Source organism: Cetorhinus maximus, chromosome 22 (genome assembly GCF_964194155.1).
Source record: "Cetorhinus maximus chromosome 22, sCetMax3.hap1.1, whole genome shotgun sequence".
Taxonomy (NCBI): domain Eukaryota; kingdom Metazoa; phylum Chordata; class Chondrichthyes; order Lamniformes; family Cetorhinidae; genus Cetorhinus; species Cetorhinus maximus.
This window is the reverse complement of record NC_135900.1, coordinates 9,268,889-9,413,067: the sequence shown is the minus strand read 5'-3', so window position 1 is coordinate 9,413,067 and position 144,179 is coordinate 9,268,889. Positions and strand designations below refer to the sequence as shown.

The 144,179-nt window shown below is 45.6% G+C and overlaps 2 protein-coding genes across 6 annotated transcripts; both read right to left on the bottom strand.

Moving 5' to 3' along the window:
* Nucleotides 1-893: 893 nt before the first annotated feature.
* On the bottom strand, nucleotides 894-15,023 carry lum (lumican). 3 transcript variants are annotated; one of them, XM_078567755.1, is made up of 3 exons: nucleotides 14,547-15,023; nucleotides 6,580-7,473; nucleotides 894-2,773 (listed from the first exon to the last, which is right to left on the bottom strand). In XM_078567755.1, exons 2-3 carry the CDS (start codon nucleotides 7,451-7,453, stop codon nucleotides 2,616-2,618), a joined length of 1,032 nt encoding a protein of 343 aa, XP_078423881.1. In that variant the 5' UTR covers nucleotides 7,454-7,473; nucleotides 14,547-15,023; the 3' UTR covers nucleotides 894-2,615. The 3 variants fall into 3 exon arrangements, with proteins under 3 accessions (XP_078423881.1, XP_078423882.1, XP_078423883.1); XM_078567756.1 differs by lacking the exon at nucleotides 14,547-15,023 and adding an exon at nucleotides 13,825-13,985; XM_078567757.1 differs by lacking the exon at nucleotides 14,547-15,023 and adding an exon at nucleotides 11,430-11,509.
* A 55,465-nt stretch (nucleotides 15,024-70,488) lies between these two features.
* Nucleotides 70,489-140,006, bottom strand: dcn (decorin). Of its 3 annotated transcripts, none has more exons than XM_078567753.1 (8): nucleotides 139,987-140,006; nucleotides 119,054-119,266; nucleotides 94,419-94,531; nucleotides 85,825-86,038; nucleotides 81,233-81,346; nucleotides 76,022-76,115; nucleotides 73,455-73,593; nucleotides 70,489-71,314 (listed from the first exon to the last, which is right to left on the bottom strand). In XM_078567753.1, the coding sequence occupies exons 2-8, from the start codon at nucleotides 119,235-119,237 to the stop codon at nucleotides 71,120-71,122; spliced, it is 1,053 nt and encodes a 350-aa protein (XP_078423879.1). In that variant the 5' UTR covers nucleotides 119,238-119,266; nucleotides 139,987-140,006; the 3' UTR covers nucleotides 70,489-71,119. The 3 variants fall into 3 exon arrangements, with proteins under 3 accessions (XP_078423879.1, XP_078423877.1, XP_078423880.1); XM_078567751.1 differs by lacking the exon at nucleotides 139,987-140,006 and adding an exon at nucleotides 139,752-139,953; XM_078567754.1 differs by lacking the exon at nucleotides 139,987-140,006 and adding an exon at nucleotides 138,297-138,315.
* Between the last annotated feature and the right edge of the window lie 4,173 nt (nucleotides 140,007-144,179).

Sequence of the window (144,179 nt, the reverse complement as noted above, 5' to 3'; positions counted from 1 at the left end):
TGGATCAGCTCATCTACGCTGTCCCATCGTTGAGGCATTTTACCGACAGGTGCCGGGATGCAGCAAAGCTGCCTATCCTAAGATGGAGGGAGCTGATTTATATATATGTAAAGAAACTATTCAGGGCCTCTTTACATTGCCCCCTGTGCCTTTCCAGTGATGGGGCAGGATGGGGAGGGTGCCAGCTAAATGGAAACGGCCTCCCAGCGGCAACCCAGTGGGAAAGCCCCATCAGGCCAAAGAAGGGCCTCGTGGGCAAGGAAAGCAGCACCCATGGCCCCACGACCCCCCTGGGGAGTTTCCCCACTGACACTCGGCACAGTGATGTTTAATTTTTTTTTAAAACTTACCTAGCCCAGCTCCTGAGGTTTCCTGCCAGCCTCGATCAGCAATGACCACCTCTTCAAGTGGCACGGCTGAGGCTTCAGAGCTGCCGGTCCTCTGATTGGGCTGGTGGCATGGTGGGCCCACAGGCATCCATTTAGGAGGCTGCCTTTGCGAAAGTTGCCAAGCTCTGGACCCGCTTTTCACCCTGACGTCGGGATCCCGACGCCCGCCCCCCCTGAAAGTTCAGCCTCTTCAGTCTCTTTCATGATATATGGCTGGCGCTTAAAGCCCCATGAAGTGACCTAACAAGCCACTCAGTTGTAAAAGCAGTGACTTGTGGTTCACAAAGAAGGCTGCCTGAACTTGGATAGCAATTGGACAACATCCAACCATGAACTAAAATATATCCGCTTGAACAAGTGGCTTATTGTGTTAAGTGAGGTGCAAATTTGAAGCACATGTACCTGAAAATTCTTTGTTTGACTGAAGAATTTCCCTTGATATATTAATAACAAATAAACAGAGACCCACAAATTTGGTGGAACAAAATAGACCACAAATGAAAATAGGTGAGATACATTTTAATGGTTAATATGTATAAACAGAGAAAAGTTTGTATAGAAAGTTAAAACTGCAAGGTCAGTTAATTACATCTTGAAGTGTTACATTTTTCAGGTCAATTTTTGGTACCAGCTCTTTTGCGGAATTATAAGATAAATCTTTCTTCCAGTCACACCATGTTCAGTAATTTCAGATTCATGCCCATCCCATCCAGGCGGAGAGCTTGCCTTTCCACTTCAAGCTGGGTTTGACCACGTTCTTTTCCATGTTGGTCAGGGATACCATTGTGCGATCAGCTGAAGATCATGGTGCAAGATAACAATGTCAGATAACTTCCCCCCCATCCCCCAAAGGTGGAGTGCTCCATGTCTAAAGGATACCTCCCCTATTAACCTGGTTAATAATTGGACAGATTTCATTGCAAGTAAATAGCGACTGGATAAGAGTGACCCAAGTAACTCAAACTCAAGCCCAGCACTACATATCTGGCTGTGAAAACAGTGGCCTCATACTAACGATATTCCTGCAGCTTCAAGGTTGTGAGCTAAAACAGAAGGATACAACAGATAAGTTAAAGGCAGCCATCGGCACTGCAACTTTCTTAACCATGCTTTATTTCCTGTATGATAAATCAAAGTTGCATACAGATTGTTAAAGGAAGATGCATAAAGGTCATGCTTGATTTACAACATATGGATGCAAGCTGTGGTTAAGATATTTCATTGCACCTATGAAAAATTAATCTAACAGTTTCAGAAACTCCCAGCTTTTTAAGCCAAACAAATTCAAGCAAAAATACAAATCATTAAAAGCAAGCCACTCAACTGGTTATTAAAATAATGTTTACTGTTTCCCTTTATTTCATAATAACTTCTGTACAAGAATTAAATGGTCTGAACCCAACAAACTCCTCTTCCCCCAAATCCTACAGATCCTATGTTTCTTTTCAATCCTGTTCTATAAGATTCACAATACAGTAACTACGGATAGAGCAGGTATTATTTGATTCAGTATAAGTTACATTGACGTCTCATGACAATCTCATACAGATTTTTGAGACATATTTTGGGTTAGGGTTTATTAGAAAATCTCCTGAAATCTATAATTTGAAAGAAAGGTTTGCAAAGAACATAGCTTGTTATAAAAGTGCTGAATTCTTAAAAATCACTTTTAATATATGTAACCCAGCATAATAAACAGAGCAGAAGAGGATTCTACATGAGAGAGATAATTGATATACACACAGAACAGTGAAGTGAGTTGATTTACTTTTAGTATTAATCATTGAATTTTCCTCTTTCGTAAGGTCTAACCACAAGCTTTATTCAACTGTTACTCAAAGTGTGTACAGCAGGTGTTTGATTCAAATGTACGTCTCAAAAAAATGCTGAAATGTCATCCACTTTGAAAGAATAATACCTTCTTACCACATTACACAGCTATACTCTTTACTTATCCTCCACTTACTGTGACTCTACTTTCTTTTCAGTAATTCTGTCGTTTTTCTTTAACTGATTGAAGATATAGTAGAAAAGTTATGATTATGTGAAGATATAAGATTTAAAGGTGTTAGTTTGCACTATATGATGTGTTAATAAGTGAACAAATCTATCTTGGAAACCTTGAGGGGAGGAGGGGCGAGATTTTAACACACTCAAAACCCCATCTACTTACACAGAGTTAAAATCGGACCCAACCTTGTGTCTTCCTAATCAGGTGGGTGTAAATCAAAAATCTATTGATATATCCCCAGCCACGCGAAGACATTGAGACATTTCGTTGGGCAAACTATGTCGAGTGATGTTATTACCATCCAGACGCAGGTGTCTGATTCTGGAGAAATCCGTAGGGCTAGTAATACGACAGAAGCTATTCAGGGTGAACTCTGCAAAATGAAGATTCAGAGGATCAGTGACACTCATTGTATTCTAGTGGCCCAGAAACATAGATTCTGCTTGCAATGTAAATTTACGTTACAGCATTTTAAAGGTATACAGAACATCTCAGATTTAGAATTTTATGTCTTTGCACATTATCAGTTTTGGGAAATAATATATAACATGCTGCCAAGCCTTAATTAGGTCTCCATTTCCTATGATACTGGTGATTAGTTTTAAACAGTATTTATCGGTTTTAGATGAATAACCAACAAAAGCAGACATTTAGAAATGTTATGAGATTCAGATGGCAGTATTACTAACTCTCGAGAACCTGAGTCCAAATAACTTTCTACAACAACATTTATATAGTGCCTTGAATTTAGTGAAAGGTCCCAATGGTGCTTCACAGCTAACCAAACATAATTTGACGCTGAACCTCTCAAGTAGATATTAGTACAGATGGCCAAAAGCTTGGTCAAAGAGGAAGTTTTCTGAAGCACCTTAAAGATGAAAGATGGAGGAATTTAGGGAGGGAATTCCAGAGCTTAGGGACTTGGCAATTGAAGACATGGTTGTCAATGATTGAGCAATTAAAATCAGGAATGTGCAAGAGGCCAGAATTAGAGGAGCACAGAGGTTTCAGAGAGTGAGGAGATTACAGCGACAGGAGTGTTACTAAAGTATTGATACCAAATCCTCTCAAGATCGTATTGCTTGTTTTGTAGTATCAGGGTTTTAAACTAGAACCATCATTATGCTGCCAATGTGCTACATATTAATCATAAGCAGTTACCATTAACTAAGGAGACTGATTGCAGGATGACTTTTTCCTGGTTGTCTATCAGTTACAAACAGCCACATCAACTAATGACTAAAGCACAACAGTCTTGGTCTTGATGTGCTCATAAGTTTAGTCAACGGAATGTGACATGTGTTCACTCTGGGACCTTGCAGGAGTGGTCTCACTACTATTGGTCAATCAATCTACATGAAATTATTGGTTATTTTATGGGTAAAGTGTGACTATTCAGAGTATCTGAGGATGGGGGTTCCACTAGGGCCAGTGCTGGAATTCACACTAATGATTTAGACTTTGGAATCAACATCTAAATTTGGAATTGATAACAAATTGGCAACTAAATTGAGGAAGACTGCAACAAATTTTTCTTTTATTTGCTCATGGGCATCACTGGCTAGGCTAGCATTCATTGTCTATCCCTAATTGCCCCTCAGAACTGTGTGCCTTTAAGGGTTACATTTCCTTCCCTAAAGGACATTAGTAAACCAGATGGGTTTTTACAACAATTAGCAATGGTTTCATGGTTATCATCCAGATTTTTTTTCCTTATTGAATTCAAATTTCATAATTTGCCATGTTGGGATTCAAACTAAGGTCCCAAGAACATTACTACCCCAGTGGCACTACGCCACCACCTCCCTGAAATTACAAGAGGTTGTAGAAAGGACATGCAATTGGCAAATTAATTTCAACATAAATCAATGTGAGGTGTTACATTTTAGAAAGAGATGTGGGGGGTTGCCTACTACCTGGAAAATAAGAATCTAAAAGGAGTAGAGGAACAAAGGGATCTCGCCGTACAAATACATAAATCGCTAAAAGTAGCAACTTAGTTTAGCAAGGCCATATATAAAATCCACTGGGGTGTGTTTCTAGAGGTACAGAATTGAAAAGTAACGAAGTTATGCTAAATTTGTATCAAACTTTGATTAGACCACACTTGGAGTACTGTGTACAATTTTGGTGACCATATTATTCAAAAATATAGAGACACTGTGAGAGGTGCAAAAAAGATTTACAAGGATGACACCAGAAATGGAGGGGTTTACCTTTCAGGAGGGCATGAACAGACTGGGTAACTTTCTTCCCAAAAAACAGAAGGCTAGGTTTAACCTGATAGAGGTCTTTAAAACAATGAAAAGCTTTGATAGCGTAGATCCAGAGAGAATGTTTCCACATTTGGGGAAGATTGAAACTTAGAGGCCATCTCAATATAAGATAGTCACCGAGGCCAGGATTTTACAGCCCCTCCCACCCGACGGGATATTACAGTCCCACCGAACTGAATGGTGATTGAATTGGTTTGCCGTATCTACCGATGGGAAGACACACCACCGCAGGGCCGTAAAATAGTGGCCCAAGAAATCCAACAGGGAATTCAGAAGAAAATTCTTTACCCAGAGAGTGGTGAGAATGTCGAACTCACTACCACAGGGGGTGATTGAAGTGAATAGTATCGATGCTTTTAAGGGAAAGTTAGATAATTTTATGAGGCAAAAGGGGATAGAGGGTTATGATGGTAGATTTAGAAAAGATAAGGGAAGGCTCAAATGGACCATAAACACTAGCATGGACTGGTTGGGCCAAATATCTGTTTCTGTGCTATATGCAATGAATAGTGGCAGGAGATGAATTAGTAAGAATAGTGATGGGTTAAGAGCAAATATCTCTGGTTAATCTTGTGTTTCTCTGTTCAGTGTTTTGTCGAATTGAAGATGTTTTAGTTCACTGTTCTGTATTACATTACCACTTGACAACCTGTATATCTAGAAAAGTTGCCTTGTGCTATATTAACATGGATATTGCAACCAAATACATATGGCGGAGATGGCCAGTTACCATTTACCATGAAGCCACAAATCACATTATCTTAGGAAATGCAAATTCTCTTCACCTATTTGAAAATCAAACCTTCTTCACGAGTTACCACATAATTGAAGCATTGTAGGAATCAGCATTGACCAGAATTCACAAGATATTTTGATTGCAACGTTATCAAGGTAAATGTTTAGCAAATTAATCTATATTTTAAGAACATAAGAATTTTTAGGAAGAGAAAAACAATGCGAAATTTTCATAGTTCAATCCAAAATAACCTCCTCCTCTTCCACACATCTCTCAATCTTTTCTCCCTTCAGAGACGCATCCAATTCTTTGAATTTACTTCTCTTTGCATCAGTTGCACTCTGTGGTGGCAATTTTTTCAAGTCTTTTCTATGAGAGGTGAATACAATCCCCCTGACTTCCCGGCTTAGTCCTAAATTCCCCATTTTAAGTCGTAGGCCTAAAATTTTCCCTCGTCGGGCCCGTATAATTGGCGGGCCCAGAAGCGGACGTGAAATGCGCTTCCGCCTGCAATCGGCCCCCAACCACGATCTTACGCTGGCTGATCAATTAACAGCCAGCCAGCATGAAATGCACCCAGAGAAAGGCTCAGCACTGCCGATGGTGGCGGTAAGAGTGTGAGCGCCATTGTCACCGCAGGTGCTGGTGAGCACCTCCACTGGGCTCCCTGAAGGCAGACAGGTGTCTCAGGGAGCTGCAGACCTCCCAATAACAAAAGAAAGCCCAAAAAAGCTGCAAAAAATGTCCATGCAGCCTCAAGCAATCAAGCGCCTGAAAACAGACCTAAAAAAAAACAGTCCCCAGATATCTCCTTTTATTTCAAATCCTAACAGAGATTTCATCCCACCCTTGGATGAGGTTTCATCAAAAATGTAAAGTCCGCCTGGTCGATTGGCCCATCCACCAACCATAAGGTTAGATGGGCCTTGAAAAATTGGTGACAATTGGGCCGTTAATGGGCTTAATTGCCCGCTTGATTGCTGGCAGGCGCTCTTCCGACTTTTGCGCATGCCCTCTCAGCAAAATATCGTGCTTACCCGACCTCATCTCACGCGATTTCACAGCCGTTCGGGTCAGGCTTGTGCCCACCCACAGGACGCAAAATTCTGGTAGTAGTTCTAATACCTCAGTTCTTTGCCATAGTGAGTGAAATGCAGTCAGACTTACTGTCAATTTTATTCGCCTGTAGGTACAGATTTTCTAGGTTTTCATTAACAAGGGGGATGCTCTTCAGTTTATTGAATGCAAGATCCAACTCGAGGAGCGAGGTTATGTTGAAGATTTTCTCGGGGATACCTTCATCAGTTAGCTCATTGTATGACATGCGTAGGTACTGTAGAAAATTCAGCTTGTTAAAATAGCCCTTTGGGATGCTGTTGATCATATTGTGATTAATATAGAACATCTCTATGGCTGATGGAGGGTCGTCGGGAAGTTTTGTTAATTTGTTGAGACTCAAGTCAAGGTATGTCAGAGACTTCAAACTACTCAAAGACCCACCAACTTCATTCAAGTTGTTGTCATTGAGAACAAGGGTAGTCAAGTTTTCCAGTCCTTTTAAGCTGTTTCCAATCTTTGAGATCTTGTTTGATGCCAGTCTCAGTTGCACCAATGACTTTGGAAGGGAGCGAACAACATCCGTCAGATTGTTGTTGTTTATGTACAACCTCTGCAGGCTTTTTAACTTCGAGAATGCACTCTTACCTACATTTTCGCTATTAATTTGATTGTCATCAAGGACCAGCCATAGGAGACCAGTGGCATTTTCAAATGCACCATTTGGAATGCCATCGAGTTGGTTGTTCTGGAGGTAAAGGTACTTTATTTGTGCTGGTACCATGGGGATTGTTTTAAGTTTGCGAAGGTTGCAATACATGGCAGTGGGGAAGTTCAATGGACAGTCGCATTCAACGGAACAAACTGGATAAGGTGAGCCCGCCAAACTTGCTCGGTCGTAATAACTAAAGAATGGATCGTAGTCATACTGACAAAGTATGCTGCTGACCAGCAAAGCAAATATAGGAAGGTGAATGAGCTTCATCTCATGAACGTATGGTAAAGCTGTGTGTAAAAAAAAAGAAGAAACAAGGCATGGGATTATTTCTCATATCTGATATCTTGTGCTTGTGGACATATATTATTAATATTCAACAAAGTACTTCAGATTTTCAATGCAATATCACAAACAGCATCAAGATTAACCGGTGACGCCAAGGAGATTTCTTTGTAATCAGTACCCAGAGGTCAAATGCTATTCCTGGTGCCTAGCTCTGGAAACTTTTGAATGACTGAATCAATGACACTGATTACAAATGTGCTGGATTTTACCACGGGCTTTGGGACCCTGATGTCAGGGCCAAATAGGGGCCCTGAGCCCGCGCTTGCGACCTCCTAATTGGCCATCGCTGCGCTCGCTGTCCTATGAAGGATGGTAGGTGGGTTTCTGATGGTGCAGGCCGAATCAGAGGACTGGCAATTCTGAAGCCGTGGCATGCCGTGCACGCAGTTGAGGCAAGTCAGAGACCTCAAGGGCACCTCAAAACGGAGGCATAGACACAGATAAGTTATCAGGTTTAGAAGTCAGTAGGCCTCTCAGAATGGAGGGGAACTCCTCCAGCGGAATTGTTTTGGCTGCGATTGAAGCCTTTCCTGCTGGAAACTCCATGGTGTGGAACCTCTGGCTCTGATGGCTTCTTGATCTGCCACAGGGGGGTCGCCTCCATTGAGCTGACAATCTCCACATGTGGTTGGGCGGCTGCCTTACCAGTGGTACAATGCCAACGAAGTCGCAAAATTTCCCTTATTGGGGCCTTAATGTTAATTAGGCACACACCTCCAGTGAGTGGGCAAGCAATCTGCTTCCCAGCCTACCCCTGCTGGCAGGACTGCTTTAGGAAACCATCCAGATGTAGCTCTCCCACTATTTACCCGCTCCTTACCCCACGTCCAAGTCTATCACCATAGCACCAGGAAAATTCAGCCCTTAGTATGGCAACTTGGACAATAGGGTGGGATTCTGTAGCTTATTGAAGAATAACCCTCTACCTCTTTCTTCTCCTTTAAACTACTTCTCAGAACCTACCTCTTTGGCCAAGCTTTTGGTCGTCTGCCCTAATATTTCTTATATGGATCTGTGTCAATTTTGTTTTGTAACGCTCTCGTGAAGCACCTTGGGATGTTTTTTACGTTAACAGAGCTATATAAATGCAAGTTGTTCTGGATGTTACTGACAAAGCCGCAACGAAAATGAAAGAACTTGCATCTATATAGCACCTTTCATGACTTGAGGACACTTTGAATTCCTAGAAACTATCATTTTTGATCCACATTATTGTGCATTTATAACGGGGCGGGTTGTCTGTAGCATCAATGACACAGAACCTCATAAAGCAGGAATGGTTATCAAGGATTTGGTTGCAGAAAAAAAACTGGTTTATGGAAACAGAGATTATAAGTCATTAGTGGAGTCTTGATGTATGGACTAAAAGAGGTTGTGAGGTGCCAGTTTTTTTATAGCTTAACAGATTGATGCCGGAGGCAGTCTAGCTTCTGAGTGAGGATTCCTTTAACATTGATGGGTATCAATTCTCAATGTGCTCTAACAGGACAGCTTCATCTGGAACTGGCATGAAGCTATGAGTTATACTGCTTTATTAAGCATGGATGGAAAGGGACAAGCACGTGAATCTCCAATCTGTGCTTCCGTTGTGCCAAGGAGCAGGACTACAGAAAAGTTAGCACAATATTTTGCAAATTAGTGTTTAGGTTATTTCTTGTGAGGGACACCGACATGATTATTAATCATTGTCTTTTAGGGGCTGCCCATTAACTAGTTGGGTAAATCCAGAGTGTGGTCTGACAATCAGCAATGCAGGTGGTGAAGGTCTGAGGTTTGTCCTGAGTAACTCAATCAGCCAAGGGGACTACAGCTGACCTCCGCCATTCTATATAAATGCAAGTTGTTCACGCTCCTGAGTGTTAGTTTCCACTGACTGCCACTGTGTACATGCAGTGGTGTGTATGACTGCTGGATAGGACCTGGGTTGAGCTGGACTGCGAAAGGCTAAAGTCATTTGTACAACAGAAAAATATATTGCATTTATATAGTGCCTTTAAGGTAGTAAAATGTCCCAAGAGGCTTCACAAGTGCGTTATAAAACAACATTTGACATTGAGCCACACAAGGAAATGTGAGGGTGAGTTGCTGAAGTGTGTACTGTCTACAAGATGCAATACGGCAACTCACCAAGGCCCCTTCAACAGCACATCCCAAACCTGCAACCACTACCACCAAGAAGGACAAAGGCAGCAGGTGCATGGGAACACCACCGCCTGCAAGTTCCCCTCCAACTCACACGCCAACCTGGCTTGGAAATATATCGCCATTCCTTCACTGTCTCTGGTTCAAAATCCTGGAACTTCTTCCCTAACAGCACTGTGGATGTACCTACACCACGTGGACTGCAGCAGCTCAAGAAGGCATCTCACCCCCACCTTATCAAGGGCAACTATGGATGGGCAATAAATGCTGGTCTAGCTAGCGACGCCCACATTCCATGACGGAATAAATAAAATTATGGTAGATGACCAAATGTTTGCTCAAGGAGCAGCTTAAAGGAGGAGAGAGAGGGATAGAAAGGCAATGAGGTTCAGGGAGGGAATTTAAGAGCTTAGGACCCAGGCAGCTGAAGGCACAGCTGCCAATGGTGGAATGATTAAAATCGGGGATGTTCAAGAGGCCAGAATTGGAGGGGTGCAGGTATTTCAGAGGGTTGTAGGGCTGGAGGAGATTGAGCTGGAGGAGATTAGAGATAGGGAGGGGTGAGGCAATGGAGCAATTTGAACACAGGGTTGAGAATTTTAGAATTGAGGAGTAGCTTAAGCTGGAGACAATGTCGGTCAGCGAGCACAGGGTTGACTGGTGAATGGGACATGATGCAAGTTAAGAAATGGGCAGGAGAGTTTTGAATATCCTCAAAGTTTACGGAGGGCAAAATGTGGGAGGCTGGCTAGGGGTGCATACAGTGAGTAACGTGGATTTGCCACAATGATGATATGTCCAAAAGGCAACATTCTAATTGGTTTTATGTTACAAGTGGCAAATTTGTTTCATGTGTAGACATTCTTTCACGTGCATGGCTCATAATTATACCATGGCACCCAGAACTTTGCCTCACACCGTTCTCCAACTTACGCTGTATATTCGCCCTGTTGAGACGTTCTTAGTCCCTAGCTATATTGTCTGGTTTGAGGTCAGGAAATCACCCCATGACATTGTCAGCACAGCAAATCTGGTTGTCTGGCTCCTAGCAATCTGTGATCTATTACATTGGCTTACAATAACAGTTAATACATACAGGGGTTGCAGTAACAATTTTTATGAAATTTCCTGAGAAGGGAACAAATGAGAACTTGCAACTCCAACGGGGGTTACTATCGTTGACTACTCAAAACTTTACAATAAATAAAACTGACTAGGGTCTCCATTTGACAAGGAGGACATGTTTCATGAGTGCTACAATTACTTTTGTTCTGTCAGCAGGATAGCATTTCTCCATGCCATGCAATCAGAGCATTTTCTAAATACCCAAGTGTGCCGACATTTCTGGAGACATGCCATTATAAAAATTGAACATTGCATAACTTGAATATTGCTGGAAAGAGAGACATGTTGCTGAGGCTTTTCATTTTGTACTCATCGGGACAGCAAGAATACCAAATTTCAAATGACCACAACACTTTATCTCCTGTAGTACAAATTGTTGTGATTTTTTGAAATTGGGCATTCTTGCATTTGTCCTGATGAATGCAAAATGAAAAGCTTCGGCAACATGCCTCTCTTTTCAGCAAGATTGCATAACTCCGCTAACATTTTTTTACTAATTTTCCATAAAGCCTGCTGCAGATAAAAACAGTAGCATTTTTAGGTGTCAGTAAACACATATCAACATTATTTCAGCAAATCAACACAGAATCAACATTCTATTCAGAAGGAGATTGATCTGATGGTTATTAACTTTTGTTCCGGTGTCTTCCATTTTCTTTTCCCACAACATAGCTGTTTTGTGTTTCCCATCGTGCAATCCTACCGCTGGCCGGTGCCTATGATGACAACATTCACTACGGTCATTGATGGTCTTAGAAAACTGAAAGGCAAGGTGAGAGGAAATCTTCTCTAGATTTGCTAGTGGATATGATGGGCTGCCCGCATGATGGCTAGCAGGGCACCAGAAGGGGTGAAAAATATGGCTGGACTCAGTACCAGCAGGTTTCTGCCTAGAAGGAAGGTGGGGAGGGCATAATTTTTTTACTAGGATGTTGGTAGGGCGAGTGGGCAGTGGTTGTGCCTGCCTCCTTGCTGCTTGCTGTATTAAAAGAGGGGAATTTGTACAAAGCACAGGCAGCCACACCAGTCTCCATTAGATGGGGGTGAGGGGATTGACCAGAAGAATGTGGCACCGCCCACCCGAATTGGCACTAATGCTGCCTACTGTGCCCCCAATTCTGCCCACATCTGGGGCACAGGAATACTGTATGTTCCTTCAGGAGAGCTGTGGTCCAAAAGGCAAACTGCACACCTGGAGCCCTCAGAAGATGTTTAAACCCTGATCTTCCTAAAGAGGGACTAATGCACCATTCTAGCAGTCTTTCCCTTCCCTGCCTAAGCAGGGTCGAGGCTGGGAGGGGTGGAACATCGGATGAGACCCACTAGATAGATTTTTGTTGGGCAAGGATACCGGGGATTGGGGAGTAAAGGCAGGCAAATGGAGTTGAGATAAAAACAAAACAGTTCTGGAAAAACTCAGCAGGTCTGGCAGCAGCTGTGGAGAGAGAGTTCGTACGGACTCGAAACGTTAACTCTGTTTCTCTCTTCACAGATGCTGCCAGACCTGCTGAGCTTTTCCAGCATTTTCTGTTTTTGTTTTAGATTTCCAGCATCCGCAGTATTTTGCTTTCATTCAAATGGGGCTGAGGTACAGTTCAGCCATGATCGCATTGAATGGTGGAGCAAGGTCGAGGGGCTGAATGGCCTCCTTCCGCTCCCATGCTCCTCTGTGCCTTAGATGCGCCATCATGTGAGTTCCCTGACCCTGAGAGATCCAAAGGGTCAGGTACTTGGGTCTCCAGCAGGCAGCAAGACCCACTCCGCCATGTTTATGGTGGCAAAATGGGCAATGTTGTAGTGTCTATGATGTCTTCACACAAAGAGTCAACAGGATATGAAACTCTCCATCACAAATGGATGTTGAAGCAAATTCCACCAATTATTTTGAAAGTGAACTATCTCCTTTAAAACAAAGGGAGGGTGAACATTAAATGGGTGTGGGGAGTGAACAAGAGTGGGAACAGATTAGAAAGCCCATGAGCAGACGAGCGCCAGTACTGACAGGATGGGTGGGATGGCCCTGCTTATGTGTTGTCACATTCTGTTACTCTGCACACGATCTGGATCCAGCCATGAGCCAACTGGAGGAAGCACGGTTACAGAGGTCGACAAAAATGTCCTACGATGCTCAATATTTTGGAAACAGCTCTGTAACAGTCTGGTGTAAAGGAAAGGGATCATAAACATTTATCATTCCAGTCTGAGCTTCTGCTGCCCTCCCCACATGCCAGAGTGGACACTTAGAAAAAAAAATCACTTTGCACAAAAATTCTCCATTTCAGTCAGTAGTACTTTCGATACTTGGTGTGGGGTCATGCTGTCTAAGCCAATGATAGATTTTACATGAGAACATCAATTTACAGAAACTTAAAGCACAACAAGGTAATTAGTGGTAATGTTTTCAGTTACTCATTGGGAACAGGCAACAATTGTAGTTATTGGACCAGCATCTGAAAAAGGTGAGCTCAAGTATACTGGTCAAATATACATCAGCAGTATTCCACTTGGGTCACTACAACAAGATTCATTTAAAGCCCTCTATGTCCTTTTGCCTGATTTGCATTCAGTAATCTTGAAGCGAATTGTTGGCATACATTTCTGTTCAATGAAGAATGACATTGATATTGCAAACTCGCACCTGGATTGTGAAAGAAACTCCTTCGCTCCTGCTCTAGCTCTAAACAAAAGGTTAAAAATGAGTTTCTGGTAACAATAAATAACTTATGCGTTCTCTAAGGTCAGAGCTCTTAAAAGCAAGTTTCCTCAGAGAACAGTGCTAGTAATTTTACCAGACACAATGGTCAAAGATTGAAACCTCAAAAGAACGATGCTGCTAAAGCATTCTGTGCCTCCACCTTTGCCACAGTTAGCACCAGAGCACTTCAGTTTTAGTCTTGAAGCAGGTAATATTGTACACTGGATGACTTGTAAAATTAATCATTCAATAAACTCAAGCAGCGAACTAGTCTTCAGACCTAAACAAATAACGTTCTACATAGTAGTAGCACTGCCACCTGCATCATTACCTCTTCTGTTTCCTATCAGATGCAGAATGTTGAATCCTGTTTTTGACTGGTTTTCTCCTTTGAACAAGAATCTGGCTTGCTTGGAATGACCAAAGGAGCTTATCTAAGACAGATAGCTCCTGGAATGTATAGACAAGAGCTCCACATACTTGCTGTTCTGTGTGTTTGGCCACTAAAATCATACTTTGAGTCCACTTATCTAGGGAGTTATTTCTGCATTAAACCGAATTCATTGGCCGACAATTACAGTTACTTCTGTTGCTGTATTGCCTTAGTTCACTGTAGTCAGTACGGAGTGACAATTACTTTCTTTCTAAATTAACTTGCTTTGGTCTGGTGCCCTCGCAGTGATGGCTAGTTCTCTACGTATGGCGGTCACAAAAACACACACCTCAGTCTTTGCACATTTTGTTAATTGGGTTTTCCATCTCAGGTTTATCAGAGCCAGCCCTCAACTATAGATTTACCATGTTTAATATTATCCACTACACTGCAGGAATGTAGAGAAACACACATTGTATTCTTAGTTGCGATCCTACACAGACTAGCTGTAATGTACATATTACCAAATCGTCTTTCAAGGGTTAAAAAGCAATGTTCCAAGCTTGTTTACTGCACAAGAAACATTTCTGAATACAGCTTTGGAAAAAAGAAGCTCATTATCTCAATGTACTTATATGCTGCATGCATTATTAAGCCAAAACTGAAACCCACTTGCCTACCTTTGCTTGATGCCTTTTGTTTCTTAATTCCAAGGGTTGAGCAACAGAGAAACTGAGGGCAAGAATCAAATATTAAATGCTGTATACTGGTCTCTGGAGAAAGAGGAGGCTGCCAGACTCCTGTGGCATAGGCTGACAACAACAGTGGGAGAGGTGGATACCCCTCAACTATAAAGCTGCTATGTCATCACTCTGGGTCTGTGCTCTGGTATGTTCAATAACGCTGAAAATAGAGAGCCCATTAGCTAAATGCAGGAGGATGGCTGCAGCTACAGAACAGATAAGACATTGGAATAAGAAGTTTTTTTTTAATAGAATTTGCATATTGTCATATCAATCTCCACAAGCTCCCCATTTTGATTCAATTATTTTTTTGGTAAGAGTACAAGAAAAATGAATGGTGTATGCCAATAACTTCAGAATGACTTCAAAGTACCTAAGTCTTTGGAGAATGTTACTTAACGCTCGACTAAGGGAGCAATATTTTCCATGTGTTCTTATTTCCTGAGAGAAGCTGTTGCGAAAGAACAGCATCGTAAATAGCATTAACCACAGCCTAGCTCTGAGTAAAATGCTTTACAAGGGCTTTGTGTTAAGTTACACTACCCCTGAACCTATAACAAAAGATGGCCAAGATCCAAGTTCTGTGCCGCTGCTGAGAAAGAAACAGAAGGATTCTGTTCAAAACTCAAAGCTGGAAGAAAGAAGAGGAGAGATAGAAGCATTTACAGAAATCAATTATAGTTTATGTTACAATTTCTGTTGGGACATTAAAAGGACAAAGCTCATCCTGTCTTCATTTACAGGATTCTTATGGCTGAGCTTCTTTAAGTATATGTCTGCTGTCAAATAGTCTGGAATAAATCAAGTCTTGGATGAGGTCTGTTTCTTATTTTGTGGATAGGACTGAAGCATGCATACCCATCCTGCAGTAATAGACTTTGCAGGCATTTACAGCACGAGGACTTGTAATTAATGCTAAATACAGAATGAAACTTGGAGTTGAAGTTACAATTTAGAATCATAGGACTGAATTTAATGCCCTCTCTCATGAGTTTGATGTTGGCGAGGTGGGGGGTAGTGGTGGGGCCACATTTAATCAAGCAGGAACTTAGGAACTGGCATGAGTAGGCCATTCAGCCCCTTGAGCCTACTCCAGCATTCAACTAGATCATGGCTGATCTTCTATCTCAGCGCCATTTACCTGCATGATCACCTTACCCCTTAATATCTTCAATATCAAGAAATCTATCGACCTCTGTCTTGAACATACTCAATGACTGAGCCTCCAAAGCCCTCTAGGGTAGAGAATTCCGAAGATTCACCACCCTCTGAGTGAAGAAATTCCTCCTCATCATGGTCCTAAATGCCCTATCCCTTATTCTGATGCTCTGTCCCTTGGTTCTAGACCCCCTTCAACCCAACCAGGGAAAACATCCTTCCTGCATCTACCTTCTCGAGCCCTATAAGAATTTACTATGTTTGAATGAGATCAACTCTCATTCTTTTAAGCTCTAGAGAATACAGGCCCAGTCTCCTCAACCTCTCCTCATAGCCCCAGAAGGGAAAACCAGTAAAACTTGGGAAATGACTGGTACTGGTCTGAACTGGTCTTGTATACCTTAAAATGGAACGCCAGTTCTGACCAGTAGTCTCAGTTCCCAAATTTTACTGGTTTTTCTTTCTGGGAATCTCACCATCCTAGGGGCCAGTCTGGTGGCCCTTCGATGCACTCCCTCTATGGCAAATATATCCTTCCTTAGGTAAGGAGACCAAAACCGTACACAGTTCTCCAGGTGCGGTCTCACCAAGGCTCGATACAATTGAAGCAGAAGGGTGAGGGACATGGACCATGATGCCTTTCTGCCTCTGTCCCAATTAGTTAGCAGCTCAAAGCAGGGTGTGGACTTATTAAAATTTATGTCAAGTGGAAGGGATTGATTTGACAAAAGAAATTATACAAAGTCTCTTTGAGGTTAGAGGGGAGTCATGTAGGGCTGGAGGAAAGTTGGGCCAATGTTTCAGGTCAATGAGTACAATCTCCCAAGGATGAGGCATCATGGAGAACACTCCTGAGATGGAAGCATCTAAGAAGTCACTCCCAGCCTTAAATTTAAGCCTGGATTTTCCTGCCACACCATCTGCCCCAGTCTGTGCTCAAACACAAGAGTTGCAGGGGTTTCTTGCCCTGTTGCACGTCCATAAGGACTGGGAAATGTATGGCAGGTGGAGCACTTGGCGATCCCAATTACTTGTAGATTTCTGAAGGGTGTAGGGGTTGAGGATGGGGGCTTAACAACAACAACAATTTGCACTTATAAAGTAGTAAAACATTCCGAGGTGCTTCATAGGGCCCTTATCAAATTTGGTAGTGAGCCACATGAGATATTAGGGCAGGTGATAAAAAAGATTGATCAAAGATGTAGAGTTAATGGTTAATGGGTTAATGGTTATGTTAATGAGACCATGATATTATTGATGATGTAAGCATGACATCAAGAGTCAGATGACCAAGAGGGTCCAAGAAAGCAAGAGTCAGAACTGTCTGTGTCCTGGAAACCATGTGCTTACCCTGAGGTCTTTGTAAATAGTTCTTAATGAACAGTTTCAAGAAAAACTACACACCGACTATCTCAAGTCAATCATATAAAAAGCAAAGCTTCATCAAGGTTTGGTAAGACACTAAAACATGGGGCGGAATTTTATGGCCCCTCCTGCCAGTGGGATTTTCCAGCCACGCTGAAATCAATGGACTTTTGAACGGCTTGCCGCATTTTATAGCTCCGTGCCCACTGCGAGGGGGCCGTGAAATTCCACCTTGAGACACCCCAAAATGTGAAAATAGATCAAAACAAAAGAGGTGTCAAGAAGCATTTTAAAAAAGGAGACAGAGATGGAGAGGCAGAATGGTTTGGGGCATGGTGGTAACGTCACTTGACTAGTAAACCAGGACCCAGGCTAATGGTCTGGGGCATGGGTTCAAATCCCATCACAACAGCTGGATTACTTAAACCTAATTAATAAATCTGGAATTGAAAGCTCGTCTCAGTAATGGTGACCATGAAACTATCATCGATTGTCGTAAACACACATCTTGCTCACTAATGCCTTCTGGGAGGAAACCTGGCTTCTTTCCCTGATCAGGCCTACATGTGACTCCAGATCCACAGCCACGTGGTTGACTCTTAACTGCCCCTCTGAAAAGGCCGAGCAAGCCACTCAGTTCAAGGGCAATTAGGGATGGGCAACAAATCTTAGCCTTGCCAACCCATGAAAGAGGGAAAACAAGATATCTCAGAGCTTTGTAGTGAATGATGGAGGCTAGAGATAGAGAGGGATGAGCCCTTGGAGGGGTTTGAAAACAAGGATGAGAATTTTAAAATTGAGGTGTTATCAGACCAGGAGCCATTTAAGGCCAGCGATAGGTAAATGGGACTTGGTACAAGTTAGAATGTGAGCAAATAAAACCTAACCTCCAGTTACATGCCTGTCCCCTCAGTGTCTGGCTGACCTCCCAGGTAGGCCCACAACATCAGGCGTCACTGATCATCATTCTACAAGGGCGCACAGCCAATGCTAAACCAGGAAAATGAGGATATTTCCTTCAGCCTTATTTCCATCACTGCAGTGGGCTAGCAGCAAACTCTCATCTTACAAAAGCCTCAGAAATTCAGGACAAAGTTAAAGGAGCAGTGGCTCAGTGCATTAGGCCTCTGTCCCTTTCTCTTTGTCTTAACCCTAATGGGGAAATGAGGATTTTATGAGGACCAAGGTCTGAGAAATCACCCATTTACTTTGTAAAGATACAGCTAGTTTTAAACAGGAATACAAATACTTATTCTTCTTGTTTGGACTGATTGACAGAATAATCAGCAATGCCTGGTATTAGCCTGAGATTGGTGAAACCACCTTGGATCATCCAACCCAAACTCTTCTAGAGATTCAGAGTTGATTCCTCCACTTGGCCGAAGGTTTCAACAACGGAAGATCATCCACCATTTCTATGCCATTTCTTTCCGATAAGGATTTGTTTCCTGCAAGCAGAGATAAAATGCTAAACTGTAGCTAATCTGAAGTTGGTAGACTTGGAGATTTCCTGTAGAGGTCTGTAAAATAATTAAAAGGCTGGATAACCCATCTATTGATTAATTATCCCATTATAACAGATGGGGGAGGACCAGTCCAGGAGACATGCATTTAAACTATGAAGAGTAGGAATAGACTGGGTTTTTGGTGGTTCTTCCTTTCCCAGAGAGTAGTGAGCCTTTGGAATACATTGCTGGTGTGCTGGGTGCTTACTCATTGTATAAGTACAAAAGGGAGCTGGACTGGTTTCTGACTGGGATGGATTTGGCATCATATGGGAGATAAATATATTTATGGTTAATGCTTGGGACATGTCACCAAGGCTTCTTAGACAACACCTTCAAAACCCATGACCACTACCATCTAGAAGGACAAGGGCAGCAGATACATGGGAATACCACCACCTGGAAGTTCCCCTCCAAGTCATTCACCATCCTGACTTGGAAATATATCACCGTTCCTTCACCGTTGCTGGGTCAAAATCCTGGAACTCTCTCCCTAACAGCACTGTGGGTGTACCTACACCACATGGACTGCAGCGGATCAAGAAGGCAGCTCATCACTACCTTCTCAAGGGGCAATTAGGGATGGGCAAGAAATGCTGATCTAGCCAACAATGCCCACATCCCGTGAATGAATTTTTAAAAATGCCATCTCCTGGACTGAGAGACAGTAGATCAAAGAGGAATTTTTTGGAATGCAGTTTCCCTTATTGGCCTTCGGTTTTTTACCTTTTATTTGCCCCCCCCCCCACCCCCCTAGGAGATTACAAAGCTGCAGTGTGGGATTCAGGGATGGGAATGAGATGGAGAAGGGAGGGAGAAAATGTGTAATCAAAGCGCAATCGGATATTTTAAATGCACCTGACCAAGCAGACAGCACCTTGAATTAATGATTAATGTCTCGCCCACATTTCAGTACATCTGGACGTGTACCCAGTGAAGTGTCAGGGCAGATAATGTGCTCAAGTCCTCGAATAGGACTTGAACCCACAAGCATCTGAATGAGTCATAAGAGTACCAGCTCTGAGCCGAGTAATGCTCACTGTGCATTTAAAAAATGAATAGGTTTCTCATTTATAAAATGTGGTTTGTTTATTTTTATATTGGAAAATGTGTAATCTTATTCTTCAAGAACTCTAATTTCATGCTATCTAAAGCCACACTACCAAATCTATTATCAGATTGCCCAGATAATATGAAGATAGCCAATAGTTGGACCAATACAAGAACTTTGTCCAGTTATGTTTGTTTTTATGTTTAAACTTACTTTGAGAAGAGCTGAGAGGACCACCCCCAAATCTAACATCGCTGCCCCATGATACTCTCTCTACCCTCAGTTTTAACTCGGAGTGAGAGTTGGGCCAAAGCTGACTTACTGACCTGTAACTCGGGCCATTTCAACTCCTTGGCCTCAATTAAATTGGCCAGGTCTGACTCCAACCTGAACCGGACACCAATGATATCAGCCAATATCTGACCCTTTACAGTTTCTGAGGTGGTTAATGAGCCTCCTCGCCAAAAGAAATAACACAAAAAATAGGAACAGGTGTAGGCCATTCAGCTCCTCAAACCTGCTCCACCATTCAATAAGATCAGGGCAGTTCTAACGTGGCCTTATCTCCACTTTCCTGCCTGTACCCCATAACCCTTGACTCCCTTGCCAATCAAAGATCTAACTCAGCCTTGAATATATTCAATGACCCAACATCCACTGCTTGCTGGGGGAAGGCATTTCAAAGATTAATGACCCTCTGAGTGAAGAAATTTGGAGACCCCTTATTTTGAAGCCCCCTAATTCTAGATTCCCCCTCGAGGGGAAACATCCTCTCAGCATCCACCCTGTCAAGCCCCCTCGGAATCTTATATTTCAATAAGACCACCTCTCATTTTTCTAAATATTATGTGCATAGGCCCAAGATGCTCAACCTTTCCTCATAAGATAACCTCTTCATCCCAAGAATCAGCTGGGTGAATCTGCTCTGAGCTGCCTCCAGTGCAGGTACATCCCTCCTGAAGTAAGTAAGTAATCAAGAACCATGTTGAAAGTTTTATGAATTCATCTGTGAATGCCCTCTCAGCCCTGGTGTCACCCTTTTTCGCTCCACTTTCTCCAGCAATTCTATATCTTCTTCATATTATCCTCTTTATAATATGGAGACTGGATGAGAATTGGGTGAGTGCAGCAGGTGTGCCCCCCCACTCCCACTGGTGGAGGTTGGTAGGTGGGAGGGGTGACAATGGTAAGATAGGTGACTGCAGTCATGGGAAGGGATGTCCGGATTAACTTTCCTTGGGAGGCCACTCTTGGACTTCCTGGGCTTGGCCCTTTTCTCTAGGACTGCCACTCATTCACATCTGCACAGTATCCAGCATTGAAGGAGGCTCCCAGAGCCAGGGTCTGAATGGCATTCTCATCCTGAATTTTGGTTTCCAGTGTGCCGATCAATCTGACTTGTTGCTGAAACCTGTATAAAGTTAGTTTAGTCTGTGGCGTGCATGGACATCTGATTTCATCACTGAGGTGCACACAGAACTGTTGGTTACAGGCCCTCTTCAACATATTTACCAGTGACCTCTCCCCCACAGCCCTTCACAGATGCTGACAATTTTGCCCTGGCTTTTTAAGCTAAAGAACTTCAGGACATTGAGAAAACACTCCCTGAAGATTTATGTTCCCTGGAAGCCTACTTTAGAAATGGAGATTTCGACCAAACTCTGCCAAGACCATCGCTCCAGCCTTCTACCTGAACAACACGCAGGCCAGGCAAGGACTTCTTGTCCACTGGCTGACCACTCGCCCGCCGCTCAATGCCAAAATACGTTGGCAGCACTCTTGACCATACATTGACCTCCTGGCAACACCTCCAGAACACCGGAGCCAAGATCAAGGCGAGAGGGAATCTCTTAGAAAATTGGCAGGTATGGCCTAGGGCTGCAGAGCCGACACACTGCACACGGTTTCACTCGCCCTGGCCTACCCAACAGCAGAGTACTGCTGCTCAACCAGGCTCAGGAGCCGCCACACAATTGTGACAGATATCCATCTCCAGGAAATGATGAAGATTTGAATGTTGAGACCAATACCGCTTGAGTGGCTACCTGTGCTAGCACATATTGAATTTCCTGATGTCTGCAGGGAAAAGATCCTCCTCAATGTACACCACTGGCTGACAGTTAACGAAGCACTCCCATTGTCACAGGAACTCGAAAAAAAGCCATGCACCCACCTGAATTCCCATAGCCCCCACCAGAACACACTGCACAAGTAGAACATGAGGAACAGCCCAAATTGTGACTGTGGCCATTCAAGTAAGACGATTGCCCACATACCGAATGCCTTCCCTGAGAGATCCATTCCTGTTGGCAGCACAACCATTCACATTACATCAGCTGAATCCATTGAATGGATTGTTAACCTCGACATTGATCTATAAGTGCTTACCTAGCCCTATGAATTAAAAATAACTGGTGGCATATTCTACAATCTCATGGGCTGATGAAGTAACAGGAATCCTATGTAAAATCTGGTATGCCTCTATTGAGGTATAGTACTGCAGTGGTTGTGCTACTGGACTAGCAACCCAGAGACCTGACCGAGACATAGGAGCTCAAAAAATCAGAATTTGAGTTCATTTAAAAAAAAATAAACACTCCGGATCGCTGGCGGATGGGCTCGGATTTGTCCACCACGGTGTGTCCTCAGTGCTTCCTCGCTCTGGGCGCCATATTCAAAGGACACCAGAGCACATGCCTACATCATATCTACAGACCACACGTGGTTGCAGGGGTGAACACATTTTGTCACTTTATAATCTGAAAATATATTCACTTTCACTGAATAAAGTGTAACGTTGTCTTTCAACCTCAATGACAGGCTTCACGGGTCCCCCCACTGCATTTCACCACGCCGTCCCCCCACTGCACCCCACCCCCCCCCCAAAACACAAGCTGTTCAGCTGCACTCAGCCAGACCACAAGTTATTCTAGAGGGAGAAGTGTGTGTGTGGCAGGGCATTTTGGAGCCTCGTGCAAACACTTCCCCTCCCCCAGTCACCAATGTCCTTTCCCCCATCATCTGCGTTCCCCCTGGCATCACCTTCCACCTCCCCACCGTCACCTACCAACCTGAAACCTTGTCTTTCCAGGATGTCCAGGTGAACGTGCACATTCACTATCTTCGTGGAAATCCCACCGCCATCCACATTCACTTCCCCGATCTCCTCCTTCCCATCCCCACGGTCTATGTCTGCCTCCGAGTCCCCACCAACCATCTTCGCCATCCCTTCTACCGCTACTAATATACATTCACTCTCCCACGCTTCCGGCTCCCTCTGCCCCTTCTCATACTATCCATTCCCTCCTACAACCCCCACCCTCAGTTCGCTCCCCAGGAGGCAGTCATTGACTCCACAGACCCTGACCTTGCACGTTCACCTGGACATCCCCCCCTTACTCCCTTCTCCCCCACTTACTCCTTCCTCCGCCTTTACTCCCTCCTCCTCCTAGACACCTTCCTCTCCCAGACTCCTTCCCCCCTCCCAGCTCCTTCCCCCTCCAAACTCTCTCCTTCCCCCACTCTGAACGCCCTCCTTCCCCCAGACACCCTTGCTCCCTCCTCCACCTTTACTTCCTCCTCCCCCTGGACACCTTCCTTCCCCTGGACTCCTTCCCCTCTCCAAACTCATTCTCCCCTCCAAACTCCCTCCTCCTCCTGGACTCCTTCCACTCTCCCAACTCCCTCCTCCCTCCAAACTCCTTCCACTCTCCCAACTCCTTCACCCTCCGATAATTTTCCCTTGCACCTTCTTACCCCCTTACAACCACCTACCCACTTGCCATATTCTCCCCGTTACACCCTCTTCCCCCCACCCCCCAACCTCACCTCCTGACATCTTGGCACGCCCCCAACCTCACCCCAAGCTTGACACCTTCGTTCCCCCCCTCCCAACCACCCACAGTACACCTTCCCCCAGTCAAACCTAGACCTTCCTCTCGCACATCATTCACCCCCTCCACCACCTGGTTCACCTTCCTCTCCCAGTCACAGTTGGACCTTCTCTCCCCCACCTCGCCAATCACCTGTAGCAGCTCATGGCCAAGTCCGTGATGTTCCAAGGCACACTCGAGACATCAATGGGGTCTCCTTCTTCCCATCTTCAGGGAGCTGCTACACACAGAGTCATGTCCATGAGAATCCACCCAGCATGCGATGCATGTGCTCCTCTGGTGTCCAGTAGCTGTAGGGCTCCAGCATCTTCTGCTCCTTGGAGGTCCGCGATCTGAGAAAGGCCCTAATAGTAAGTCCCGACTTCTGCACGTCACACCTGTCCAGATGTGTTCTGGGCCGGTGTGTTTTCCCATTGATGTAATGGTAAATCTGACGTGGGGGGATGATTCCGATCAGGTCTTATTTTACACCCCATTAGCGGGGGTTGGCGTTCCGCCATGGGGGACACCATCAGCTTTCACACATGCGTGAAACTGCTTTGTGGCCTTCCCGCCATATTTTACCCCTCCCACCCGCCATGTTACCCAATGCCAATGAGGCCGGAAAATTCAGGTCTAATTCTAAAATGAAGTCAACAGTTGCTAAGCCTGCTAAGCTATAACCAGCTGTGAATTCTTATATAACGAGAAGCTAATTTGTAGTCAAAGGTTGTAGGTTGCAAGGAACATGATGGGCTATAATAATCAACCATCTGTAGCTTTACTACTTACTCCCCCCTCAGCATGGCAACTTTGTTCAAACGTTTGGCCAGGCAGCATCTGCAGAGGGAAAGCCATACTTCAGGTCAATGACATCTCATTAGAGCTGGAAGGTGTTAGAGAACGATATTTATTCAGCTAGATATAAAAACAAGAAAATGCTGGAAAATCTCAGCACGTCTGGCAGCATCTGTGGAGAGAGAAACAGAGTTAATGTTTTGAATCCATATGACGCTTCTTCAGAGTCATACGGATGTGAAACATTAATTCTGTTTCCCTCTCCACAGATGCTGCCAGAACTGCTGAGATTTTCTGTTTTTATTTCAGATTTCCAGCATCTGCAGTATTTTATTTTTACCTTTTAAGCAAATGTAGAACCAGAGAAAAGTAGCACCGGGAAAGGGATATGTGACAGCGTGGACAGCAGGAGTGATTAAGTGAGAAATGGGGTGATGGTGTAAGATAAAGGGGGGTGACAATAAGAAATTGTTATTTTTTTATTCATTCATGGGAACTGGGCTTCGCTGGCTGGGCCAGCATTTATTGCCCATCCCTAGTTGCCTTTGAGAAGGTGGTGGTGAGCTGCCTTCTTGAGCTGCTGCAGTCCATGTGGCGTAGATACACCCACAGTGCTGTTAGGGAGGGAATTCCAGAATTTTGACCGAGTGACCATGAAGGAACGGCGATATATTTCCAAATCAGGGTGGTGAGTGACTTGGAGGGGGATTTCCAAGTGGTGGTGTTTCCATCTATCTGCTGCCCTTGTCCTTCTAGATGGTAGTGGTCGCGGGTTTGGAAGGTGCTGTCGAAGGAGCCTTGGTGAATTCCTGCAGTGCATCTTGTAGATGGTGTACACTGTTGCTACTGTGCGTCAGTGTTGGAGGGAGTAAATGTTTGTGATTATGGTGTCAATTAAGCGGGTTGCTTTGTCCTGGATGGTGTCTAGCTTCTTGAATGTTCTGGGAGCTGCATTCATCCAGGCAAGTGGGGAGTATTCCATCACACTCCTGACTTGTGCCTCATAGATGGTGGACAGACTTTGGGGAGTCAGAAGGTGAGTTACTCATCGCAGGATTCCTAGCCTCTAACCTGCTCTTGTAGCCACAGTATTTATATGGCTAGTCCAGTTCAGTTTCTGGTAAATGGTAACCCCCTGGATGTTGATAGTGGGGGATTCAGTGATGGTAATGCCATTGAATGTCAAGGGGCAATGGTTAGATTCTTTCTTGTTGGAGATGGTCATTGCCTGGCACTTAATTGGCGCGAATGTTACTTGCCACTTGGCAGCCCACGCCTGGATTAAAAATTTCGAACCTGAGGTTGTTAGATTTTCATTGGTCTCTCCTATGTTGTGTGAGACATAGCGCACCCCTCCCATTCTGGATATCCAGGCTCATAACACTGAAGGGTGCTCTCGGGCCTGTCCAGGCACTTAAAGTGTATTTTTAGTATTCTACTTGCAGTCGCTATAACAGCTTTTGTTGACAAGGGACTTCAATTGTCTCTCCTCTGGGCATCATTGTAGGTAGATAGAGAGTTATGCAGCACAGAAACAGGCCCTTCAGCCCATCACGTCTGTGCTGGCCATCAAGCATCAATCTATTCTAATCCCATTTTCCAGCACGTGGCCTGTAGCCCTGTATGCTATGGCATTTCAAGCGCTCATCTAAATACTTCTTAAATGTTGTGAGGGTTCCTGCCTCTATCACCCCCTCAGGCAGAATGTTCCAGATTCCAACCACCCTCTGGGTAAAAAACTTTTTCTTCAAATCCCCTCTAAACCTCCTGCCCCTTACCTTAAATCTATGCCCCCAGGTTATTGACACCCCCACTCAAAGTTTCTTCCTATCTACCCTATCTATGCCCCTCATAATTTTGAACACCTCAATCAGGTCTCCCCTCAGCCTTCTCTGCTCTAAGGAAAACAACCCTAGCCTATCCAGTCTCCCTTCATAGCTGAGTCTGGACTCTTAATGGGTGACAGCTTCAGAGGGTGGCCCTTGCCTCCAAGGAGCCAGCCACTAACTCTGCTTCGGGGTTTGAAGAGCTCAGGGCGGCTTGACTGGTACAGCCCGGAGACATCACAGCAGCTCCCTGGGAATCTTACACAAATACCCATGGTGATCTTTTTGTGGTTGTAGGAAAGCAGAATGTTGATGGAATGGAAGCCCTTGTGGCTGACAAAGTCTCCTGGGTGATCTGGTTGGGAGGGGTGGGGGTGCCTTGATAGCCATGTGTGCAATCGATGGCTCCCTGTACCCATGGGAAGCCGGAAAGCAGTCTCCGCTCACTCCGACTGACCTCATCAGCTGCAAAGCGCACATAAGTCCCAGCCCTGGCAATCATAGCATTAGTGACCTGTCATATTTCCAGCATCTACAGCAGTTTGCCATTGTGGTTGATTACTTGTTACATGGAATTTCATAGGATATACAACAGAGAAACAGGCCATTTGGCCCAAGTGGTCCATGCCAGTATTTATGCTCCACGTGAGCTCATCCCACCCCTCCTCAACTATCAATATATACCCCTGTGTCTTTCTCATTCTTATCTATTCATCCGGTTTCCTCTTAAATTCATCAATACTATTCACCTCAATCACTCCCCGGGGTAGCAAGTTCCCAACTTCATTTTCTGAAGTTTCTCCTGAATTGGATTTAATCGTGATTATTTTATCTTTATAGCTCCATGTTCTGGTCTCCCCTATTATCTGAGTACACCACAATCTAGTGGCAGCTCAGGGATTAAATGTGATCCACACGGCTTTCTCACACCCTCAGAAGGCCAGCTGCCCAGCAAACTCAATCGCGGGGGAGAAGGGAGGCTCCCTCGTAGTCAGCCACTCAGTGCCTGATTAAGGAACCGGCATCAGCAAATGGGTATCACTGATGGGCACCCCTCTGCCCTCCCACGACCCTTGGCCTGTGATCCCCATAACACCTTTTCTCACCTTTGGTCTGGGATCCCATGTTGATCATGGGCTGCCAATGGGAGCAATGCTAGATGTTGGCATTGGCTGGCAGCTCTTAGCAGGTGGGACTTCCACCACCAGGGACCTCAATCACAGGGAAAACTTATGTGCCTGAAGGCTATTTGATTCCGTCAAGCCAACCTGGTGGAACTGACAAGGATTCCCCACCAGTTCTCGAACCAGTGGACAAAACCCCCATCAGCCCAGTAGAAACCCAGCCAATGTGTGAGACCCAGGAACCAAAAACAAAGTGTTCATTCAACAACCAGCTTCAACCCAAACCTCAAAACAGCACTCCCACTGTATCAGTGTAACCACTAAATGGGGGTCCCATGCCCACACTTGTTGGAAGCAAGACCAGCTCAGGGATATTCCCGGAGGGGGACTCATAATTGGCAGCCTCCGGGCTCAGCATCCGATTAAGGACAGCGGAGTTGGAGAGTGGTGAGGGGTGGGGTCCTTTTCGCTTTTGCAGATGCGATGCAGCTCCAAATCATTTCCTCTTGTGATTTTGAGATTCCCGGCCACCACACTGAGGTTTTTGCCCTTGCATGACACCTTGTAATGTCTAAGTCTCCCTGGTGTATTTTCTGAAGGATCTTGAGTCTGAGGACTCTTGGTATGACCAACCTCTCATTATAAATTAGTAAGTCATCTACAACACTGAGATGTGTTCACTGCTCATGGTATTGTTTCAGTACAGGATTGTTTGGAACATATTCTGACCGTCCATCTTTGTTATAGAAAGCACCATAAACCGGTCTGCGTGTTCCATCTTTCTGGATTTGAAAGAGTGCTGCTCCTCACCCAGTCACTGATACATCTGTGGCAACTATTGTGGCCAATTCCAGGTAATAGCATGCTGATATGTCTGGGGTGAACAAGTACACTGGTTTTGCACCTGGTCTCATTGTGATGCGATTGACTGTTTGGAGCTTCCCCAGACCTCTGAATAGTTTTAGGAATTCTGTCCTGAATTCTATTGACTTTTCTGGGCTTCCCATTCCATCAGCTTTGTAGATGAGTTGCAGATCTGTGCGCGCTTTTTGACATCAGAGTGAATATTCTTGGGCCAGGATTTTGTCCTCATCGGGTGGGCTCGGCGGGGGCGAGTGGGAGTATTTGGGAAGCCGACCGCAGCCCCCAATTGGGCTGCGACTGCGATTTCCAATTAGGGCCCGCCCAGCGTGAAGCATGAGCTGTAGCGCTCAGCACTGCCTGTCTTATTGGCGGGGGGGGGTCTTGTGGGGGGGGGTGGGGGGGTGGGGGGTGGGGGTAGGAGGGCGAGCGCGCAAGTTCGCGCATGTACGTGGGTGTGCGCAGGAAAAGCTCCCTGACGCAGCTCTGGACTTTTGAAAATAAAAAGGAAAGGTTTTAAATATGACTCTGTCACATGAGCAGGGACACGTTATGAATGAAATGTAAACATTTTTATTTCATTTTGATTTGCGTTTGGAAACCTCATCCAGCCCGCGGATGAGGTTTCCTAAAAACTCCAAAGGCCGTTTGGCCCTTTCGCCTGCTTGCCAACCGTAAGGTTGGACGGGCAGTGAAAAATTGAACTTAATTATTACTTTAATGGCCTTAATAGGCCTTTTAATTGTCAGTGGGCGCACTGCCAACTCCCGCGTGCACCCACCAGCCAAAATATCGCGCAAGTGCACGATCACGTGGGGACGCTCACCCGACATCATCACACCTCGTTTTACGCTTATGTGGGTCGGGTGTGTGCCTGCCCAACAAGTGGGAAATTCTGGCCTTGGTTGCGGATCACATACAAAGTTTCAGTGACTTCTCTGTCTCTGTACTGGAGTTTAGCAGTCAACCTATTTGACCTTCAGCTGAATGCCTCTTGGGCTGTGGACTCTGATGGTTGGAGTAATTCTGGCTTCAACTATTGTTCTAGAACAAAGAACAAAGAACAAAGAAAAGTACAGCACAGGAACAGGCCCTTCGGCCCTCCAAGCCTGCGCCGATCATATTGCCCGTCAACTAAAACATTTTGCACTTCCGGGGTCCATATCCCTCTATTTCCATCCTATTCATGTATTTGTCAAGCTGCCTCTTAAACACCACTATCATACCTGCTTCCACCACCTCCTCTGGCAGCGAATCCCAGACACTCACTACCCTCTGCGTAAAAAACTTGCCCCGCAGATCTCCTCTATAATTTTCTCCTCTCACCTTAAATCTATGTCCCCTAGTAATTGACTCTTCCACCCTGGGAAAAAGCTTCTGACTATCTACTCTGTCCATGCCACTCATAATTTTGTAAACTTCTATCAAGTCGTTCCTCAATCTCCGTCGCTCTAGTGAGAACAATCTGAGTTTCTCTAACCTCTCCTCGTAGCTAATAACCTCCAGACCAGGCAGCATCCTGGTAAACCTCCTCTGCACCCTCTCCAATGCCTCCATATCCTTCTGGTAATGTGGCGACCAGAATTGCACACAATATTCCAACCAAGGTTCTATACAGCTGCAGCATGACTTCCTAGCTTTTATATTCAATACCCCTGCCAATGAAGGCAAGCATGCCATATGCCTTCCTGGCTACCTTATCCACCTGCGTTGCCACTTTCAGTGACCTGTGGACCTGTACACCCAGATCCCTCTGCCCATCAATGCACTTAAGGGTTCTGCCATTTACTGTATAATTCCTGCCTGTATTAGACCTTCCAAAATGCATTACCTTGCATTTGTCCGGATTAAACTCCATCTGCCATTTCTCCGCCAAGTCTCCAACCGATCTATATCCCATTGTATCCTTTGACAATCCTCTTCACTATCTGCAACTCCACCAATCTTAGTATCGTCTGCAAACTTACTAATTAGCCCAGTTACATTTTCCTCCAAATCATTTATGTATACTACAAACAGCAAAGGTCCCAGCACTGATCCCTGCGGAACTCCACCAGTCACAGATCTCCATTCAGAAAAGCACCCTTCCACTGCTACCCTCTGTCTTCTATGACCAAGCCAATTCTGTATCCATCTTGCCAGCTCACCTCTGATCCCATGCGACTTTACCTTCTATAACAGTCTGCCATGAGGGACCTTGTCAAAGGCCTTACTGAAATCCATGTATATAACATCCACTGCCCTTCCATCATCGATCATCTTTGTCACTTCCTCGAAAAACTTGATCAAGTTAGTGAGACACGACCTCCCCTTCACAAAACCATGCTGCCTCTCACTAATATGCCCATTTGCTTCCAAATGGTAGTAAATCCTGTCACGAAGAATCTTCTCCAATAATTTCCCTACCACTGACGTAAGGCGCACCGGCCTGTAATTTCCTGGATTATCTCTGCTACCCTTCTTAAACAATGGAACAACATTGGCCATTCTCCAGTCCTCTGAGACCTCACCCGTAGCCATTGAGGATACAAAGATTTCTGTCAAGGCCCCAGCAATCTCCTCCCTTGCCTCCCTCAGTACTCTGGGGTAGATCCCATCTGGTCCTGGGGACTTATCCACCTTAATATTCTTCAAGACGCCTAACACCTCCTCTTTTTTGATCTCAACATGATCCAGGCTATCTACACACTCTTCCCTAGGCAAATCGACCGCTTAGTCCTTCTCTTTGGTGAATACTAATGAGAAGTATTCATTTAGTATCTCTCCCATTTCTTCTGGCTCCACACACAGATTCCCACCTCTGTCCCTGAGTGGGCCTACCCTTTCCCTAGCTACCCTCTTGCTTTTTACATATGTATAAAAGGCCTTGGGATTTTCCTTAATCCTGGTTACCAGTGACTTTTCATGACCCCTTTTAGCCCTCCTGACTCCTTGCTTAAGTTTCTTCCTACTTTCTTTATAACCTCCACGGGCTTCATCTGTTCCCAGCTATCTAGCCCTTACGATTGCTTCCCTTTTCTTTTTGACTAATCTCACAATATCCTTCGATATCCAAGGTTCCTGAAACTTACCATGCTTATCCTTCATCCTAGCAGGAACATGCCGGTCCTGAATTCTTATCAACTGACGTTTGAAAGCCCCCCACATGTCAGTTGTTGATTTGCCCTCAAACATCTGCCTCCAGTCTAGATTCCTCAGTTCCTGCCTAATATTGTTATAATTAGCCTTCCCCCAATTAAGTACCTCAACCTGAGGACTCCTGTTATCCTTATCCACCAGTACCTTGAAACTTACTGAATTATTGTCACTTTTCCCGAAATGCTCCCCTACTGAAACTTCGACCACCTGGCCGGGTTCATTCCCTAATACCAGGTCCAGTATTGCCCCTTCCCTAGTTGGACTATCTACATATTGTCTCAGGAAGCCCTCCTGGATGCACCTTACAAATTCTGCACCATCCAAACCCCTAGCACTAAGTGATTCCCAGTCAATATAGGGAAAGTTAAAATCGCCCACCACAACAACCCTATTGCTTTTACATCTTTCCAAAATCTGCCTACATAACTGTTCCTCAATCTCCCGCCGGCAATTGGGAGGCCTATAGTAAACCCCCAACATTGTGACTGCACCCTTCCTATTCCGGAGCTCTACCCATATTGCCTCGCTGCATGAGCCCACCGAGGTGTCCTCCTGTCGTACAGCTGTGATATTCCCCTTAACCAGCAGTGCAACTCCCCCACCTCTTCTACATCCCTCTCTATCCTTCCTGAAACATCTAAATCCTGGAACGTTAATCTGCCAATCCTGTCCATCCTTCAACCAAGTCTCTGTAATAGCAATAACATCATAGTCCCAAGTACTAATCCAAGCTCTAAGCTCATCTGCCTTGCCTGTTATACTTCTGTTCCCGAATTGAAACTCCTGCTCCAGTGCCTAATTTGGAGTTTGTTTTGTGTCCATTGACCATAAGGTCTCCACTCGAATTATCCCCATTTGATATTGTAATTTCTCCCAACAATGGCATTCCGTTAACTTTTTCTTCTTTGCCTTCCTGGATGATAGATGACCTTAGTTACTTCTCCTTTAATTTTTGTGTTAGGACATTTTTGCTGTGGCATTCTGATTTAAAATGTTTTCTTGTCTTGCAAGAATGGTACTCTGTATATTTGGCGAGACATTCTTTGCACCAATGCAGCCTTTTCCTGTCACAATGAGCACACTGAATAATGACGGCTGCTGTGCCCTCTTTCCCTGTTCTGGATTAGGTGTGCTGCTACTTCTCCATGCTGCAAGGTGCACTGCCTCAATTGTTTTCCTCCATGGGATTTCTTTTTCACCTCAGATAAAAATTTGATTTTGTTTTTTTGACTTTGGCCTGCCTTTCTATCTGCACGGCCGTCAAAAAGGTCAAATCACCCCTCGACTGCAGAAAATCTGAAAAAGTCTCTTCTCAGACTCCGACAACAATATGATCCTGGATTAATTCGTCTTTCAGGGTTTTCTATACTTGCAACTCTCAGCAATTCAATAGAAATCATTAATGAAAGAATCTACGTTTTCTCCCGGGCTCTGGGTGTGCCTGCTGAATTTTTCCCTTTCTATAATGGAGTCCCTTCAAAGGCTAAAATAAGTACCAGAGGCTTTAAAACTTCTTCATAAATCACTGTGTCTTCGTTTATGCCCTTTCTGCCCATTGTGTTGTCTGCACTACTGCCTATGGCATAGAGTAAGGTATTGACCTGTTCCTTGCTAGCCTTCTCTGCTAGTCCAAGTGTTGTCCTGTATCTAGTAAACCTGTGACACTGGCTCTGCCACTTTTCAACTTGATCTGGGCCTTCCACGTAGTTGAAGCATAATGGTTAAAGATAGGATTTTCTCCATAGCTTCCCCTCAGCCTGTAGCCTTTTCTGGACTTCTGTTGATGATTTTCCCACACTGTCCTTGTCCTGGAGTCATTTCTCTTGCTGTTTCTTCCAGTCACTGGGCCCTTCACTTGTTGCTTCTTTCATCATGTTTTCTACTGTCAACATGTGTTGTCATCATTGTGGGTCTTAGATGGGGTTGTTCGTGATCTTGGCTTATAGATAATGCTGGAGGCAAGGTTTTTGGTAAACTCTACCTTTTATTGAACATAATACCAATATATACAATACAGAGTTAGTACGAGGCTCTACATAGAGCTACCTCTCTCCATGTTCTGTTGTGTGACCTTACATCACTGATGTTGTAGACTATATATTTATATATTTAACATTAACCTTTTATGCTGCAACTCCTGGTTTGTCACTGGTGTTGCGATATACTTTTCATTGAACCAAGGCTGCGTGGAAACATTCGTGAAAGAAAAGTTATCAAAACAAATCCCTGGGATACAAAAGAAATCAGAATGTTTTCAGGGGAGGGGTAGTGGGGAAGACAGTGCCATCCGTCACTGGGTGAGAAGTGTTATTTCAGATGTGTGGCTATTTACAACAGAGTAAGAGGATCATTCAGTGTGTTGGCTTTTCACAGGCAACCGTGTACGGCTAGAATGCTCTGTGTTACCTCTGTCCTGTGTCTTACCTGTCTTGGGACTGCTTAATGCCTACACTGAGTATAAAACATGGAATGTTGCATTCCCTGTGCTGTTACTCAGCAATAAAATCTTGCATTTATGCAGCGATTTTAATAGAGATGAAAATATAAGGGGAAGAATTGTTTGAATGCGATATGGAGTTATGTGACATTAATATCATCAACTTGGTCTGAGTCCAGAAGAGGATTGGCTTGTAGATGTCAGCCCAAAGAAACAGCTTGCTGTTTGGGATCATTCCCATTTATTCTGCCAAATCTAAAACATAGCAACTCTTCCAAAGTGCAGAGATGAGGCTGAACGCCAACTCTACAATAATTACTCCTGCCTCTCCCAGATCATGACGCCACCACTGAAAATCAAGACATTGTCTCCTGCTCTGTCACTGACCTCATCTCCTCTGGCAATCTTCCCTCCATGGCTTACAAACTCATACTGCCCCAACCCTGAACACCGCGCTTCTACCTCATTCCCAAGATCCACAAAGAGGGCTTCTCCTGCCAACCTATCATTTCAGATTTCAGATCAGATCTAAGCCCTGCAATCCTGTCACTTCCAGTCATGAATGGTGGTGGACAATTAAACAGCTCACTGGAGGAGGTGGCTCCACAGATATCCCCATCCTCAATGATGGAGGAGCCCAGCACAGCAGTGCAAAAGATAAGGCTAAAGCATTTGCTACAATCTTCAGCCAGAAGTGCCAATTGGATGATCCATCTCGGCCTCCTCCGGAGGTCCCCAGCATCACAGATGGCAGTCTTCAGCCAATTTGATTCAATCCACATGATATCAAGAAACGGCTGAACGCACTGGATACTGCAAAGACTATGGGCCATGACAACATCCCAGCAATAGTACTGAAGACTTGTGCTCCAGAACTTGCTGCGCCCCTAGCCAAGCTGTTCCAGTACAGCTACAACACTGACATCTACCTGGCTATGTGGAGAATTGCCCAGATATGTCCTGTGCACAAACATCAGGACAAATCCAATACGGCCAATTACCGCCCCATCAGTCTACTCTCGATCATCATTAAAGTAATGGAAGGGGTCATCAATAGTGCAATCAAGTGGCACTTGCGTAGCAATAACCTGCTCACTGATGCTCAGTTTGGGTTCCACTAGGGCCACACAGCTTCTGACTTCATTACAGCCTTGGTTCAAACATGGACAAAAGAGCTGAACTCCTGAGGTGAGGTGAGAGTGACTGACCTTAACATCAAAGCAGCATTTGACCGAGTGTGGCATCAAGGAGCCCTAGAAAAACTGGAGTCAATGGGAATCGGGGGAAAACTCTCCTCTGGTTGGAGTCATACCTAGCACAAAGAAAGATGGTTGTGGTTGTTGGAGGTCAATCATCTCAGCTCCAGGACATCACTGCAGGAGTTCCTCAGGATAGTGTCCTAGGCCCAACCATCTTCAGCTGCTTCATCAATGACCTTCCTTCCATCATAAGGTCAGAAGTGGGGATGATTGCTGATGATTGCACAATGTTCAGCACCATTCGCAACTCCTCAGATACTGAAGCAGTCCATGTCCAAATGCAGCAAGACCTGGACAATATCCAGGCTTGGACTGACAAGTGGCAAGTAACATTCGTGCCACACAAGTGTCAAGCAATGACTATCTCCAACAAGAGAGAATCCAACCATTGCCCCTTGATGTTCAATGGCATTACCATCACTGAATCCCCCGCTATCAACATCCTGGGGATTACCATTGACCAGAAACTGAACTGGACTAGCCATATAAATACTGTGGCTACAAGAGCAGGACAGAGGCCAGGAATCGTGCAACGAGTAACTCACCTCCTGACTCCTCAAAGCCTGTCCAGCATCTACGAGACACAAGTCAGGAGTGTGATGGAATACTCCCCACTTGCCTGGATGAGTGCAGCTCCTACAACACTGAAGAAGTTGGACACTGTACAAGACAAAGCGGCCCACTTGATTGGCACCACATCCACAAACATTCACTCCCTCCACCACCGATGCACAATGGCAGCAGTGTGTACCATCTACAAGATGCACTGCAGGAATTCACCGAGGCTCCTTAGACAGCACCTTCCAAACTCATGACCACTACCACTTAGAAGGGCAAGGGCAGCAGATAGATGGGAACACCACCACCAAGAAATTCCCCTCCAAGTCACTCACCATCCTGACCTGGAAATATATTGCTGTTCCTTCATTGTCGCTGGGTCAAAATCCTGGAACTCCCTTCCTAACAGCACTATGGGTGTACCTACACCAGATGGACTGCAGCAGTTCAAGAAGGCAGCTTACCACCACCTTCTCAAAAGCAACTAGGGATGGGCAATAAATGCTGGCCCAGCCAGTGAAGCTCACATCCCATGAATGAATTAAAAAAAAAGACCTGGAAGCAACACTTGAGTTGAGGCCGAACCAGTGTCCTATACAAGTTTAGCATAACTTCTTTGCTCTTGTACACTATGACCCTATTAATAAAACCCAGGATACTGTATGCTTTATTAATCGTGCTCTCAACCTGTCCTGCCACCTTCAATCACTTATGCACATATACACCCAGGTCCCACTGCTCCTGCACCCATTTTAGAATTGCACCCTTTATTTTACATTGTCTCATATGTTCTTCCTACCAAAATGACTCACTTCACACTTCTCTGCATTGAGCTTCATTTGTCACCTGTCCGCCCATTCCACCAATGTGTCGGTATCCTTTTGAAGTTCTACACTATCCTCCTCACGGTTCACAATTCTTCCATCCGCAAATGTCTAAATTGAGCCCTTTATGCCAAGATCTAGGTCATTAATATACATCAGGAAAAGCAAGGTTCCCAACATTGACCCCGGGGAATTCCAATACATGCCATCCCCCAGTCAGATAAACATGCATTAACCACTACTCTCTGATTCCTGTCACTCAGCCAATTCCGTATCCATGTTTCTACTGTCCCTTTTATTCCATGAACTCTAACTTTGCTCAAAAGACTGTTATGTGGCACTTTATCAAATGCTTTTTGGAAGTCCACATACACCACATCAACAGCATTGCCCTCATCAACCCTCTCTGTTACCTCAACAAAAACTCAATCAGATTCGTTAAACATGATTTTCCCTTAACAGATCCATGCTGGTTTTCTTAATTAACCTGTGTTCACCCATGTAACTGTTGATTTTGTCCAGAATTATTGTTTCTAGAAGCTTTCCCACCACCAAAGTTAAACTGACTGGCCTGTAGTTGCTGGGCTTATCTTTACACCATTTTTTGAACAAGAGTGTAACGTTTGCAATTCTCCAGTCCTCTGGCACCACCCCGGAGTCCAAGGAAGACTGAAAAATTATGGCCAGTGCCTCTTGAATTTCCATTCTCACTTCCCTGAGTCTCCTTGGCTGCAACTCATCTGGTCCTGGTGCTTCATCAACTTTATGTACAGACAGCTTACCTAATACGTCCTCCTGATCAGTTTTAAATCTTTCTAGTGTCTGAATTAACCTCCTCTTTCACCTTGACTTGGGTAGCATCTTCTTCCTTGGTAAAGGCAGATGCAAAGAATTCATTTAATATCTCAGCTATTCCTCCTGCCTCCATGCATAAATCCCCTTTTTGGTCCCTAATCGGCCCTAGGGATTCCCTTTTATGTTGGCCGCCAGTCTTGTTTCATACTCTCTCTTAGCTTCTCTTATTTGCTTTTTCGCTTCCCCTCTGAACCTTCTACATTCTGCCTGGTTCTCAGTTGTATTATTCACCTGACATCTGTCATAAGCTCACTTTTTCTTCTTCACTTTAATCTCTATCTCTTTCAACAACCAGGGAGCTCTGGATTTGTTTGCCCTACCTTTCCCCTTTGTGGGAATATACCTTGACTGTACCCGAACTATCTCTTTTATTTAAAGGCAGCCCAATGTTCAGTTATTGCTTTTCCTGCCAACCTTTGACTCATTTCATTCTCCTGGGTTCTGTCTCTGTCGTGTCTATTCTAATGGTACAACCTGTCATACTAGCACTTCCTTTTACCTCAACTGAGTATTACTCACCACAATGCTTGAAAGGGCCCTCAACCGTGACCGACCCATTTCCCACACTTCTGCTCTCACCCTTTCTCCTCCCTCCCAGAACCATGATAGGGATCCCCTTGCCCACACCTTCCACCTGAGCAACCTCAGTATTCAAGCAATGATCCGCTGCCATTTCCACCACCTTCAGTGTAATTCTACCACCAAGCACATCCTCCCCTTACTTGTGCTTTTAGCAGTCCGAAGGGACCATTCCCCCCCATGACACCCATGTCCACTCCTCAACCAACCTCAACACCAGCCCTTTAACCTCCTCTCTTCTCACCATCCAAGGCCCCAAACACTGCTTCCAGGTGAAACAACAATTTGTATGTACTCCTTTCAATTTAATAGACTATTTTCACTGCTCACAATGCAGTCTGCTATACCCTGGGGAGATCAAACTCAGATTAGGTGACTGCTTTGCAGAACACCCCCATTCAGTCCATAAACGTGACCCCCAAGCAGCCAATTGCCTGTTATTTTAATTCTCCACCTTGCTCTCATGCTGATCCTCCTGCAGTTTTCCAGTGAAATTCAACATAGACTCGGGGAACAACATTTCAACTTCTGAATAGGCATTTCACAGCCTTCGGGACTCAACATGGTGTTCAACATTTTAAGACCATGATCATTGCTTCCATTTTGTTTCCTTTCTCTTTGCAATTTTTGCCTTACTGCCTAGTTTTTTTTTCTTTTTCTTTCTTTCGGATGTTACCCTCTTTTTTCCTTCGGCTTAAGTGTACCAATCATAAACAAAGATTGCTGAAACATAATGTGGGTTCTTTATTTGAAGATAAGACTATATACAGATAATGTTCACCAGGAGACTAAGTATTGTATGTCTAATCTCTATCCTGCTGCTTGCAGACTGTCTACAAATCATGGGGCTAATACATGATACCCTGTTGAGGTGGTAACGATTGACAGTAGTTTAAGATACGTTGCCTTAAAGGTGCATGTCATCATAGTACAACATTCCCCATTTTTCTAATTCAAAGATTACGTTTAAAGAATCAAACTGGACATGAAAGTAAAATAAAATAACATTGTGTCTGAATGCACTTTAACATAGGTGAATAAATTAACAAGCCTCTGAAACGCATTGACGGTTTCCTTACCATCCAGCTTTAGTTATAGCAATCTTGACTGGAGGCTGCTGTACCTTTTCAGAATGCTGGTTGGGTGTTTTGTTCATGTTATATTTTAGACCTTGTCCTGCTCGGCGTTTCTGATTGTGTTATTGTTCTGATTTGGCATCCATTTTATTGCACTTTCATGCCATTTAGCGTTTGTATTTGATACAATTTTGGTTCTGGGCATATGCTGACAATTTCTGCTGGCTTCCAGGTGCCAACAGTTGGTAAAACAGAACATCCCAACCAGCATTGTGCTCAAACTTTCGGTCCGATGTTCAGGTTGGGTAATTCATTATCCACATGCCGGTCATGGGCATCTTTCATTTTCCCCTATTTTTTGAGTAATACATTACATACTCCTAGGAGTACCAATGAGTGGTGACTGGGGAGGGTTGTCCACACTTGTCTGCTGAATAGTAATTCTGCATTGGCTCCACAGCATGATGAAGTCTGCAAGTTCAGAATGGGTAGATGTATTTGGTTTGAACAGTGTTGTGTAACCTGTTGGTTGGTAATCTGCGTTGCAGAGTTAGGTAATCTTCTCCCAGTGTAAGAGGGTTTCCAGTGGTGCTCCTTGTGATCTGTGGTCTTCATCACTGTCTTGACAATGCCATGGATGGTGACCAAGGACAGGTCCTTACATGTCGGCCAGCCTGCGATCGCTGGAACTGCAGTGCGCACAACTGAAAATATCTGGGGTGACCAGGGTGAGTTTTTGTAGCAATACTTGAGTGTACTGGACCTCAGGGATGGAATCTCTGAGCCATTGTATGTGGTGAGTTTGGCGTTGGTTGGTTGAATCATCACTTGCCACTTCTGTGAGTACATACATTTTGGTGTGCAAAGTGGAAAGGTGTTTGCACTTGCACCGTTATCTACTGTTGCCTGTAGATAATGCTGACCCTTCATCTGTGAGCATATATTCTAGATGATACCACTGTGCCAGAACTAGACTTATAGTTCCCAGTTGCCTGCGCTGTGCAGTGATTTGTCAGTGCTGTCACATGATCAGTACACTTGCATTCTCTTAAAGGGACAAGGTACCCCACTTTACCACAGAATACTTCCATTGGGGTAGATATTATGACAAGCTTGATTATTCTATCAACCAACTCTGCTGCTGTGAAGTCACAATCATGCCCCTTGTCTCTGCAATTACTTTTGAATTGGTAAATGGTCTCTGCTGGTTGTTGTCTAAAAGACACGAATTCCAAGTTGAGCTTAACTCGCAACTGATCTTCGAGTGTCGACCATATTGTTTCTGGATTCTTAAGATGATTGTCAGGACAAAGTAAATTCAGATTGAAGATCTGGTGCCTTCCATGTGAGTGTTGGGAATTTTGTGATCAACTTTTAGTTTTTTGCAGGATTCTTAATGCTATCTGGAACTTTTGACAGCTATGCAAGTTTCTTCCAGCTCTTCTAGAGTTAATTTAGCTCTGAGTTGCAATTATCTTTAGTGGCTGCTGTTTTAGCTGGCCATAGGATACTGCTTGACTACAATGGTGGCACTGTTGAGCTCTATCTGATCTTTCCCAGTTTTAGTTCTGATTTCCACCCATGAAGCAGTGATTTGGACAGGAAAATGGCTGCAGGACTCCAAAAATGAAAGAAAACAGCAAAAAAAGTTTTTTTTGCAGGCTTCTACTGGCTGTTACTGGATGAATTCTTCTTCCCAGCCCGGTCTGCATTTTTTAACTTTCCCAGAAGCAGCAATGATAGATTCTCTCTTGCCTGGAAGTTCTACTTACAGTGAGACACTCCAAACCCCGCTATTTAATTTCTGTTCCTGTTTAAACTTTGGAGCAGTTAGACTTTTACTAATTAAGCCCTCCCAGATTTGAACAATCTTACTGGGATCTGGTGCCTGTTGCCTGTAGTGAGGTATGATGCCAGAATGAAGGTACATTGTGTTATGTGTAAAATTTCTAGAGCTGTAGAATCACTTATCCACGGTGAGTCTTGACAGTCATTTCATTTTCACACCAATTCTTTATGTCTGCTTGATGTGAAGGAATTGAGGCTTGTATTCTGCTCAGTCAAATCTTCAAAAACCATGCAGCCACCCTGCCACCATGTTAAATTCTTCAAGGATTTGGTGAAACAATAATGTGGGCTCTTTATTTGAAGTTAAGACCATATTCAGATAATGTTGACTGGGAGGCTGGGATGTCTACCCTCTACCCTGCTGTTTGTAGACTGCCTACAATTCATGGAACTAACACATCATTTCATGTTGAGGTGGTAATGATTGACAGTAGCTTAAGCTACTGTCCCCTTAAAGGTGCATGTCATCATATCACAACATTGGACGGGCAGCTGTTCATCATTCTGTCAGTCACACCTCCTCTAAACACATCTTTAGGTTCTTTACTTGTCTCTTTGCCACTCCCTTGGACTGGCACGACTAACTCTTTTTTCCATTTAATCTCTCCCGTATTCCACCCTATCACAGATCTTCCCTTTTATTTTTCTTCCACCCACCCCCTTTCACTTGCTTAAAATATTTCTAACTTTTCCCGATTCTGAAGAAAGGTCATCTAGGACATCAACCTGGAACGTTAATGGCGTGGATTTTCACTGAGTCGGAACAACTCTGGAGCCATTTAGAAATGGCAGGCGAGACCAGATTTTGAGATCCCCACCGCCATTCTCGGCACCCGCAGGTTTGGCTGGCACGATATAAGGGTGCAGGTTGTGAGCCCACGCCCTGCACTCCTGACATGGCTGGTCCCATTACGGATAGTTGGAATCTCCTAGACCCCCTCAAGTGGGGTTGCTGGCCTGCTAAGTGCTTGAGCAGCACAAGATGGGGCAGGCTTCCCGAAAAAAGGTGACTCAGAGATCTCGCTCCACAAGATCCTGTCCAGTTTCTCTTTATCTACCCATGCTATCATGAGAACTTTGATCAAATCAGCCCTTAACTTTCCAAATTCCAGGGAATGTAACCCTAGTTTGGTGGAATCTCTGCTTGTGATTTAACTCTTGGAATTCAGGCTTCATTCTAATAATAACATGGCTGATCTGGTACCTCACCGACCCTTTCCTGCATGATCCCCATACCTCTTGATTCCTTTTGTATCCAAAAATATCTGTTGATCTCTGACTTGCCTGACCATCGACGGCCATGTCTTCAGTTGCTAAACCCTAAACTCTGGAAGTCTCTCCCAAACCTCACCATTTCTGCACCTCTCTCTAACTTCCCCTTAAAACCTACCTCTTTGTCCAAGCTTTTGGTTCTGATATCTCTTTTCATGTCTGATGACACTCCTGTATCACATCTGGAATACTGTGTGCAGCTTTGTCTCCATATTTAAGGAAGAATGTGCTTGCATTGGAGGTGGTACAACAAAGATTCACTAGGTTGATTCCTGGGATGAGAGACTGAGTAAATTGGGCTCATATTCTCTGGAGTTTAGAGGCTATCTCATTGAAACATACAAGGTTCAGAAGGGGCTTGATAGGGTAGATGCTGAGAGATTCTTTCCATTGGTCAGGGAATCTAAAACACTGTTCTGATGAAGAACCATACGGACTCAAAACGTTACTGTCAGACCTGCTGAGTTTTTCCAGCTATTTTTGTTTTTATTTCAGTTTACCAGCATCTGCAGTATTTTGCTTTTATCTAAAACATGGGGGCACCGCCTCAGGATAAGGGGCCGATCATTTAGGACTGAGAAGAGGAGAAATTTCTTCACTCAAGGGGTTGTGAATCTTTGGAATTCTCTACCCCAGAGGTTGTGGATGCTCCATCGTTGAATACATTTAAGGCCGGGATAGACAGATTCTTTGTCTTTCAGGGAATTAAGAGATATGGGGAGTGGGTGGGAAAATGGAGCTGAAGCCCAAGATCAGGCATGATTGAATGGTCGAGAAGGGTCAATGAGAATTATGGTCTACTCCTGCTCCTATTTCTCATGTTCTTGTTTCACTAGGGTTGTTTTGCTGCTTTAAAAAAGGTGCTATACAAATGCAAGCTGTTGTTGTGGTGCTTTTAATATTGCCAAACCTCGATGTACTCCTCAACTTTTCATTAAAGGAACTCTCACCTCCAAGCACGTACTCAGTCAAAAAGCTTTTCCCCACCCCCAACTGAAAGATTTCGGTAACTAAGAAACAGTGGTGTTCAAATAAAATAAAGGAAGCTTACGATTCTTTTACTAGCCCTGTGGAATTGTGTTGTATCCTGGAGATCAAATCTATCATTCCTGGGTACTCCAGGGCAATCCATAATAGGGAGCCAACATCTCTCAGTTGGAAACTCCAGGCCTGTATTGTTAAGGCTGGGTGATGAATGCGGACACATTTTGTGCATCGGAGGAAGCCACTTTAAGAACACCATGGTAACCAGCAGTTACAGATTATTGCAAAGTACTTACAGCAAAGAAGCAGACCATTTGGTGCAATAGGTTTATATTGGTGTTTATGTTCCACTCCCACCCTCTTCATCTAACCCCATTAGCATATCCTTCTATTCCCTTCTCCCACGTGTGTTTATCCAGCTTCCCCTTAAATGCGTCTATGCTATTTGCTTCTGTGTTAGCAAGTTCCACATTCTCGCCACACACTGGGTAAAGAAGTTTCTCCTACTGGATTTATTAGCAACCATCTTATTTTTATGGCCCCTGGCTCTGGTGTCACTTGCAAGTGGAAACATTTCCTCAGTCACACACAGAAAGCAGACTGAGTTAATGGTGAGCACTTGGAGAATGTTTGGAGAATATTTTTCCAGCTGCAATCATCGGGCCTTTCTACAAGCAGCTGGAGCAGTTGACCTCATAAATCACTGGCAAATGCCCCTCCCAAGCAGCAAATGTTTAATCTGCACAATTTTCTTTGGGCTCAATCTCTTGATCACAAAATGGAGTAATTTCAAAGCGCTCATGGCTACAGGGGGAAATTGCCTAATCAGGTTGGCAGCTGCAAGCAATTGGACACTTATCAGAGCAAATATTTATCTTGGATCTTTCGAAAGATTTTCTGGTCATGTCCAGATTGTGAAGAAAAGAAGTTATAAAAACAAGGTTTCATAGGTTTAAATGCAAAAATAAACTCTCTTTCAGACTTTACCACCGATCTGCCACATAGCAAAATAAATAAGGCCAGTAACTTCATTTAATTCCAGAATTGTTCCCTCAGGGAACCTCATTCGATGTCGGGTTACTAACTGAGAGCCCCTTTCATCTCAGAATCCAATCATAGAAAATTATAAAAATATGCAAGCCTTTGTGTGCAAAGAAATGAGTTATCTTGTCAGCTTTGTAAAGCTCTCCTTACTGAGCGCTGGGCAACTCATTTAGAAGTTCAGAGTCATCATTCCTTGAGGCTCAGCCATGAACCCTTCTGAGGATGCGGAGCCGCAAAGGTAGCCAAAGGAGGGGTTGAAGTGTTTAGCTCCTGCCACACGGCAGGTGCTGAATGTAGTGGGTGGAGTTTCAAGAGAGGTAGATTGTCTCAGGAAAGTCAGGAAAGAGTTTGGACAAGTACTTGAAGAATAATTTGATGGAGTGTTGAGAGAGGAGCCATGGGATATGATATTTCCTGGCTGACCTGACTAGCCAGATGGGCCTCAGTGGTCTTTTCCTGTCCTGTAAATTCCTATGTTCCTATGTAACCGTGTCTTAGGATGAGTGAGAGACTGCAGGGATCGTGCGCACTGCTTGCTGCACTGTGATGTATCTGTCCTCAGGCACTACTGGCGTGTGCAGCTGGAGGCTGAGGGCAGTCAGGATTCCTGGTATCCCATTTTTACCAGATGGAGTTTTAACACATGACCAAAGATGTCTGGAGATACTGAGGACATGGTGCGATTATCTAAATCAGAAAAGGAGAAAGAAGGACTTGCATTTATTTGGCATCTTTCACAACCTCAGGTCATCCCAAAACACTTTACAACCAACGAAGCACATTTGAATTCTAGCCACTGTTGTAATGTGGAGGCAACGGGGGTCTCGCCTACAGGGTCAAAGCCCCCGGGTGCAGAAGTCCCGCCTGCTGAGAGCTCCCAGCCAACCAGAGGCTGACAGCTCTTCTCTACTCAGCAGTGCCATCGGGGAGGTGGCGACTGCTGCCAGTACGATACCCACCCGAGGCCTCGGATTGCGGAGGGCCCCAGGCACAAGTGAGTGGTGCCGGAGAGGATTCACAGGGTGGGGGCGAGGGGTGCCAGCAGCAAGGGCAGCGGCGTGGCTTTTGTCTCTCAGGATTCCATCCAAAGTAACCGATTTGCACGCAGCAAGTTCCCATAAACAGCAACGTGATAATTACTGGATAAATTGCAACTGCTAATGTTGATTGAGGAATAAATATTACCCAGGACCCTGCTCCTCTTTGAAATAGTGCCATGGGATCTTTGATACTCACCCGAGAGGACAGATGGGACCTCAGCTTAACGTCTCATCCAAAAGTGTCGCATCTGACAATGCAGCGCTCCCTCAGTACTGTACTGGGAGTGTCAGCCTAGATTTTTGACCTCCAGTCTCTGGAGTGGGTCTTAGAATCCACAACCTTCTGACTCAGAGGTGAGAGTGCTACTAACTGAGCTAAATCTGACAGCAGAGGTTAGGGGGTAAAGAATGAGACAATAGGGATTAGCAGGGATAACTAAGACAGAGAGCAGAGAGACTAAGGCAAAGTGGGAGACGTACAGGGGTTACAGTTGAGAAAAAAGATTCATTAGTCGCCCACCAAATAAATTGGGATTATTAATCAGCAACAGCCCTGCAAACAGAGGATCAGAGGAATAGGATACTGGTGTCCAACAGGAGTCTTTTTCTTATTCCTTCATGAGATGTGGGTGTCGCTGGCAAGGCCAGCATTTGTTGCCCATCCCTAATTGGCCTTGGATTGAGTAGCTTGTTAGTCCATTTCAGCAGGTGCTTAAGAGTCAACCACATTGCTTTGGGTGTGGAGTCACATGCAGGCCAGACCAGGTAAGGACGGCAGATTTCCTTTCCCAAAGGACATTAGTGAAGCAGATAGGTTTTTACAACAATCGATGTTAGTTTCATGGTCACCATTACTGAGACTAGCTTTCAATTCCAGATTTTATTAATTGAATTTAAATTCCACCAGCTGCCATGGTAGGATTTAAACCTGTGTCCCCAGGGCATTACCCTGGGCCTCTGGTGTAACAATTACCGCACCACCCACCACCATCCCACCTCCCCTCAGTGATTCTAAACAGCCGTGTTGTTAGAGAGTTGTGACACAGGCTAACAAGGTATCTGCGCACAGATGTCTTCACTAGGGCAACAACCCCAGAACATGCTGAACGTGAAACCAGTGGAGGGACTGGTTGGTCTCGGGCCTGGCTTTTCACGGAAGAGACAGAATTGGAAAGAGAAGCAGGAATAGATTGGGACCTGGTCCTGCACCTGGATTATACAATAATCTTAAAGGCAGGAAGATGACTGGGTTCCATGACTCAGTCTACACATGCTTCTCTCCTGCTTGAGATTCCTCTGTGGACTGTGCCTGGGAAATCCAATACATCCAGTCCTCGGGAAGGGAAAAGCTGCCCCATGGTCTAAATCAGCTTCACATTGGCTGAGTCACTGCTTCCTCCACCTAATTTCATGCCACAGCTCAGCTCCAGCCTCAGTTCCCTTCCCACCCTCTGCCTGCAGCAACATTGTCCTTCAGGACTTTAATATTCATAGATCTTTCACACGCTGCACGGTTTCGTAGATGGTTGGTCTGCATGAATTGGACCTTGCATTCGCTTTCAGCATTTCCACTCTCCACCCAACCCTCCCCCATAGGCACTACACTGAAGTAAATCACACAATGAACTTAAACTTACTGGGGGTCCAGTAACACTCGCCTGGTGTTAATAGAGCACTGATAATGCAGGTAGCTTCAATTTGACCTGCAAGATCCCACCTGAAAATTGTAGTCTCATATGCAGGTGCAGGCCAGAATTTTTTTTCACAATGTCCAAATGTGTACGTGTACCTCTGGTCATGAAAATTTGATACTTAATAAAGATGAATGACTGGTTAATCTGTTTTTTTAAATTTTTGCTGAGGGAGGAATGTTGGCCAGGGCCCCAGTAGAACTCTTGGTATAGTGCCAAGGGATTCTTAACTGTGACCTGTCTAGCCATGGGCATGTCCAACACCTACACTCTTCAAGAGGAACTGCTCTATAGCCACCAGATATAAACTTTGACCTGTTATTATTGTCCTCCTTGGCCTGGGATACTGAGGGCAATTTGAAGACATGGCTCCCTCCAGTTGAGATCAACTGCGATGCTTTGTGATGTGGGTGGGTCACTACCCCTGCCGGTTGTGAAATGATGTAGTGTGTTAATGTTCTATCCAACAAAATGTTTGATTGCAGGGTAGGTGATTCAGGATGACATTCCAGCATTGTCACAAATCCCCTGAGTGCCTAAATCAATCGTGCAGGCCGGTTGGAGACTATTTAATAGTAACTTTCCAAAGGAATTCCAGAAGTACTTTCTGTCCTTGTGTCTTGCTTGTAGCTACTCCTACCAGGAGATCTGTTTTCATGGTATGTCACGCTTGTCAGTCTTGAACCATCCTCACACATCCATTGCAGCTCGTCTGCAACCGCTCTGTGAAGTCCATCATCCAACTCCGCCCAGGTAGACCCTTCTTCCTGTAGCCCTCCACTTTGCCCTCAAGAGGAGATCTCTGTAGCTTTTCAGCTCTGATCAAATGACCCAAATATTGATTTTCTCTTTTCTGGATGTCACTTTTTAAAGAGTTCTTTTTGCTCTTACTAGCTCAAGCACTTCTTCATTTGTCCTATGGTCTGTTTATGGAATTTTAAGCATACGTCTGCGCATCCACATTTCAAAGGCTTCTATTTTCTTCCCCAGGTCTTTACTTATTGTCCAGGTTTCTGAGGCGTACAGGATAGAGGGAGATGTAACATCTTATGAGTGTTTTTCCCCTGTTACAAGTTGAGTTTTCTTGTTGTTAACACCTCCTTCATCTCCAGGAAATTACCTCCTGCTAGCTCTATCCTACTTCTGACTTCAGCATCGCATCTACCTTCTTCTGTTATCATTTGTCCCACATAGACAAACTTATCGGCTGACCACTTCAATCTTCACTCTTGTTTCATCTAATGTATTCCTTCTGTCTGCCATTGTTTTTGTCTTTTTGGTGTTCATGCTCAACCCATATTCTAAACTTTTAGATTTTACTTGATCCACGATATTTTGTGGGGCCTTTTCTGATTCTGTAATTAGCGCTGCATTGTCAGCGTACCGCAAGTTTGTTATGTTCTTGCCTACATTTTATAGCCCTGGAAGTCCATCTTATCCTCTGAATATTTGTTCTGTGTACAGATTGAATAATTTTTGGCACAGGGAAGTACACAGCCTGTCTTCTCTCTTCACTTGAAACACATCTAATCGTCCAACTTCTAGCCTGATGCTTGCTGTTTGGTTCAATTGTACACTGTGAATAAATCTCACATCCTTAATGTCAATGTTACATTTCAACATAAACACTTGAAAAGGAAAAAAATGTATGGCTATGGGGAAAGAGCAGAGGGATTGGGACTAATTCGTCTGCTCTTTCAAAGAGCTGGCAGAGAAATGTTGGGCTGAATGACCTCCATCTGGACATTGAATGACTCTTTGGACATACGTTATGACAACTTAGTTCATCTTTATTAAAGTTTGATTCACTTTCAAGTAGCTGATTAACATCACAGTTTCATTCTGTGGAACTATGCCTTCAATTGAGGGTTTACTATATCCTGAGTGGGACAGTTGGGTTATTTTGTGATGGGGAACACTCAGCCTTTGTAGAGATAGTGTAAAACTGGCTCATTTACATTTCCTGTGTCCACGTCTCACATTGGACAGACCCTCTAGCCAAATGACCATAGGTGCACATGCACATCTGGACCTTGTGACAAGATTTCTGGCAGCACCAATACGCGAGGTCAGAATTTTTGGGCTGAGAGCATGGGATCAGCTTGTTTACATACTCCAGCCAAGTCAATGTAATGCGTAGACCAATTATTCCATCAACTATCTACTCTTGTAATTTAGCATTCCTGCTGCACAGTTTATATTCTTTTAAAAAAAAACTACACGCCCTCACCTCCCCCCACCCTATCTCTAACCTCCTCTGGCCATACAAACCTCCAATATCTCTGCGCACCTCCAATTTTAGTGTATCCATGATCTTTGCCATGCCACCATTGCTGGTGCTGCCCTCAGCTGCCTGAGCCCTATACACTGGAATTCCCACCTCTCCACCTCTCTCACCTACTTTATGACACTCCTTAAAACTCACTCATTTGACCAAATGTCTCCTTATGAAGTTTGGTGTCAAATTTTGTTTGATAATGCTCCTGTGAAGCATCATGGGAAATCTTCCTGTGTTAGAATGTGCTATCTCAATTTAAAAATTTTGTTGTACACTGGACTGTTCATTTTTGCCTCAAACTGCAAAGTTTTGGGTTAAGACATTCAATCCAAAAGTTGTACACTTAAATTAGGTTTCTGCTCCACCTGAGTACAGAAGGAACCTGCATCCTTCACATGAAATGTTAAATTGAGGCCCTAGTGTCTACCTGCACTAGTGGCTCAGTGGATGTTAGAGGACAGGAAGTTTCTGTGGTGTCTTGACCAACAATCATCCCTCAATGAACACTACAAAAAAGCAAATCAAATGGCCATTCCTCTGACTAATCCTTGGTGGTATTGCTGCGTGCAAAGTTGCAGCTATGTTGGCCTTCATGTCTGGAGTGACTGTACTTCAAATTAATCAATCATTTAAGAAATGTTTTAAGATGTGTCTAAGATATGATTACACACTTTCTCAATGCAACCTTGTCCTTTCATTCTCCCCTATAAGGAAGTGACCAAACAACCAGACTCAAACATGCTGTTGCGGTTGATGGAGACTAATCATCTCAGCCCCAAAATATTGCTGGAGTGCCTCAGGGTAGTGTCCTAGACCCAACTATTTTCAGCTGCTTTATCAAAGACCATCCCTCCATCCTAAGGTCAGAAGTAGAACTGTTCAACTCAATTTGTAATTCCTCCAATCATGAAGCTCCACATCATTCATAACAAAGCAGTCTTTCTGTTCAGCATCACGTTCACCAGTATAAGCACCCACCCTCTGCACAAGGGGCACATCATGTCTACACTGTGAACTATGCATTGCAGCAACTCACCAACAAGCCCCCCTCCAATTCATGCTCCATCCTGACTTAGACATATATTACCATTCCTTCATTGTCACTGGGCCACAATCCTAGCACTCATTGCCTAGCAACATTCATCAGCCACCTTAAACATTCACTCCCTCCACCATTGGCACACAGTAGCAGCAGTGTGTACCATCTGAAAGATGGACTGCAGCAACTCGCCAATGCTCCTTTGACAGCACCTTCCAAACTCACGACCTCAACCACCTAGGAGTAAAGCAGAAGATGCATAGGAACACCACCACCCCCAAGTTCCCCTCCAAGCCACACAGCATACTGACTTAGAAATATATCGCCATTTCTTCACTGTCGCTGAGTCAAAGTCCTGGAGCTCCCTCCCTAACAGCACTGTGGGTGTACCTACATCACATGGGCTACAGCAGTTCAAGAAGGCAGCTCACCACCATTTTCTCAAGGGCAAGTAGGGATGGGCAATAAATGCTGGCCTAGCCACTGACAATCACATGAACTAATAATAAAAACTGTGGGAGCAACTTACCACATGCCTGCAGATGTTCAAGAATGCAGCTCACCACCACCTTCTCAAGGGCAACCAGGATGAGTAATAAATATCAGACTTGCTAGTGACACCCACAGGCCACAGAAAAAAAGTGAGTTAGAGGGGGAGAAACAATTATTTGAGACAGACAAGTCCAAGGTGAAGGTCAAATGGAGTTGAGATATACAGATTAGCCATGATCTAATTGAATGATGGAACTTGAGTAGCTGCAGGGCCTACTCCCACTCCTAATATTCCTATGTTCCTAAGAAAATAATTAATTTTCTAATTTCTTGCTTCCTATCGGGAACCTCACATAACAGCAGCGCGTGGCAGAAATGTGACACTCAAGATATTTCAACCATCAAGTTTGATTGAACAGAAAGTTATGGAAAGCCTAGAATTTCTGACTTGTGCTCCCAGTGAATGAAGTTCTCTGCCTGAAGCACAATCCAGAAGATTTGGCCCCATTATAAATAGAGCTTAGCTACTAATGAGACACCACAATCTAGACAAAGGAATGCTCAAGCCTCTTTCTGCAGGCAGCCTCAAATCTTGGGCCATTGTTAATGGGGAGTGGGCAATCGGACAAGATATAACCAAACCTAATGACCCATTCTACATGTGCTGAACAAAAGTCACTTTATAGAAGTTTGGTAGTACAAAACTTTGAGTATTGCTGAAAAAAGACATTTTGTCAAAGCTTTTTGTCTTGCACTCATCAGGACATTCGCAAGAATACCAATGTCAGAGGAAGCAACAACCTTATACTGTATAAGAACAGAGTCCTGATTGGTTGGCAAGTGGACTCTGACTGGTAGAGGCATTGCCATGGAAAATGCACCAGTTAATGGTAACTGACAGTTAACTGCCAAGCATTGTTTGAAATTTAAACCAGGTAGTTTGACTCGGATTTGTCAAGGAATGAACCAGCAAATGGCTGTCATTTATTTGTTTAGCTGAAACAGGTGCAATGTGTGTACATGCTCTTTCTGTCTGCAAATAACAGGGCCCTGTGTATTAATATAAGTAGCTTCCAGTACACACAAATGTGCCACACTGCAAGCCCGACTGACTATCTTAAATTGGTTGTCAGTGCAACTTTTAGCACACTGAGGATTATTTAGCAAATGTTGTCCAATCGCGGAATCACATCTAATGTTGCCCACTGTGTTTTGAGTTTTGCAAGCACGGGCTGGTTGGGTACAATCTGTACCTTGCCCGTTGCGAACAGTGGCGGGGACATGCTGTTTGATATGATCCACCAGTCTTTGGGATGTACGGCCTACATATCTAACATAGAAACATAGGGCAGGCCGGCTGGGAGAGGGCGCAGAGCTGATCACCACCCACGATCGGCTGCATGCCGCCATTTTACATGGGCGGGCCAATTAAGGCCCACCTAGCATGATGCATGCCCGGTAGCGCTTAGTGCTACCTGTGCGGGCGGGGGGAGGACGGAGAGTTGGGTCCTGCGCTCTTTCGCGCATGTGCGCGAAAGAGTGCAGAAATCTCCCTGAGGCAGGGAGCTGCCTCATTATTATTAAGTTCAATTTGAAACTTTAAAATAAAGAAAGATTGAAATTACTTAGACGCATGCCCAATGTCACCGCGCATCAAAGTGAAAATTTTGCCCATAGAAAATAGGAGCAGGAGTAGGTCATTTGGCCCTTCGAGCCTGCTCCGCCATTTAATATGATCATGGCTGATCCTCTATCTCAATGCCATATTCCTGCTCTCTCCCTATACACCTTGACACTTTTAGAGTCCAGAAATCTATCTATTTCCTTCTTAAATATATTCAGTGACTTGGCCTCCACAACCTTCTGTGATAGAGAATTCCACAGGTTCACACCCTCTGAGCGAACAAGTTTCTCCTCATCTCAGTCCTAAATGGTCTACCCTGTATCCTGAGACTGTGACCCCTTGTTCTAGAACCCCCTCCACTAGCCAGAGGAAACATCATCCCTGCATCACACTGGTACTGAAATTCATATACCGCATTACTCATTTGTGTGATAGGCAGGACGTTACTTTACAGATGTGGCCAGTTGGAAATATCCTGCTACGTTGTCAAAAATCACTAAAACTGATCATTGTAAAGCTTATGTCAAATGGTCAAACTGCACTGAGGCACATTTGGTCCAATCTAACTATGAGCGTGTTTATTACTCAAGGAGTGTGAGTAGAACAACAGCACCATGAAAAGACTATTGTTAAATTGGGAATCATTGTAAGGATCAGAGCATTCGAGGGAGGGCTACCCTGTTTGTAAGTGCATTTGGATGTTTTGTCTTGTATTATTATTATTTGCTTTCTGGGTGTGAATGATGTGGGTTTATTGCTCGTTGCTTGTTGCCCCGGGAAGGCGATGGTGGGCCTTCTCCTTGAACCACTGCAGCCTTTATGGCAAGGGAGCTCCCACAATAGTGCTCAGTGGGGTCGACTCCCAGGATTGATGATCGACGTCAAAGCAAGGCTAGTGCGTGACTCGGAGGGGAACTTAGCGTTGCTGGTGTTACCGTGGCATTGTTGGCCTCTCTTGGTGGCAGAGGGCATGGGACTGGGAGCTGCTGCAATGCATTATTGTTTTAATTGGCATAGATTTAACACAAGTAAGCGAGGTATCTCTATCAGCACTCTGTACCAGGAAAGAAATGTAATGGCGACATTACTCATTTATTTTTCAGACTCTCAAATTGCTCAACATCTCTGGTGGAGGTAAAAGCTGCTTTTTAAAGAAGAATGGGGGAGTTCTGACCAACATTTATCCCTCAAACAAAACCTAAAATAGATGATCTGGCCATGTGCGGGATCTTGCTGTGTGCACATTAGCTGCTGCTTTCTCTACATTGGAACCCTGACTCTGCGTCAAAGTGAAGCACTTTGGGATACCCCGAGATTGTGAAAGGCGCTACACAGCTATAAGTTCTCACCTTTTCAAATGTCCTCTTGTAAGGTTAACGTGCTGTCTATTTATTTGAATAGTTAGATGCTTCAATGTGTTACAGATTGTGGCTTCAGACAGACTTCATTTAGATTCCACTCACTGGTTCTCTTCCCTCCTCCAGACAATCACATCTGGTCTGTAGTCACGACACTGCAATCTGCAGCCGGAGACCTTTAACCTTGTTTTCAGCTTCTGGCTGGCTCCACAGATTGTGGTACATCTGTGATTAATAAGCAACACATTCTTAGCTGCATTTCAATTCCAGCCAGGCAAATGTTTGAATTCTAGCTTGCTCTGCAGTTGTTAATACTTTCATTTTGGATTCCTATTTACAACAGGAATGCCATTATGCTGGAAGCATAATTTGCCTTGCTGTACATTTAATGGGAACGCAAAACCTTTACTCGGTTTATTTTCAGTCGTGTTGCTTCACTGGCTTGCTAATGGGAGATTAGAAACTAATATCGGAGATGTTTAATGTATAGTCAAGTCTTGTGTGGGCGCCAGTAAGTAAAAAGAGGACGAATGGCTCAAGTCCACCTACCCTTTTAACACTTCATTTTACACTGTTAGAAATTTGAATTTATTCTCTAAGGAAGAAAAGGCAACTGAGCTTGTGGTTGACCCAGCTCAGTTCTAGCTGAAAACTTTTGCTTCACAGACGCTTTCTCCCCTTATTATCCAGACCAATCGCCTCGAGCAGTCTGCGTGCTTTTATCGAGTGTGAATTCAAAGGCAGCGAGAGGGGAGGGCAGCACAAAACAGAAACAACTGTTAAAGAACAGCTTACGACTATGTGGCAGTGCTGCTGGAAGCTGAAAGGAGATAAAGGACACTGAGGAGGAGGTGTACATAGGATGTAAGGCAGAGAAAGGGGCCATCCGTTCCATCCAGACCGTGCCATGTGTGTACCTAAGGTTCAATGGGTGTCAGCGTTTCACAGGTCAAAAACCTTGATCCACCAATGAGTGAATTTGTTCTCAAGAGGTGAGATAGTGCCGATGCTGGAAACCTGAAATCAAATCAGAACAGAGCAGAAAACAGGGAGTAGATCAGGCAGCCTCGGTGGAGAGTGATGGGTCAGGTGAATGACCTTTCGCAAGTCACGAAAAGTTAACCATTCTGTACTCTGGCCACAGTTGCTATTTGTTGTCAATTCTTCTTCAGAATGTGAAGAATTTACCGACAGCTCTGACGTTTCCCTTCAGTAAGCCACGCCAGCCTTTACTTTTTAGATATAGCAAAACCCATCAGAGCAGGGCATGGATTATTGCTGTTTAACAAGCAGGAAGTTATCCTCTGGAGCCTGATAAGAAACAATTGCTTCACCAAAGTTGATGTGCTTGGAAAACAGAAAAAACTTATAGGACTTCAAAAAGTAAACCAAGCCTAACCATAATAGAGGGGCGGGATCTTCTGTATTTAGAAGATTCTCAGGCATTGGGGCCTGATCCATCCACCAGCATGCTTCTCCCAGAGACAGCCAATTGACAGGCTGCTTCCATGTTCACAGGCCAATTAGGAATGCTGGGCAGGTGGGAGGGCCACCCGAGGCTGTGGGTTTGGGGGGGTGGGGGGGGGTGGGGGGGCGGGCGTGCGGGGGGAGTGGTTGTAGCTGGCAGCCCCACCGAGAGAGGTGGATGCTGCTGGTGCAGGTAGGAGACAGCGAGGGTGCTCAAGATGGAGGTGGCCTCTGAATGTTTCCACAACTTTACAAATTAAGTTTGACCACAGCTGCTAAGCCAGCCATGGGATAAACCCTCCACAGGGTAGCCACAGCTAAGGCCCTCTGATTCCCCACTCTGTGATGGGGGCATTTAAAGGAAGCATTGATGGCCCCTCCCAATCGGCTGCCACCAGACAACGGCCAGGCTTTGGTCTCAGCAGGGGGCCGGTCTGCCATCCGGTGGATCCCTATGTCATCACCAATTCACCCCTAAAGGGGCAATTCATTGACAATAATTGGCCACTTGCCACTGCTGTGCGGGCAGCTGATGCTGGTATGACACCGCGTCCAGCATGAACACTCAGAGGTGGAATCATGCCAGGTGGGAGATTCTCTCATTTTGCTGCTGGTCCCAGCTCCAGACCCTCTCCATGGGGCCAGGACATTTCTGTCCTGAGGTCTTTAAATTTTTGGAAGGGTTTGGTAGGCTTGACGTGAAGAAGATGTTTCCGCCTGTGAGGTGGGCTGGTGGGGAGTGGGGTTGTGATGGGGAGGGCAACCAAAACCAGGAGGAGAGTTTTCTCCCCATTGGTTGGGCGGAAGCGCAGCCAATCACAACCTGCAATCGGCTGCATGCCGCCATTTTACGTGGGCGGGCTGAGCGCTCCCTGTGCAGGCGGAGTGACTAGGCTGAGTCAGGGCCTGCGCGTGAAAGAGCGCAGAGATCTCCCTGAGGCACATGAGCTGGGACATGGCTATGAATTTTAATGAAAATCTTTATTTCAAATATAAATCATTATAAAAAATGCAAAGGCCGACTGGGCTCTTCGTCTGCCTGCCAACAATAAGGTTGGACGGGCAGCTATGTTAAGTGGTTTAATTAGTTTTTAAATGGCTTTTATAGGTCTTTGACAGTTCGGCAGGCGTGCAGCCAACTCCGGTGCGCACCCACTGAACTGAAAATCGGAATGATGCACGCCCGACGTCGCGATGCATCATTTGACGCGTTGGCGAGCCAGCCCCCTGCTACTCACCGAGCCCAAGATTCTGGCCCAGGGGTGATAAATCTAAGATAGTCACAAATAAATCCAATAAGGAATCCGGGTGAAACTTTCTTACCCAGAGAGTGGTTAGAATATGGAACTCATGAACACAAGGAGCAAGCGAGGTGTATAGCATGGACACATTTAATGGAAAGTTACTTAAGTATGTGAGGGAGCAAGGAATTGCTAGGGTGAGATGAAGTAAAGTGGGAGAAGACTCATGTGGGACATAAACACCAGAATAGACAAGTTGGGCCAAATGACCTGATTCTGTAAAATTTATGAATGGTGAGTCACGGATAAGCAACAGAGGATGCCATGGAATTATTTGGTCTTGAATGTCTGGACACAGTAACAGAATTGAAAGGAGTGTATTTGCTGGTGATTTCAGCAAGTGAATATTACATTTATACAGTTATGTTTTTCCATGCAGAGTGTACTTTCCATACCGGTGTTGGCCTCTTAATGTCTAACGGCACCTATGCTGCACAAAGTACACGTCAGTAATGCTTGACACTCGCACACTTCTCCTGTACATTAACCAAATCTTATTCAACCTTATGTGCCATTCAGCAGAACAGCCTAGACCATCCAGACTTCAAAGCACCGCTCCATCACACACTGCAGCAGGTTACTCTTTACACAACCGTTTTTACTTCACCGGAGGTAGAGTTCGCTATCTCCAAGATCCCTGCACACCTCTAATTCTGGCCTCTTGAGCATTCCCGATTTTAATCCGTCTGCAATGGATGGCTGCACCTTCATCCGCCTAGGTCCAAGCTCCAGAATTCCACCCCCATACCTCCCCGACTCTCTAGCTCCCTTTCCTTCTTTAGGACCGCCCTTAAAGCCTCCCTCCTTGACCATGCTTTTGGTCAAGTGCCCTAATATCTCCTTATGTAGCTCAGTGTCAAATTTTGTCTTATAACACTTCTGTGAAGTGCCTTGAGGTGATTAATGATGGGAAAGGTGATAGATAAATACAAGTTGTTGAGCCGCCTGCACCTTCACAAGCTAGTGAACCACCATCACTGAGAGAGCAGCAGAATTTCCGCTAGCTGCAGATAATTTGGGGAGGCCAAGTGAGTGGTTGCTTGGAAGCTGAAAATCACACCCTTCAGTTGATATATTAACCCAAGGCCTCAATGGCCTTGTTTAACTGGATAGTAATGAACCCAAACTGTGATGAAACTCAAACACTTATCTATGGAGGTCAGGAACTCCAGTTTCCAGTGAGCCTTGGGCCTCCCGCGTGTGCGTGGCCAGGAAATAGCCACACATGGGCAGTTTGTATCTTTTACGTTATTTGGGCTGGGCACCGGCCCTGCACTCCTGTGCAGAGGAAAAGAAGTAGAACGGCGCAAAATCGGGTGACCTGATAACGGAGCGTCATTGTGCCAAGTGTGTCCCAGGAAGCAGGACATGGGAGAGGGACAGGGAGAGGTCCCAGAAGAAAGTCCCAGGCAGGGACAAAGACAGGAATCAGAAAGAGGTCCCAGAAGTCAGGTTAAAAGAAAGGAATAGAGCAATAGGCTCTGAGTTAAAGATAGACCTGTGAGGAGCAGACTTGAAGTGAAGCGGGCTTGAGAGAACCCCTGAAGATCCGAGGAGGCAGCCGAAGGTTGGTGACTCCTTACTGTGGGCCCTTTGGAGCAGTGGTGTTCTCCTTGGCATGGCTGAGGATCTGAAATTGTGCTTGGAAGGTGAAGCTTAGGTATAACCTGAAATCTAGGAGAAAGGCATCTCGGAAGACAAGATTGAAACACTGCAAGGTGGGCCATTATTACAGGCATCCGAGTGGGTGCGATGTTTGGAGAGAATTCCAAGGCAAGTTCTTCAAATTTGGAGATTGGAAACTCGCATGAGAAGGACAAAGCTTCAGTGAGACTGGTTGGCTCACAATGTGACAAATGTCTGGATGTTGAAAAATCCATGGAATCTGCTTTGGTCGCATCTATCATTTACTTTGGAGTGTGGTGTGTCTGACCATAGTTCATCTGTTAATTCCACATGTACCTCTTACTTACCCTGAATATGAGAGTATAAGATGGATATGGTAAATTGTTTTATTTTTCTGAATTTGTATGCAGCTGTAAAGATAATGCTGGGGTGAAGGAATAATGAATATTTGAGTCATCTTCTTGTATTTATGTTGAGATTTTCCCAACCTTTTTGTCTGGTGTAATATAGTTAATTTTTCTTACTTAATAAATATTTTTTCTTTGTGCTAAACGTTCATCAGCAGACTCTTGTGAATTTGTTCAGTAACTTTCCTCCACAATTGCTAAAAAAATGTTAGGATCTATCAAGCTAGGTTTCACCCTGGGATCTGACTTGTCCAGGATTAACATCAGCTAGGATCATAACACAAACAAAAAAAAGTGGAAGGAATTCTCCTGGTGTCCTGGGCAACATTATTCCCTCATCAAACAACCATAAAAACCTAGATTTATTTTTGTGCTTAAAACTCTGGAGTGGACAATGAACCCACAACCTCTGCCTCAGAGATGACAGCACCATCTAAAGTGTTCAATGGTTCAATTGTTGTGTTTGATTACATGAGACTGTTTATTATTGATGCTCACTGTGCTTGATTGGTTAAGTCTGGGTGTTGACTCAGAGTAAAGTAAACAGACGCCACAGAAACTATTAAAAGCTTAAGAGCTGAAACATGGAATAGACATTTTAAAACATTGTATAAAGCTCTGTAAATAAAATTCCTGCACACCTAGAAAATAATGTCATACCTGCATAGATCGAGATATAAAAAAAGACAGCACTATTCTCTGAGAAAAGATTTCTTTCACTATAAAGGGAGCAAAGGAGTGGGAATTCAGGTATCCAAGTAGTTAAAAGTAAAAGGGCAAGTTGATGAAAAAAAAGCATTTGGGATTCTAGGTTTTATAAACTGGAGGAAGTTTTACCCAATACAAATCATTGGTTAGGTTGCAGCTGGGATATTGAGGACAAAGCTCCTCGCGCCTTTTAATACAGAAGTGCTAGAATCTGTGCTCCAGGAACCAATCATATAGATTTGACTGGACCTTCGGAAATCGGGAAGTGTTTCCTTCATCTTCATCTACACAATGCACCCTAGCCAGTAACAACACCATCTTGGATGCTAGTCAGCCTGGAGTGGACCCAAAATGTCACAGAGATGCGCCACCCTGGGGCAAAAGGTTGCCAACCCTCCAGGGTTGACCCGGAGTCTCCAGGGATTAAGGATTGATCTGCAGCAGGACATTGCTGAGAGCAACTCGGGAGAAAAATCATTTAAAAAATGTGTTTTTTAAATTTTCTTTGAACATTTTTTCTCTATTATTTCCAAAAGTGCGTAAAATGGGGAATAGTTGACAGTCAAGAGTCATCCAACTGGATCTGTTTGCTTTCCAATTGGCGTTGAAAGGTGACGTGTCACAAGAATGGACATGTGAAGTGACCAATGGCAGGGGAGTGGTGGCAGAACGGTTGAAGGTCGGAGGCCGTGTGATAAAACCTCCAGGAGGAGGATAGGCTACCCTACAACACAAAGATGGAACTCTCTTATCCTTATTTTTTGAGTGTCCAGGCCATGGCGAAGACCCGGATGGGTCCCACTTGCACCCCTCCAGTTTGGTAACACCCTTGACTGGATCAGGGGGCTCCTACAGATATGGCAGGCCAATGGTAAGGAAGCTGCAAGCCTATAGCCCTCTGACAGGGTGACCTTGTTTGGCACAGGCAGAGGTTCTGTCACAAACAAGGCTCCATGGGAACTGGCAAACATCAAGAGCCAGCCAATTCAGGACGCAGTCTAAATCCCGGAACCTTCCTCCAAACCTCCACTGGATTTATAGTGAGGTAGTGCCGGAAATGCCTGTGAAAATTCGGTGCCATTATGTCCAGTTTCAGGTGGCCTATTTTAGGGCCCAGCTGCATAGGATTTTCCTCATTGCTTTTGAGTGGGCCAATAATTCCGTGGAGCGGTGCATGGGGGAAAATCAGGCAGGGAGGACCACATTCTGAAACAAAAGCTGATCAATGCAGAATCAGAAGAGTGAACGTCTCAGACGGCCTCTTAGAGCTGGAGAGGGCCACCAGGGAAGCAAAGAGCATGATTGTGGACAAACTCATAGACCAGGCCAGGAATTTTGAACTTGATGAAAGAGGAAAGCAATTGATGTTTGCAAGATCAGGGTGATAGGAGATAAAAAGAAATGGCAAACACAAATCCCAGATTTAATTAACGGAGGGTAATTTTTCCTGTGTGCACCGCAAACTCATGAATGTTTCTTTTAGAAACAGGCTTCTGATGTTGTTACATATAGTGTCTGAAGGAAATATCTCCTCCATGTGCTAACAGTTAAACTCTCTGCAATGATATATCTTGAGATGTCTGCACCAACCATCCATCACTAAATCAGGTCCAAAGTATCCTACAGTACTGCGTTTAAAAGTTAGAAGACAAGTCCGATTCTTTATTTGGTAGTTAGTTTTGTTAACTACATAAACCGGTGTGCCTAATACAAGGAGGCAGTGCTCTCTGCTGGCAGTTTTTGCACAATCGACAAAGTCTCTGAGGAATCTATGTAATAACAGGAACTGCTGAATGGATCACAAATACCCACTGAATTCCAATCCAATAAATGGTTGTGTAACGGTGGTATGACCTCTACCCCCGAGATATGCCAACTCATTCTAGGTGGCAGCCTGACACTTTCTTCACTGTAAATTTTGCAGTTGAAGTTGCTCTGTTTCCAATTGTTTTTTATTTGCCGCCAATCTACCAGCCTCAGGTATAATCTGGCCTCCCTCATATTGACACTTGTTTAATCGTGCCTGCTTTTTTTGAAATCTCCTTTCTCTCCTTCTGTAATGTTTGATTTACGGTTGAGATTCCGTTGGTTTTAAATCACAGACTTTCCAGCCTCCAACATCCATATACTTGATTACAAATCCTCATCGCCCTCCCTAACAGCACTATGGGTGCACCTACGCCATGCGGACTGCAGCAGTTCAAGACGGCGGCTCACCACCACCTTCGCAAGGACAATTAGGGGATGGGCAATAAATGCTGGCCTAGCCAGCATCGCCCACATCCCATGAATGAATAAAAAAAAAATCTTCCTTCTGTTATAGAACTACATTTAAAAAAATACTGGTGAACAAGACACAAAAAGGTGATGGGGAATTAAAGGGACAGTTAATCAGAGAGTAGATATTTCAGTATTTCCATTTAGATGGAGAATAAATCATATCAGTTCAATTATACATTGTGCAGTGTGTATACAGATGTGTAAAAGGCATGTTGCTAAATTTGTATGAATTTATATGTTACATGGTGTATGCATAACAGATGACGAATATTATTTTTACTGTAAACTGTATTTGAATCAAATCCTACTTGCTCTAAGCTAAATCACTCCCTGATACATACAGGTTCGACATGTCAAACACAGTCAATTCCACATCCTGTAAAGGATCCCTGGCAGTAGTGGATTTATGTTCACAGAACATTACCAAGTCGCATTGCTGCTTCTTATACAGTTATTACTGGTGCAGCTATTCCCTGCTATGTAAACTAGATGTCACGAATGTGAACAATATAGCAGAATTCCAATCTCCCTTGCTGTCTATCTATAAACAGAATTCCTGATCTAAACGTTTCCAAGTCCTGCATTGTTCCTGAGTCTTTATGTCAGACTTATGAAAATTAGAAATATTTTGGTGCTGTGGTAAATCATAGATTTTCTTCTGTCCAAATGATATAAAAGAATATTTCTTGGATTTAATCAGGCATGAGCAACTCCAGCTCCAAGATCTTTCGAAGGATTGATAAGAGGCTACCCTTTTGTCTGTCCCCTCCTCCAGCTCTACAACCCTCCAAGAGCTAAGCACTCCTCCAAGTATGGCCTCCTGCTCTGATTTCCATTGCTCCACCTTTGGCAGCTGTCCCTTCGGTTGCCTGGGCCCTAAACTCAGGCATTCCCTCCCTTAACCTCTCTGCCTCTCCACCTCTCTCTCTCTCTCTCTCTCTCTCCAGCTTCTTTGAGACGTCCCTGAAAACTCTTTAACAAAGCCTTTGATCATTTATTCTAATATCTCCCTCTGTCACTCAGTATCAATTTTTGTTTGCAAAGGCTCCTGCACAGTACCTTGGAACACTTAACAACATTGAAGGCACTGTATAAATGCAAGCCATTGATGAAACGACCTGAAAGAGGCATGGGAAACTGTTATCTATCCTCTTCCGTGTTGTGGCCAATGCTGTATTGGAAGACATAATCAGGGGCAGCCTTGAAACCTCTGATCCAGCTTATCTCTCCGAGTATTGTGATGCTCCTTTGTTTTAAAGATGGTGTTGTGCAATTGGCGGAATCAGCCGCGGATCTAATGTGCTTTACTCAGCATCTTAAACAATGGACTAATCTATGAGATGTGGTGGTGGGTACACCGTCAAAAAGCAGTGATGCGACCTGATGCGGCTCCAGAGGGAGATTTGAGAAGCATTGACTGGATGGTACACCAAGTATCGACACTAATTTCCGACTCATATTACCACCTGGACGTTTCTGGGCAAGGCTGGCATTTATTGCGCATCGCTAGTTGCCCTGAAAAGGGAGGTGATGAACTGCACCCTTGAACGGCTGCAGTCCATGTGGTGAAGCTGTACTGATCATACTGGAGTTCCTGAAATTGACCCAAAAAAAAACCTTGCATTTATATAGCACCTTTCACAACCTTAAAATGTCCCAAAGCCAAAGAAGTATTTTTGAAGTGTGGTTAATGTTGTAATATAGAAAATGCAACAGCCAATATGTGCAGAGCAAGATCCCACAAAAAAGGCAATGTGATAATAAGCAGGCAATCATTTTTTTTATGATGAATTTAGTAATCAATATTGACCAGTACGTAGGGGAGAGCTCCCATGCTCTTCTTCAGAATAATACCACGTGGTATTTATATCCACCTAAATTCTGATCAATGTTTCATCTGAAAGATAGCACCTCCAGAAATGTAGCACTGTCCCCAATATTGCATTGGAGCATCAGTCTCGATTTTTGCTTTGAAGTCTGCAGCGTGGGACTTGAACCCACTGCCTTTGACTCAGAGGTGAGAGTGCTACCCACCGAACCACCGCAGATGCAGCCACAATAAAGGAACAATGTTACATTTCAAAATCCTGATGATGTATGTCTTGGAAGCAATGGTGTTCCCACGCACCTGATGACAGCTTCAACCTGGACATTGTCCGTTGGACATTGGAAAGAGCTGCCAAGAGGCCAGGTATGTAAGCTGGCGTTTAGGGCCTACGCTGATTGGTGTGCAACTGCTGCTGAAGCTCAGTACCTCCAACTGATGGGACCACCATTCAACACGTGTGCCCATGAGAGCATGGTAACATGTCAGCCACACATTTAATGGTGAATTGTGCTGCTTACCATACCACACTTGAGGAGCTGCTACTACCTGCTTCCCAACTGGTGACACCTCAAACCTGCGCTTGTCCGTTGACCTACTAGTGACTATCCTCCTTGGAGATATGGGAATCAAGAACCTCTTAGGTTAAAGGTGATGCCAAATGATGAAACAGGAAATTTAGAACCATGTTAATCCACTGTGGCAAATTTAGTAATTTGGTATTTGAGCCAGCAGATCTAGGATATATTTGATAAAAACAAAAAACTACTGCGGATGCTGGAAATCCAAAATAAAAACAGAATTACCTGGAAAAACTCAGCAGGTCTGGCAGCATCGGTGGAGAAGAAAAGAGTCGACGTTTCGGGTCCACATGACCCTTCAACAGAACTGAAGTATAGTTAGGAGAGGGGTGAAATATAAGCTGGTTTAAGGTAGGGGGCGGGGGGAGAGAAGTTGAGGGGGGGTGGTGGTTGTAGGGACAAGCAAGCAATGATAGGAGCAGATAATCAAAAGATGTCACAGACAAAAGGATCAAAGAGGTGTTGAAGGTGGTGATATTATCTAAGAAAAGTGTTCATTAAGAATGGATAGCAGGACACTCAAAGTACTGCTCTAGTGGGGGTGGGGTGGAAAGACTGACAAGGTATTAGTTGTAAATTTAAAAATAATGGAAATAGGTGGGAAAAGAAAAATCTATATAAATTATTGAAAAAAAAAGGGAGGGGGAGGAAATGGGGTGGGGATGGGGTGAGGGGGAGTTTAAGATCTAAAGTCGTTGAATTAAATATTCAGCCCGGAAGGCTGTAAAGTGCCTAGTCGGAAGATGAGGTGCTGTTCCTCCAGTTTGCGTTGGGCTTCACTGGAACAATGCAGCAAGCCAAGGACAGACATGTGGGCAAGAGAGCAGGGTGGAGTGTTAAAATGGCAAGCGACAGGGAGGTTTGGGTCTTTCTTGCGGACAGACCACAGGTGTTCTGCAAAGCGGTCGCCCAGTTTGCGTTTGGTCTCTCCAATGTGGAGGAGACCGCATTGGGAGCAACGAATGCAGTAGACTAAGTTAGGGGAAATGCAAGTGAAATGCTGCTTCACTTGAAAGGAGTGTTTGGGCCCTTGGACAGTGAGGAGAGAGGAAGTGAAGGGGCAGGTGTTGCATCTTCTGCGTGGGCATGGGGAGGTGCCATAGGTGGGGGTTGAGGAGTAGGGGGTGATGGAGGAGTGGACCAGGGTGCCCTGGAGGGAACGATCCCTACGGAATGCCGCCAGGGGGGGTGAAGGGAAGATGTGTTTGGTGGTGGCATCATGCTGGAGTTGGCGGAAATGGCGGAGGATGATCCTTTGAATGCGGAGGCTGGTGGGGTGATAAGTGAGGACAAGGGGGACCCTATCATGTTTCTGGGAGGGAGGAGAAGGCGTGAGGGTGGATGCGCGGGAGATGGGCTGGACACGGTTGACCGCCCTGTCAACGACCGTGGGTGGAAAACCTATTTGGGTCAGTGATAGAAGTGGAGGGATATATCCACCACTGGGGGCTAGCGTTCTTCTCACTTGTCTCAAGATAGCCCTGAAAGTCAATGGCTTTATGGTGAGGGAGGGGTGGGGTCTCCTTGTTGGATACACATCAAGAAGCTTGTTGTTGATCTGCACTAGTAGATTATGCAATTTTAACTGGGTAAAGTCCAAAATTATTCCTGAGCACATTTGGTTCTGGTTAGTCTAAGATCCTAACCACTCGCCGCGTGAAGAGGTTTTCCCTCAAGTCCCAATTGCTGCTTTTGCCAATTACCTTAAATTTTTGCCCTTTGGCTCTCGGTCCTTCCACCAATGGGAGCAGTTTCTACCTGCCCAGAACCCTCATGACTTTGAACACTTCTATCAAATCCCCTCTCAACCTTCTATTCTCTAAGAGCAGGGGTGTGCTCCTAACACTTGCCCCTCAACCAACAATGTCATTAAAACAGATTATCTGGTCATCACATTGCCGCTTGTGGGATCCTGCTGATTGGCCACCATGTTTCCTACATTACAACAGGAACTATACTTCCAAAGAACTTCATTCCTTTTCGAGTATTTTGGGATATCCTGAGATTGGGCTAGAAACAGGCAAAGAGCATAACTAAGTGGCTGACGTTTACGCTTTGTGCCAGACAGCTTCTGCTCTGGTGAGGCCAACCAAAGATCCTTCTAGATTTTGTCCTTTTTTTTCAGGTTTGGGCTTAAAAGAGCCGTAGACTTCAACTGGAAAAACCTCAGCAGAAAAATAAGATTTTCAGTTCTCTGGCCAAGAACGATTGTCACATCCAACACTTGCCAGAGGAAATGACTTTGCGAAAAAAATGCCTCCAGCATTGATATTCCTGTTTTCATAGGACACATGAGGGCCATCGTGAGGAAACATCAGAGAGCACGGAATGTGTGGTTTGGATAAAAGTTTATTTGTGATGGCTTTGGCCCAGGCATGAGGTTTTATTTCTTCAGTCAGAGAAGTTACTGAGTTGGATGTCTGAGCAGGGAAGAACAAAGTGAGTGGCATCGTCAACTTTCATCCTCCTGGGCGGCACCAAACGATGTACACTTGTCAAAATATTACCATAAAGTATCAGCACTGCAAGGGGGAAGCTAAAATGGGTTTGAAATATTTCAGCAGCCATAAAAGGAACTTGGCAGCTTACTGCTCGTTGACTAAAAAACAAATACCTGGGTCAAGTTTGTCAACGGGAGTTAGCAAAACTTCCATTCATACTTATTCTTTTCCTGTCTATTGAATTGGCAATGCTTTGGTTTCCATTTAGAGATAGAATAATGTCCCACAATCAATACTTCAAATCTTCTCGGGGGTTGCAATGAATACAGACTAAGACCAGTAATGAACATACTAACAGGCTCATGTCCAACTCCTTACTCCACAGAGATATCTTGTTTTCTGAGTGAAGAGCTTGTGCTAAAGAAATGGATGGAAAAATTTCCTACCTCATTCACACATCCATTACTAATGTCAGAGAACTTCATATCGTCATAGTTTCGTAAAACGTGGAGTGAGAAAAGGCCATTCAGCAAATGGTTCTGTGCCTTCCAGAGCTTACAGGCCAATTTTCAACCATTGACTTCCCTCCCACCGAAACTTCAAACCTTGCTGTTGATAGCTCTCTAACCCACAGATCCCCTTCACAACAAATATGGACCCATCTCATTTTTCAAGGTGTCAGTCATCCCCACCCTTCCCCCAATATTTCTGGGAGCTGGTTCCACATTATTCATGATCCCATGAGGAGAAATGTCTAAACTTAGCCAGTTTGGTACCTGTACCCTCCAAGTCATTATCCAGATTAATAAATATGCTGAATGGGTTGGGTGGGGTTAGGGGAATCATGTCTGTTGCTCGATGGGCTCAATAGCCTGTTTCTGTGCTGTGCATACGATGTAAATAACTTGCCAACTTCCACCTCATCTGTACCTTTCATTATTGTAAAGACCTGTATGAAGTTTTCTTGCAAGCTTCTTCATTGAAAATAAATATAATTACTTGAGCCTTTCTTCTTAACTTAGATTTCCACCTTAGTGATGGAAAATGAAGGGAAATTGGTTGGGAAAGCCTATCGTTATAGGTGTGCCTCCATCAATGCGTAAGTCAGTTTTACTCCTTCCATTTTCCCAGGAATTCTGGCTTAGTGATCCTTGCATGTCCTACCAGGTGGAGCAGTGAAGGGAGTAGGGCCTGAATATCTGGTCATTTTCCCTGTCTCTTCCTTGTGTTGAACCCCACTGTTCCCAATGGAGAAGTGGCAGCAGGGCCCGAGGTAGTAGTGGGAAGTCTGACAAAGTCTTTTCTGGAGGGATGTCTCTTGGTCTTGGGTCCTGATTTCTTCCCCCAGCCACTTACCCCTGTATAGGGGCATTACAAGGGGGTGGGGGGGCCACACACAACTCGCCCCTCCACCACCCTGACTCCATCCCCAGCAGCCCCCCACCCCAACCCCAGAAGCAAAGTCATTGTGGAGCCAGCCCATCAAACGCTGCAGGGTCTAAACAGGGCCAGTGTGGGATTTCCACCCCCCTCTGGAGAGGAAGCCCCACCCTTGGGAACTGCCGGCCAATCCGATTGGCTGACAGCTCCAGCAGTGCCCACTAATACAATCTTGGCACTGCCGGCACTGTAGCAGGGGAAACAGAAGGTGATCAGATAGATCCCCAGAAACAGGCCAGTCCGAAGCCTTGGGCAGGGAAGGTTTGGGCAGGTTAGGGAGGGGCGCAGGGGGTGGGGGTTGGGTGGTAGGTTTAAGGCAGCAGGTAGGTAGGAGGGGGGTGTTCTATTTCAGGGCCCCCCCCACCCACTCGATCTGCAAAGGACAACCCCCGAAGATAGAAACATCCCCTTCCTTCCCGCCCTTTGAAGAGATTTTTTTTAAAAATCAGGCCACCCGCTCCCGCCCGCCTGTCCACACCAACCATTTTATGGTGTGGGCGGCATATTATCAGGGTCAATTGGCTTGGTAACAAGACTAACTGGCCCTTGATTATCTATTTAAATATGACAGATGGGCTGCCAATTTTGGTGCTTGCCTACCCCCTCATATGGGGGGGTGCGGTGAGCTCCGGGGTGGGTAGGATGGGCACCTGCCCTATTTTATGTGCCCCCCCCCCCCAACCCCCACTGAAAACATGCCTGGCGGTGGCAGGTAAAATGAAGTCCCTTGTTAAATTTGAGCCAAGATCCTTAGAGGCCCTTCTGTGAATCTTATCCCCCTGTGACAGGAGGAAAGGGCTGGGAGGCGTGAAATCAATCAGTAAAAAGGTGAAACCTGATCCCAATCCCCCAGAAATGCGGCTATCTTCTGGTTTAAGTGTGACAGTCTGGGGGACATTTGGGTAAACAGGTCTGGGAGGCGTGTCAGTGATTATAATATTAAACAAGGTTCTGGTCCTCAGATTTTAAGAGCCATTTTAATTGAACGGCTTTGGCCTAGTTGCAGGGCTTGGAAAACCCAGCAACCTGAAGGTACGGGATGCAGCAGGTCAGAGCTTTCCCAGTGTTGCTGATGGGCCGCGGGAGCAGGATTGCTTCCCCCCCAACCCCACAGGCAAACCTTCCGTCACAATCTCTCCTCCTGCGATCCCTGCCCCCGCTGTGATTGGCCAACCAGCATTCCCACCCCACATTTTCCCCCCAACCTGATCACAATCTTTCTCGATCCCCACGCGATCAGCCAACCCCTTACCATGTTTCTCATCATGCGGTTGCTCCTCCCCATGCCCAGCAATCTCTTCTTCCCCCCGTCGTCCCCTCTCCCCTCGCCTCACCACGCTTGGGTTTTCAATAGTTGGGAACTACCCCCAGTTGCGGCCTTCTACCTTAGCCTCTCCCTTCCAGCGGCCAGGCAGACTCTCAATCTGGCCAGGAAACACAGTAAAAAAAAAATTGCTGAAGATAACCTACATTAAAATTAAGCAGGATCGCCACAGACCAAAGTTGCTGGTTTGCTGATGCACTCCCCCTGCTCCCACCTGGCCAATATTGAGACCAATGTTACTGTTAATGCAGTTGTGCATACGAACAAGGAGCAGGAGTAGACCATTCGGCCCCTCAAGTCTGCTCTGCCATTTAATAAGATCATGGCTGATCTGATAGTAACCTGAAATCTGCATCCCACCTACCACCTATAACCTATCACCCACTTGCTCACCAAGAATCTATCTAGCTCTGCCTTGAAAATATTCAAAGACTCTGCTTCCACTGCCTTTTCAGGAAGAGAATCCCAAAGACTCACGACCCTCCGAGTGAAAAATTTTTGCCTCATCATCTGTTTCAAATGAGCGACCCCTTATTTTTAAACCGTGACCCCTGGTTCTAGATTCTCCCACAAGAGGAAACATCCTCTCCACATCCACCCTGTCAAGACCCCTCATCAGGGTGATGTCTAAGCGTACATTGCATTCTTGTCTGATTTTTATTCTGTTTATTTTTATTATTTACCTCAAGAGTTTTGAACTTTTAAAGGTGGTGCCAAAACACCTCAGAAGTTATATCTTGTAGATTGCCGGTTGCATTTTTGGTTATGCATCTACAATTCCTAAAGATACACAGATCAAAAATCAGTTGACAGGCAGTTGAGGCAAGACAAAGTTCTACACCGTCCAGGTAATGGGATACTACCTGTTCAGATGATGTTGAATGTAAAAATTGAACAACTGTTTAAGAATCCCTCTTAAGAGTACCTCAAGACTTGGCTTTTCAAATGCAATGCTGGCTAGTCTTCCACATTCTACCTTGCTTGAGCTCACTCAAGACTCCGCTGACTGTCTCTTAATGCGCACCAAGTCCCGTTCGACCATCACCCTGTGCACTTTGACCTACGTTGGTCAAGCAATGTTAAAATCCTTATCCTTGATTTCATATCCCTCAATGGCCTCACCTCTCCCTGTCACTGTCATCTTCTCCAGCACTACAACCCTCCAAAATATCTGCACTCATCAAATCCTGGCCTTTTGAGCATCCCTGATTTTAATCGCTCTACTATTGGTGATCGAGTCTTCAGCTGCCTTGCATTTAGGCACTGGAATAACTGCACCGCCCACACCTTCTCCCCACATCCCTCCCTCCCAACAACTCTCCGCCTCATTTTCCTCCTTTCAGATGCTCCTTAGAACCCACCTTTTTGACCAAGCTTTTGGTCATCTGCCCTACTTTCTCCTTTCTCACATTTTGTTTTACAACACTCCTGTGGAGCGCCTTGGAATGTTTTATTATGTCAAAGATGCTATGTAAGTATAAGTTCTTGTTGTTAAAAAGAATGAATCCAAGGAAACCAGGACAGGAGCTTACGATATATTTTGTATAGTTCTCACTTTAACCAGGTGAGCACCAACATGCTGTTTATGATACATACACTTTGCAAAGAATGGGAGAGCCACATACTTCAATCAATCGAACCACCTCCTCCCCTTCCCCCGCACACAAAGGCTTTCCCCATGAACTGGACAAAAAAGCATTTCCCAGGAGTTCTTGATGAATTTGGTCAGGGTCGACACTTAACAACGTGGACAATATGAGATTTAGCAATAAGCCGCCCTCAGACGATGGACAAGGATCATGGCTGAGACAGGTTGGCAAAGCGATGGATAATAAATTACTGGCTGATGGGGGGGGGGTGGGGTGGGGGTGTTGGGGGGGTGGGGGGGAGGCAGGGGGGTGGGGGGGGAAGCGGGGTTCAGTCAGATCATGTAACGTGCTTGCGCCCGCAGACGTTACAGAATAAGTGTGCAGTTGGAAGATGAAGCTTGTGGATATGCTCGTTTCTATAATTATTCAGGAGTAATGAAGATAGTTTAGTAGCACCATTTCTGTTTGGTCAGCTGGAGGTTTACACCCCTCAGCAGATTTTTGGGGTGTACGAGGGATACTCAGCGCTGATTGGGACATTTCCTTCTCACAGGCTGGGAAGGTTTTACTTAAAGTTGCCGAGCTGGATAGCTGCACGGTTCATGGCGCAACGGAAGGTAATTGGCTGGATCTCCCAGTATGGGACAGGGTTATTAAAGAGGCTTATCCCTGAGTACAGGTTCTTCTTTGCGTAGTAATCGAGTCCGCAGAAGTCATTAACGCCCACGGCCGTGATGAGATTGTTATGGAGGTAGACCACCTGCAGGGTAAAGGAAAAGGTAGCGTCAGCGAGAACACCAATAATTAATGAACAGACTGTAAGTCTTGTATTTCTATGGCACCTTCCGCCACGTCAGGGCATCCCAAAGTGCTTCACAGGCAGCACAGCTCAGATCCTAACCACTCACTATGTAGATATGTTTTTCCTCATGCTGCCACTGGTTTTTTTGGAAAACACTTTAAAAGTGGGTATCCTCTGGTCATCACTGGAAAGCGAGACACGTTGCCGAAGCTTTTCGTCTTGCACTCATCAGGACATACGCAAGAATGCCAAATTTCAAACAATCACAACAATTTATACTACAGGAGAAAGGGCTGCTGATTGGTTGGCAAATCAACTCTGATTAGCTGAGGCATTGCCATGGAGAAAGCAACGGGGAAATATAAACTCCCTAAGTTCCTAGGAATTCAAAAATTGTACAAGGCTTGAACATACTCCTTTGTTTGCAGAGAACAGGTCCCTGCGTACTAATCAATGAAAATGCTCAAGCTTTGTCCCTTTTCTGAATTACCCAGGAGCTTGGGGAGCCTCCAGTTGCTTTCTACATTGGAACGCCTTGGCCAATCAGAGTCAACTTGCCAACCAATCAGCACTCTCTTCACCTGTAGTATAAATTGTTGTGATTGTTTGAAATTTGGCATTCTTGCATTTGTCCTGCTGAGAGTGAGACAAAAAGCTTCAGCAGCATGTCTCTCTTTTCAGCAATATTCAAGCTCTGTACTACAACTGTACTCTGCTTCTCAACCCTTCTGTCAATTGGAACAGCTTCTCCCTTTCTACACTGTCCAGACCCCTCATGATTTTGAACAACTCTATCAAATCTCCTCGAAACCCACTCTTCTCCAAAGAGAATAGCTCCAGCTTCTCTAATCTATCCACGTAACTGAAGTCCCTCATCTCTGGAACCATTCTCGTCAATCTTTTCTGCACCCTCTCTAAAACCTTCATATTCTCCCTAAAGTGTGGTGTCCAGAATTGGACACAATACTCCAGTTAAGGCTCTCCAAGGAGAGAGTGCACTCCCCACTGAGTGATGGCTGACACCCAGTGTGGAGGAATAATCTGAATCTTGAGGACAAAGATCTTTCGAGATCCTGCGTCACCTTGGTGCTTTGAGAACTTGAATTCATTTTAAGGAATCCGGGAATAACAAGAGTTGGTATCAGTAAAAAAGATCTTAGATCTGACTGCCAGGTTATCACAAGAGCCCAAGTGTCCTTTGAAAGGAGACCTGCTTTCCTTACTCAGTTTGTCCTATATGTGGCTCCACAGCAATGAGTTTAGCTTGTAACTGCCCCCTGAAATGGCCTAGCAAACCACTCAGTTCTAATCAGAAGGGTAGGAAAGTGGATTTGAAGCCAAATATCAGCCATGATGATATTGAATGGCGGAGCAGGCTCGATGGGCTGTATGCTCTACTCCTATGTTCTTAATTTGAGATAGGCAATAAAGATCCTTCACCAGAACCTTCCAAACCCACGACCTCTACCACTAAGAAGGACAAGGGCAGCAGACACATGGGAACACCATCACTTGCAAGTTCTGCTCCACGTCACTCACCATCCTGACTTGAAACTATACTATTGTTCCTTCACTGTCGTTGAGTCAAAATCCTGGAACTCCCTGCCTAACAGCACTGTGTGGGTGTACCTACACAACATGGACTGCAGCGGTTCAAGAAGGCAGCTCACCACCACCTTCTCAAGGGTAATTAGGGATGGGCAATACATGCTGGCCTATCCAGTGATGCCCACCATCCTGTGAAAGAATAAAATAATCCTAATAGTTGGCGTTGACGCTCATATCTCAAGAATTAATATAAAGAAAATGAGTATTGCTGTCAAAACTTTTCATCTTGCACTCATCAGGACAGATGGAAGAATGCCAACTTTCAAAGGGAGCAACAATTTATATAGGGTGCTGAATGGTTGGCAAGTTGACTCCGATTGGCCGAGGTGTTGCCATGAAGAATGCACCAGGAAACAATAAAGAAAATGGTCTTTTAATGTTCCTCCTGAAAATCATGTTGTGTATATAATAGCCAGATACCACAAACAGATTAAACACAGGATCATTTACATAAATATATCACAGTTTGGCATGTCTTTCACCTACATACCTGGATGTATCGATGGTCAGCCAAGCCGGCTGGTACTTTGGTGAGTGCATTGTTGTCCATGTGAAGTTCTCTCAGGTATGGTGCATTATCCAGTGAGCCATTGTCCACAATGACAATCTCATTGAAACTCAAGCCCAGCCTGCAAAGGTGGGAGAGAATTAGAACGCTATTGGCCACATGATGTGCAAGCTCACAAGTTGATAACTAACAGCGACTTTCAGTAATAATGAGAACAGAAAATGCTAGAAACACTCGAAGGTCAGGCAGCATCTGTGAAGAGAGAACTAGAGTTGGTGTTTCAGGTTGGTGACCTTTGTTTTAAGGACACAAAACCTCTCAACCTGAAATGTTAACTCCGTCCACAGAAGTTGCCTGACCTAGAATCATACTGTCATTACGCATAGAATAGGCCATTCAGCCCAACGAGTCCATCCTGGGTCCCTGTAGAGCATCCAATCAGTCCCATTCCCCTGCTCTATCCCCTTTGCCCTGCAAGTTTATTTTTCTCAACTGCCTATAAAATTTCCTTTTGGAAGCACGGGTCACCTCCACTTCCACCACCCTCGTAGGCAACAAGTTTCAGGCCTTTGCCACTCACTGCATAAAAAATTCTTCCTTACATCCCCCCTGCATCTCTTACCCAGGAACTCAAATCAGCATTTTTTGTTTTCATCTTTCAGATGTTCAGCAACCACGGCATTTTGCTCCTGCGTTGGGGATTTTCATTAATGTCACTCCTGGCAGGAATCTGAGGATCTGCTGAGAACAGGGTTCCATGATTTCCTGGTGTACGGCCGTGACAAGAAAGACTTCTCCACTGTAAGGGCGAGGTGAGAAAACAGGCCCTGTATGTATATTATAGATGGACCGGCATGGATACGAATGGACTGAATGACCTACCTCTGTGCTGTTATTCCTCTATGGGTGGTATTTAGTCGAGGTGAAGGGGGGTTCACCAAGTGCCAGCTGGAGAGGTGGCAAGAGTCCCGCGTCGCCTCTTTTCAGGATGGCCTGCCAGGTTAAGTGGCAATCAGGCATGTACTGGGCAGTAGCGGGTCTTCCCTGGGATCGCTGGGGTTCCTGGGGCAGAAACCCCGCCTGCCAAGAGCTGCCGGCCAATTAGAGTCCAGCAGCTATTCGTTGCTCATCAGCGCTGCTGGGGAGGTGATGGCTGCTGCTGGTACTACACCCATCAAGGACCCAGTACAGGTTTGTGATGGTGAGGGGTGGGGGGAGGTGGGTGGAGGCGTCATGGGGTGGTGGTCATAGGAGAGGTGGCCGGCAGCAAGGGCAGGGGGTTTGGCTCTCAGCAGGCCCCCCTTTCCAATGCCGGGCACTGAGTGCCTTCGAGCGAGGGTCCTCCCTGGGAGCCCGCAAACAACCTGCACGGTTTTGCTATTCAGGTTCCCACATGGCGCGTTCCTGCCTGCCACTGGGTGAATACCAGTGACGGTGGGATGAAGGCCTTAAGTGAGAATTAACTGCCCACTATAAAGTCCTCAACTAGCAGCAGGGCGGGAAGGCCATTCATGAGCCCTCCTGCTATGGCCCAGTAAGGGCAGTGCCCAGATGGTGGTGGAGTCCTCACCTCCTACCTGATTAAATGCACCCCGCCCCCCGCCACCAAACTCACCACAGGGGGAGGGTATTAAATTCTGCCCTATGACTCTAAGCTTCCGTCGCTTCACATAAATTATTTCTCAATAAATATTACAGTACTGATGTTGCAAGTGACATTTAGTATCAATCTCATACCTACTATGTGTTGTACATTGGTAGCCCATGGATGTCAAAACACAGCCCATGCTAATTAAGCCTCCTTCATAAAATTAACAGCCTGATTCAAATAAAAACTTGTATTTACCACAGATTTATTTCAAAGTGGTAAGCTAATCACAGAACAGGGATATTCAGCTCCAGAATTTTGCTCTACTAACGCCTCACAAAGACTGGCGGAAAAATGGAGAACTCAAAAGAGTTGAAAGAGAGGTCAAGAAACTTCAGGCCGATTGACTGGGGCACAGGAAGTGATGGGGCAGGACAAAGACATGTGATGGGTGAATAGGTATTTTTAATGGGAGGGGTGGGGGCTGAATTCCAGCCTAGTAGGAATTGGGATTTGTGGAGGATTGAACCTCAATGTTGTCGAAAACACAGATTAGGGGAACTCAGCCATTGACCTCCAGCAGGGTTTAAGGGGGTCAAAGGGTGGGTTACCAGGAATGGATCTTTCGGTGAAACCAGGAAATTGCATCACTTTGTCCCTCTATACAGTACTGTTATTAGAGTGAGGTGTTCCAAGGTGCTACACAGGAGAGTTATCAAACAAAAATTGACATTGAGCCACAAAAGGATGGCATTAGGGCCAATGATAAAAAGTTTTAAGGAGTGTCTAAAAGGAGCTGCAGAGGTGGCAATTTAGGGTCTTAGCAGCTGAAGGCGTGGCCGCCAATGGTGGTGCGATTGAAATCGGCCAGAATTGGAAGAGTGCAGAGAGCTGGGAGGGCTGACGGGACTTGAAGAAATCACAGAAACAGGGAAGCTGTCAGACAATGAGCTTCATTTACCTGACCAAGTTGTGCAGACCCTTCAGCGAATCAGTTTTCACACGAGTGATTTTGTTGCCATCGAGATGAATTTCGGACAAAGAGCTCGGGAGATCTAGTTAGGGGGGTGGATGGGAGATGGGAAGGGGAAAGAAATTAGTCAAAATGAGCCATAAGAGAGTTACCATAAATCACTGGGGCCAAAGGCTTGCTCATGAACATTCTGTCACCTTCGAATAAAACAGGAGTGGGTGGTTCCATTCCCCTGCACTCCAACAAGGAGTGGCACTTACCACTGGGAACCCAACTCGGGCATTTGTTGGAAAGCAGCCTATAAATCCCCATGACGTGCTCCCTTTCTTCCAGAAATTGTTGGGATTATCGAATCATCCCTCATACTTTTAAGGAATATCATTATCAGTCGGACCATGTGAAAGCACTGCACCTATCATTCCACGCAAAGGAAATGTCCAGCCAGCAACATCAGTGGGTCTTTAGATCAAACCAGGTGATTGCACAGCATTCTACAGGGGGGCAGCAGCAACAGCAGCATAATGGTTATGTTGCTGGGCTAGTAATCCAGAGATGTGAGTTCAAATCCAAACCCAGCTATGGGAGGAATTTAAATTCAATAAAATGCTATGAAATGACTGAATTGTCACAACAAGCCTGTCTGGTTTACCAATGTTCTTCAGTGGAGGAAATCCGCCATCCTTACCTGGTCTGGCCTACATGTGACTCCAGACCCACAAAACAACGTGATTGACTCTTAACTGACCTCTGAAATAGCCTAGCAAGCCACTCGGTTATAGGTAGCTCACTGTTACACTTTCAAGGGCAACTAGGGATGGGCAATCAATGGTAGCCCTGTCAGTAACACTCAAATCCTGAGGAAAAAAGATAATACATCATCAAATCAACCAGGAGAAAGCATTTATATAGCACCGTTCGTGATCTCAGGATGACCAAAGTGCTTCACAGCCAATTGGTATTTTTGCAATGTAGTCACTTTGTCTGTAATGTAGATCAGGTAATTTGCACACAGCAAGCTCCCATAAATAGCAATGTGATAATCTGTTTCAGTGATGTTGGGTGAGGGGATAATATTGGCCAGGACACTGGGGCAAACTCCCCTTCAAAATAATGCTGTGGGATTTTTTACGTCCACGTGCAAGGACGCAACAGGGCCTGGGGTTTAACTTCTCATCTGAGAGATGGCAACTCCAACAGTGCAGCACTGCCTCAGTACTGCACCGGAGCATCGGTCTGGATTATGTGTCCAAGTCTCTGGAGTGGCTCTTGAACCTACAACCTTAGATCGGTTGGTTAAGTCCTGCAACTGGGTAGCAGTCAGATCAGTAAACATGGATTGTGAAAGATGTTGCACATGGGTTTAGTAACCTCCCTGTGAGAGTGGAATGATCAGCCTGTGGGGCTGCCACAGTTAAATGCTCCTCTGCATCCTTCCGCTCAGGGTCACCAGCTTCCCAGGACTGGCCTGGGGTCTCCAGGAACAGAAAATTAACCTCCCGACCACTGCTATGAGCAACAGGCAGAAGAAAACTCACAGGGGCATTAAATAAATAGCTGCTTTTTTTTGTTTCCTTTGAGCGCTTTTTTTTTAGATATAAAAATATATCAGATGTGGGGTAGGGGATGGTGAAGGCTGAACATCTGACAGTCAAGAATTGTCCAATGCAATGGAGATTGGCCATGGGGAGGCAGGGCACTGTGGGGATGGCACTTCATGGAGGGGATGGCGGGTCATGTCTGCCGGCTGGAGAGCCGCTGGCGAGAACCCCCACGTTGTCGCCTTTGGGGAAGGCCCACTGTGAGGGCCATTTAGGCACTTAAGCGACCAGTGGTGGGTCTTCCCTGGGAGTGAGGGCCCCAGGGGGGTGCAAGTCCCACACCCCAAGAGCTGCCGGCCATCCATCGCAGGTAGCCCCGGTGGGAAGGATGGCAGCCGCCGGCAACGCGTCCACCATGAGGCCCTGGATCAACGAGGGGCCCAGACCGCAGGTGACTTGAGGGTGGGATAGGGGGCATCATGGGGTAGAGGGTCGTGGGGGTTGGGGGAAGGAGGGTCGTCAGCGAAGGCAGGGGCCCTCCCCCTTCCTGATGCTGGGTCCCTCGATCAGGCATTGAGTGTTTGACAACGAGGGATCTCCCGGGCAGCCTTCAAGCAAAATTGACAAGGTTTTGCTTCTCAAGCTCCCTGCATAGCCAGTCCCCCACCTGCCGCTGCAGAAATACGAGTGGCTGAGGAATGAAGCCGTTGAGTGGGGATCGATTGCCCACTTAGAGGCCTCAATTACTGGCTGGGTAGGAGATGTCCATGAGCTTCCACACCCCGGTTTTAATTGGGGCAGAGGCAGGAGGTGGTGGGGTGTTCACCTGGCACCCACTAGCCTGATTAAATGCCCTCCCCACCTCCAAGCTCATCTCGGGGAGGGAGGGCATTAAATTCCACCCAATATGTCAGATGACCGATGACAGGAGTGTGGGGATGGGAAGTCGATAGGAGATCATGTGATGAAACATCCAAGAATACAACCAACCAGAATTGGCAACCACGTTCCTCTGCATAAACCTTCATCCAACTGTAGAGACGAGCGGATGAAAAGGACAAAAATGAGATAAAAACAGTGTGAAAGATTTCAAAGGTATTTCTTATGATCTTATGGTCTTGCGCCATATTGTAATCCCCTTTGGGGGAGATGGTGGTATGGTGGAAATGTCACAGGACTAGTAATCCAGAGGCCCAGGCTAAAGCTGTGGGGATAAAAGCAAAATACTACGGATGCTGGAAACCTGAAAAAAAAATAGAAAATGCTGGAAAAACTCAGCGGGCTGAGATCTCTGGTCGGCGAGCGGGTGTCGGGCGGGCGTCCTGACCTCACCTCTGGCGTCATTTAGATTTTCAGTGCAGCGGGCATGCAGCCGATTCAGCTGCGCGCCCGCCGAACTGCCAAAGGCCTATTAAGGCCTGTTAAAGGCTAATTTAAACAATTAAACGAGCTGCCCGTCCAACCTTGAGGCTGAAGAAGAGCCCAGGCGGCCTTCGCATTTTTCATGGAACCTCATCCACGGGCAGGATGAGGTTTCACGAAGTGTTTAAAAATTCAATAAAAATTTTTTTTTAAATCGTTGCTATGTCCCGGCTCATGTGACACTGTCACATGAGGGGACATGGTTTAAAAGTTTTCAGATACTTTATTTAGAAATTTTAAACTTAAACAAATCTCGGTGCCACAGGGGGATTTCTGCGCTCTTTCGAAAAAGCGCACTCCCGACTCAGGGAACCCCCTGCCCCCGCCCGCACAGGGAGTGCTCAGCTCTTCTGGGTGAACATCACACTGGGCGGACCTTAACTGGCCTTAAAATGGCGGCACGCACCCGATTGGGGGCACCGATCGGCTTCGCGCGCGTCCCGCCCGCTCCCCCCTCCCCTGCACAACCCCGCCCGACAGGGGTCAAAATTCAGCCCAGCAGGTATGGCAGCATCTGTGGAGAGAGAAACAGAGTTAATGTTTTGAGTCCGTATGACTCTTGCTCAGAGGAGAAGAGTCATACGGAGTCGAAACGTTAACTCATGTTTTTCTCTCCACAGATGCTGTCAGACCTGCTGAGTTTTTCCAGCATTTTCTGTAATGCTCTGGGGACACAGGTTCAAATCCCACCATGGCAGCTGGCAGAATTTCAATTCAATTAATAAATCTGGAATTGAAAGCTAGTCTCAGCAATGGTGACCATGAAACTATCATCTATTGTCGTAAAAACCCATCTAGTTCACTAACGCCCCTTAGGGAAGGGAATCTGCCGTCCTTACCTGGTCTGGGCCTACATGTGACTCCAGACCCAAAGCAACATGGTTGACTCTTAACTGCCCTCCGAACTGGCCTTGCGAGCCACTCAGTTCAAGGGTAATTAGGGATGGGCAACAGATGCTGGCCTTGTCAGTGACACCCACATCCCATGAAAGAAGAAATTTTAAAAAAAAACTTACACCAGGCCTCAAACATCTTTAAACCTTGTATAGGGTTTAGCATCCAGTTCATTTGGGTTGCTACCTGAGCATGAACGCAAAGGAAACTCTTAAGTCCTGAAAACAAGATTGTCTACAACCGCAAAGTAAGATCTACACGGTGAATCTGTTCATAGCGTTGCTTGCACTGCCATTAACCAGGATGGAAAGCGTTTCTTCCTGACTTCTGCACTGTTGGCAGGTATATCAGAAACTCAGATCCAAGCAAGCATGCAACTTCCAACCATTAATTTAAACGGCGAGGGAAACATGCACAGTCCAATTCTGCAATTTCCGAAATGCTCATTTTCCCATCAGGAATTGAGAAGTAAGAATTAACGCCATTAAATCTTCACCACCACGAACCTGACGGATCCAAGGCTAGAAATGATTAGTTGTCAAATCTAACTCTTGGAGCTGTTCACAGGTCATTTCTCTGCCCACCGTTTTTGTGAAGATGTTGGCCATTTGAAATATGCGCCCACTTTAAAATATCAGATTGACAAATGGATCGGAGTGTCTATTCATTATCCATCCACTAATATCGGCAGAGGTCACCTTATTTACTATTAGTTACCTTCGCTAAGTGACAGAATTTCACAATTGTAGACAAAATCATTGCCATACAGCACCAAAGGAGGCCCTTCGGTCCATCATGCCCATGACAGTTCATTGAACGAGCTATCCGTTAATCCCACTCCCCTGCTCTTTTCCTCTCGCCCTTGCAACTGTTTACTTTAAAGGTATTCATCCAATTTCCTTTTGGAAGTTACCGTTGAATCTGCTTCTTCCTTTCAGATCACAATAACCCGTTGTGTAAAAAAAAAAAATCCTCCTCTTTCCTCTCTTTGGTTCTTTTGCCAATTACCTTAAGTCTGTGTCCCTCTGGCTACGGAGCTCCCTGCCAGTGGAAACAGTTTGTCCTTATTCACTCCATCGAAGCCGTTCATCTTTTTGAACACCTCTACTAAATCTCCCCCTCGCCTTCTCCGCTTTAAAGGAGAATAATCCCAGCCTCACTGGTGGCCATGGCTCTATAAGAATGCTGGCAAATTAATAAGAAATTAATAGATAACAGACACATTTATGGAGTACTGCACCACAAGCTTAGTGCAGCTCTGGCCAGGTCCATGGATCCCGCCGTGCTCAGTAAATGAGCTCCTTTGCCAATGTGAAATGCTCTAATTGCTTCATTTGCTCATTACCTTTGGGGACAGCTGTGAGGGCTGCATCTGATAGTCGAATAAAAGAAAGCTTTCTCAGTCCATGAAAGGCACCACTGTCGATACCGGAATTTTTCAGAGGGTTGCTGCCCATTTCTGTTGGGGTCAGAGGTAAAAGAATTGAAAAGAAAAGTTTGAATCATCGTATCTTACAGCACCTGGATGAGGGCAGCTCCAACAACTCAAGAAGCTGGACACCATCCAGGACAACACGGCCCGCTTGTTTGGCACCCCATCCACAAACATTCACTCCCTCCACCACCGACGCAGTAGCAACAGTGCGTATCATCTATAAGATGCACTGCAGCAACTCACCAAGGCTCCTTGGACAGCACCTTCCAAGCCCATGACCTCTATCCCCTAGAAGGACAAGGGCAGCAGATGCATGGGAACATCACCACCTGCAAGTTCCCCTCCAAGCTACACACACCACCCTGACTTGGAAATATGTCGCCGTCCCTTCACTGTTGCTGGATCAAAACCCTGGAACTCCCTTCCTAACAGCACTGTGGGTGTACCTACACCACAGGGACTGCAGTGGTTCAAGAAGGTAGCTCACCACCACCTTCTCAAGGGCAATTAGGGATGGGCAATAAATGCTGGCCCAGCCAGCGATGCCCACATCACATGAATGTATAAATAAAAAATGGAGACCATTTGGCCCATTATGTCTGTGTTGCTTTTTTGGAAGAGCTATCCAATTAGTTCCACTCTTCTGCTCTTTCCCCACAGCCCTTCGAATTTTCCCTTTTCCTGGGATATATCCAATACCCTTTTGAAATTCACTATTAAATCTGCTTCCATCACTCTTTCAGGTGGCGCATATAATATATAGTTATACGTTATAATACATAGTTATATGATTTGGTTGAAGTATCAGAAGGTACAGTGTTTAATATTTCCAAATGTGGGTTTTTTTTGCCTTGGTGAAGAGGAACCAACATTGAAGACACAATGAACCACAGGATCATAGAAAACTTAATTCACTGATGTAGGAACGTATGAAAAGGAAGGTAGGTTCTAGAGGATTCCAGGTCTGCGAATGTTGTGCCAACATTCAAAAGGGGTGCAAGGGATAGGCCAGAAAATCATAGGCCATTCAGTCTGACTTTGGTGGTGGGCAAATCATTGGAATCAATTCTGAGAGATAGGATAACCTGTCATTTGATTGATTAGGGATAGTCAGCATGGCTTTGTTAGGGGAAGATTGTGTCTTACTAGGTTAATAGAAATTTTTTGAGGAAGTAACAAGGGGGATTGATGAGGGTAGTGCAGTGGATGTTGTCTGCATGAATTTTAGTAAGGCATTTGACAAGGTCCCACGTGGCAGACTGGTCAGGAAAGTGAGATCCCATGAGATACAGGGGAAGGTGGCAGCTTGAATCCAAAACTGGCCCAGCGTCAGGAAACAAAGGATAACATTGATGGGTGTTTTTGTGAATGGAAAACGATTTCCAGTGGTGTTCTACAGGGCTCAGTGTTGGGGCCATTGCTGTTTGTTGTATGTAACAATGATATGGACATAAATGTGGGAGGCATGATCGGGAAATTTGCAGATGACATAAAAATTGGCCGTGTAGTTGATAGTGAAGAGTATAGCTGTTGTCTCCAGAATGATATCAATGGTTTGGTTGAGTAGGCAGAAAAGTGGCAAATGGAATTCAATCCGGAAAAGTGTGAGGTAATGCATTTGGGGAGGGAAAACAAAGCGAGGGAATACTCAACAAATGGGAGGATATTGAGAGGGGTTGAGGAGGTGAGAGAACTTGGAGTGCATGTCCACAGGTCCCTGAAGGTGGCACGACAGGTGGATAAGGTGATAAAGAAATCCTATGGAATGCTTTCCTTTATTGGAAGAGGTACTGAATACAAAAGCAGGGATGTAATGATGGAACTGTATAAAACGCTGGTTCGGCCACAGCTGGAATTTTGGGTACAGTTCTGGTCACCACATTACAATTAGGACATAATTGCTTTGGAGAGAGTACAGAGGAGATTTACAAGAATGTTGCCAGGGCTTGAAAATTGCAGCTATGAGAAAAGATTGGATGGGCTAGGCTTTTTTTCCTTAGAACAGAGGAGGCTGAGCGTGACTTGATTGAGGTGTACAAAATTATGAGGGGCCTAGTTAGGATAGACAGGAAAGATCCGCTTCCCCTAGCTAAGGGGAAAATTACCAGGGGACATAGATTTAAGATGATTGGTAGAAGGATTAGAGGGGACATGATGAAAAACTTTACCACCCAGAGGATAGTGGGCATCTGGAATTCACTGCCTAAATTGGTGGTTGAAGCTGAAACCCCCAACTCATTTGAAAGGTACCTGGACCTGCACCTGAAGTGCTGTAACCTGCAAGGCTACGGACCAAGTGCTGGGAAGTGGGATTAAAAATGAGCGGCTAGTTTATTTTTCCCTCTTTTTGGCTGCCGCAGACACAATGGGCTGAATGGCCTCTTTCTTCACCATGGCTTTGCTATTGTTCTAGGAGGCCATTCAGCCCCTCAAGGCTGTTCCACAATTTAATTAGCTCAGGGCTGATTTATATCTTAACTCTGCCCCACCTGCCTTCAATCTGTTATCCTGAATACCCCTGCCTAACAATAACCTATCAATCACAGTTTTTAAATTTTCAATTTGACCTCCAGCCTCCTCAACTTTTTTGTGGGAAAAAGTTCCAGGTTTCCACTAGCCTGTGTGTGAAGAAATCCTTCCTAACATCATTCCTGAATGACCTAGCTTTAATCTTAAGGTTATGCCCTCTTGTTCCAGATTCCCCAACAAGAACGAATGATTTCTCTCTATCTACAACACTTTCTCTCTATTTATGCTGGCATAGTGGTATTGACACTGGACTGGTAATCCAGAGACCCTGGGTAATGCTCTGGAGACCTGGTTTCAAATCCCACCAATAAAAATCTGGAATTAAAGGTCTAATGATGACCATTAAAAAAAACTAATGTCAATTGTTGGGAAAAACCCATCTGGTTCACTAATGTCCTTTAGGGAAGGAAATCTGCTGTCCTTACCTAGTCTGGCCTACATGTGACTCCAGACCCACCAGCAATGTGGATGACTCTTAACTGCCCCTCTGAAATGGCCAAGCAGCTCAAGCGCAATTAGGGATGGGCAATAAGTGCTGGCCTAGCCAGTGACATCCATATCCCATGAACAAATGAGAAAGAGCTATTCCTACTCCTTTAATCATCTTCAAGCAATGTACCTCGCATTATGCAGGTTGTGCACATCAAATAATGATTAGAGTGCTCAATATTATTCCCATGTATTCGTGGAAAGCTGTAGTTACTTGAGTCCGCTGGTGGCTGATCACTGAACTTAGAAGTTTGAGTTATGTAGAAGGCTTATCCAGCAAGGGTCTGGAGGGGAGGGGGAATGTGAGTGACATGATGGAGGTTTTTAAAGATTTCCATGGGGATGGACATCTCCAGATCAGAGGAAGTTCTTCCTCCAGCTGGGTAGTGAGATCAAGCTGGGTTCAAGTGGGACAATGGGAAGATTTATGGTAATGTGTCCCTAGCTTTAAGACTAAACTCCCCGTGTTCACCTCTCACTTTGGGGCTGGCCCTTACTGTATCTAGTCTTCCATCCCTTCACAATCAGGGCCAGCAGAGCAGTACTCTGCTTGCATAATATATAATAATAAAAACAGAAAATGCTGGAAAAACTCAGCAGGTCTGAGAGCAGCCGTGGAGGGAGAATCAGAGTTAACGTTTTGAGTCTGTGTGACCCTTCTTCAGAGCTGCCTTCGAGGACCCCACATTGCCTCCTTGGGGAGGGCCCGCTGTGAGGGTCATTTAGGCACTTAAGTGACCTGTGGCCGGTATTCCCCGGGATCGAGGGCCCCACGGGTGGAAGTTCCGCACCCCAAGAGCTGCCGGCCAAGAACCATAGTACTCTGCTTTCATTAGGGTTTACCTCCATTCAGTGCTGATGGGAGAGGCCTGGGATGTTACAAGGCATAGAGGGAGAGAATGAAACCATTAAAAAAAAAAGCCTTTAAATGGTTTTTTTTTTAATAGAAAAACATCAGCGTCAACAGTAAATGATCTTTGTGCAAAATCTACTGTCTGCTGCAAAGAAGTTGAGCTGTTGCAATAGGCTGTCCGAGGGCTGAGTACCACTGGGTCCCTCCAGCATATTTTAGATGTATTCACACTTTACAATAGAATTGGAAAGCAATTGACTTCGCAGCAATGCTTCCAAACTACAACACCTGAGGCTGCGATGGGGTCATTTTACCCACTTGAATTCCCAACGCAGAGCCTGCCCACTGGGAATGTCCATCGGGAATTTATCCCATGATTTTCAATCCGCGGACATGAAGACTTAAAAAGCAAGGAAGAGTTTGCCAGAATTCTTGATCTTCCCAGATGGGTGAGAATTCACAGTGGGCGCGCTAAACCCGTCAGATTAACCCTCCGCACCTCCCAACCTTTTAACCACCAACGTCAACTGGAGAGAATAAATTCAGTCCCAATGAAAGGAGCGGGAAGTTCGCCAGAATTAGCTTGGGCGTCGTGTCTGACCTCAGCGACTGGGGAGGCAGTGAGTTTTACCTAAGGCGTACACCTGCGACAGGTTGTCAAAAGCGTTCTTCTTCACTTTGGTGATTTCGTTCTCGTGGATGCGAAGCTCGTGGAGGGAGGAAGGCATGTTTGCTGGGATTTCTTTCAGCAGGTTCTTGGACAAGTAAAGCCTCTGCAGCTTCACCAGGGGTGCGAAGGCCTTGGGATGAACCGTGCCAATTTTGTTGTTCACCAGGATCAAGGCCTGGAAAAGAAAGGAAAGCCGCCAAAATCAGTGCAAGCAACGCACAACACAAAATACCGCGGACGCTGGAATTCTGAAACAGAAATGGAAAATGCTGGAACAGGTCAGGCAGCATCCGTGGAGACAGAAACAGAGCTAACGTTTCAGGTTGATGACCTTCCAAATGTCTGTTCTGATGAAAGGTCATCGACCTGAAACATTAACTCTGTCTCTCAACATATCATTTCATCTGGCTCGTACATAACTTACATAAAAATAGCACCACCACCTTAAAGATCAGGGCCTGGGTGTCCATTAAATTATAACCATTGCTGTCCTGCTCATGTTATTTTTCTAAATTGGGTTCAGACCTCACGGAGACATGTATTAACTTCTGAACTTGTACAGGACCTTAGTTAAGTCACACAGAACACTGTGGTCTCAATGTTACAAAAAGGATATAGATGCACTAGAGAAGGTACATAAAAAGGTTCTTACGGATGAGACCAGATGGGAGGTCTCAGGCAAGACTGAACAGGCTGGTGCCCTGACATAAGAGAAGGCTGAGGAGTGATCTACTATCTGTCTTTAAAATTACAAAAGGGTAGATGTAGAGCAAATGTTTCCACTTGTGGGGGAATCCAAAACTAGCAGCCATAAATATGTGATAGTCACTAATAAATCCCACAGAGAATTCAGGAGAAACTTCTTTACCCAGAGCGTGGTTAGAATGAGAAACTTCCTACTCATGGAGTAGTTAAGGTTAGATGCGTTTAAGATGAAGCTAGGTAAACACATGAGGGAGAAAAGAATAGAGGGATACAAAGATAGGGTTAGAAGAAGAGAGTGGAAGGGGGCACCCATGGAGGATAAACACCAACATGGACCTGACGGGTTGAATGGCCTGTTTCGGTACTCAATAAATCTGTGCAATTCTGAAAAAACAAGTGTCCACTGCTCCTTAGCTGCCTGTAAATATCTGATCCGGATTCTGGAGAAGAAATACTTCTTCCTTACCACAAGACGACCTCTGAGATATGTTTTGCCTCCAACAAGCAAACAGTTGCTATTCTGTTATCTCCACCTGAGACTAGGCATCCATAAAATAGAGAATGTCTGATTGGATTTGGAATGCTACTAGCTGTGGAGGCTAATTTTCCATCATTGCTGAACAGGAATATGTCCACAGGCCGCTGAAGGTGACAGGATAGCTGGATGTGCTGGTCAATAAAGCACATGGAGTGCTTTCCTTTATTGGGCGAGGTATTGGATACAAAAACAGCGATGTAATGATGGAATTGTATGAAATGCTGGTTAGGCCACAGCTGGAACTTTGTGTATAGTTCTGGTCACCACATTACAGGAAGGACATAATTGCTCTGGGGAGAATACAAAGGAGATTTATAAGAATGTTACCAGGGTTTGAAAATTGCAGCTATGAGGAGAGATTGGATAAGCTGGGGTTGTTTTCTTTAGAACAGAGGAGGCTAAGGGGTGACCTAATTGAGGTGTACTGAATTATGAGGGGCCTAGATAGGGTGGACAGGGAAGACTTGTTTCCCTAGCTGAGGGGTCAATTACCAGGGGGCATAGATTTAAGGTAATTGGTAGAAGGATTAGAGGTGACATGAGGAAAAACTTTTTCACCCCAGAGGATGGTGGGTATCTGGAATTCACTGCCTAAGTCGGTGGTTGAGGCTGAAATGCTCAACTCATTTAAAAGGAACCTGGATCTGCATCTGAAGCGCTGTAACCTGCAAGGCTACAGACCAGGTGCTGGAAAGTGGGATTAAAATGAGTGGCTATTTTCTTATTTCTCTTTTTGGATGGCGCAGACACAATGGGATGAATGGCCTCTTTTTGCACCGTAACCTCTCTGTGGTTCTAGGAACAGCAGCAGAGGCAGGTTTTGAAACTGAGGAAAAACTGGGCAATTAGACAAAGCTGCTATTCTTTCCTTAACTTCCCACACTCCAAAACTTGCATATCTTACACTGAATATCTTTTGAAAGCAGTGGTATTGCTTGTTACACAACCACCTTGGCTCAATGGGAGAGACCTGGTCTCTGTTATTCTATGATTCATCTAAGTGAAGGTTCACTAAGATGATTTCTGGGATGAAAGGCTTGTCTTATGAGGAAAGGTTGAGCAGGTTGGACCTATGCTCATTGGAGTTTAGAAGAATGAGGCATGATCTTATTGAAACATATAAGATTCTGAGGGGGCTTGACAGGGTAGATACTGAGAAGATGTTTCTCCTCATGGGGGAATCTAGAAGTAGGGGACGCAGTTTAAAAATGAGGAATTTTCCGTTTAAGGCAAATATGAGGAGGAATTTTTTCTCTCAGAGAGTCATAAATCTTTGGAATTCTCTTCCCCAGAGAGCAGTGGAGGATCAGTCATTGAATATATTCAAGGCTGAGTTAGACAGGTTTTTGATCGACAAGGATTATGGGGGCAGGCAGGAAAGTGGAGCTCAGGCCACAATCAGATCAACCGTGATCTTATTGAATAGCGGAGCAGGCTCGATGGGCCAAATGGCCTACTCCTGCTCCTATTTTTTAATGTTCTTACGTTAAGCCAGAAGGTTATATGTTCAAGTGCATGGTCGAGTTATCACGATCGTGGGGTACTGTTGTCTCTCAGGTGAGATGTTAAACTCTCTGATGAGTACAAAAGATCCCGTGGTACTATTCAAAAAAGAGCAGGGGGAGTTCTCCTCGTGTCCAGGCTGACACTTCTCCCTCAGACATTCATCAGCCGCTGTGGAAAGCAGTAATTTCTAGGCTAGTTATTGTACACAATTTTTGCTGCTGATTTTACATAATGATCACTCACTTCAGCCAGAATTGATCTTTCAGCCTCCTTTCCTATCCTGAGTGCCTTCGGCACCATTCCTGACAGAGCATGACCAAGCAAGCTGTTCCCAGGTCACTTCTGATCCTAGTTTTGTCAATGTGCTACAAGGAGATTCGGGTTAACAGGTCCCCTCCCTCCCTCCCTCCCTCCCTCCCTCTCTCTGGGGTTGCATTTCATCTTTGCTCAACATGCCCCCTCTGCCTGAGCTGGCTGACATAAGGAACTTACTGTGTGGGCAAATATGAAAGGATTATATGGGGCAAAGTTGTTCTCCATTTGCTATTTACACTGAAATCTTTAATGTAAGTAAACAGTAAACATTTACAATTCACTCTGAAATCTGCCTCTGATCTTCCAAAATGTGGGGTTTTAAAAATAGAACAGTTTGTAAATATAATATTGGCATAAAGGAATTCCAGAACATTCATTCTGTAGGTTTGTCCTTCACAAAACTAAAGCTCTAATTCAAACAAAGCCTGAATTAGTGCAATAAAGTAGAATACAGACTAATGGCTTTCTACCCAATACCTATAAACAGTATTTTTGAACCTTGCTGGTATAATCTTTATGAACCCACAGAGGAAACCAGTTAGTGTAGCCCCATCTGAATTTTATTAGGGGCACCTTGGTGCCGCGAGTAATTGAAAAGCATAAAATAGTTGCTTTTTGACTGTGTCCTGCAGGAGGTTGTGATCAGCTGCCTTCAATGGTTTCCATGGCTCTTACTCTATTAGACCTCATTTCTCTTAAAAAGAAAGACTTTTATTTATATAATGCCTTTTCTGAGATGTCTCAAGCACTTCACAGCCATCCACGTACTCTTAGGGTATAATCACTGTCATAATGTAGGAAGCACAGCAGCCAATTTGCACACAGCAAGCTCCCACAAACAGCAATGTGATGATGACCAGATTTTAGTGATGTTGATTGAGGGATAAACTTTGGTCAAAACGCTGGGGCTAATGCCACTGCTCTTCTTTAAATTAGCACCATAGGATCTTTTACATTCTTCTGAACAACCTGATGGGGCATTGGTTTAACATCTCACCTGAGAAGCAGCATCTCTGGCAGTGCAGCACTCCATCCGAACTGCACTGGGGCATCAGGCTTAACACTTGTGCTTAAGTCCCGGAGTGGGGCTCAAACCCTCAAACTTGTGACTCAGGAGCAAGAGTGGTATCAACTGAGCCACAGCTGACACACATTTAGCTTTTTAATGGGCATTCTACTTTAGACTGAAATAAAATAACTTTGGTTAAGGTTTGCTCACCTCACGAGATAGGTACATATTTGTGGAAACGTAAACTGATTTTTCCGAGCAACTGCTAATGGGATAATTAAAAACAAGTTGGCCAATACAGTGTCCTCACCCCTGGTCGTCAATGATCAAAAGATGTTGCTCAACATCAAGCGAGCTTTGAAATGGGTAGAACAATTACTGAAGATACGGAACTGCTAATAGCGAGCTCATGTTGTTAGACAAAACATTTGCATTTGTCACGCTCGAGTAATCATAGAAAAAACAAAATACTGTATGTGCTGGAAATATTCAGCAAGTCTGGCAGCATCTGTGGAGAGAGAAGCGGAGTTAATGTTCCGAGCCAATAATTTTTCATCAGAAACTGGTTGTGGTACAAGTTTATTGGCCTCAAGCGGTAACTCTGCTTCTCTCTCCACAGATGCTGCCAGACCTGCCGAGTATTTCCAGCATTTTCTGTTTTAATTTTAGCAACTATAGAGTTGTCAACTCTCTACAATTGCCCTGGAAGCTCCAGGAATTAAAAATCTCCTGGACACAGCAGTGAGCAAAGGCCCAGAGAAAGGTCACCGTGGCATTTAAAAGTGTTTTTTTTTCCAATTTTTTTTAACACTCTTGTTATTTAGTTATAAAGTTATTGGGGGTGGAGGGGGGGGTGGAATCTGACTGACCATGGGCACAATGGTTGGAGGCAGGACTTCATCTGATGAAACCTCTAGGAATGTGTCCAACCCGAATTGCAACCCTATTGAATTCTGCACTTTGAGACTGATGCTTGTACACGGACTAAGTTACCTCACTCCTGCTTTTGGTCCTTCATCTGTAGGCAAAAGAAAGGAGGAAGATGTCCTCTTTGCAAATTCTGTGTCTTTTGGCTGAATTAACCTTTAATCAATTAATCCCGATAATTAAGAGATAAATTGGAGCCACTTATGAACATGAGAAAGAAAAGTGGGAGTAGGTCATTTGTCCTCTTGAACCTACTCTGCCAATGATGAAGGCTGGCCTTCCACCTCAACTACAATTTCCCGCCCGCTTCCTTAAAGCCCTTAGTGCCCAAAAATCTATTGACGTCTGTCTTGAGCTCAATGACTGAGCATCCACAGCTCTCTGGCGCAGAGAATGCCAAATGATTCAGCAACCCTTCGAGTGAAGAAATTTCTCCTCCAGAATGGCTGCTCCCCTGTCAAGGCCTCTAAGAATTCAACAAGATCACCTAGCATTCTTCTAAACGCCAGGAAATATAGGCCCATTCTACTCATTTGGTCTTGTCTCTTGATTGCTTTCCTGATTTGAACTGAAGGTGACTGCATACCATGTAAGCAGCAAAGGTTCTCATATCGGGCTATAGCAGTTTGTGTCGATTGTAATTATTGTCACTCCGAGCCAGGCCGGTTTCTGCCAAATCCTGCAGTCCATTTGCAATAATAACAGCATGCCTGCAGGCAGAAGCTTGGCAAGGAGTTAGGGTGTGGAAGTGATGCCAAATAAGACTTAACAGGAAGTGGCCACTTAAAGATAAGTGGCTACATATGAGGGATAAAAATTTGGGAAGAAAACATCCATTGGGAAGCAAAGCAAGTGTGGGGATCAGAAAGTGAAGCTTATGGGTAAATGACGCAATGGGGCAGCACCTGTATGATGGCTGGTAAACAGATGGTGATGTTAGATGAGGCAAATGAGAAAAAAGTCCTGGGGTTGGATTTAACTGGGCACTGTGGACCCCATACCCTGGTTAGAAATTTCTGGGCGGAGTCAGCTGGCAGCCTTATAGCCCCAGCGGCCAACTGGATGTTGATTGGCTTGAGGCAGGACTCCCGCCCTCAGCATCAGGAAGCCCCGCCTCAGAGAACTGCCGAATACTGAGAGGCCTGTAGCTCTCCAGTACTGGCAGCACCACTGGGAGTGGTGGCCAATGAGAGTACTGCAGCGAGGCCTGCAGGAATGCATAGTGCACGGGAGCCAGGACCAGAGGTAAGCGCAGTAGTCTCGCTGGGGCCAGGTTGGCAGGCCTCAATGATGGGGGGGGAGTTGCGGGGGAAGGGCGAGGGGTGTGGGGGGGCAGGGATAGATAGGCCAGGGGTCAGGGGGAGGAGGGGGAACGTGGCAGGAGGGTTAGATGTGGCGGTAGGCCCTCTGTGGGGCTTAGGGAGGGTCTGTTAAGGAGGATCCACCACTCTTGTCCATCACCAGCCCAGGCAGAGAAAACTGCCGGACTGAAAGCTTGGCATGGGCCTCTCTCGTGGTGGGTTAAATCACAGCAATGCGATGTGTGCAGTCCTTCAGCTTACACTAGCTTTCATACGATCTTACAGCACAGAGGAGGCTATTCAGCCCATCGGCCCTGTGCCAGCTCTTTGAATGACCTTAAATGAGAGGATTGAAGCTTTGCACAAGAACTAGAGGACGACTCAGAAATTACCTTCGGAGAAGGAGGCTACTCTGTGTCCAAGAGAACAGAGGGAACAGGGAGAGAGAAAAGCCCACAGTTAGTGACTTGCAAAGTGAGTTCTGAATGGGCTGATTTTTCATTGGAGGCTGAGCAGAGCACAGCAGGCTAAAATAAGATAATAGCACTTCAAAACCCCCTGCATTTCACTCACCAATATTTACTAGGGACTAGTTAGAGAGTTTGAGGAGGATATCTGGGGGTGGAACCTTCCACTTTGACAGGTGGTGCACACAGTTGGTATTGGCCCTCCATTATTTACACCAGTAAATATCCCTACCCATTGCCTCTAATGGAAAGTCACAAGAGGTGGGGACGGGCATGTAGGGTGCATAATGAGCGACAGTTGCGTAGAGGTAATCTCGCTGGTGTAGTAATCCCAAGACCCTGAAGGTTAATGCCTTGGGGACATGGGTTCAAATCCCACCACGGCAGCTGGTGGAATTTAAATTCAATCAATAAATGTGGAGTATGAAGCTAGTCTCAGTAATGGTGACCATGACAACTATCATCGATTGTTGTAAAAACCCATCTAGTTCACTAATATCCTTCAGGGAAACCTGCCATCCTTACCTGGTCTAGCCTACCTGTGACTCCAAGGACCCACAGCAATATGGTTAACACTTAACTGCCCTCTGAAATGACCTAGCAAGCCTCTCAGCTCAAGGACAATTAAGGGTGGATAACAAATGCTGGCCTGGCCAGTGATGCCCACGTCCCATGCTAGAATAAAAAATAATCCAAGATCATTCATTTTACATCCCTGTCAATATTAAAAACTTTGCCCTTAAGGATTGGGATATTCCATTCCCCCCGCACCCAACATCACTGTGGCTGTACCATCACCACATGGGCTGCAGTGGATCAAGAAAGCGGCTCACCACCACCTTCTCAGGGGCAATAAATGCCGGCTTTGTTTTGAACAATTTTTAAAAAAACGTTTGGGTCAAGTCTCCTTCGCTGAAGGACATCAGCAAACCAGATTTGTTTTTTAACAACAGTCCCAACAGCTTCATTGGTCACTTTTACTGCACCAGCTTTGTATTGCCAGATGTTTTTAAATTCCCAAACTGCTGTGGTGGGATTTGAATTTACTGTGACTATTGCTTATGGCATTACTCGCCCAGTAACATAACCACTCCGGCACTGTACCCTACGTACTGAAGCAAAGAGGGATTCGCGAGAACATTGCTCTACAAAGACAAGTTGAAGCCAGTTTGACCCTGTTAACCAAGGATAATAAGGATAATAAATCACCACACGTGAACACTTAAAACCTACGTGCCTCTTTTTAGTGGCCCAAATTAAAGTTCCAAATCATGACAAAACTAGCTTAAAAAATAATTTAACAAATTTTAATTTTGTTCCTTTATTGTCTTTGATGCATTCCAGTCCCTCATGTGCCCACACCAATTGTGGGAAGATAACAGCAGACAACACGTGCTCCCTCTTTGGCGACACCGGAACACAGACATAATTGTGGGACAGAGGGATCAAGCACCCCCATCGGTGGCGCTCTGCCTAGACCTGTCAATTGTCACCTTGGTCAGGCCCAAGAGCAGACCTACGAGCTGCTCCTCCAGCCTGCCCTCTTCCCCCGCCCCCACCAGCACCAGATGATCAGTGAGCAGAAGCGTGGGGACTGAAGCGCACCCAGAAGTCGAGGAGCAGTCCTCTTGAAGAATTGAAATAAGAGGCTGCATTGAGGCAAGCTCATGGTGAAGATTGACACGTCAACACGAATGGAGACATTTGAGCCTATCGAGAAGCGGTTCTGTACAAGGGTGACCACGTCAGAAATAAAATCTGCAAGCCAATAGTGAGAGGTAGCTTACGTGAAGATTCTTTAGGTTCTTGAAGTCATTTTCTTTCAGCTCTGTGATCTTGTTGTTCTGCAGGTCAAGTAGTGTGGTGTCTTTGGGAATGTTCTCGGGTACTGTGGTCAGACCTGTTGCAGAAGAAGGGTTGAAAGATGTCACTTTTAAGAGCTTACACATCACTTTATAGACTTGTGTCAGCCACACCTCAAGTGATAGCATTCTCCTCTAAGACTGAGCGTTCTGTGTTCAAGCACGTAATCTGGGCTGACACTGAATGAAGTATTGTTTAGAAATGTAGACACTGTTGCAGTGCAGGAAACGCGGAAGCCAATTTGCACACAGCAAGCTCTCACAAACAGCCATGTGATTTAGGCCAGATAATCTGTTTTTTTTTCCTTAATGGCGTTAGGTGAGGGATAAATATTGGTCGGGAAACTGGGGAGAGTTGCCCTCCTCGAAACAGTGGCATTGAATCTCTTACATCTACCCGAAAGATGACGCCTCTAACAGCGTGTTCGCGACATTAACAGGCAGGACCGTGTAAATGAGTGGCAGAGCATTCCAGCGGAATTGGCACAGTGTAAAATCAACATAAATCAGTCACATGTCGGAAATGTCACTCTTACACCAAAATGTCATTGAAAGGACGCTGATAGTTATTCAGCGATTTGAAAAGCAAGACCAAGCAAAATTACAGCCTCTGGCAACCTAACTCTGCAGCTCCAATTTTCTCCACATCTGACTTCAGGATACACGTCTCTGGAATCAGTTGATTTATTTTAGCTGCAGACAAGCAGAGACTGTTAACACTGAGTATCATCTCCCTTGCTATCTGGTCTATAGAGTTGGGAATGAATATAAATTTAAGTGTTGCCATGAGACTGCTTTCACCATGGTACTTTTGCCTTACGCATGTTAATTAAGACATTGTTCAGCTGCAAAACCAAAGTAGCACCCCCTCTCCCGACCACCCCACTCCACCCCAACTCCCACCCCATCCCACACCCCAGCCCCCAGCCCACCCCAACCCCCACCCCACCCCAACCCCCACCCCACCCCACCCCACACCCCAACCCCCACCCCACCCCAGCCCCCACCCCAACACCCACCCCACCCCAACCCCCACCCCACCCCACCCCACACCCCAACCTCCCCCACTTTTTCTTTTCTCTTAGCGATTCAAAATGGGCAAAGCATGTATCCCAGAGCATAATGGTCCACTTACGAGAATGTGTAATTCACTTAATGTTACACAGATGATGCCCCGACAACATAGTCCCAGGATTGAAAGTCAAGTAGATTAATGACAAACAAATTTAATTTAATTGAAAAAATAAAAGATTGATAAAAGAAATGCTCCTGGTGATTTACATCGAATTTTACAACACAAAAACAGGCCATTCTGACTAACTGTCTAGGCCAGTGTTAATGCTCCACATGAGCCTCCTCCCCCCCTTCTTCATCTAACCTCATTAGCATGTCTTCCTATTCCTTTCACCCTCATCGACTTACTGAACTGCTCCTTAAATGCATCTGTAAAATTCACCACAACTATTCCCTGTGGAATGCTAAACACGCTCTGGTTGATAAAGTTTCTCTTGAATTTCCCATTGGATTTACATGGAAATAGAAACAGGCCATTTGGCCCAACCAGTCCATGTTGTGTTTACGCTCCACTAGAGCCTCCTCTCATATTTCCTCATCTAATCTATCATCATAACCTTCTACTCCCTTCTCCCATATACGCTTGTTCCACTTCCCCTTAAATGTATCTATACTATTTGCTTCAACCACTGTGGTAGTGAGTTTCACATTCTCACCACTCTTTGGGTAAAAAAGTTTCTTCTGAATTCCCTACTGGATTTCTTGGTGGCCACCTTATATTGATGGCCTCCAGTTATGTCCTTCCCCACAAGAGGAAACATTTACTCTGTATCCACCCTATCAAAACCTTTATAATTTTGAAAACCTCTATTAGGTCACCCCGCAGCCATCTTTTTTCAAGAGAAAAAGAGACCAGGCCTGTCAAACCACCCCTGATATTATACGCACACAATTCTAATATCATCCTTGTAACTCCTCTGTGCACCCTCCCCAGTCCTCTTCATCCTTTTTATGATATGGCAACCAGAGCTGCATGTCGTACCCTAAGGCCGGGATTTTCCGGCTCTGTTGTGGGGCAGTACCCGCCACGGGAGATTCGGCGGCCCAGCCAAAAGTCCACTGACTTTCGGCGGGACCGGACAATCCCGGCAGTGGGCGGGGCTGGAAAATCCCACCCTAAGTGCCTTCTAACCAAAGTTCAATAAAGAATAACTTCCCTACATTTCAATTCTATTATTGACTATCTCACATTTATGGCCTTTAGTTTTGGATTCACCCCGCAGTGAAAACACCTTTTCTACATCCGCCCTATCGAACATCTTCACAATTTTAAAGGTCTCAATCTTCTCTTTGTGGAGAAAAGAGCTTCAGCTCATTTGGATTGATTTATCTCAACTTGTCAACGATGTGTGACAAATTATAGGGTGGGTGCTTGCTGAGATATTCGCACAAAATGATGGAGCAAAGTGTTCAGTTCTGATATGAAGAGGTTCCTGTATGTTCATTTGCTTAGAGGTCGTTGACTTGGAATAAGTTTTACTTTCAATAAAAGTTAATCAGCCTTTGCAAATAGGAGCAGGGCAGCAAGACCACGATTGATTTTGGTACCTAGTTTCCCTCATTCTATCTTTAACTCAGTGAAAGTACTTTAATTGTATGATGAGAAAAGGGAAGGCTAATATTCTTGCAGGAAATTTTTAGTTGACACAAACTGAAGCAGCATCACATTTCCCCACCAGTATAGGGGCCATACTCTGACCTGAGTCACTCTAAGCCAAATCAAGTGGAGGGTTTTGAATTTCAGAATGAATTGGAGAGAGTAAATGGTGAAAGATTATTTCCACTGGTTGGAAAATTGGTAACAAGGGGGATGGTAACAATGATTGAGGATTCTCACTCTTCCAATCTTGACCTCTGGCGCATCATCAATTTTCTTCATTCTACATTGGCAGCCATGCCTTCAGCTGCCTGGGGCCTACACTCTGGAATTCCCACCATAAATCTCTCCGTCTTTCTATCTTTCTTCCCTCCTTTAAGATGGTCCTCATAACCTACCTTTTGATAAAGCCTGTCCTAATATCTCCTTATGTGGACCAGTGTCAAACTTTCTTTGATATCACTCCTGCCAAACATCTTGGGGTGTTTTATTATGTTAAAGGCGCTTTGTAAATGCCAGTAGCTGTTGTTGTTGAAAAGGAGAAATAGGAAACTAGAACCCTTTTTTTTCCGCATGGTGAGGGGAGTAGGATCATGTTAATGATCTTAAAATAACACAGGAAAAGGAATCTTCATAAAGTTAAAGGAATAGATGTAGGGAGCTCCTCAGCCCGATGAGCTCACCCTTCCTTGGAGGTCTTAGCTTCCCCACTCCCACCATAATGCCTAACTGCTGCTTGATGGACAGCTCTTCCAGGAGGATCATCCAATCTCCTGCCTTAACTCTGGGAGAAATGGTGGAGGCAGAAATGTGCATTGGGATTGAGGTGTGAGAAGTCCCGCAGAGCATATCTCTCCGAGTTGCTTTTCCAAAAGCGGCCATCAGAGCGGGGAAAATTGCCCGGAATTATCTTGGAGCTGCTTCCGCTCCACCGGAAGAAGAGAAAAACCTGACATTTAGATGGTGCCTTTCACAACCTCAGGCTGCCCCAAAAAGCTTTACAGCCAATGAAGTACTTTTGAACTATAGTCACTGTTGTAACGTAAGAAACACAGCAGCCAATTTGCACATAGCAAGCTCCCATAAACAGCAATGCGATAATGACTAGATAATCTGTTTTTTTAATGGTGTTGGTTGAGGATAAACATCATCCAGGACAGTGGGAAGAACTATTCTTCTTCTAAATAGTGGCTGTGAGGTATTTGACGTTCACCTGAGAGGGCAAGTGGGACCTCAGTTTAACATCTCATTCAAAGACGGCACCTCCGACACTTACACTGGGAGTGTCAGCCTCCATCTTGTGCTCAAGCATCTGGAGTGGAGCCTGAACCCACAACACACCCAGACTCAGAGGCACGAGTGTTACCTACTGAGTCACAGCTGTGAAAGTCAATTTGCACAGAAACAATAGCAACTCTGAGGAAATTCCAGGCGTCTGACATCTTTTAAGAGAGAAATAGGTGTTCGTTAAGAAGTCTACAAGAGAAAGGGTGGGGAAATGGGAGTCAATTTGATAGACTCAGTTGAGGTGTGAGTTAGAGATGGATGAATGTATATTTTTGTTGAGGACGTGAGAGTGAGGTAAATTCCCATTAATTATCAACTTTAAGGACAGTGCTTAATCGTTTCATCAGTGACCTACTCATAACCAGGTTTCAATAAAATCCCTGCAGATTAATTTTGAGCTGTTGAGCGCAATTCTCTGATGTGAATAGTCGTTTGGTAGGACAGAACTTGAGTTATTGCTGAAAAAAGAGACATGTCGAAGTTTTTCGTCTTACACTCACCAAGACTTTGCAAAAATACCAATATAAAGAGAAAACAACAATTTATACTGTACGTGAAGAGTTGCCACTTGCCAACCAAAGTGTCCTGATGAGTGCAAGACAAAAGGCTTCGACATGTCTCTTTCTTCAGCAATACTCAAATTCTCTTACAGGCAGGTAGTGGGAGCCTGTGGGGCACTGGCGGTGTAGTGGTAATGTCACTAGCCTGGTAAGCCAGAGGCCCAGCTATAGCTCTGGGGACAAGGGTCTAAATCCCACAACGGCAGCCAGTACAATTTAAATTCAATTAATAAATCTGGGATATAAAGCTAGTCTGAGTAAAATGGACCATGACAATTATTGTTGATTGTTGTAAAAATTTACTAATGCTCTTTAGGGAAGGAAATCTGGCCTCCTTACCTGGTCTGGACTACATGTGACTCCAGACCCACAACAAGGTGGTTGACTCTTAACTGCCCTCTGAAATGGCCCAGCAAACCACTCAGTTCAAGGGTAATTAGGGAAACAAATATTGGCCTTGCCAATGACGCCCACATCCCATGAAAGAACAATAAAAAAAACTCAATATGCCTGACATTTTGTGTAGGCAGGTGGTTCACATTAGAGCTGATCATAAAAGGAATTATAAGAATGTTTTGTTAAACAAATCTATAATTGTTAAATGAGAAAATAATTAGCGGGTGCAAACTGCTTTTCAGGCTTTAGGTTAATGGAGCATTCAACGTGGCTACAAGAACCTTGTGGTTTGTTCCTGTAATAGTTAAAGCTGTAGTCCTGAATTCTGCTTCTGGACAGAAATTTTAGGTCAGTGGGTGGGCGCGCGCCCAACTCGATCGGACGCGAAATCACGTTGGGCGAGCATCCTGACGCCATCCCGTGCTCACGCGATATTTCAGTCCGTGTCGGAAGCATGCCATCCAACAATTAGGAAGACAATTAAAGTTGTTAAAGTCCCAATTGTCCCCGATTTTCCGTGGTCCATCCAACCTTACGGTTGGCAAATCTGCCAGGTGCATTTTTTGATGAAACCTCATCCCAGGGCGCAATGATTAAATTTTTTTTTAAAAACGTATGGACAGAATTTTCATCATGTATAGGGTTCAGGTGACCGATTCTGATGCGTGGACATTTTTTTCCAGATTGTAAAATCTTTATTTAATTGTTTTGAAGTCTTCAGCCCCCCTGAGGCAGCTCTCCGCCTTCAGGGAGCCTTCATTCAGCATTCGCCCGCACCCCCCGCGCTTATGTCAGCGCCCACCCTCCTCCCCTGTCCCGTACCCCCCGTCACCCCGTGCATGCTTCATGCGGGATGACCGTTAATTGGCCAGCCAGGGTGAGATCGCGGCCGGGGGAAGGGGGGCTGATTGCGAGTTCCCTGGTCACTCTCGGACCCGCTGGTCTTGCCTGCACGTCGACTTAAAGACCCTGCCCTCTGTTTGAGTTGTGTGGGCATCACAGGCTGATATCCTTATTCCACCGTCATTGCTACGGTTCGTGCCAGCTAAACCCTTAGCTGCTGAGGTGGTCGTCCTGACAACGGAAACGTACAAATGGAAATAACGTAAAGGTGGGTCTCGGGGATTTCAAGTGTCGGGGCTGTCCCCTGGCAGCTTGTTCCGTTTGTGGGATTGTCCTTGGGAAGAAAGATCATGGGCGGGATTTTCCGGCCAGGCCAGCGGCCGGCATTGCCGCAAGCAGGGCGAGAAAATCTGGACTCTTGACTTCTGGCCGCTCTCCAAATTCTGCCGACCCGTCTGCGACGATGGCCGTACTGGGCAGAGGCGGGGGGGCCGGAAAATCCCACCCTGTGTCTTGGGAACAAGTGGTCTTTGTGGTCTGTGCGGATGTCTAGCCCGTGTTTATTCATTGCTGGAGGGCACCGGGTACTTGTTTCAGTCAATTCCCGCCAGTCCGTCCCATATTTTACAGAACACGATCCCAGTGTATTTTTCTCCCTCTTTCGAATCTTACATTTTCACATATTTCCCTCCACATATAGAAAAAAATGCACATTATCTGGTGCTTGCAGGCTGAACTGCTCTGAACCAAATCAGGAATTAGCATGGAGAGATATACATTGAAGCAGGCTTAAAAATATATGGGCTGGTGGGGTGGTGGGGTGGGGGGAATGCAAAACTTGCATTAACCAGATCCAGCAAGGCCTGAATTGAATTTAAGTGGATCAGACGGTCGGTTCATTCCGACTGCAGCCTGGAGCCAAAGTCTGGTTGCAGCAATTAAAGCTGTCGGTTTCAGTGCAGTGAATCTGGTGGTTTAAAAGCAGCTCCACTGGAGTCGGGGGCGGGGGGGGGGTGGCGGGGGTGGGGGGGAATATCTGTCTGATGTGCCTGCGAGATGTCTGACTAAATTCAGTGTTAGGGCCGGGCGGGGTGGGGTGGGGGGGGGGGGGGTGTGTGGCAACTGATGGAGAAGGGGAACGCCGACTAAAGGCTGGGAAAGAGAGCGGGTTTAGCCTGGGCCTGTCTCGGGATTATTTCAGAGGCGAGATGTTCCTCCCTCAGGTTGATTTCAATAAGCCAATAAGCTAAATCTGAAGTCAATCGGCAACGCAGCTCTTATGGCACAGAACGTGGCCATTCGGTCCATCAGGCCCCGTGCCCGTGCCTAGCCCTTCGAAGCAGCCATCCCGTGGGCTCCTGCCACTTCTTCACTAATTGGCCGCTGCATTTCACTACATTCCAGCAGAGACTACAGGCAGAATTTTCCGCCCCCCTTCCCCTTCCCCACCCCCAAGCAGCGGGAATTTGGCACTTAATTTTGGCAGGAGGCAAAAAAATCTGGCCGGGATTTTCTGGCCCCGTCGTGGTGGGGCACACTGCGGGGAGATTCGGCGGCCCAGGCAAAACTCCACTGACTTTTCGGCGGGACCGGGTGATCATGGCGGCAGGAGGGGTGAGGGGGGGGCTGGAAAGTCCCATCCTCTGTTTCCCGAGAGCGGGATCAACCGTTGTAACTTTGTTTTCCTGACTTTCGAGGTGTGCACAAGGCGAGTCGAGCTTCCCGACGAACGGTGTCAGGAACCCCATTTGCAGGCGTTAAAGCATCTCACGCAGGCTCACTAAAAGGCCACCTCGCCAGAATTAAGTCCGCCCTCCAAATTAAGTTCCTCGCCAGCGAGAATTTAGAACGTTCAGTTTTACGCCTGTATACAAGTGGTGAGCTTCACTCCTTCCAAGACTTTGAGGTCCGTAGGTGTTGCTTTCTCCTTCTTGGAGACATCACTCGAGTGCCAATAGCACACCCTGCACCATGGCTGGACATGGGAGGCAGGCAAAGGCTGGAAGGTTGGCGGGCAAGGGTGGAAGGGTCGGGCGAAGGCTGCTCCGGGGAGGCAGGCTTACGGGGTAAGGGTAGGGAAAATGTCCGGGGAAGGACGGGAATGGCCGGGGGGAGGTAGCAGAGTGTCCGGGGAAGTGGCGGCAATGTCAGGGAAGCAGTGGTGGGGGGTGGGGCTGGGTAGTCTTAGAAGGCAGGGTTGCTGGTCTTGACGGTCAGGTCCTGGGGGGGATAACCTGCGGTAATGGTGATAGGAGAGAACTGTCACAGTCAGAGGGAGGAGTGGGAGGGTGGCAGGTCCAAACTGAGAGTCTGGTAGGTGAAGGTCTCATCGGGTGGATCACGGAGGGGGACAAGACAGGGGGGCTCGGATAACGGGAGGGGTCAGGATCAGGGCGGGCATGGAGGTGGTCACGGGCGTCAGCTCTGAGGGGAGGAAAGGCACGTGGAGGTGAATCGCTATAGGGTCGAGGGTGATGAAGGAAGGCTCAAGGGTGACAGAGGGGAGAGGAATGGTGATATTGGGTGGGTCAAGGGTGATGGGGGAGAATTTGGGAGGTCACATGGGGAGGGTAGAAGGTGGTGGAGCGAGTTTGAAAGGTGACGTGCACCATTTTCCCAAACTGACCTTGGCCAGGCAGTTAGTCAGTCAGTGAGATCCCTCAAAGTGGGAGGTCTTTTCAGGTGGGTGGGAGTTCAAGTGGCCGACTAAAGGGACATCCGAATAATTATGAGGCAACTGGATGTGAAAGAAGCTCACTTATGTTCTCCTCTCCACGGTGAAGCCCACACGGCAGAAGGTTTGTTCCTGACTCATGGGTCTCATAACATTGAGATTCCAGCGAGGTGCAGAGCTGCTGCTCATTCTGTGTCATTTGCCAACGGCTGCAGCCAGAGACAGGGATAAAGGGAGGGAGGGAAGTGGAATGCCACTGAAGGGCACGGCTGGTGGAGAGCTGCCGACTCGCAACTCCAAACCTCCTTGCTTCTGGGTGAATGGTTATGGCTGATAAGGGATGATGCAGTTAGTCTTTCCATTCTGCCAATGCGAATATCGCTCTGTAGAGCCTTGAGGGTAGCGGAGACAAATGGGAAAGTATCCGAGTGGCGCTTCTTGCACATGGCTCTCATCACCCCGGTCAAGGAGCAATGTCTCCATACACATTCATGGACAAACAGCAGGAACACCCATCTCGGGTCCTCCAGGATGCCCTTTACCTGGAAGGGGTGGGGTGGGGATTTCGTGTCTGGGCGGAGGCCAGGTGAAGGGCTTAGCACTGGCCTGCTGGCTTTGAGGTGGAGGGAAACCTGTAAAGGACATGCTCACTTAATGTATCACTTCAATTCATTCACACAGCCTCTGAGGTGCCGATGATGCAGGCCGCAGGCAACCCTGCCTTGGTAATGGCTCTCATCCAGACGAGGAGAAGGAAGGCCTGTCGCTGACTGGCACAGGCCAGGAGGAGCAAGGGCCTGAGCAGCAAGAGGCAGCAGAGCCTCTATAAGGTCAAGAGGCCGTGAACATGGAGCTCTGCAATGGCGAGCACTGACCCGACCATGGGTATATCGCCAGCAGTGTACTTATCGAGAGACGAGCGAAAGGCAATGCCAGAGGTGCCCTCGTGTGTCCCGGGATTTGGTTTCTCACACCTGCCAGTTTCTCCAGCATGAGCTGTGGCCACAAGGACTCTGGAGGAGTAATGCGAAGCTCCTGGCCTGCAGTGAGTGAGTGTCTGCCCGGGTGCGCTTTAAATATGGCGCCAGGGCCTTTGACTCCACGAGGTAAGAACGGGGTGGGCGTCTTACTGCCTTCCCCGCCCCGAGATTCGCCAAACTCTTTGCTGATGCACAATTAATGCGCTGAAAAGTAAAAGATCGTGCGTGTTCACCCGCCCAACCGCCAGTGGGAATCATGCCAACTTTCCCACCACCGCTGGACTTAGTCTCCAGGATGGAAAATTCCGCCCTACATTTCAAGCATACTTCAATGGCTTTAAAGTGCTTTGGAATGTCCTGAGATTGTGATGGGCGCTATGTAAATGCTACACCCTCAAAGCCCTGCAAATATTTCCTTTCCAAGGTATTTATCCAATTCTCTTCCAAAAATTATTATTGAAACTTCTTCCACCACCCTTTCAGGCAGAACATTCCAGATCACAACTCGCTGAGTAAAAATAATTCTCATCACCTCCCCCGTTTGTTTCAATTGTGTTAAATCTGCGTCCTCTGGTTACCAACCCTCCTCAAAGTGGAAACAGTTCCTCCCTGTCTAAAGCCCCTCATCATTGTTTTAATGTTACTTGTGACCATCTCCAAAAAGAGAGAATCTAACAATCTCCTCTTGACATTCAATTGCGTTACCATCGCTGATTCCCCCACTATCAACATCCTGGGGGTTACCATTGACCAGAAACTGAACTGGACTAGCCATATAAATACTGTGGCTACAAGAGCAGGTCAGGCACTAGGAATCTTGCAGTCAGTAACTCATCTCCTGACTCCCCAAAGTCTGTCCACCATCTACAAAGTACAAGTCAGGAGTGTGATGGAATACTCTCCACTTGCCTGGACAAGTGCAGCTCCAACAATACTCAAGAAGCTTGACACCATCCAGGACAAAGCAGTCTGCTTGATTGGCACCCCATCCACCACCCTAAACATTCACTCCCTCCACCACTGACACACAGTAGCAGCAGTGTGTACCATCTACAAAATGCATTTCAACAACTCACCAAGGCTCCTTCGACAGCACCTTCAAAACCTGGGACTTCTACCATCTTGAAGGACAAGGGCAGCAGATGCATGGGAACACCACCACCTTCAAGATCCCCTCCAAGTCACTCACCATCCTGACTTGGGAAATATATCGCCGTTCCTTCACTGTCGCTGGGTCAAAATCCTGGAACTCCCTTCCTAATAGCACTGTGTGGGTGTACCTACACCACATGGACTGCAGCGGTTCAAGAAGGCAGCTCACCACCACCTTTGCAAGGGCAACTAGGGATGGGCCAATAAATGCTGCCCTAGCCAGCGACACCCACACTCCATGAACAAATAAGAAAAATAAACTGTAGTTGTAAGTGAAATCTGCATCCATCCTGAAAGCTGAACTCCTTCAATGTAATGAGGAGCAAGATTAAAATGAAGTTTAATAAAGGCTTGGGTTAGTTCAGCCAGCCATTGCGGAGCAGCCCATCATGGGTGTGCAAGTACAGCTAAGCACAGAGCCTACTACTTGAGCCCATTGTTAGAGATCAACTTTTCATCCTCAGAATCGACCACCCCATTGAGTAAACAATTTCCTCACGCACAGTTGTCAAAAAAATTTACTGTGTAACTGCAACTTGAAGGCCCTTTGTAAAACTCCAAGTCTGTACAGATTCCCCTCATAACCACATTCCTGATTAAACGGCCAGTGGCATACTTAAACATTGCCACGTACCATTCACTACAACTTAATTTGGACTCAATCGTTTTATTTAATGTGTAAACTACGTAGTGTTATGCCGTACAATAACAACAACCTGCATTTACATAGCGCCTTTACTGTAGTAATACCTCCTGAGGTCCTTCAAAGGAGCATTATCAGTCACAATTTGACATCTGGTCACTGAAGGTATTAGGACAGGTGACCAAAAACTTAGTCAAAAAGGTAGGTTTCAGGGAGCATCTTAAAGGAAGAGAGAAAGGCGGAAGTTTAGGGAGGGAATTCCAGGGATAGGGTCTAAGCAGTTGAAGGCAGGGCCACCAATGTGGCATGATTAAAATCAGGGGTGCTCAAGGGGCCAGAATTGGAAGAGTGCAGAGATCGCAAAGAATTGTAGGGCTGGAGGGGGTTACAGAGATAAAGGGCAGGTAGAGGAGGGGGTGGTGGGGGGTGGGGAATGGAGGGATTTGAATAAGTGGATGAGAACTTTAAAATCGAGGCATTGCTAGACTGGGAGCCAATGTGGGCCAAGCATTGCAGGGTGATGTGTGGGTGGGACTTGATTTGAGTTAGGACATGAGCGGCAGGGTTTAGGATGAGCTCAATTTTAGGGAGGGTAGAAAAAGAGAGAGAGTGTTGGAATGAACATGGAGATGACAAAGGCATGGACGAGGGTTTCAACAGCAGACGGGCTGAGACATTGGGCAGAGACGCATCAGATTATAGAGCTGGAAGCAGGCGACCAATAATGGAGAGGATTTACCCGTCTGAATGTTTATTGACAACCAGATAGTGGGTGAAGCACTTACATCTTCTTGAACACAATGACCACAATTTCTACGATCAAAGTTTAAATAATAGTGTTACCTCTGCCCCCACTCACAAAGAAAGTCTTCTATTGACAAAAAGCACCAAATTTAGGTTGTTCTAATTTATTCTTGAAGCTCTTATGCAACATTCCAACAAGAAAGAAAGACTTTAATTTATATTGGGCCTTTCACAACCATAGGATATCCCTCAGCACTTTAAGGCTTTTAAAGTGTAGTCACTGTTATAATGTAGAAAACACAGCAACCAATTTGCACATAGCAAGTTCCCACAAACAGAAATGTGATTTTTTATTTGTTCATGGGATATGGGTATTGCTGACTGGGCTAGTATTTATTACCCACCCCTAATTCAGAGAGCAGTTAAGAGTCAACCATGGAGTCACATGTAGACCAGATCAGATTTCCTTCCCTGAAGAGGACATTAGTGAACCAGATGAGTTTTTAACAGTTTCATGGTCATCATCAGATTTTTAATTCCACATTTTTATTGAACTCAAATTCTACCATCTGCCATGGTGGGATTTGAACGCAGAGGATTACCCTAGGATCACCAGTTTCAGTGACAATACCACAATGCCACCACCACCCCAGACCAGATAGCCTGTTACTTTTAGTGATGTGCTTGAGGGAAAAATATTAGACAGAAAACTGAAGATAACACCCCTGCCCTTCTTTGAAATAGTGCCATAGGATCTTTTATTCCAGCCAAGAGGGCAGACATCTCATTTGAAAGATAGCACATCCAAAAGTGCAGCCTCGGTTAGATTTTTTTTGCTGGAGTGGGATTTGAGCCTTTAACCATTTGACTCAGAGGTAAGTATGCTACCAATTGAGCCACAACTGACAAACACTAAAAACAAACCCCAAGGCACTTCACACAGGCATGAGGGAAAAGTGGACACTGCACCAAAGAAGGAAATATTAGGAGGACGTAACCAAAACCTTGGTTGAAGAGTTGGTTTAAAGCAAGGTCTGAAAGGTGGAGAGGGAGAAAGGTTACCGAGAGATTTCCAGCATGTCAGGCCATGGATGCTGAAGGCACAGTTGCCAATGGTGGGAGCAAAAAGAGGGGGCAATCCACAAGAGGGCAGAGCCAATCCAATGGAGAGTTTGGGAAGGAGAGGGCTGTCGGATGGAGAGAGTAACAGAGATCAGAAAGAGAATGGCTAGGGCAAGTTAAAACTGAATGAAAATTTTAAGTCTGAGGTGTTGCGGGAAAGATCCATTGGAGGGCAATGAGAGCAGGAATGATGGATAAGTGATAGTTTGTGCAAGACATGACATAGGCAGGAGAGCTGTGGATAAGCTGAAGTTTATAAAGGGTGAAGGATGGGAAGCCAGTTAGCTTCTTGCTAACTGTTGGACTAGTTGAGTCTGGAGGTGACAAAAGACTAAACAAACAATGAAACATGTGATATAATCAAATTATTCTGCAATACAGTGATGCACAGTGCACTATGCCACTGGACTAATGAAAATAACTCTTACAAATCATATTGCAAGGAGCATGATCAGACAAAATTTGACATGAGCCTGTCATGAAGATATTAATGTATATAATGTTATTGGAAATAATTTTAAATTAGACTTGTAGTGGGGTCTGTGTTTGTGGGTCTGAGTGTGTATGTCTTAATTGGATTAAAGCCGTGGGTAATTTGATGTATAGTCGGTTCGAGATGTTAAACAGTAAGGTAAAGGGTGCATTTGCATTTTGTTGAATAAACCATTCAAAGACTGGGGCACCGACAGTTTCCCAATGGCTCGCTTAGGTTGAAATTGCTCCTTTATTGTTTGCGTGCATGTGTAATATGACAGAATGTTGTTCTGTCACATGGACAACACTGTTCGGGCTGTGCCTAATGCCACTCGAAAAGGATGCTTGAACATTCACATTGTAACCGTAAACTCTGGTGTCGATTTTACCTGTTCCTGTCTAGCAGAATGATGGGGCTCAGTGGCTTTAGCTGCCCATTTTACACCTCACCCAATTTTCCCCAAAAGGACACAGTGTAAAACATTTTTTTATGTTGATTCAGTCACAGGATGTGGATTGCCCATCCCTAATTACCCCTGAGGAGGTGGTTGTGAGCTGCCTTCTAGAACCACTGCAGTCCATGTGGTGTAGGTACACCCACAGTGCTGTTAGGGAGGGAGTTCCAGGATTTTGACCCTGCGATGATGAAGTAACAGCGATATATTTCCAAGTCAGGATGGCGAGTGGCTTAGAAGGGAACTTGCAGGCGGTAGTGTTCCCATGCATCTGACGCCCTAGTGCTCCCAGGCTGTAGAGATCATGGGTTTGGAAGGTACTGTGGAAGGAGCCTTGGTGCACCTTGTAAATAGCACACACTGCTGCCACTGTGCATCAGTGGTGGAGGGACTGGATGTTGAAGGTGATGGATGGGGTGCCAATCAAGCTGGCTGCTTTGTCCTGGATAATGTCGATTTTCTTGAGTGTTGTTCGAGTTGCACTCTTCCAAGCAAGTGGAGAGCATTCCATCACACTCCTGACTTGTGCCTTGTAGATGGTGGACAGGCTTTGGGGAGTCACAAGGTGAGTTACATGCTTCAGGGTTCCAAGTCTCTGACCTATTCTTGTGGCCACAGTTCAGTTTCTGGTCAATGATAACCCCCAGGATGTTGATAGTGGGGGATTCAGTGATGGTAATGCCCTTGAATGTCAAAGGGAGATGGTTAGATTCTCTCTTGCTGGAGATGGTCATTGCCTGGCACTTGTGTGGCGCAAATGTTACTTGCCACTTAATGGCCCAAGTCTGAGTATTGTCCAGGCCTTGCTACATTTGGACAGGGACAGCTTCAGTATCTGAGGAGTGGCGAATAGTGCTGAACATGGTGCAGCCATCAGCGAACATCCCCACTTCTGATCTTATGATAGAGGGAAGGCATCCATGAAGCTGCTGAAGATGGTTGGGCCGAGGACACTACCCTGAGGAACTCCTGCAGTGATGCCCTAGGCCTAAGATAATTGACCTCCAACAACCACAACCATCTTTCTTTGTGCTAGGTATGACTCCAACCAACGGAAAGTTTTCGCCCTGATTCCCATTGACTCCAGTTTTGCTAGGGCTCCTTGATGCCACACTCGGTCAAATGCTGCCTTGACGTCAAGGACAGTCACTCTCACCTCACCTTTGGAATTCAGCTTTTTTGCCCATGTTTGGATCAAAACTGTAATGAGGCCAGGAGCTGAGTAAGTTAATTCACTCCCTTTATTTCATTCTTTCATGGCATGTGGGTGCCACAGGCAAGGGCAGCATTTGCTGCCCATCCCGAATTGCCTTTGAAAAGGTGGTGGTGAGCTGCCTTCTGGTGAAGGTGCAGTGGTAATATCACTGAACTGGTAATCCAGAGGTCCAGGCAGACCAGACCAGACCATAGCAACTGATGGAGTTTAAATTCAATTAATAAAATCAGGAATATAAAGCTAGTCTCAGCAATGGTGACCATGAACCTATCACTAATTGTCGTAAAAACCCATCTGGATCCCTAATGTCCTTCTGGAAAGGAAATCTGCCCCCCTTACCCGGTCTGGCCTACATGCAACTCCAGACCCACAGCAATGTGGCTGACTCTTAACTGCCCTCTGAAATGGCCTAAGCCACTCAGCTGTGTCAAACTGCTGCTACCTGCTGTTTCCTGCCTGAGTTATGGGGAGAAACAGTTAAAATGGGCTCTATTGTGCCAAGTCAGGACGTGGACAAAAAACGAGATGAAAGCTGCTCTGTTCTGGTGGTGAAAGGACTTTGGAGACTTTCAATCCAGTTCTTAGAGGATTTGAGTCCAGCATCATAACAGTTGTTCCTAATTTCTGTTGCCACTTGACACTCCCAGGAGGAAGTTGCTCGCAGGAGTTGGAAAAACTTACAGTGGTCTAGAGTGGCCTCTGAGTTTCTGTCTGAGACACATTGTTCACCAGGATGTATAAAGTTTTATTCTCCATCAGGCCATACCGTCCTCAATGTGCCTGATATTTTCATTGAGTAACTTAAATGAGGAAAACTTTTTTTTCCACTTAGTCACATCCTTCACAGCAAGGAACACAAGAAAATATCACAAATATTACATCACCATCTTGGAAAGGATTTTACTCTGAAAAGCGGAAAGATCCAGAAATGAGCGTGCCTTGTCCAAGAGTTCTGGTGAATGCATTCTCACCAAAAGTGATGTGCCAAGAGAACATCATGAAGCACTGAAACCAGAGCTGGGAGTCAAACAAATTCCCTGCACATCTGATACTTTAGCCTAAATGAAGTAATGAAACTAGAGCAGCAAGACTCCACTTGAATGAAATCTTAAACTACCTGCCAGGTTTATTGTTGCCAATTTCCAAACTCTAGCTTTTAAACCTTGATTCTGACCGAGAGATTAATGATTTGTGCTCAAAAACCAAACTGGTATTGTTCTGCATTTCAAGTAAAGGTGTCCATTTGTGTGACTTCTTCCAATTCATATCTCTTGTACTTACATTTGACTTTCCAACCCTCTCTGTGTCTTATAGTTGGGTGCGGTATTAGGGACAAGTAGACCTTAAACATGGGGAAGCGGGGGAACAATTTTAATGGGATCGGAGAGTTGGGGGAACCAAAGAGGGCAGCATACCCAGGAGGTCAGCATTTATTGCTCATCCCTAGTTGCCCTTGAGAGGGTGGTGGTGAGCTGCCTTCTTGAATCGCTGCAGTCCATGTGGTGTAGGTACACCCACACAGTGCTGTTAGAGAGGGAGTTCCAGGATTTTGACCCAGCAACAGTGAAGGAACGGTGATACATTTCCAAGTCAGGATGGTGAGTGGCTTGGAATGGAACTTCCAGGTGGTGGTGTTCCTATCTATCTGCTGCCCTTGTCCTTCTAGATGGTAGCAGTCATAGCTTTGGAAGGTGCTGCCTAAGGAGCCTTGGTGAATTCCTGCAGTGCATCTTGTAGATGGTACACACTGCTGCTACTCTGCGTCGGTGTTGGAGGGAGTGAATGTTTGTGGATGGGGTGCGAATCAGGTGGGCTGCTTTGTCCTAGATGGTGTCAAGCTGCTTGAGTGTTGTTGGAGCTGCACTCATCCAGGCAAGTGGAAGGTATTCCATCACACTCCTGACTTGTGCCTTGTAGATGGTGGACAGGCTTTGGGGAGTCAGGAGGTGAGTTACTCATCGCACGATTCCTAGCCTCTGACCTGCTGTTGTAGCCACAGTATTGATATGGCTAGTCCACTTCAATTTCTGGTCAATGATAACCCCCAGGATGTTGACAGTGGGGGACTCAGTGATGGTCATGCCCAGGGACAATGGTTAGATTCTCTCTTGTTGGAGATGGTCATTGCCTGGCACTTGCATGAATGTTACTTGCCACTTTTCAGCCCAAGCCTGTATATCATACAGGTCTTGCTGCATTTGGACATGGACTGCTTCAATGTAGAGCATCAATTGGTGTGTGACCATAATATTAATGAACACCCACTATCCTGGCAGCAGCCACAATGCATTCATTCTGAGACAATCTGCTGTTCCTGTCATCTTCAGGCCTATGAACCAGAGGCTTGCCTTGGACAAAGGCATGTGCACACGGCTGATGACACAATCTATGCACCCACCCCACCTCCCGCCACCAGCTGACCATGCAAGAATAGCAGGAATATAATGAGTGTCACAGCAACTAGGAACATCGTGGAGCAGACCACCTGCGTGCTGAAGCAACCCTTCCACTGCCTGGAGCAGCCGAGGGAGACCCCCAGTATCCAGCGGAACTTGGGTGTCCAAGTTCATAGTGTTCTGCTGCATCCTCCATGTCATACCATCATGAAGATTGGGGAGGCGGTGGCATAGTGGTATTGTCACTGGACTAGTATTCCAGAGGCCCAGGGTAATTCTCTGGGGACCCGAATTTGAATCCCAGCCTGGCAGGTGGTGAAATTTGAATCCAATAAAATCTGGAATTAAAAGTCTGATGTTCACCACAAAACCATTGCCGATTGTTGTAAAAACCCATCTGGTTCACTAATGTCCTTTTGGAAGGGAAATCTGCCACCCTTACCTGGTCTGGCCTACATGTGACTCTAGACTCACAGCAATGTGGTTGACTCTTAAATGCCCACTGGACAAGGGCAATTAGGGAGGGGCCTAGCCAGTGATACCCACATCCCATGAATGAATAAATAAAAAAGATGCACTGGCATCAGGAATCCAGAGGCCACCTCAGGAGGAGGAGGAAGCAGGGAGGATGCATCTAGGATTCCCATGTTCCAAACAGATACTCAGACTCCGTTTCCCATAGGAGAACTTCCATTCAATATTCCCCACCCGTACCATTCAACTGGGATATGCCATCACAGCCAAGATCTTGCAACAAAAGCCACCAGCAATAAGTTCAGCGTTAACACCTTTATCCAAAAATTCATCCACTTATACAAAGAGAAATTAACTAATTGTCCTTAGTGCCTGACTTGCAGGTGCCTTTGCCTGTCCTGGTGCTCCTGAGCAGTGCTACACCAGTGACTGCAACATGGCTGGTGGGGAACCAACACTGGGAGAGCTGCCAATGGCCTCACAGGATGCCCTTAAGCAGCTCTGAGCCTTGAGGGTTCGACTTCGAAATGCACCATCTCATCAGGGGCAGCAGCAGTCTGGGGTGGCCAACTGAGAGGCAACAGCGAGGGCACTGGCAGAGTGGCAGCAGTGAGAGGACAAACACTGTTATCCTGAGAGAGAGCTTTGTGTTCCACAGAAGCTCTGCGACTCCCAGGGAGTGGTACCTCAGCTATCCTAGTAATCTCCGGAGGACAGAGCCTGCATGACCCTTTGAGCATGGAGGTCTGTACAATGGCGGTAAGCATAGATCGCGGCACCTCTGTCTGAGTATCTCCTGCAGCACTGAGGTGTTGGCTGGCTTCTGCTTGTACTGCAGTGGAAACAGCCACTAAGCACTGCATCACGGGTGGGTCTGTCAGTTCTGCCATGGAGTTGGCTACAACTTCCACAATGGACAGGATGGGCTTCGAGCTCCGCATGATACCCTCTGCTCATGTTGGAGTCCAACTCCTCCATGCTCCTTGACAGTGACAGGAAGCTGCCTTTCAGGCCTGCCAATGCACCAAGCCTCTCATCAGCTTTCCCCAGACTGTCACCCCATCAACGTCCTCATCCTCATTCCCCAGTCTGTCACCCCATCAACGTCCTCATCCTCATTCCCCAGTCTTCACCCCATCAACGTCCTCATATTCATTCCCCAGTCTGTCACCCCATCAACATCCTCATCCTCATTCCCCAGTCTTCACCCCATCAACGTCCTCATCTTCATTCCCCAGTCTTCACCCCATCAACATCCTCATCCTCATTCCCCAGTCTTCACCCCATCAACATCCTCATCCTCATTCCCCAGTCTGTCACCCCATCAACATCCTCATCCTCATTCCCCAGTCTGCCACCCCATCAACGTCCTCATCCTCATTCCCCAGTCTTCACCCCGTCAACATCCTCATCCTCATTCCCCAGTCTTCACCCCATCAACATCCTCATCCTCATTCCCCAGTCTGTCACCCCATCAACATCCTCATCCTCATTCCCCAGTCTGTCACCCCATCAACGTCCTCATCTTCATTCCCCAGTCTTCACCCCATCAACGTCCTCATCTTCATTCCCCAGTCTTCACCCTATCGACGTCCTCATCCTCATTCCCCAGTCTGTCACCCCATCAACGTCCTCATCTTCATTCCCCAGTCTTCACCCCATCAACGTCCTCATCTTCATTCCCCAGTCTTCACCCCATCAACGTCCTCATCTTCATTCCCCAGTCTTCACCCCATCAACGTCCTCATCTTCATTCCCCAGTCTTCACCCCATCAACATCCTCATCCTCATTCCCCAGTCAGTCACCCCATCAACATCCTCATCCTCATTCCCCAGTCTATCACCCCATCAACATCCTCATCCTCATTCCCCAGTCTTCACCCCATCAACATCCTCATCCGCATTCCCCAGTCTGTCACCCCATCAACGTCCTCATCTTCATTCCCCAGTCTTCACCCCATCAACATCCTCATCCTCATTCCCCAGTCTGCCACCCCATCAACGTCCTCATACTCATTCCCCAGTCTTCACCCCATCAACATCCTCATCCTCATTCCCCAGTCTGTCACCCCATCAACGACCTCATCCTCATTCCCCAGTATTCACCCCAGCAACATCCTCATCCTCATTCCCCAGTCAGTCACCCCATCAACATCTTCATCCTCATTCCCCAGTCTTCACCCCATCAACGTCCTCATCCTCATTCCCCAGTCTTCACCCCATCAACATCCTCATCCTCATTCCCCAGTCTGTCACCCCATCAACGTCCTCATCCTCATTCCCCAGTCTTAACCCCATCAACATCCTCATCCTCATTCCTCAGTCAGTCACCCCATCAACATCTTCATCCTCATTCCCCAGTCTTCACCCCATCAACATTCTCATCCTCATTCCCCAGTCAGTCACCCCATCAACATCTTCATCCTCATTCCCCAGTCTGTCACCCCATCAACGTCCTCATCTTCATTCCCCAGTCAGTCACCCCATCAACGTCCTCATCTGAATTTGTCTGTAACCTCGTCCTCCAGTGAGCTGGCACATGAGCTATCCTTTGCCCATGGTCAGCTGATCAGAGAGAGCCAGCATGAATTTGTAAAGGGTAGCTCATTCCTAATCAATTTGATTGAATTTTTTGAAGAGATGCCTAAAGTGGCGGACTAGGGAATGTCTGTGGATGTTATTTATATGGACTTGCAGAAGGCATTTGATGAAGTCCCTCATAAAAGGTTGTTAGCTAAAGTTGAAGAAGAGTTAGTCCTGTGTTTTGTTCCTTACTGGATAGGTAACACATGCTTCTAATGTACAGTGCGCTGTTCAACAGAATGCACAAGAAACTGCACAACTAGTTGTGAAAGGAGCAAAATTTGAAAGATTATGAGATTAGGATTTAAAGCAAGACATAGGAACAGAGAAGGCCATTCAGCCCATCATTCAGCCCCTGCTCCACCATTCAATACAATCATGACTGATCGAATACTTCAATGCCTTTTACCCACACTAACCCCATAACCTTTTACGTTATTGTTAATCAGAAATCCATCAATCTCTACCTTAAACATACTTAATGACTGAGTTTCCACAACCCTCTGGGGTAGAGAATCCCAAAGATTCACAACCCTCTGAGCAAAGAAATTTCCCCTTATCTCGGTCCTAAGTGGCTTCCCCCTTATTTTGTAATTGTGTCCCCGGCTCTAGACTGCTCAACCACGGGAAACATCTTACCTGCATCTACCCTGTTTATTCCTTTTTAAGTATTTTGTAGGTTTCAATGAGATCACCTCTCATTCTTTGAAACTCTAGATATAGGCCCAGTTTGCCCAATCTCTCTTCATAAGACAGTCCCGCCATCCCCGGTACATGTCTGGTGAACCTTCATTGCACTCCCACTATGGCAATAATATCCTTTCTGAGGTAAGGGGACCAAAGCTGCACCCAGTACTCCAGGTGCGGTCTGACCAAGATTCTATACAATTGAAGCAAGACTTCACTACTCCTGTACTCAAATCCTCGTGCGATAAAGGTTAACATTCCATTAGCCTTCCTAATAACTTGCTGCACCTGCATGTTAGCTCTCAGTGACTTATGGACAAGGACACCCAGGTCCCTTTGTACATCAACACTTTCTAATCTCTTACCATGTAGGAAATACTCTGCGCATATGTTCCTTCCACCAAAGTGGATAACCTCACATTTTTCCACATTATGTTCCATCTGCCATATTCTTGCCCACTCACTAAGTCCGTCCAAATCCCCCTGTAGCTGCTTTGCACCTTCCTCACAACACACATTCCCACCTAGCTTTGTATCATCCGCAAACTTGGAAATATTACATTTGGTCCCCACATCCAAATCGTTGATATATATTGTGATATATTGTAATATATATATTATGTATTCTAAATTGAAAACACATAACCTAAAGTAACTAGAATCATAGGGTCATAGAAGGGTCATGGCCCAGGAGAGGCTATACAGTTTGTCGTGTCCGTGACAGCTCTCTGCAAGAGCAACTCAGCTACTTCCACTCCCCTGTCTTTTCCCCAGGATTCCCTTTTAAAAGGCTCGATTGAACCTACTTTCATCACACTCTCAGGCAGTGCATTCCAGATCCTAAACACTTGCTGCTGGCAAATGCTTTTCTTCATGTCACCATTGGTTCTTTTGCCATTCACCGCAAGCCAGTGTCCTCTAGTTTGTGAATCTCCTCTCAACCTTCTCTTGTCTAAGGAGAACAGTGCCAGCTTCTCCAATCTGTCCACGTAACTGAAGTTTCTAATCCCTGGAACTAGTCTGGTAAATTTTTTCAGCACCCTCTCTAAAGCCTTCACAAAGTGTGGTGGCCAGAATTGGACACAATACTCCAGTTGAGGTCAAACCAGTGTTTTATAAACCATAACTTTGCTGCTTTTACAATCTATGCCTCTATTTAGCTCAGGATCCCATATTCCTTACGAACTACTTTCTCAACCTGCTCTGCCACCTTCAATGATTTATACACATATACCCCCAGGTCCCACTGCTCCTGCACCCCCTTTAGAATGTATCCTTTATTTTATATTGCCTCTCCTCGTTCTTCTTACCATAACATGTCACTTCACAGTTCTCTGCATTAAGTTTCATTTGCCACATGTACGTGCATTCCCTCAGCCTGTCTATATCCTCTAGACACTATCACTATCACTATCCTTCTCACTGTTCACAGTTTTGAAAATCTTCCAAATTTTGTGTCATTGGCAAAATCTTGAAGTTGTGCGCTGTAAAGTCATGTAAAGCCTAACACCCCTGTGGAACCCCACTATATACCCGCCTCCAGTCCAAAACACAACTGTTCACCACTACTCTCTCTGTCCTGCCACTCAGCCAAATTAGCGTCCATGCTGCCATTGTCCCTTTTATTCCAGGGGCTTCAGCTTTGCTGACAAGCCTGTTGTGTAACACTCCTATGGAAAAGAGAAGCCAATTAAGGAAAGGCAAATTGAGAACTGCAGTCCATACCATGAAGCCACATATCCAGATTTACAATTCCACCAGCTCACCAACACATTTTCAAGGGCAACTAGGGTTGGGCAATAAATACTGGCCCAGCCAGCGAAGCCCACATCCCATGAATGAATAAATAAAAAAATTCACTATCAGATATAATAGGATTCAAATCAACATTTTCACCATTCCATCTTTACCGTCCGGGGATATTATAAAACCACACAATCATCCGGCAAAGTGTTAAATCCAATAATTGTATGTTGAGGTAGAATGAGTCTGAAGCTAACCTGTATCTTAACATGGGTTTATTTCCAAGACAGCAAAGTAAAGTCACAGACTCTAAGTCCTCCTGGTTACCCAGAGTGAGCTGGTTTATATACTCTTTTGAGCAACCAGTTAAAACAGATTAACAAAACAAGGCAGCCCCTTGAAAGGATACTGGGAAAAGAAAAACAAAACCTGAAAGGAAACTTACAAAATTCAAACTAAAATGTGTTTAAAGGGGTCAATAAAGCACCCCCAGCCCCCATGGTGGGCACAGAAGGCCTCGATCATGTTGGCAGACACTGTGTGCTCTTCTTTGCAGGGAGTGAACTGGTTTCTATACTCTTGCAATGATTCCCTCATCCTTCCCCAATTGGGGACAGCTGTGCTAAATTACCAACTTAAAAGCATGTATTCTATTGCAGCACAATTTCAACATTAACACAGAGGAGGAGGCCACTTGGTCCATCATGGCTCTTTGAAAGTGTGTCCACTTAGTCCCACCCTGCCACCCACTGCTCTTTTCCCATTGCCCTTCATTAACTTTTTCTTTTCAAGTATAAATGCAATTCCCTTTTGAAAGTTAAGGTTCAATTTGCTTCCACCCTTTCAGGCAGTGCATTCCAGACCACAACAACTTGTAAAAAAATATTCTCCTCACTTCCCCACTGCTTCCTTTGCATATTACCTTAGAAGTGTGTCCCCTGGCTACCGACATCCCCACTGCCAATGGAAGCAGTTTCTCCTCATTTACTCTATCAGAGCCTTTCATCATATCAAACAGGAACTAGTTGCATTGATAAACGGTAATAAAACAGCTCAAGGAGCCTCACATGAGCATTAACAAGAAAAACTGAGCCACAGAAGGGGATATCAAGTCAGGTGATCAAAATTCCAGCCATAGAGGTAGGTTTTAAGGAGACCATCTTAAAGGACAAGAGAGGCCGAGAGGTTTAGGGAGGGGTTTCCAGGGCTTTGGGCCTAAGCAGCTGAAGTCCCGGACGCCAATGGTGGAGTGATTATAATCGGGGATGCTCACGGGCCAGAATAAGAGCAGTGAAGAAATCTCGGTGGGTTGGAGGGCTGGAGGCAGTTACAGAAATGGGGACGGGTGAGAAAATGGAAAGATATGAGGACAAGGATGCGAATTTGACATGATTTATTCAACGTGAAGACACCGGGAAAGCAATCCCGTGACTGAAGCGGTCTGAGACAACACAGCTTACCTAAGTCAGAGCACTGTACCACTCTTCGTTGGCACTGGCAACCAAATGGGCACCTGGGTACATCATCATCAGGGAGAAAACCAGATCCCTCATCCTCCAGCATAAAGTCAAGGAACTGCGTCTGATGAAATGGCTTGGCCCAGGAGGCTGCCACCAGGAATGCCAGCGATATGATCACACGCATGGTTCGGACAAGTAACACAGTGACTTAACCTAGGAGAAAACAAAAGAACACAGTGGTTACAATACAAAGAATTGCGCTGAGTTAACAGCACAGAAACAGGCCATTCAGCCCAACTAGTCCATGCTGGTGTTTGGGCTACACATGAGCCTCCTCCCACCCTCTTTATCTAACCCCATCAACATGTCCGCCTATTCCTTTCTCCTTCATGTCCATGTCTAGCTTCTGCTTCAATGCATCTTGCTACATTATGTATAACATGTATTGTGTCATTCAAAGGTCAAGATAGTGTCATTTAGCAAAGTCAAACCTTTGAGACCAGAGGAACATGCCAACATAGGAAATAGGAGTGGGAGTAGGCCATTCAGCTCCTCGAGCCTGCTCCACCATTCAACTAGATCACAGCTGATCTTCTACCTCAAAGCCATTTTCCCGCACTATCCCCATATCCCTTGATATCTTTAATATCTAGAAATCTATCCATCTCTACCCTGAACATACTGAATGACTGAGACTCCATTACCCTCTAGGGTAGAGAATTCCAAAGATTCACCACCCTCTGAGAGAAGCAATTACTCCTCATCTGAGTCTTAAATCGCCTACCTCTCATTCTGAGACTGTCTCTCCAGGTTCTAGACCACCCCACCCCTCCCCCGTCCTCTCTCCAACCCCCACCCCCAGGCCAGGGGAAACATCCTTCCTGCATCTATACTGTCGAGCCCTGTAAGAATTTTGTGGGTTTCAATGAGATCACCTCTCATTTTTCTAAATTCCAGAGAACACAGGCCCAGTCTCCTCAACCTCTCCTCATAGGACAATCCTGCCATTCCAGGAATCAGTCTGGTGAATCTTTGTTGCAATCCCTCTATGGCAAGTATATCCTCTTTTAGAAAAGAAGGCCCAAAAACTGTACACAAAACAGTGGAGACATTTTCCTCCCCACTCCCAGTCAGCTCTTTCCCTCAGCAGGATACTTGGAGCTGTGGCCTTCAAAATGGCCAGGTTCTGCTTCTATCGCATTGGCTGTGTGTTGGGTTTCAAAGACCATGTCACTGTAACTCCTGGCTCAACAGTCAGTTAACACTCCAAACCATTCCGCTCACCGGCACACTTGCTCAAACCTTCGTCCAGCACTGGTGAGCAGAGCTGAGTGAAAGAAAGAATTTGCATTTATATAGCGCCTTTCAAAATCTCAGCTCATCCCAAAGCAGTTTCTAAGTACTTTTTTGAAGTATGGTCACCGATGTAATGTAGGAAACAACCAATCTGTGCACAGCAAACTCTGACAAATAGCAAGATGACAACTGGTAATCTGTTTTTTTTTAGTGATGTTGATTGAGGGATAAATCTTGGCCAGAACTCTGGGGAGCTATCCCCCACTCTTCTTTGAGACCTGCCATGGAGTCTCTCACATCCATTGGAAAAAGCAAAGCACCTTTAGTTTAACGTCTCATCCGCCAAGGTGGCACCCCCCACAGTGCAACATTCCCTCAGTACTGCTCTGGAGCATCAGCCTGCATTTTGTCCTCAACTCTCTGGAGTGGGAATTGAACACATTCTTGTTAATTGTACACCAGCCAGCTAGAGGCCTGCTTTGGCGTTCAGCAAGCGGAGAGAGGCAGATCTGTTGGTCCTTCACATCACATCGCTGGTGAATATTAAAGGGGAACTCTTCCATTTTTCTGCCTGTTTCTATGGACCAAGAGTCCAGGAGGAGGGAAAATGGGAAAACTGCATTTTTTCTGCCCATGATCTCTACCAAATATGTGTAAGTGGTGGATGTGGATCTGTGATGCAAACTCCAAAGCAGAGAATCTCTCTAGAACGTTTAGTGAGAGAAGGAGGCACAAATTGGGGGATTTGTCACAGGGTGTGTCACAATAACTTAATTGCCCACAATAACATAATCCCTTTCAGACTTCTCTTGAATCCTGTTTATAGACAGGAATATTTTCCTTGAATGGTAATAACAATGAGTTCCAAATATAATAATGTGAAAAATATCTAGTTACGGTCTCAAGTGAGCTGGCAATAATTCTTTCAACATGCAAAGCTTCTGATTAACACAGGAGAACTGTGATTTTGAAAAAAGATGTTTGTGGAATGAGGCATGTAATTAGGAAGAAAGTATAACATTAGAAAACATCACTGAATCCGTGGGTATCTATTTCAGCACCTTCATTCACATCTTCTAATCATAATTAAGTCTGGTCAAATAGTCATTAGTCTGGTGTATTATTCTAAAACTGGAACAGGTCTAGCTACCACCCTGTTCACAGGCAGTTACTCTCCATTTCATTCCAGTCAATGTTGCTTATGAACATAAGGAATTTCCGATCAGACATTGCCTCACTCCATGGCTGACCGTTTCTTTTGAACTCAGTAAGATATACTGACAGAATATTGTAAACACTAAGTTTGTTGCTGGTATGTTTTCAGATGTGGTAGCATGTGATCAAACACATTGGATGACAGTTTTAAGAGATTTTTACATAGATGGAATTGATGCTTTGCCCTCTGAATTTAAATTGAGACCAGAAACTGAACTGGACCAGCCGTATAAATACTGTGCATACAAGAGCAGGTCAGAGGCTGGGAATCCTGCGACAGGTAACTCACCTCCTGACTCCCCAAAGCCTGTCCACCATCTACAAGGCACAAGTCAGGAGTGTGATGGAATACTCCCCACTTGCCTGGATGAGTGCAGCTCTAATAACACTCAAGAAGCTTGACACCATCCAGGACAAAGCAACCCACTTGATTCGCACCCCATCCACAAACATTCACTCCCTCCACCACCAACGCACAGTGGCAGCAGTGTGTACCATCTACAAGACGCATTTGCCAAGGCTCCTTCAACAGCACCTTCCAAACCCACGACCTCTACCATCTAGAAGGACAAGGGCATCAGATGCATGGGAGCACCATCACCTGGAAGTTCCCCTCCAAGTCACTCACCATTCTGACTTGGAAACATATCGCCATTCCTTCACTGTTGCTGGGTCAAAATCCTGGAACTCCCTCCCTGCCAGCACTGTGGGTGTTCCTACACCACATGGACTGCAGTGGTTCAAGAAGGCAGCTCAGTACCACCTTCTCAAGGGCAATTAGGGATGGACAATAAATGCTGGCCTCGCTAAGGTTGACATTCCATGAATGAATAAAACAAATTCCCAGGAATGTAGAAATCCTTGGGCTGTCTGATGAAATGTTGGCAACATGAAACATTGGGTGGATCATCTGGTCCTGCTTGTGTCAGGCATCATGGAGGGAGTGGACAGTAAGAGGACAAAGCCAAAAATCGGTTACATGCCGTGGTCAAACGCAATCATCCGCTCCGCCGTCAATGGCGGGCCGCGTTTCCCACCATCCAAAATTGGGAAGGTAATTTTAATATATTTGCATCTCATTATTGTGCCCTCACGCTGGAACCATCCCCCCACGTCAAACTTACCGCCCACGTTGGTATGACTTCAGAACGGCGCGCTTCATGATTGCCTTTAAAAGGTGTGTACCTGGTGACCTGAACTCGGAGGTGAGCGCACACAAGCTTGCTCAGTGCTTGTGAGCATCGACCATAGGACATCAAGGAAGAGGCCCCGCGTATTTGTGGGGAGGGGTGGGGGGGGTGCACAGGCAAGTTGGTTTTACCCCGCTGGCTTTCGTTGCGGTGCCGGGGCAAGGGCTCCTGTGGGGATGAGGCCGATGGGATGGCGGGGGTGTGGTGGCGAGGCAGCACAGAGGAAGTACTCAAGCTCATGTCTGGGGTGTGAGGGGAGGGGGGGGTGTAGGCGGAGAGGGGGTGAGGGAAGCGGCCACGCACTTGGAAAAGTTTGTCAAAATTGAGCATCCTTCTGCAGCTGAGACCGTTCAGCGGCAGCTCTATTGATGTGCTCGGTGTGGGGCCTCTGAAGCTCTTCTGCCCACTCAAGCAGCGCAAAAGCATGAAAGTGCCTCCAAATGCTCCAGAACTTTTCACCCCTTGGGCGCAGACTGTATATTAATGTACATTTTGAGGAGCAGCAGAACAATTGGCCGACTGAGCAAGTTATCCAATCCCCTTGTGAAAGGCGGACATGGCGCAGTCACTGGTGGAGACGCTCACAGCTCCTTGCAATGTCTTTATTCAGGTTTGGACCAGTGTCCATTACAGTTCAAGCTAACAGTGCAGCCTTGCAGTGCGGGTTAGGAGAATACCTGTGCCTGAGCTGAGAGCACAGCGTGCAGTCCAGTGGCCAAAGCTGCTGCCAACCGGTCAAGTGGAGTGGGGCGGAGGTGGGTGGGGTTTCGGACAGCCAATGAGCACACTACACACTCGCCATCCAAGTGGTGGCCAGCAACTACTGCACATGTGAAGGGGCCTTCAGACTTAACCAAGAGAGGTTCTTAGGGCACATATGCTAATCCATTCGTCTCTCTCTTTGATCCTGCAGGAGGAGAACATCAGGATCATGGAGGCTGGTGATTTAGTGAAATGCCTCATGGCTTACAGGGAGCAGAGGAGAAGAAGTGTGGTGGAAGCACCTGGCTCAGCAAATGGAGGAACACCTCCCTCAAAATAAAGGGGTGGGCATGCAGCTGAATATCCACAGAGAGCCGTCACTCATAGGCACCTCTCTCACACAGGGGCTAGAGACAGTCATTCCTGCAGGTGACTGAGAGCCAGTGTCGCTGAAGACTGCGCATGTCTAGGGAACTGGTCAGTCACATCTGCCATCTGCTGCAGGATTTGGTGTCACGGGGACATGGAGGGCACCCACTGCCAGTGGTCATGAAAGTGACTGCGGTGCTCAATTTTTACGCTACTGGCTCCTTCCAGGCCTCCACAGGTGACCTGTGCGGGATCTCAAAAGCCTCCATCCACAAGTGTATCCAGGAGGTCATGGACGCCATATTCGCAATGGCACAGAATTTGGTGCATTTCGCCCAGGGACAGGAAAGCCAGGAAGCAAGAGCGCTGGGATTTTCGCAGATCTCAGGTGCAGGGTGCCATCAACTGCACTCACATGGCGCTTAGATCTCCGTGGCAACAAACAGTTAACTATGTCAACTGCAGGGGCTTCCGCTCGCTGAATGGTCTGTGACCACCACAAACACGTGGTACAGGTCTGTGCGTGATTCCGAGGAAGCGTCCGCGGCTCCTATATCCTTAGCAGGGCTCAGATGGCTGAAGTCTTCCAGGGTCCAGAGAGACGACAGAGTTGGCTGCTCGGGGACAAGGGTGACTCACAGAGGACGTGGCTGATGTCGCCTGTGCCCCGGCTTCAGACTGCAGCAGAGCGACGGTACAACGAGGCTCAGGCCCCGACCCGGACTTTGGTGGAGCAAACAGTAGGCGTTTTGAAAATGAGGTTCTGGTGATTCAACATGTCTGGTGGAGCACTGCAATACAGTCCCTAGACGCTGTCCCACATCATCGTAGCTTGCTGCGCACTACACAACCTAGCGCTGCAATGGGGGCAGGAACCGGCTGAGGAAGAGATGGAAGAGCTGCACATCTCCTCCGACGGTGAGATCCTTGAAGGTGAGGATGCCGACAATGAGGCCATCGCACTGACCAGACGAGGCAGGCTCGCTCTGGAGGCCCTCATAGCCACAAGATTCATGGAGGATGATGACTCTGTGCAGTGAGGACACTCCATAGATCTTCACATGGCCTCTGTGAATGTCTGACTCCTGTCTGGCTGAGGGCAGCTCACATGAGCTCTATGATCAGGGTCATATCATGGAGATGGAGCAGTGAAACTTTAAATGCACCTGATCCTTTGTCAGCCTTCAGCACCTGTCCCCTTCAGGAGCACAGCGTCACCGGACACACATGCTGAAGAGATGGGGGCCAGCCCCACCTCAAAGGTGCAGAGAGAATGACGGAGCTCTGGGACGCCTGCCCAGGACATTCTGGCAGCAATGACAAGCACCAGCAAGGCGCAGGTATCAGTAATGTGTCCAGTGAATGTGAGGCCAGACCATCACTTTGGTCTGAAGGCTGCACAAAGCACAGGGAGCAGGCCCTGGATTGAGACATCTGCTTTTATGTTGTGCAGGAACCCAGGTTTCATATCTGAGTGACACGAACACTGCTTATCATAACAAGGAGCCATAGGTAGGGGGACATTCTTGGGAGTTAATTTACAATAGTGAACATTATGTACAAGTGATTAACACCCATGCCCAAGCTATGCAACTACATCTTCTTAACCTTCCTAATTCTGTCGCTATGTCTTGGTGCTTCCTTAATACCCACAGCAGAGGTGGAGGCAGCCTGCTGACTGCTATGCCCTGCTTGTGATGACCTTGGCGGGCGTCCTTTGGAGGGCTGAGACCTGGAGCGCCCCCCGGCCTGCTTTGGGTGTCCTGCTGTGGGGCAGGTGCACCCTCCCTGGCCTGTGGAGCTGGATCTGCGAGTGTCACAGGGAGAGGGGATTTTGATCTGTCGGGCATTACTGGAGTCACCTGGATGGATGGCCCCGGGGTGGCGAGATGCTGATCCTCTTCCCTATGGGTGCCTGGCAGCCCTAGGCTGAGTCCTTGAGGAGATTGGGAAGCTGGAGTGAGATCGAGCTGCCCCACACCCCTCTGCATTGACACTGTTGGGGGCCAGTTATGGCACCAGCGATGGAGCGCAGCCCACTCAGCAGGGCAGGACCAATGTCCTGGGCCATGGTCTCCATGGCAACTGCCATCCTACCAGTGTTGACCTCGGTGCGTCAGCATATCAGCGCTATCACCTCAGGCTGAAAGCTGACATACTCCTCCATCTTCCCTTGCAATCTGAAGAGTGCAGCGGACATCCCTTCCTGATGTTCCCGTGATTGTCTTTGCAGCTCCACCAACTGATTGGGGACCGAGTCCAGAGGCTCATCGTCTGACTCAGACTCAGCAGATTCCTCGCCTCCAGCAGCCCTCCGAGTGCCGGCAACAAAGGATGTCCCTGCTCCCACCTGCTGTGGAACAGATTGGGTGCTGTCTCACCAGGATGTGATCCCGAGGCTACTCTACATCTAGGTCCCATCGAGTTGTGTGTCGCTGCGCTGGTGGAGGGTGTGGGCGAGCGCTGTGACAGGTCTTCAATGGAGCTGGCCTCAGGGTCCTCATCCGAGGTGCTCTCGGCACTGGGGTTGGGGCCAAGATTGCCTGAGGGCAACATGGCAGGTGTGTCTAGGACAGAAAATGGCAATTATTAGTGTTTGGCAGCTGCATTGAACACAGGACAGGGGACTCAGAGTAGCGTTGAGTGCTGGATGATGTGGTGCAGGGTCCTCATGTGGGTATTCGCTGACGACCTCACCGTCGCTACAGGAATGGACCGTGTCCTCTCCGGCCAGCTCAACACGCGCCTCTCAAACCGAGAGAGGACCGTGGGGCTGAATATTTAGCTCGGTGGACGGGCGCGCACCCAACCCGACCGAGTGTAAAGTGACCCAGGATATTTCAGTCGGCGGGCGTGCGCCCGAGTCAGCAGTGCGCCCGCCAACAATTAAAAGGCCTATTCAGGCCATTAAAAAGGTCATTAGAAGAAATTTTTCGTTGCGGGTCCAACCCTCACAGTTGACGGGTAGGCAAAAAAGCCAAGCGGCCTTTGCGTTTTTTTGGAAACCTCATCCACGGGTGGGATGAGGTTTCCAACATAAAATAAAAATGAAATAAAAATCTTAAAATTTATTTAATAACATGTCCCTGCTCGTGTGCCAGAGTCACATGAGGGGCCATGTTTTATAACATTTTTTAGATCTTTGTTTTTTTATTTTTAAAACTCTTCATCCCCCCGAAGCAGCCCCGTGCCTCAGGGAGATTTTTCAAGCGCTAACTCAAGCGCAGGCACGAAATCCCCCCGCTCGCCCACCCTCCCCTGTCCGCACAGGCAGCGCTGAGCGCCGCTGCTCATGTTTCACGCTGGGCAGGCCTTAGTTGGCCGGCCGGTGTGAAATCACGGTCCGGCCCCGATCGCGGGCGGCCGTCAGCTTCCTGACTGCCCCCTGCCCTCCCCCGCCAAGCCCACCTGACAAGCGCAAAATTCCACCCTTGATGTCCGGCACTCCACCTCCAGTCTCGGACCTCTCCCAGTGATTGTACGTGATCTTGTCCGGCATAAAGACAGATGGGGAAGAGTGTGAGCAAGGCGCGTGCCTGACCAAATGAGATGGATGCCAGGCATGCATGTGTGTGTGCTGAGTGGAGCCCTGGACAGGGTGAGGAGGCAGTCTCCAGAGGAGATGAGGCCAGATGGAGATGTGAGGGTGTGTGTGAGAGAGTGAGTGGTGATGTCCCTTGAGCTGACAGTGAGTGAGGTGCCAGTGAATAGGTGATGGGCTTGTGAGTGGGTGAGTTTAGGGTGATGAGATGGTTGACTTACTCTGGCGGCACGGATGAGATCATTCATCCGTTTTCTGCACTGGATGGCCAACCTCTCGTGTGCAGCATTGGCACTGATCACCTCTACCACCGCCCCCCCAAGCCAGAGCAGTGAGACTGATGGGCCTCCCACAGCCAGAGCGGGGGTAGAGGACATCGTGGTGGGTCTCCACTGTGTCCAGAAGGCGTCCCAAGGATGTGTCACTGAATCGGGGGGGGGGGGGGGGCTGCACTCTTTTTGGCCTCTGGGGGCCATGTCTTCACCGGAGCAGTCCTGGGCTGTAAGCATTGAGAAGTGTGAGGGCGGCTAAAGTTTAAATAGAGTGCCCTTGCATGAGGAACTGGTGAGATATCGGCGTGGCGGGCAAATCGGAGGCCACTCGCCATCGAGACACCGTGTTTCCCACGACTGCATAACTTATGAGGTAGGAAGGGGACAATATGGTGCAAAAACCCGCCACTGTGGCCAGTGAGTAAAACACCTTTTCTCAGAGACGTTACCGCACTTAGTGCAAATCTGGGATGGTCCTGCCCATTAATTTTGTTTCTCTCTCCATGGGCAAGCCTGCTGCCTATTTCCAGTATTTTCTGTTTTTATCTCTGGATTAGTAACATTAACAGTAACAGTAAATACATTTTCTACTAATTTATTAACTGTACAACTTTCTTTACAAAAGGGTAATCCATAAAACAAAAAGTTTTACATTTCAAACTATTTAGACCTGGTAATAGTCAACCACAAGATTTTTGCGTATTTTTTTAAGAAAAATAAATGCATTATATACAAATATATCTGTAAATTAAAAGTTAAACATTTGGTGAAACTAATACATGGCAAATCCACCCTGCCAGAGAGAAAGTGTGGATGTCCCGATTTCCCATTTTCTAAAAGTCTTTGCTTATAGTGAGGCAGTATCACATATTTCTGGCCAAAAATCCAAGTGTTACCACTTTGTACTCCTAAACATGATAGTTAGTCAAATATTCATAAAGAATGTTCCAGAAGCCAATCTTATTTTTATATCTAAACAATTAGATAAATCATTTACAATCGAAACACAAAAGTAAACAGACGCACAACCACGTACAGACCTTTTCACTATAGAATGAAAGAGAGAACTTGCATTTGTATAACATCTTTCACATCCTCAGGACACCACCAAGCAATTTAAAGTCAAAGAAGCATTAAGTGTAGTCACTGTAGTAACATCGGTAACATGACAGCCAATTTGCACACAGCAAGCTCCCACAAACTAAAATTACCAGATGACCTGCTTTTAGGCATCGGTTGAGGAGTAAATATTGCTCGAAGAGTGCCAGGGGATCTTTTACAGCCATCTGAGAGCTCAGATGGGGCCTCACTTCAACATTTAACCCAAAACATGGCACCTCTGATCCTGCAGCACTCCCTCAGTACTGCACAGAAGCATCAGTCTTAAACCCTCCACCCTCAGACTCAAAGGTGTGAGTGCTACCCACTGAGACACAGCTAACATGGAAACAGACCCAACCAGCTGAATATTTGAAGCACAAATATGAACAAAATATTTGCCTTAATGCATACAAAATGAATTCCTCCCTTACGGAAAAGGCCTGTGTTTTGTTGTGACATACATATTGCAGCAGATGGCAGTCAAAAAAACACCATATTCAATCTCTGGTATTTGATATTATTCTAGACTCTGTTTTTCCACTTAATTCTTAAGATATGACAAATTGCTTGACAGATCCACGTAAAACCCCACATGCCAAGTCTGCGACTGAACTCCACCCTCATCCTTCCTTTACTAATGTTCCACCAGATTCTCTGGCTGCTATTTCACTTGGCTCCAAACATCTGTTTAAAATCCAGCTGTCCTTGCCTGCACCAGCCACTCACATCACCCCATCCACCCCTCGCAGGGTACACTGAGGGCGGACACAGAGTAGGAAGAAATGAAGCCAATGCAGAGGGAAAATGGAAATTTTGTCTTGATTGTTATTAAATATATGCAGAGGAAATATTTCTGGGAGTTTTAAATACTATAAATTAAATGTCATCCTTTGGAATGTGAGACATGATGTATCAGTGGCTGCTTGCCTGTTATTGTAATGGAAGTGAGCTCTGAAATGTTGTGGAGTGTTGCACGGCAATCTCTCAGTCTAGCTGTGATGGTGGATCAACATCCGCCTCTAGGGAAACCGGCACTAATGGCCTGAGTTAAGGCAGGGGACCCCTGTGGAATCTCAGGCCTTAGAGATTTTACGATCTAACAACAGAAAACACTGGCGAAGCTCAGCAGGGTCTCTTCTTCAGAAGAAGGGTCATACGGACTCGAACCGCTAACTGTTTCTCTCTCCACAGATGCTGTCGGACCTGCTGAGTTTTTTTCAGCGTTTTCTGTTTTTAATTTCAGAGCCCCAGCATCCGCAGTCTTTTTCTTTTATCTTAGAAATGAACATCTTTGTTTGAAGTTAAAAGTGTGTGTCATTTTGTGACTCCTAGTTGAATAATAAGGTAACAAACCAGAGATCCAGATGATCACCTGGACTTGTGCTCAATCACCTGAGGGGGTCTGAGGGGAATGTTGCAAAAATTTGTTTTTGACCCTGGGTTTTTCTCTGGCTCTCTTTTCCAGTCTCTAGATATTGGGTTGGGGGGTGGGAGGGGTGGAGGTGGGGATAGGGGTGGAGGTGAGGATAGGGGCTTACGGATGGGTGGATGCAGGACCAGCGGACGGGGGTAGGAGGTGTCTAGTCTTGATGCTCCAACCATCATGAGGGTGTGGGGCACGTTTGATGGATCAGCTAGTCTTTAGCTGTGCAGCTCACCACCACCTTCTCAAGGGCAGCTAGGGATGGGCAATAAATGCCGGCCCAGCCAGCGAAGCCCACATCCCGTGAATGAATTTAAAAAGAAGTATGTATTTTGGGATGACTCCTGGAAACTAATGGCATCAAAGACTGTGAGTGGGCCCAGCAGTAGCCATCTTAGTGCATTGCCATCAGGTCTTATTGTCAGCTGCAAATTCCCGCTCTTAACCCCGATGGCACTGCAATACTTCAATAGCAGCTTTCCCTCTTCATTACAGGCTGCAGTGCAAGCTCCCATTCCTGATTAACTATTGGAGGTGGCCCAACTGGTCACATACAGGGACGGGAGAGTTGAGTTCGGCACTGAAGGTCAAAAAAGGGGTGAGTTGCTGTTTAAGTGCAATGAATTCATTTAACTTCGTGTTAATATTTTGCTTGACACTCATCCACTTATTATCTAATTCTACAATGTTGTGTGACATTATCACTGTTTAAAGGGAGAAGGTGACTTAGTGGTAATGTCACTGGGCTAGTGATCCAGGAGCCTAGGCTAATGCGTGGGGACAAGAGTTCAAATCCCACCATGGCCACTGGTGCCATTTAAATTCAGTTAACACATCTGGAATTGAAATCTGGCCTCAGTAATGGTGACCATGATTGTTGTAAAAACCCATCTAATTAACTAACACCCTTTACTAACATCCTTACCTGATCTGGCATACATGTGACTCTAGACCCACTTAACTGCTTTTTGAAATGGCCTTGCAAAAACCCTCCCTTCAAGGGCAATTAGGGATGGGCAACAAATATGCTGGCCCACATCCCGTGAAAGAATGAATAAAAATTATGAGTTTGTGGGAATTACAGAATATGTAAATACTCACATTGGCATATAAAACAGCCCCCAAAAATTCAACCCAAAAAACACTAAGGAACAAGATTAACATTGTTGAATGAGTAGCTGTATCAGCAGATCGGAATGAAAGGTTGTCACGAGGACACTAGCTAACATGAAGCTGTGAATTTCAGTAATCTTGCTACTCTTACAAATTCATGGAATTTGTTGCATTGAATTTGGACATTGTCTTATTTGTGAGTGTATCCTGTAATTGCCAGATGAGATGTGGCTAACTCATTCCGTCAGATCACTGCACTAACTAGTCAGAAGAGAGGAATTCTCACAAGATAAACATGGACCCATTAGTCACTGTCTGATTATTTTCTGTCTCTCACATCTCACCATCCATGTCAGGAAAATACCAAATACCAAATCGTTGAAGATGTTCTTCAAATGTATTTTAATATACATTACAGAGTTAGAAAGGAGTGATTCTGAAATGACTAACAAATGGTTTAATAATTAGTTTCTAGTCTGCATTTTTGATTCACTTTAATATAAAAGTTGCCTGTCAATCAATCAAACTTTAATATTCAAAGTTGAGCTGTGCTGGTCACTATTTGATTCAATTATGATATATGTTTACGAATGAACCCAAGTTAAATTTCTAGTTTAGCAGTAAAGAATGTGGATGGGACCAGAGATTCATCGATATTAAAAGGCTCCTGTGTAGCAACAGGTTAAGGATTAGATCATGACTGACTGTATCTTTACTCCATCAACCCACCTTGGTTTCAGAACTCTTAATGCCAACAAAGATCCATCAATCTGAGTGATAAATTCTACAACTGCTTTTTGGGGGAAAGTTCCAGATTTCCATTACCCTTCCATTTCTTGGCATTACCCCTGAATAGCCTGATTTTTAAGGCCAAGCTGCCTTATTCTGGATTCCCCCACCAGAGGAACTAGTTTCTCTCTATCTACCGTATCAGCACCTTTAATCATCTGAAATACCTCAATTAGATCACACCTTAATCTTCAATACTCAAGGGAATATGCAGCCTTTGCAACAGATCAGCCCATCTCACTGAATGGCGTGGAACAGCCTCAAGGGGCTGAATGGCCTAACTTTGTTCCTAGTTTCTTAACACTTCTTCATAATCCTTTTAGCCAAGGCATCATTCCAGTGAATCTGGGCTTCACTCCCCGCACACCCCCCCCCAGGCCAAAATATCCTTCCTGAGGTGAGGTGACCAGAACTGAACTCAGTATTTTTTTTATATTATTTGTTCATGGGATGTGGGCGTCGCTGGCTAGGCCAGCATTTATTGCCCATCCCTAATCGCCTTTAAGAAGGTACTGGTGAGCTGCCTTCTTGAACCGCTGCAGTCCAGGTGGTGTAGGAACACCCACAGTGCTGTAAGTATTCTAAATGGGATCTAACTAGAGCTCTATAAAACTGTAACATAACCTCCACCCCATTACATTTGGCCTCTTGGTATGAAGGTTACATTCCTTTTGCTTTTTCATGTAGCTGTCGACAATTTTTTAGTGTTTTCAGGCACCAAAATCTCCTTGCATCCCCAGTAAATACTGTATTGGCTCAGTATGCTCATTATTTATATTGCCAGTTGGAAACTGCCATGTCCTCCATGTTGGCTCCTGATAATCTTAAAGAATGTAATAATTGCAATTATCTTTGCTCACGTCTTAAGTCGATGCATGTCCGTGCATTAAACTTGGCTATTTTATTCGATTTGAGCCAAGTACGTGTTTCCAAAGTTTTCTCGATCCCCACTCACTTCTCCCTCAGAAAAGTCACGCTGGTATTTCCCTTGTGGTTGTGACAGGCAATGGTAATATGCTGGTTATTACGGATGTATTCACACCACAAGTTCAGCTCTGTTTTGAAGTGGCCTTAGCTTTGTACCAATGTTGACCTAGAGTTCGGGGGCTAAAGTGTCAGCCGTGACTGTGTGGCTCAGGTGGTAGCATGCTCACTCCTGAGTTACCGGTTTCCAGGTTCAAGTTCCACTCCAGAGCTTGTGCAAAAAAGTTAAGGCTGACATTCCAGTGCAGTACTGAGTGAGTACTGCACCGTCGGAGGTGCTGTCTTTCAGGCGTGACCTCAAACCGAGGCCCTGTGTGGATGTATCCTATGTCACCCTGAGTTTGCAAGAGTAGCAAGGTTACGGAAATTCACACCTTCATGTTAGCTAGTGCCCTCATGACAACCTTTCATTCCGATCTGCTGATACAGCTGCTCATTCAACAATGTTAATCTTGTTCCTTAGTGTTTTTTGGGTTGAATTTTTGGGGGCTGTTTTATATGCCAATGTGAGTATTTACATATTCTGTAATTCCCACAAACTCATAATTTTTATTTATTCTTTCACGGGATGTGGGCCAGCATATTCGTTGCCCATCCCCAATTGCCCTTGAAGGGAGGGTTTTGCAAGGCCATTTCAGAAAGCAGTTAAGTGGGTCTGGAGTCACATGTATGCCAGATCAGGTAAGGATGTTAGTAAAGGGTGTTAGTTAATTAGATGGGTTTTTACAACAATCATGGTCACCATCACTGAGACCAGCTTTCAATTCCAAATGTATTAACTGAATTTAAATGGCACCAGTGGCCATAGAAGAGCAGGGGAGTTAACCCCAAAATCCTGGCCAATATTTATCCCTCAATCGACATCACAAAGAACAGATTATATGGTCATTATCACACCTATTTACGGGAGCTTGCTGTGCACAAATTAGATGGTGTGTTTTGTACACGACAACAGTGGGGATTTCAAAACGTACTTAATTGGCTGTAAAGTGCTTTAAGGTGGCAGGAGTGGGGGTGGACGGGGCAGTTGGAGGTAGAAGATCATGTGATAATTCCTCCACGAATATGTCCAACCAAAGCTGGCCATCCTAAACAAAGGGACAATCCACCCAACCAAGTAACTGCCCTCGGGCTTCTAAACAGTCAATCGCACTGCGTTCAGCAGCACTTCAGCTGAGCACCATCGGACTCATAAACAATTTAAATAGGTGGCCTGCAAAAAACAAGTTATTTGCTTTAGTCCCTTACATGGGCAACTGAAAGCTTGAGGTTTTGATATTTAAATAGATCATTATAGGGAGACAAAACTAGGGGTCAGAAATATAAGATAGTCACCAATCAATCCACTAAATTCGGAAGAAACCTCTTTACCCAGAGAGTTGTTAGAATGTGGAACTTGCCACCTCAGAGAACAGTTGAGGTGAATAACGTACAGGCATTTATGGGGAAGCTAGATAAACGCATGAGGGAGAAAGGAATAGAGGGATATGTTGATGGGATTAGATGAAGTAGGGCGGGAAGAGGCTCGATCATGTGAAGCATAAACATCAGCATGGACCAGTTGGGCTGAATGGCCTGTTTCTGTGATATAAATTCTATGGAAGGTAGAAAAAGGTCAGGACAAATTTAAAAGAACTGCAATTAGAACTTTATGCAATTTTTCATAGGCAACCATTTCTGTTTTCAACATTCCAAGGTTAACTACCCTCATAAAAAAAATTAATTCACAGGCCCACACAATTATGAATCAGCCTTTAAAAATTCTGGAAGGACCATATCTGTGAATTCCGATAGATAAATTGGTGGGTTTGCTCATTTTCATGTTGGCTGCCACTCTGAAATTAGATCAATATCCTTACTCCGCACAAGAAGTAGCATTATTACAGGTGAGTGCTGACTGGACATAACTGGTAGAAGTCTGACCAATGAAATCACACAGGGCATAGGCACCCAGAAACAATTAGCGTTTCTGTCCCGTCTCACTAATAGAAAGCCAAAGATAGTGGTGACACCACAACTGGAGTACTGTGAACAGTATTGGTCTCCTTATTTAAAAAAAGGATGTAAATGCATTAGAAGAAGCTCAGAGAAGGTTTACCAGACTAATACCAGGATTGGGCAGGTTGTCTGATGAGGAAAGGTTGGACAGGCCAGGCTTGTATCCAATGAATGCAAAATACTGTGGATGCTGGAAATCTGAATTAAAAACAAAAAAAGCCAGAAAAACTCAGCAGGGCTGGCAGCATCTGTGGAGAGAGAAACAGAGTTAACGTTTCAAACCCTTATGACTTCTTCGGAGCTAAAGGTTTTTTTGTTTTGCTTTTATTCTAGGCTTGTATCTGCTGGAGTTTAGAAGTGTAAGAGGTGGCTTGATTGAAACGTATAAGATCTTGGGAGGTATTTGCTGAAAAAGAGAGACATGTTGAAGCTGGTGTACATTGCGCCTGCCCAAGGTGCTGAGGTATTGGAGTTAAACATGGGCCTGATGTTTGACTGTGAACATCATCAGTGTCCATTTTGTGAGATAAAATGGAAGATGATACCTGGGAGGAATGGAAGTAGGCAGCTCATTTAAAATTAATTTAATCTTCCTCCCAGATATGGAAAACTTAAATTTTGGCCACCGATAATTGCCAACCAATCAAACTAAGTTAATTATTTGCTAAACATTTCTTCACATTTTCTGTATGCCAGGTGAGGGGTGAACCTCCTGATACTGGTTAATTTTATTAACGCAGTTTAGCATGATTCAGCATCAGTTAGAATGAGGATCAAGCTGCTACAGGTCATTGAATACCAGGGCAGCTCATATGGAATGGTAAAAGAACTTGTGCCTTTCACAATCTCAGGATGTCCTAAAGTTTTACAGCCAATTAAGCACTCTTCCGAAGTGTAGTCACTGTTGCAATGTAGGAAATTTCTGCACAGCAAGCTCCCACAAACTGCAATGTCATAATGATAATCTGGGGATTTTTTAAAGTGATATTGATGAATATGCCACATCCCTGTGCAAAAAAAGGATAAACCTGGTAATTAAGGTCAGTCAGCCTAATGGTGGTGGGGAGATATTTAGAGGGATTAATCCATGACAAAATTGGAAAACCATTAGTTTATACATGGAAGGATTTGTTAAAGGGAAATCATGTTTGACTAATTTGATTGATGAAGTATCAGAGAGGGTTGATGGGGATAGTGTGGTTGATGTTGGTTATATGGGCTTTCAAAACTGAAGCCCATGGGAATAATGGGATGGTGACAATTTGGATATAAAATTGGCTAAGTGATGGAGTAATGGTGAATGACTGTTTGTCAGGCAGGAAGGGGATGTGCCCTGGTGTTCCCCACGGGTGGACATTAGGACCACTACTCTTTTTGATATATGTTAGTGATCTGGGCTTGGGAATGCAGGGCACTATTTCAAAGTTTGCAGATGGTACAAAACTCTGAAAAGCGATAAACAACGAGGAGAGTGGTAACAGGTTTAGGGAGGGTGCGGACAGACTGGTGAAATGGGAAGATGAAATCTAAAGCAGGAAAGTGTGAATAATCCATTTAGGTAGGAAGAATGGGGGTGGGGGGGGGTGCAGGGGGGTAGGCAATCTGAAATAAATGGTGCAGCTTTAAAGGGAATGTGTGAACAGAGAGATCTAGGGGTGAACGTGCACCAGTCTTTGAAGGTGACAGAGCAAGCTACGAGGGCTGTTAAAAAGACAAATGGAATCTTTGGCTTTATAAATAGATGCATAAAGTGTAAAAGCAAAGAAATTATGTCATGTCTTCATGAAACTCTAGATAGGACCCAGCGTGAGTACTGTATCCACTTCCAGGCACCATACATTAGGATGGATGACAAGGTCTTAGAATGGCACCAGGAATGAAAGACTGCAATACCATGCAGAGACTAGAGAGGCTGAGATTATCCTCCTTAGAGAAGAGCAGGCTAAGGGGAGAGTTGATAGAGTAAATGAGGAGAAGCTGTTTCCACTGGTAGAAGGGTCAGTAACCAGAGGACACAGATTTAAGGTGATTGGCTAAAGAACCAGAGGTGACATGAGGTAGAAAGATTTTAGGCGGCAAGGACATGAATGGCAGACACACGGGAGCACCACCACCTGCATTCCTGCAAGTTCCCCTCCAAGCCACTCACCATCCAGACTTGGAAATATATCACTGTCCCTTCATTGTCGCTGGATCAAAATCCTGGAACTCCCTCCCTAACAGCACTGTGAGTATACCTACACCACATGGACTGCGGCAGTTCAAGAAGGTGGCTCAGCACCACCTTCTCAAGGGCAACTAGGGAGGGGCAATAAATGTTGGCTTTGCCAGTGACACCCACATCCCATGAAAGAATATAAAAAAAGTTGTTATGATCTGGAATGTTCTGCTTGATAGAGTGGTGAAAGCACATTCAATAGGAACTCTCTAAAGGGAATTGGATATTTACTTAAAGGGGAAAATGTGTGGGGCTATGGGAAAAGAGGAGGAGAGTGGCACTAACTGGATAGCTCTTTGAAAGAGCCAGCATAGGTGTGATAGGCCAACTGGCCTCCTGCTATGCTGTATCATTCTCTGATGGAGGATAAATATTGGCAAGACCGTAAGACCATAAGACGTAAGGGCAGCAGTAGGCCATTCGGCCCATCGTGTCTGTTCCGCCATTCAATGAGATCATGGCTGATCTGATAATCCTCAACTCCACTTTCCTGCCTTTTCCCCATAACCCTTGATTCCCTTACCGATTAAAAATCTGTCTATCTCACCCTTGAATATACTTAACGACCCAGCCTCTACAGCCCTCTGTAGTAAAGAATTCCACAGATTGACTGCCCTCAGAAAAGAAATTCCTCCTCATCTCTGTTTTAAGTGGTTGCCCCCTTACTCTGAGATTATGCTCTCTGGTCCTAGACATTCCCACAAGGGAAAACAACCTTTCAGAATCTACCCTGTCAAGCCCCCTCATATGTTTCAATAAGGTCGCCCCTCATTCTTCTAAACTCCAATGAGTACAGGCCCAAATGACTCAACCTCTCCTCATAAGAAAATCCCTTCATCCCTGGGATCAACCTAGTGAACCTTCTCTGGACTGCCTCCAATGCCAGTACATCTCTTCTTAGACAAGGGGACCAAAACTGTTCACAGTATTCTAGGTCTGGTCTAACTAGTGCCCTGTATAGTTTTAGCAAGACCTCCCTATTTTTATACTCCATTATTTTTGAAATAAAGACCAACATTCCATTTGCCTTACCTATTACCTGCTAAACTTGTACACTAGCCAGGACACTACACTGCTCTTCCTCAACATACTGTAGTACCACTTTTACATCCACCTGAAAGGACAGCAAGGCTTTGGTTTAATGTCTCGTGCAGAAGACAGCACCTGTGGCATTGCAGCACTCCCTCTAAACTGTACTGAAGTGTCAGCCTAAATTGCGTGCTCAATTCTCTGGAGTGACACTTGAACCAGTGACCTTGTAACTCAGGGGCAAGAGTCTGGCCCACTGAGCCACAGCTAGCACCTACTGGTGGGCGAATGATCCCACACTACCAGGTGCCCCATCACAATATGCTCCTGGCCACACACATCTTCTCACTTCAGTTGATACGCCCACTCAACAGACCAAAAGGAGACCTGGAAATTAGTTTCGCGAGGAATTAATTTCTATGTCTAAGAGAAAAATCGGATGGGGCATCTGTCACCTTGCTACGATTCTCACCAAGCACCCTCTTCGGAGTCTAGCACAACTGAACAAAAAGTGGAAGGCAAGGATCCTAAAATGACTGTAATTACCCTTTGCGCTGGCCCTGGTTCCTTATCTTTTCCCCAAGAATTTATGTTTCAATCTGTTACAAAATGGGACAGCTGGCCACTATCTATGAGAATGTAACATTACCAGGGGATACTCAAGCCAGTAGTTGCTTCACCACGTTAAAATATTTTGTCTCGATTTCAAGAACGGATTTGAACACACTTACTAGGAAGAGACCAAAGGGGTCATTTCAGAAATGAGGATAAAAGAAGCTATTGAAAGAAAATCACAATGATGGAACTGCCCAGAATTAGACAATACTGAACACAAAACATTTCTAGAATCTTCTTGTTAAAGTAGCACTTTAGGACCATGTGATTATTTCACTCTTCAGAATTCTATTAATAAGGCTGTACAGGAATGATCAAACAGCACATCTCAGTATTGCCAGTAGCACAGGCTGATAACTTACATTCACCATGTAGTTTTATTTGACTACACCCCCGGAGTGCAGCTAGCAAACAGTTACAAGGTCAGTTTTGCATCTCCTTTCAAGTGTTGAAGAGACAAAGTCAACAATACATTCATCCTCCAGCCGTTAAAGTCAAAGTTGCTGGGCCAACATATTTCATCTAAACAGCTGCAGTTAAAACAAAGGGCTCGCCCCACGCGATAAATGCAAAAACCATGCTGAAAGAAAACTTATTTTGCAGCAAAGCACACCTTGTCAAGTATGCTTTTGGTTGAGGAGGGGGGGGGGGGGGAGTGGGGGTGGAGGGAGAAAGTGCCTCAGATACAACGCATAATGCAATCGAGTTAAAGATTGCGAAAAAGCCACTCAGATTTTACAGAGCTTATCAGTTTTTAAGAGGTGGAGGGGGAGGTGGGGGGGAGAAATCACAATCGATGACTATTTGCAGATTGAATTGATCAGCATTGGACGCGAGCCATACCTTTTCAGTTGCTAAGATCCGTCCCAGTGTTTCTCTGAGATGTTCTGACGGTGAATTCTCGCTGCCTGGGGAGAGTAGTACAGGTGTGCAAAGGGGAGGGAGCGTGTTAGTGTTCGCTGGAGGGTCACAGCTGGTTAAAAAAAAAAGTTATCCCCTGCTCCTGTTCTTTTAGCTAGCCTCTAGACTAGGTCCCATTAACTGCAGAGAACTTTAACTGACACACACACACACATACCGGCAACTCCTGATCATATGGTAATGATATATCCCTTGTATTGAAGCCAAGAACACTTTATTAGTCTTTTGTTAGATTCCCACTCCCCACCCACCTCCCCCCCTCAGTTTGGCTTGTGTATTCCCTTTGCACGTGGACTTGTTCAGCCACACACCCCCACTAGATCTGAACGTGTAATTTATCAAACGTGTCATCGGGGTTTGAGAAAATAAACTCCATAATAGGGACTTTTTTCCACGGATTCTGAAAATGCAATAGTTTTGTAAATGCCTCAAATGATAATTGGCATCAATGAAAAGTGATCTTACTCAGGGCGCGACAGCACATGAAGGTGAAGATTTTTGCCTCATGGAAATCCAGGGGCTCTGTCACAGAATCTCTGAGAACTCAGTAAAATGCAAGTACGTGTTTTTTCAAGAAATGCTTCTTGGGAGGCCAGCCACTTAGTTGACTGAAGACGCCTGGCCATTTTTAGCATGATAACAAGCCTGCTGTTAGTCTGGGCTTCAAAGCGCTTATTGTACCAGAATATCCTCATTCACCCACTATACTTACACTAAAGTGAAAGGCCAGTACTTCTTTCCTCTCAAAAGTCAAAATAAATTGCAACCACCCCGGCAGACCATAACACCCACTAAACAGTTATGATACAATTAATATTTACTTTCCACTGAAGCAATTGTTGTTGCTAGCTTGTCGAAACGTCTGCCCAGAAACAGCTGGAGAGGCACACCTCGGGAGTGAGTGCCACAGATTGAATTCTTATTGTCTCACCCCCTCAGAGCATGTCAGATCACTTGGGCGGCGTGAGTCATTACAGTGCGTCTCATCGTCATCGACTGCCCCTCGGTTCAAGGATGAAGTCCACCCAGGGTCGCGAGTTTCTGCCGTGGGTCTTCATGTGCCTGGACAGTCCGACTCTTGGCCCACAGGTCTTTGGGAACATGGGGCAGGATGTCACACGCGGCAGTGGGATCCGGAGTGCAGGATTCGCTTCCTTCTCTGTTGCTGCTCTGCCTCATCATTAAGATGTAGTGAGTCAAAGTGTGATGTAGCTTGATGGACAACCTGTCGCCATTTTGAATGATTGGTAGCAAGCTCCTCCCAGCCGTTAAGATCAATGCTGCGGTGCGTCAAGGAGAGCTTCACAGTATCTCTGATGCATTTTCTTTGCTCTTCTGTGGAACATTGGCCACTTGAGTGTCGATAAAACAGGACCTGACCGGGGAGACGGTTTCTGGCCGTTCAGACAAAGATAGGCCTCCTAAAAGATGGGTCCAATGATCTATCTCCTTAGCCAATGAAACTTAAGATTGGTAAAGAAACAGGAGGGAGCAACACTGAAGGAATTAGGATGAATTAGGGTAAAATCAGGTATAGAAAGAAATGGAGAGGGAGAGAAAGATTGGATTAAAAATGAACGAGGAAATAACCACAGAAAGAAAAAGTTTAAAAAAAGTAAAAATTTTTAATAACTCTAGGAACAATTTACTACCTACAGTAATGAGACAGTTTCAAGTGTTCCCTTTCTGGTAGCATGTCAGGTCCATAAAACACCTCATTAATTGGGTCCTAACGATATTGAGTACCAGCCCTAACTTTCTGTGGAGAGATTCATTCATATTCACGCTGCAAATCTAACTATTTATTGACACTGACAGGGAGGTTGGAGGCTTTGCTGCCATTTTCGGGGGAGCTGAGCGGCCCAAATGATCCAGCGATTTGTCATGATTCCCAAATTCATGGTGTATCCCTTCCTCGCCTCAAGTTACTGAGGGTTTTTTTACATACTTATAATGACGGGCTTCGTGAACACATTTTTTAAGAATTAGTTTACGGGATGTGGGCTTCACTGGCTGGGCCAGCATTTATCGCCCATTCCTAATTACCCTTGAGAAGGCGGTGCTGAGCTGCCTTCTCGAACCGCTGCAGTCCACGTGGTGTAGGTGCACCCACAGTGCTGTTAGGAAGGGAGTTCAGGGATTTTGACCCAGCGACAGTGAAGGAACGGCGATATGTTTCCAAGTCAGGATGGTGAGTGACTTGGAAGGGAACTTCCAGGTGATGGTATTTCCATGCACCTGCTGCCCTTGGCTTTCCAGATGGTAGTGGGCGTGGGGTTGAAAGGTGCTGCCTAAGGAGCCTTGGTAGGTTTTTGCAGTGCATCTTGTAGATGGTACACACTGCTGCTATTGTGTGTCGGTGGTGGAGGGAGTGAATGTTTGTGGATGGGGTGCCAATCAAGCGGGCTGCTTTGTCCTGGATGGTGTCGAGCTTTTTGAATGTTGTGGAAGCTGCACTCATCCAGGCAAGTGGGGAGTATTCCATCACACTCCTGACTTGTGCCTTGTAGATGGTGGGCAGGCTTTGGGGAGTCAGGACCATTATGAAGCCTATGGCAAAATTTCTGATCGTGGAATGAAGTAAATGTACCATTTTTAAAAATGCAACAAAGAAGTGCAAACTGCCCCTAATTCTGTCACGCTCGTCACTCAGGCAGGTTTAAGAGGGATTGGTATTGGAAATGGAAAACATGCTGCAGTTGCATAGTTCGTGGTACCGAGGATGAAAAAAGGAGGGAGATCTGCACTGACTGTGCTATGGCTACGCCGGGTCCTCTAAGTACTTGGCCCTGATGCTGGGTGCCTGAAATCTAAGACTCCTGCTGCTATTCTGAAGGAGGCTATTCTTCCCAGCTTGTCTATGCCAACTCTTTGAAAGAGCTAGCCAATTTCATGACTCCAGAAAGTCCCAAAGTGCCAACAAAAAGTAGTCACTGTTGTAATGTCGGCAAATGTGGCTGTCAATTTGTGCACAGCAGGATTCCACAAACAGCAAGGAGATAAATGTGCAGATAATGTTTTTGGTGATATTAGTTGAGGGATGAATGTTGGTCAGGACACCAGGAGACCTCCTCCCCATCCCCCCCATCATCAGATTGTGTCACGGGGTTTTGAGTCACCTGAGAGGGCACACAGAGCCTCAGTTTAATTTCTCATGCAGAAAAACGGCGAGTCCAATAGTGCAGCACTCCCTCAGTACTGCACTGAAGTTACAGTCTGGATTTGTGCTCACGTCTCTGGAGTAGTTCTGGGCTGCACAGCCTTCTGGCTTCAGGTGCGAGGCTGAGCCAAGGAGCTTGTGCAAACAGCCCACTACATTTGTCTACTCAAAGTTGCCTGGCTTTCAAAAGTAATTAATTTGTACGGAAGGCACTTTGGAACATCCTGAGATCGTAAAGGGGTGCGTTTCAGTGTAAGCTCTTTTCAGCTGACTGATATTTAATTCCGCCTTTTGTGAAACCTTTTGGGATCTTTCACCATGTTAAACATGTTAGGGAAGTGCAAGTTGGTTTTCTTAGCCCAGTCTGAAAACGAATGTCAATATGTGGCAGATGAGTTGATAACCAAAGGACAGAGATCCCAGCTCACTGGCAAAATGAACCAGAGGTGCATAGAGGAGATTCTTTTTACAGAGCAAGTTAGTGTGATCTGGAATACACTGACTGAAAAGACGGCGGAAGCCAATTCAGTTGTAACTTTCAAACAGGGAGCTGGATAAATACTTGAAGGGGGCAAAGTTGTAGGGGTGTGGGGAAGAGCAAGGGGAGTAATGTTCCCACTAAGCTGCGGGGATGTACAGGTCCCGCACAGGCCTTGTTATGTGATAAATAAAGTGTGTGCGCAGCTGCGCAAAGTTTTAAAGGGGTTATGAACTGGAAGAAAACTACACGTGCACTTACTAAATATGAAAGGGAGCAAACAGCACCTCTGGCTCATTTCGCCAATTAGCCCGGACCTCTAGTCTTTGGCTGTCAACATTGAGATAAATATGCAGATAATCTGTTTTTAGTGTTGGCTGAGGGATAGATTTTGGTCAGTGTACCAGGAGAACTCCCCCCCGCCCTCCCATGTTCAGATTGTGTCACGGGATTTTGATCAATGGGACTAACTGGTAACACTTTGAAAGGGCTGGCACAGGCACGATGGGCCAAATGACCTCCTTCTGAAATGAATGATTCTGTGATACTTAATGCAGTTCTGAAGTAGCTCCCTGATGAACAGAACAGAGCAGCAGAACAACTCACCTAGAAGCACAATGCAGAACTCCAACCTGCAAAGTTAAGTATGAATACTTATTGCATTCATTATGGTCAGCAACTCACCAAGACCCTTTTGACAGCGCCTTCCAAA

Bases quoted from the DNA above. Each gene is read 5' to 3' on its own strand.
- lum (XM_078567755.1), bottom strand. From the start codon at position 7,453: ATGAAGCTCATTCACCTTCCTATATTTGCTTTGCTGGTCAGCAGCATA. The intron at 2,774-6,579 runs GTAAGTCTGACT...TTCATTTTGCAG, and splicing joins ACAGGCGAATAAAATTGACA to AGTTCACCCTGAATAGCTTC.
- dcn (XM_078567753.1), bottom strand. From the start codon at position 119,237: ATGCGTGTGATCATATCGCTGGCATTCCTGGTGGCAGCCTCCTGGGCC. The intron at 81,347-85,824 runs GTAAAACTCACT...TGACCCCAACAG, and splicing joins GTCGCAGGTGTACGCCTTAG to AAATGGGCAGCAACCCTCTG. The intron at 71,315-73,454 runs GTATGTAGGTGA...TTTACCCTGCAG, and splicing joins CTGACCATCGATACATCCAG to GTGGTCTACCTCCATAACAA.